Here is a 141,876-nt window from a genome sequence, read left to right as displayed (position 1 = left end):
AAGTGTGCTTGTTATGTTTCCACACGTAAAAACTGATCATTATGCGCCATAAATCAGAAATAAACATTGACGAGTATCGAAGGTGCACTTCTTTTGTGAATAACTCTTTGATTCAGCTGTTAGCTGTACCTCCACTTATTCTTTTTTACGGACGTGAACTATTGATCGTAGGCTACATTCGTTTTATCGACAAGACATAGCAAGAAACAAGCATTACTTTTCTAATGTAGTTGCAAGTCCAAATTTTGGGAAACCGTTGGAGAAATTTGGGGGACCGTTTCGGTTCCTCAAAACACCTTAAAAAAAACACTGCCAATGCGTATAGAAACGTCTGTAGCAAGATAATGCGACTTACTCGATCTGTTTGGCTTTGACGTTTATTATCAGGCTGATTATATTTGTGTTTGTGTTAATGTCCTTCCTCGATAAGCCCATGAGAGCTGACCTGTCTCGATAAATAAGACAAAAAAGCGAAAAACACTTCATTTTATTTTGTTTTTCAAGAAGAAACGGTTTTCAGGCGACGGATCAGGAAAATATGGCAATTGCATAAAAAACGAATAGCTGACGGTCGCAATTGCACGGGGGCTGGTGCACACTGATAGACCGCCCACATCTGAGGGGGTACGACAAACAAACAGTGACGTCATAATGTGGCTCGGACAAAACGTGGGGGAACTGACAAGCAAAGTAATGATTTTACCAAAAAGTAGTAAAAAAATGTTTGAGACTGCGAAGCGACGAAAAAACTGGACTCTTCTACTTGTCAGTAGGGATGTTCGATAATATCGGATCGGAGCCGATACCCGATCCAAGTGCTAGTATCGGTACTCGTCCGATAATATCGGATCGGAGCCGATACCCGATCCAAGTGCTAGTATCGGTACTCGTCCGATACCAAAATAAAAAATATGAATTTCAGCAAGGGTTGACGATTTATAGCAGCGATTCAAGCTTGAAAGATAAATTTAAAATTATAGTAGTGTAACTAGTAGCTAAACTCCTTAACCCCAGAGCACATTTTTTTCATTTTTTTTGTCGTTTTGAATGTTTCAATTTCAACTATTTTGCCTGTTGGAGCATATCAATGACGTCATTTGGTATCGGATCGGTTCGTCAAAAAGTATCGGGTATCGGTGACGAAATGAAATACCGAGTACCGGACATTCCTACTTCTCAGTCAAACTTGTACGAAAAAGGCGTTAAAGGAATGTTGCAACGTTAAATAACAAATGTTTCTCAACCTCAGCAAATAACCTTACTGGGTCTCGATAAAAATCAAATGATAAGGTCTCTACGGAACCGTGAACTTTTGTCAACACTCGGGGTATTTTTTGGCGAAAAAAAAAACAGTGGAGGTTGTATTCATTGTAGAAGTCACGCAAAGTGATTTAAACAAACCAAGGGGTACAACCAAAATTATTATAAAATGTACTTTTTACCACACAGTAGCAGATTGAGCTTATATGTTCAATAACTAGTGGCCTTATGCTATCTTTTTGGAATGTCAAACTACTTTCAGGATGTCTTTAATAAATGAAATACGTCTACGTTAGGTAAATGTATTCAAAACTGACATTTTTCTTTTTGACTTTTATGTCAGTACATATTCAGGGTGTTCAAACGATTGTTTTTATGAAAAACTGCGTAAAATTTCACAAGCCAAACACTTAAAAGGCTAACAGAAGAAAGATCGGCTATTTTTTACAATTACGTCACGATGACGTAAACACAAAGACACGTGACCCTATTTGATCCTATATTTTAGCTGGAGCTCAATCTAAACTGTTTTATAATATTGGTTTTGCAGGGCCCACCGAAATCCGAGATTTAAGATATACTTGGCAATTGATTGTAAAACCCGAATTTCATTAATGTTGTCAAATTCGAGACAAAAGTGATCCCAAACCCACCTTATGCCTCACAAAGTACGTGCGCAGACGCTTGGTTGGCAGCAGCAACCAAATAGCGGTAGAACTTTTGCGAGTTCATGTTCCAAAATGCTTGTTTTTAAACTAAACACTAAGCGGAAGTATAAGCGTTCTCTTCAATGAGGTTTTAAGCAGACAAAGAATAACAAATTAGCGTTAACAAGCTTGAATTGAATTGATAAACCCACGTCTTGGTTATGCTTATTTTTTCTCAAGCAATGGGGAAATTTAGCTGAAAATCGATCTCTGTACATCTAACCATGTGAACTACTGCAAGCCAACCAAACCAAAAGGCCACCCATGGGTTAAGAAACAAAACAGGCATTTGCATAAAGTAGTTAAAACTTAATTGATATTTAAGCCATGTCTTCATACTGCTTTCGCATTTCTTTTCAAATTTCAGAGAAAGCTTGCTGGAAACAGGGTGAACTACTGCAGTCGGCGACCCAACCAAATCAAACAGCCACCCATAGGTTAAGAAAGACGGCTACGAGCAGAAAACGACAAGCAATCAATCCACTTCGTCCAAATAAGTCGAGTAGTAGGAGTATTGCTCCGAGGAGCACTCCGAGCTCTCGGGGTGGGAGGAGTGAGAGGAAATGCTCGGCTCCTCTTCGACCAAGAACTTTGCCACGTGGATTTTAAGCGAGGCCTCTTTCGAGGTAGGACTTGTCTTTTTCGTTTTGCTGTTGCTCGGAGTTTTTTCCACGTTAAAACTGAACCTGGGGAAAATAAGGTTGAATATGGTTGGCGCTACAGATGTACATTACTTTAAATGCGGAGCGCTTAATTTTTAACCTAAAAAATATTTTGGCCCCAATTTTCTTATTTTTCGAGTCTATGCAAAATAATGTAAATGCATAGTTAATTTTGGCGTATCAAAAAGACAAAAGAGATATCAAAATGTCAAGGAAAAAAAACAGACGCTGGGTTTTTAAGAAAATTGTTGTTGAAAACCGTTGAAATACAAAGTAAAAAAAATGGAAGGAATCCGGCAATAAAAAATATTGTAAAATTTAGTTAGGAAATTTACAAAAATCTAATAATTTCGTGAATGAGTGACCACCTGAAAAAAACTCTGGACTAAACACTAATCAAAAACTAAGGCTTTACTTTGAAGTGTTTGTCGTCAATTCAGATTCCTGTTCTTTTTCAAGAGCCTTTTGTTGCGTTTCGAGATCTTCCTCGGTGTTAAAGTCGAATAACGGAATCTGATTGGTCGAGGCCTCCTCGCTCACTATCTTCACACCGATCAGGTCGCAGTGCTTTAATAGAAACGTTTGGTCCTTTGCGTTTTTGCCGCCGGCCGCTTTTCGCTTGCTGCTCGACTTGGAGCCCTTTCTCTTGCCGCCGCTGTTCGGTTTTTGAGGCTTGGGGAAAAAATAACAAGTTTAGAATAAAAAAATACAAAGGATCTGTAATGTAGCTTGATAATCAACTGAGGATGGCATCCAATAAACACCCTTAGTCGACCTTTTTGGCGTTGACATTCATTTTCAGGCTACATTAGAGATCCGTGCATATTGTACTAAAAATGCCAAATTCAGAATTTAAACTAAGTTTTAAATTAGGAATTCAAAAATAACAAGTTCATAATGTAAGATATAATCGTAGCTTTTGTAATATTAGACTCGTTTTAGTATTACAATACCTATTACAAATTCCAGTACTCGGATTGGACTCGTCTCACCTCTAATATACTCGTACCGAATCCGCGTACTCAAGTTGGACTTGTCAAATACCTATTTAAAGTTCTACTCACCATGAGCTCTTTAACGTGGAGAACCTTCCACTCGTTGTTGGCTTTCCTTGCCACGAGTAGATCTTCGAGTTGAGCTCCCAACGTCGATGCGAGTTCGTTCAGCGCCAGGAAAGCGTTCGAGTTGCAAACGAACTCGAACTTACTCGTGTACTCGCGAGTAGCGGGAATGTGGAAAACGACGTCGACAACAACTTCGTCCTTGCTGTGAAACGAGTAAAAGTTGCTTTAATACGAGTAAAAGTTTGTTAAAAGTTGGTTTAAAATTCGAGTAACGAGTTAGCTGAGAAGAGTAACAAGAGTTAATCGTTAAAGTTTGAAATATGAGAAACCAACAAAAAAAAAGTGCGCGGTGGTACGCAATTTACAACTTTTTGTTAAACTAAAATGCATTTACTACGAGAAAACATCTACGAATAACTTTGCGCGCCCAAATTGTAAATGTTTTCTCAAAATCTTCTAAAAGTAGTTAAAAATTGTCAAAACGGGCCAGGGTTTGTCAACTTGCAACTACCTGTGTTTTTAACGGGGAAATAATAGTTAAAAAATAACCTTGATTTAAAAAAATACCTCTGATTAAAACTGAAAACAGAAACACGGTTTATATTGAACTACATTGAACAAAAGTAAAAAGTGCAATCTATGCAAAGCACCCAGAATAATAATATAAATAAGTCTAAATAAAAAAACACCAAGTAAAAATACACTACATAAAAACACAGAAACACGAAATCAAAATACCTTAAATAAAAGAAACCTAATAAAAACACTTCAATATATTTATATACACAAACAAGCGAACCTGGGTAACTTACCCGAGGGGTTTTTCGACCCACTGAACCCCGAGCTGGCTTGATCCTTGCAGCTTGAACCTTTTGATGGAAGTGTTGTCGGGAGCGCTCAGGATCCAGGAGAGGAGTCCGTTCTCTACCACACGGATGCGGAGGCACTTCTTAGATGTGTCTTCATCTTCTTGTTTTTCTTTTTTGGGCGCGGCGTCGACACTGAACGATCGAACTTGTTTGTTAGGCAAGCAGACCAGTGTTTCTCAACCTTTTTCACAGCGCCCCAAATACTAAGCGGAAGCATAACAACAAAGCTTTGGAGACTCAATTCTCTTCATTGAGCGTTTAGCTATGTTAACAAAAAATGGGACATTAGCATCAATCAGTTTCAATTTATTTAGTATGAGCCACGTTTTCGTGTTTTTTCGACAGTTTTCTCACTTTGGAGTAACAACGCTAAAACATAGTAAACAACAGCAGTCGGCAACCTCGTCAAATCAAATGAGTAACTTAATTTTGGGTCGCCACCCATGGGTTGGGAAACACAGGTTTAAACCAGGGCTGCGGAGTCGGACTCGGGACTCGAGTGAGAAAAACTACCCGAGTCCCGAGTCCGACGTGCGCATGCGCAGTACTAAATTTTAAAACTAATATGGCCGCCAACTGGAAATTGTAAAGGTGGAATAGCATATAGTAGAATATTTTCTACCATGTATTGTGTGTGAATGAATTATACGACACCCCTGTAAGTGGATTGCTGTATATTAAGCCTATTTTAATTACGAAATGGGTGAAATACAAGCTGTAGAGTCAAGGCCGGACTCGGGACTCGACGAAATCGCACATTTGACCGAGTTGGACTCGGGTTTATTTTTTTGGCCAGAGTCGAATTCGGGAGTCGGACTCGGGTTATTTTTAACCGATTCCGCAGCCCTGGTTTAAGGGATAAGATTTGGGTAAAACTTTAGGATATTTATAACCAAATGTATTTTTTTGCATATTTAGTTTTAAGATTGGTTGCACTGTCCAATAAAAATGCCATACTGGCGAACTATTCGGAAAAAAGGGCAAGCCATTACCTGGATTCAAGGACTTCATCTAGTTCGTCTTCATCTTCAGATACTTTCGATTCTTTTTCGTGAGTTTCGAGCGCGTCTTTGATTTCGTGCTGGAGATAGTAAAACGTCGCGTCTTTTTTCAGCACGATGTTTCCAACTTCGCAAGGTCCTGAAAATTAGAGTTTAAACCGACATTAGTGTTAGCTTAAGAGGAATTTGCTGCATATCTTGCCACGCCGCGAATCTTAAATGAACGAGACCTGTGTCTCAAAATTTGGTTAACCCCTGTGTGAGTTACTAGTTATTTGCGAAAAAAATATGAAATAAATGTTCTCTTTTTGAATTTGTAAATCCGGTAAGCGTGATGTTTCCATAGGAAAAAGGCAGTATACAGCAATCAACTGTTTGCGTGAAAAATTTCGAGAAATACCCAGTTTTACTATAATCCTGAGTAATAATTACACTTCAATCAAGACCAAGGCATTTGCCTCAAAACTTGGAAATCGGGTTAATTTTATAAAAACCGAAATAGAGGGCTCAAATCGTTTTAAAACCGACTCCGCGGCCTCTTGTTACACACAGCCATTTCATTAGGTATATGTTATAATTAGCAATGACAACTGATTGGGTCCGATTAGGCCACAAACTGTAAATTATAAAGGTGCAATAGCATATGCTGAGATATTACACAAACGTATTATGAGAGGTTTGTTGCATATCTACCCTATGAGTAAAATATGAGTGGGACGCAGGCTGTACAGTCGGAGCCGTACTAAAAGGAGTTGGTTAATTTAGTTGAAGTCGAACTTAGATTTGGGCTAGACGTTTTTTTAACGACCGGAGTCGAATCGGATAGCGAATGACATCATCGCTGCTACAAACAAACAAGCAATATAGACTTGATCTAAACTTCTGAAGGCATTTTGTTTTAGGTTTTCAGGCCACAACTTGCTATAGTTACTTACATACAATTTCGAGTTTTTCAAATTACTTTATTTACTTGGTGCCGGACCAGCACCGATACCAGCCCAGTATCGACGAGTACCGATACTAACACTTGGCATCGGGTATCGACTCCGATCCGATATTATCGGACATTCTTAATTAGAACTCGACTTTATTTTGTAGACCGGAGTCGAACTCGATTTGTTTTGAAACGACTCCGCAGCCCCGGTATAACACACAGCGATTAGCCTACATCCAAATGCTTAAAAAACGACAATCCTCAAACTTACCCTCCGCTGCTAGGTTATCAACCGACTGCCATTTCCTGATGTCGCCGCCATTGCAGTTGTTGTATGATGACGTCGCGTTCAAGAGGGACTTCCCCTCGATGAGCAGGGCGGGCAGTTGTCCGTGGTGTTGTTCAACAGCTTGTTGTAATGTTGTGGAGGGAGGGTGCAGCCATAACTTGATGGTAAGCAGGTCGTCGTTCACGATCATGCCAGGGCACACCTGGGAAAATTTTCGCGAAAAAATTACTTTTTAATGAAACTGAAAAGTGACTAAAGTTTTGTTTGCGCACAGCTTTACGTTGCTTTCGTTATTTGTCCATTTTGCTTTACATTACGTTAATTTGCGTAACGTTGGATAACTATTAGTTACGTTACGCTGCGTAACTTTGCGTTACATTGCGTTATTTTGCGTTGCGTTGCGTTGCGTTGCGTTGCGTTGCGTTGCCCCACTTTAAGTACATTTCCGTTACGTTGCGTTAACCAAAACTGGAGTACAAAAACATATTTAGACAACGAATTTTGATTTCATCAAAGCGTTATTAGAAAACTTACTTTCCATTATTTATTCCCTATTTCCATATCTATTAGAATTTAATTAAAAAAAAATAAAAGCAAGAACATTCGATAAAATTACCGCATTTATCTTTACTTAATTTTACACAGATGATCAAAAAAGAATAAATGTCACAACCGTGTAAAAAATATATGTTAATTTAATCCAGTGGTCACACCTGTCGGAATATTTCGTAAAAAAATAGTTTTATTTTAGAGAAAAAGTGTAAGTTATTGAGAAGTCGGGATACAACGACTTAAATTTAAAAGAAAACGTTAAGTTTTGACTTTTTGAATTTTACTTTTACTTTAAATTTTTTATTTTTTTACATCGGTTAATTTGATATTTTGCACACATCATACAATGAATGTCACAAACTTGTAGTAAAAATAAAAATACGTTACTTTAATCCAATGTTCGATGTTGTAATTCAAATTTAAATCGGCTATAAACATAGAATACTGTGCATTGTGTTCATCACATTAATTTTAAAATCTACTCACGCATAAATATTGTCCGTGTGAGATTCTCGCTTTCCCTATGACGTCATCACTATGTTCGAGAATGGAGAGCTTGTCGCCATGGCAATTGGATCTGGCAAGGTGCCAATCATTTCCTGGAAACGGAAAAACGTAAATACAAATGCAGAATCAAGATTGTACCAATTAAGACAATTTTCCTAAACTATAATTGGACGCGTTTCTGGACAAAATCCATTTTTCTATGTTAAAATGACTTCGGCTTGGGTAAAGAAATATTTCGGTTCTGTTTTTTACTGAACTTTTCAAAGTTTAAAACCTAGATTTATAAACAAGAGGTTTACAAATTGTCACTTTATTACGTAAAATGTAAAAAAAAAGACTATAACTTTCGTTCATAGGTTATATCGAATTTCTAAGAAAACGCTTAAAACTTCAGTCAGTCGTCGCAAAAAGGACCCGATTTGCAATAGCTTAAATCTTTTATTGAACCTGTCAAAAGTTTTTCCACACATTGTGCACTTTTACGAAATCCGAATTTTAAACAAATAAAGTGGATAAAAACACCTCTCTACACAAAAAGTGCTGGCGCTTTACCGACCTTTACAAAAAAAATTTCGCACATAAAATTACGCTTCTAAAATCTATCGGTGAAATTCTCTCAAACGTCGAACCTTTAATTTTCAGCAGTTTTTCGACGTGTTTGACAAGTTGATTGACAGTTGCGCTGGATGAGAGAAAGGTTTCAATGAAGCAGGATTCGTCCAAAGGTTTTACGAAAACAACGAGTTCTTCTGGCGTTGGTTCTCGCTCTTTCTGTTCAAAAGTTTAAAAACACCATTAAAACCCACAAAACGTCCATCATTATATTATTTTAATTAGGGATGGGTGTGATAAAGGTCCCAGGACTTGACTTTATTTCGTAGCCGTAACTGAGGTGTTTTAAATCGTCTCTCTAATCAGAATATGATCTTTAACAACCATTGACTGGTGATTCAATTCGGCCGTAGCTTCTGACTGATTTCTACTAAATTTTTGCCTAATGTGTTAGTTTTTGCAAATTCGGTAAATCCAATTTCTAATTTTAGAAATCCAAACAGCGTTCTTTAAGAACTTAGTTCTTATAGTTTATCCTGCGCTAAACTTTATATTCCGAATTCGGTTTGTTTTTAGTTTAATCATTAGTAGGTACAGCTGATTTTACCTCCAGTAGAATGACGTCATCTGGCTCGAGGTCGAGCGAGAAGAGCTCTCTATCGACCTTCAGCGGTAGTTTTTCCTGGTTTCTGAGCAGTGTGAGCCGAAGTTTGTCGGCGTTAATCTTCACCATCAGCATTTCGACGATGAACGATTTAAGGCTTCGCACAGTTTTAAGCTGGAAGTTAAAACGAAAGGTGGTGACCATTTAGTGCTTTATTTTATAAAACATTGCGCCCAGCCTCGCGCTTTGCCTCGAGAAGAAACGTGTCTCCTTCGTGTCCTTCATTTCAGACGTGCTTTTCTTAGTGTTGACAACTACTTTTGTTGCTGTAGTTGTAGATTTATGTTTTGTTGATTTAATTATTTAGTAGTGTTGTAAACCTTTATTTATTTGTATTCTTTTTTAATTAAGGAATAAGTTGTTATAACCATCTGTGTGTTTATTAACCACTAACGGATAACGACTTCACAGTCGACATCAACTTTCACTGGGCGCCAAGTTTGGGGTGCTTGGTGTGCTCCGAGCACCCCTAACAAAAGCTAAGGGTTCTCAGTCAACCTAAATAATGATAAATCTACCCGTAAATTCTGCATATTTCGTTTGATACATACTGTTTGGGACTCTGACAGTTATTCAAACAACCTTTGGCGTCATTTCCCAAGACGCAATTGAGCAAAATACCTACCTATAGCTATAGACTATTGCCATAAGTTAAATATATCTTCACATAAAAACATATAAACTCCACATATAAACTATTCTTTTGAACGGGCATTTGGTGACGTCATATTTAACAGAAAAATTTAGCACCCTTGTGAAAACAAAAGTCGGCGTCAATGGAGCTAATTAAGTACGAGCAAGTACAGTTTAAACGCTGAAACAATTTTTAATGTAAGGCAAATCCAGAAGACGACAAAACATAAAGAAAAATTCTTGCTTTCCAGTCAGACGATGTTTAAACTGTTTATAGAAACAAGTTAATCATAAAATAATTTCCTAAAACTTAACTGAAATATATATTTTGCGGTTTGAATAGGCGTCATCTGTTTCTGTGCATATTCGTTTTTTTGTACAGAAGCTGATAATCCCTAAAAAGGAGTAGAAACATTAGAAGACTCACCGAATGCAAAGGAACCTGGAAATTGTAGCGAACTTCGCGCAAGTCATTTTCCTCTTTTTCGTCGAAAATGTGATTTTGAACCTGGGATAACAAAACAAGGAGAATAAAGCATTTACAGTGCCATATAAAAGAAGACATTATGATATCCTTTCAAACATCTCCCGTTAAGCATGTTTTTGCGTTAGTCAACGAGTTTTATTTTTTGGCGTTAGCTAACGAGTATTATTTAGCGCGTATAGTGTATTTAAAACAACAACCACGAAACATACTTGTTAGATTTAACCGTAAAACTTCACTACGAATTTTGTTCATTAGGGTGAAAATATATTATAGAGTTACCCAGTGGTTACCCAACTACGTCCCGTGGGTTAAATCCGTTTTCTTCGTTTAATAATAATCCAATCAAATAAGTAAATACAAAATTTTAAAACCGGCCTGCAATCTTTAATCGTTACAATTCAGCGATAGTTAAGGTTTACCGTTACTCGGCCATACATGAAACAAGTTTCGTAGCCACTACATTACCCAATTAAATCGAACTTCTTGTTATTGAAAACAAATAAAAGCTAAATTTACCTGCATTTTTAAAAAGCTTAACTCCACCCGCGATCGTTAACACTTATAGAAAAAATGGAGAAAAAAAATATGGAAAAATAAAAAAAAAATTGCTACAACTGATATAATTAAATAAACCGAATTTCTTATTCAAAAGTTATTCAAAACAAAAGTAAGTGGAATTTACCTGCATTTTCATGAAGCTTAAATCGTGATCTCCGTTCGATAAACACGAAGGAAGTTCGTCGAACAAAGATTCGAAGGTTTTCCTCCGAGCAACAAAATGTTCCTCCCAGCTCAACCCATCTTTAAAGTCCTCTGTAACCTCTGCGAAGATGCTTTCTTCGTCTTCTTCTTCTACTCCACAAAAAAGTCATTTAGTTTGTTGTATTAAAATGGGCTGTTTGAGAAAATACAATGTAGGACTTTCGCTATGGCTAAAGTAGCAGGAAACTAAACTGAAAAAAGGCCTTGAAGATTTATAAATTAAAAATAGCCATAATTTAAAAAAAAAATAATTATAATTTAAAAACCTTTTGACTCCTAAAGTGGTCATTTTGCTGGCAATAATTCTTCGAAAAGCCAAACCTTACCACCGAAAACTTCAGCAATGCAATGTTTTGAGCGACGAGACAGACTAGCGTAAAACGGAATTCTTCTTCTAATTCGCAAAAAAAACTTCTGTCACTTTTTTTTATTCGCTTAGTTTGTTGTATTTTTAGTGGGCAAAGAGAAAGACACTTTGCCTTTCGTTTTGAAAAAAGTACTAGGCATCTAAACTTATCAATTTTAATGATTGCCCTGATGAGGATTTCCTGAATAGGTTATTAAAACGTCCGTATATTTAACCAAAAATATTTGCCGGAAGAACAATTTTATAATTAATCCAATACTTGGCAACAGCAGTGCATTCATCTAAACTAATCTGAGTAAAAGCACGACATTTAATTTACTGTGTAAGTCATTGCACTGGCGTCAAACTAGCAAGCTGACAAGTGTACTGCAAATTGTCACATATTATTGTTTTAATATTCGTCATTTAATACAACCGCAATTACAATAAACAACAAGGTATGTCGGATGGTAAAATAATTTTAACAGTAGACTAAAAGTTGACCCAATAATGTACTGGGTGACACTATTTTTCATTTCTGAAACATGGTGCAACATTTTTTGCCTTAAAGATAATCGTTTTTTGAAATTTTGAGCAAAAAGCATAACTTACTATCTAAGAGCATGACTAGCATACACATTCAACTCTATTAATTTACGAACGATTATCACATAACATGACCTTAACTACTTTCCTCATGTTAACAACAACGGCTTACCTTCGAGTATCTTACGTTTCAGCACAATTTGTTCAAGTTCAGCGCACAAAACCTGGCAAGCGTAGCTGTACACGTTCTTGTAGCAGCCCAAGGACGGGCTGGCAAATGCTACCTCGCAAGTACAGAACTTGTGAAGCTCGCAGATCAATTTCACAGAAATCGGCTCCGAGCCTGGTCCGGGCGCCAGGAAGGAAAGACTGTCGAAGCACTGAAATAAAGAAAAGTAGTGGGAATGTGTTGAAAACGGGTTGGAATGAATTAAAATGCGTTGGAATGTGTTGAAATTTGATGGAATATGTTAAACTGTGTTGAAAAGTGGTGAAATGAATTGTAATGAATTGGAACATTTTGGAATGTGTTTTATTTCACATTATTCAGGGTGTGGCAATAACAAATTAAAAATCGTCGAACAATTCGATCAATAGAAACGGCTCTATATTCTAGTATCGCGTATGAAAACTGTCTAAATTCTTTCCAGTAAAACAACTCTAAAAAGTATTGTTTAAAAACATCGTTAACAAAGCACTCGCCCTATATAGCGCTAATTACTATTTTCAGTTTCAACTCGCCTGTTTGTAAAAGGTTATCGAAAATAACAAATTTGAAAATCAACAAACAAATTGATATTAATAAAAAAGGCTGTATATTCTAGATTCTATAGAATTATATATTTTAACCGTGCTCTTAAGTTCTTTCGAACAATACAAAACAAATAACGCCTGTTAAATGTGTCTGGGAAAAAGCCTTTGAGGAGCTGGCGTGTTGGAGGTGTGGCGCGGTGAACCAGGTTAATAGATGTACACACTTGTTTTGAATCAAAATCGTTAACAAAGTACTCGGTATGTGGCAATCTACTGCCCGGCAAAAGTCGGTCAACCAAACTCACTACTCGGTGACTCCATTCTTAACTCACCTGTTCGTAGCTCCACACGAAAATGTGGGTTCCCGACTTAACCCGGGCGTCTTTAAGCTTTGTGCTTCTGTCCTTGGAAAGTGACTCGTACAAATGCAATCCTCCGTGGGGAAGAATCTAAACAACGATTCGCAATCAACATAAAACGTATGATGTATTTTTCTCAGGCACAAATTTTAGACAAAAAACTGCTTTGGTCAAAAAACGCCGTATTATTTACAAAAATTTCAATTTTCTTAAGATTTAACGAATACGGTATTAAAAACAACTCTATACAGTTTCTCTGTCGATAAATAACAGCACCTATAACGCCAGGTTATTATGACCAGTTAAAAAACAAGGGTAGAATCAAAGCCAAAAAAACTTATTTTTTTGCAAATTGCTAGACAAAGAAAGTAACATGTGCAATTTTCTAAATGGGTATCGGTCTAATTATTTTTTCCCAAAACAACTTTGCGATACCAATGGATGTCGGACACTTCCCTTAAACAACTATATAAAATTTTTCCTTAAGGCCAGGTAATTAAAATCTATTAAAAACAAAACCACTCAACATTTGACAGCATTAATAAAATACAATTGTTAAAAGCAAACAATAAAATTAAAGTTGGCACAAGAGCATTCGGAAATCAAGAGTTTAAATATGACGTTTTGATTAAAATACCTTTGTAACGCTGAGATGTATTACATTAGATGCAGCGGGAATATTGGGCCTATGTTCCAAGTAGGACTTTTGGCGAATTTCAAGCTTTTGCTTTTTTTTCTTGCGAGCTCGCTTTCCCAAAAACTCCTCAAACTCGGTTATTAAGTTGTCGATCGTTTGTCTGTAAAAACAAAACAGCATTTCGAGGCTCGTGTTAGGCTTGAGCCATTTTTTATGAAAATAAATCGAAGGCACTCAAACACTTTCAAAATAAAACGTAAAATGAATATCAAAGCCCATACAGAAGTAAGTATCATTTTGAATGTTTCGAATTCGTCTTTATTTATATTCTATCTGATTTTAAGGTTTATTCAAAACGTTCACAAAATGCCACCTATTTCTGTATAGGGTTTGATATTATTTTCCAACAAAATTATAGGTTTTTAGGATGAATAAGTGGATCATTCAACATGATTTAAGTAATATTCGAAACCAAACAGAATTCATGAAATGGTTAACCTTATGGCGTATGTTTAAAATTTGTTATATTACAACTTTTTCCAAACACATGACTTGCAGATAATAACATCAATTAAAATACTTTTGAAAAAAAATAGTTTTTTTAAAGATTTTTCGATAACTCTGTAGTTTTTTTAAATGTCAACAACCAAAAAATTGTTTGAAAATATTTTTTATATTTTTTAACAATTCTTTCAGTTGGAAGCGCATACATAAAAACATTCCAGTAATAAAGGGAAAATTTTTCACAAATATAAATTTTTTTTTGTAATTTTTTTTAAATTTTTTGTCATTTTTTGCCAACCATCAATACTAAAATCCGTTTAGTTTACCAACCAAAATATTAAAAAATCACCTTTGATCGATATGGAGTAGAAAGCCACTTTCATCGGTGGGAAGGATCAGTTTGTCTTTGAACGTACAGGTTGTGACGTGGTGGAGGTGTAAGTCTAGTCTAAAAATCAAAAGAAAAAAAAGTTATTCAGGAAAAGGACAACAGACTTCAGGCTTGGATAAAAGTAAAACCACACATATAACGAATATCAAAGCCCATACAGAAGTAGGTAACATTTCGCAAACGTTTCGAACAAATCTTAAGATAATAGTTAGATATTGTAGTCAGACGTAAAATAAATTTCAAAGTCCACACAGAAATAGGAAGCAGTTTTTTTTTTTTTTTTTTTTTTTTTTTATGATTCGAATAAATCTTAACATAATGGCTGGAGGTTGTAGTTAGACGTATAATGAATACCAAAGCCAACTTAAGTGATCTACTTCGTTATAGGCATTAGGTTTCACACTGAGTTCACCTGTTTAACGCTTTTTCATGTTCCTCCCTCCAGTGGCAAAGTTGTTCGTTTTCTTTCGTCATCGCGTCTTCGATGTGGGGGGGAATCCCGTAATTCACATTCTCCCAACTTTCCTTGGGTCGGTGAAGGTCTTTCCTCCTGCAAGAATTTAATCGGTTTCAAAAAACAATTATTTAACATTATGATCAGAAATTTTTTGAAGCATAAAACTTTTAAAACCTTCTGTTAAAACTATTTGATTTGAGCCTTGAAATGTTAATATCAGATCAGAGCTAATACCCAATGCCAAGAGACAGTGAATTTCTGAGAAATTATTGCATTTATTTTAATGATAGACAAGCCTCCAATTAAGCGAAGGCAAATATAAATTTAATACCTGAAAAAATAAGTCCTGCAAGAACTTTATCGATTTTTGATACCCAATGGCAAAGATTTTATTAGAAAATATTCTATTTAAATCAATGATTAGATAAGCTTTCCAAATACGAATTTAACGTTCGGAAATTAATTAATCTTTCCGTTATTAATCTAATAAATTTTGCTTATTTCACTCCAATTTTTTTTAAATTACCTGCGGCATTTAGTTCTACAACCTAAGGTGTATAATGGAGTTAAAAGCCAGCGCAGAATGCAATAAATGCCCATATATTAAAAGCATGAGTTATCTGAACATTGTTTTGCGTGGCTGACTTGTCAATTCCCTACAACCGAATGTGTGTAAAGCAAATAGAGAGCCATAAAAAGATTAAATACCTGTAAAATAGCATGTAAGCACTTTGTTGTCCGGCAAATTGACTTGGGATTTCGTGAACTGAAATTGCTTTTATCGACTCATCGTTCACATTAAACCAACTACCTCCGAGTTGACGGTTGCTACCTACATAACAATAAAATTTAAAATATGTTGTCTAAATCTTTCATAAATATTTTAACATATAATTAAGAAGCCCATAGCCTTTTTGAACAATAGATTTGAAGTCTTAATAAGCTTCTAAATCAGTGGTCCTCAACCAGTGGGCCATGGGAACATTTTGAGTGGACCACATATCATAAACTTGACCAACTGATTTGTTCATTTAGGTTTTATTAACGACGTGATTAGATTTCTTTTTGATTAAACGAAGTACTATCGACAACCAAAATCACGGAATGGCTTTTTCAACCCGCCTATAGAATGTAACACTTTCATGCATATACTAAATTCAGTGCTGTTAACGAGTCACTTTAAAATGACTGAGTCCAAGTGAAATCTGTTGGGTACTTGGACGTTGTAGCTAGACGTAGTAAGTTCTCAACCAGTGGGCCATGGGAACATTTTGAGTGGACCACAGACCAATTTTATAAAGCTAGATTTAATGAAGAATTAAGTTTTATTTGTGTCACTACACTTCATTTTACAGAAATAATGGCTTGGGAAGGAATTTAGAAGGAATGTAAATTTATTCTTCAGCAGCTAGTATCTCACTAATTCACGGGGAAAAAAATAATCTGTTTTGAAACATGTTCTGCTGTTTTTTGTTCTAAACCTTTTTTGTAAGTGTTTTTTTCATAAACATTTATTGGGCCACAGAATTTTTGTGCAACGAAAATGGGCCACGGAAGAAAAAAGGTTGATAACCACTGCTCTAAATGCCTACTCCCGAGTTATTGGGGACAACCTGCAAAACTTAAAATATTAGAGATAGCATAAAAAGTAATTTTTATCTTGATACTGATAACTAATTGTTTATGTTTTTGATAAGCAATACCCGATAATAATAACAACAGCTTTACACACCTCCGGTTTAAAAATATTTTAAATTAATTTTAATTGCAAATAATGTTTAGTTTTTTTATACCTATTTAAACATACAAATTCCAATTTGCATATTATTTTGCATAATGCAAGTAAATTTTAGACTAAAATCCTAGAAAATCACCTTTGAACAGTTCAATATCATCAAATTTGCTTGAATGGCATATTAACGCTGTTACTTCGTATGGGATGGCATTACTTTATCAATCAAAACCACAAACTAAAGATGATGGCCATTTACTTCATCATTTGGCTTTGTTATTTATATTTAAGATACTTAACACTTCCCTAAGCAAAGTTCGGTGTTAAGGCTGGTTCACACTAGACGCGTTAACGTCTAGCGTTAGCGTCTTTCGTCTAATGAAGGGGATCTTAAACTGGGATCCATGGACCCCTTAGGGGTCCGTGAGCTAGTTTTAGGGGGTCCATGAGGTCTTCATTAAAATATTGGTGTATTTCTCAAATGTAATAAATTTTTCAAAAAAGACAGTTTAGTTAAAACAAAAAACGGTTTTGCACTAACTGTATTTAGACTCCATTTCACTTTCACAGTTTTTAGACTGAAATCAGCTGATTTATAACGTCTATTTGCATTATGACGTTAATTTATGACGTCATTGTTAAAAATCTTTCACCTACCGTGGTCCACGGGAGGCAAAAAATATTTTTAGGGATCCGCGGTTAAAAAAGTTTAAGAACCCCTGGTCTAACGGCTAACGTCGTCCAGTTCACACATAACGCGTCGCCAGCGTTAACGGCAAATTTCCTCGCTTCTAACCAAAGGCGTCAAAGTTTAAATATTTCAACTTTCCGCAACCGAAAGCGTTTTTTAAAACGTTTTACGTTAACGCTAGACGCGTCTAGTGTGAATCTGCCTCAAGTCTAAAGCTTCACTTACTAGTAATGACGTCGTTTAATATTGGATAGCAATACTTTTTGTCTAAAATCACGGTTATCGGTATCAGAATTAAATGTCAAGTATTGAACATCCCTAAATAAAAGTTAACGAAACTGACAGCGAATCTCATCTTAATCTTGGCACGTACCTTCTATTGCATCTCCCTTGCCCACATCGTTATTTGATGAAAACGTTTCTTCTGTCCCATTTGAATCACCACAGTGTTGGCCATTTACAATGTTTTGTTCTTTTTCCTGCGGACTCAAATGTTCTTTGGCGTTTTCAAGGTTGTTTTCTTTCACTTTTATTTCTTCGGCCCATGTTTGGGAGTCGCAGAGCGTAACGGTTTGCAGTTTGTCGTCGACAAGGAATGTTTCGTCGCATGATTTTAGGTACTTTAGCATTGTACCGTGCTTTTTGCGATACTTTTTACTCCACGTAAAGCCAGTCTCCTCTTGGAGTAACTATACATAAAAAAAATAATATTAAACAAAATAAGAACAAATTTGCTAAACCCAACTGCCAACTCTTAATACTTGCATTAGCATAAGACTCTTTCAATGTAAAACTATAAAAAATATGCCACCATCATAATTTATTTTTAACTTTATGGAAATAGATAAAACAAATTTTATAAACATGGCAACACATTCCATACTAGTTTTGAAAATAAATATATGTAACATTATAAAAAATAAGATCAGATTTTGAAACTTTGTTCAACTGTATAAAACAATTTTATAAAGATTGCAACCAAATCTATTATAAAATTGGTATAGTTTAGCATATAAGTATAAGATATTTCTTTAAAAAAAATACTATAGTTATACCAGCAATGTATTTCAGATTAAAAAATTCATAGAACTATTTAAAAAAAAACATTATTAATACAAGTTCGTATCGAAACGTCTTAATCAAGATGCTGTCGATATACTCGACCTTTTTGGCTTTGAAATTCATTATCAAGTTACATTACAAATCCGTGCATAGTCTACCCAAGTATTTTTTTAATGTATTTATATTTCAACTTTAATTTTTTTTTACAGATTTATAAACCAAGGTCTTTAATTAAACCATTATTATCAATAAAACTTATAAGATTTAAAAAAAGATTCTGGTTGTTGGCTTACTTTTCCGAGTTCCGACATTTTCACCGACCCGTGTTTAACGATGATACAAGCCAACGTTTCTTCAGCCCCCATATCGCCAACGTTATCCTGCTTAGAAGTGGGGTTAGTGGGGGGTTTTACATCAGATGAAGCAGAAAGGTTGAATTCAGGTTCGTAGTCCGCATCAGAAACCTGACACAAAAAAACTTGCAAAACAGAGTGTTTTGGACCATAATGGCTGGGAGAGGTTTTTGTGAACATTTTGAATAAATCTTAAAATAATGGCTGGAGGTTGTAGTAAGACGTATAATGAATATTAAAGCCCATACACAAGTAGCTTTTTTGTGTATATTGAAAGATGTCTATTTTTTCAGAACTGTGTCAATCTTATTCTGTTCAGGCTTTAAAATTGTTAAATCAAAAATTATTCGATGAAACAAACAAAATGTTAATTTGTTCTTAACCCCCAAAATCCTCTGACAAATAAAAAAGTTTTTAGTTTTATTGCCACCATATTCGCAGGTTTTTTTTCCTTAGAAACACCTTTATAGTTCACCGCACTTACTGGAATTTCAGAATGACCCAGGCCGTCGACATCCCTGATGTACGCGTGGTAATGGCCCCGATGTGCACTCCCCTTGTGGATGATCACAGAATAGAGAGTGTATTCGGTGCATGTGGCGTCTCCTGCAAATATTAAAAGTTAAGGTTACCATGTAATAACAATTTGAAACTAAGTATCTAAAAGGTAAAATTTGACATTTTATTTGGGATTTTTCGACATAAAAAATAAAAATATTAAATCAGTAAAAAACAAATAGATAGTATATCAATCAACAACTGTTTTTTTTTTTTTTTTTTATTTTTTAATGTTAAGTCAAATGCAAATTAGTAGTTTATTCTAGTGTTCTAACTAGGACCGCGTTTCTCAACCGTGGCCCTCGGCCCCCCTGGGAGGCCACGGGCATAACTCTCAACCTAGGTCATGGTATTACAAAAGTTCTTCTGTTTATGTCGGGTAATTGAAAACGATATAATTTATTCGTTTTATCGCGAAAAATTTGGATTGACACAGGCTATCGCTGAGGAGAAGCTTCAAATACAGCCATATATGCGGCGTAGCGTTTTTTTTTTCGGCGACTAATTACTGGCCAAACACCTTCGCTTATCATTAGGTGTCCGTCAAATGCAGTTGGGCGACCAATTAACGTGTAACGGCAGGTACAGATATTTAAGGGCGTCAAGTTGCAAAACGAGCATTTCATTGTAAAACTAGAAGTAAAACAAGTGAAAACACGTTAAATATAATGCTAGGCATTTTTATGAACAGGGGGGCCACGAAAGTTAAGAGCATACCAAAGGGGGCCACCACGAAGCATAAAAGGTTGAGAACCACTGAACTAGGATGATAATTTCTGACTTTGAAAAAAAAATGTCAAAAGTATGGGTTATTAACAAAATCTAAACGAAGCTGAAATTTGAAAATGTTTTGTAAAACATTCAGCTTCTGGTATATTCTTTGGGCATTTTATGGTGTTTTTTTATGATTTACACACTAATGCAGTACTTGAATAACAAAGTGTTATTTAAAACAATGTATTTCCAATAAGTCAAAATTTTATCAAAAAAATTAGGTCAAATTTTAATTCAGTCCAAAGCAACCGCCCTAATGTTTTCTGAGTGCAGTGTCATAAAAAATAAAGAACCTCTGGTTTATAAAACGTTTTCAAAAACATTTTTAACATAGCGATAATTGTAAAACACTTTAATATTTTAAGTTCTGGATGACAAAATGTATTTTACTTCATCAAGTTTATTTACCATTTTTCTTGCAGTAATTGGCGATATCCAATTTAATTGGAAAACCAAAATGTCCAGTTTCCTTGTAACGACTCAGCGTTTTCATGTCAAAGTTAAATCGAAGAAGGGAGATTGTCAAAATGGGGGGGACACTCCCAAGTTTGGCTCCCTAAAAATAAAGATAAATTAATTGATTATAAAATTGTTCGTTTGGCAATTTTTTTTATTATTTTGCCAATGTTTCTATAACCTATTCAGGCAATTTTTATCATGTTTGACGAGATCGCAAAAAACATATATACAGTTTAATGATATTAAACACTATGAGTTACAACAACAAAATGACTGCAGCATACCCTTTATTATGTTGACTTGTTATCAGGCTTTGTCTTATTTTTTTCCTAGTTTAATAATTTTTTACACAAAAAAATATTAAAAAAGAACAAACTAAGCAGACAGTGCCATTGAAAGGCTACAGACTAACCAAATTTGTCAAACAATGGTGTGGACCAGGCAGGCCAAAAAACAACTAACCTGTGGTGAGGTTGGAACTCACGACCTCCGGCCATACCGGGAACGTCGCTTTATCAACTAAGCTACACAGGCTTTGTTTAACAGCATATTACAGCTTATAAAAATAGTCTAATTTTTTTCGAATGTTGGCTGGAAATCAAACATACTTTTTCAGCGTCGACCAGTTTATTGCATTTATCACAGAAGTATTTGTTTTTTCCAGACATTAGCTCATGTGTTTGGTACATGTCGGACAAGGCACTTTCCAGATTGTTTTTGGCCACGATGGAAACAGTAAGGTCAAGAAACTCTTCGTTTCGTTCGCTGACTTTTCCGCAGTTTTTACAACGAATCTGGTTCACAATCGTACCTCTGTAATGAAACAAATAAAAGTAGAAAAAGCTCCTCGAGTAATTATATTTGTTTTTCAAAAAATAAATTTTCCGCCAGACTGATAATTTAACAAACTCAGTCAGTGGCTAAAAAAACAATGAACTTCATGTTTGCTCGGTGTTAGTTGACTTTAGTTTAGATATGAATGGTGGCAAAAAGCAAAAACGGTTATAACTGAATGTTGGCAAACAGGGTTTAAAATAATGTGTCAAACTGGTATCAACAGTACAACATGTAAAACACTACCGTTGAAAACACTACCGTTGAAATGAATGACTTTATCGTTACCAAATGACTTGACATATGTTAAGGTGCATTTTACGGTGCTTTAATTGAATACTTTTTAGTAAAACTGGATTGTTTGGGCCATGCCAATTTTGATGCCAATCCTATGACTTAAAATTGATGCCAATCCTATGACTTAAAATTGATGCCAATCCTATGACTTAAAATTGACTTGCATAGTGACCTGGACTTATTTTTTAGAATGACTTGACTTGGACTTAAATTATTTTGCAAATGAAATGACTTTACAACAATTTAAAACATTTCACAAATTAATAACTTGTTAACAAAATTGTAAAACACCATACTTGAACAGATCTTGTATAAGGGTGGCTCCACTTGTAGCAACCAGGGAGTTTTCAATCGCGTCAAACAAGATTCGACTCAATTCTTGGACGTCGTGTTGCTGAAGTTGTTCGCTGTCTTCCCAACCAAAACTAATGAAAAAGAATAAAACAAAAAAACTATAAACAAAAAAAAAAAGCATTTTTTAATGCAAAACCAGCGTTTTAATGAAAAAGACAAACTTTATACGACCCCTGTGAAATTACATGAAAAAAAATCCAATTCCTGATAATGATTTTTTACATTTTTACATAAATATACAAATAAGTGAAAACAACTCAATAGTCGGTTAGTTGAAATTAATGCAATAATATTAATTACTAAATACAGTCACTGTAGTTTCGAGCATAATGGCTGGAGGTTTTAGTTAGACATAGAATGATTATGAAAGCCCATACAGAAGTAAAACAATATGTAGCACTTTTTGAACATTTTAACTCAATTTAAAAATTAGATTTCTCAGTAATTTTAATAAAATACTGAAGCCGTAATATTTCCAAAAGATGAACTTTGTGCAAACATTTTCAAAATATCCGCTGCCATCATCAGTGTAAAAATTTAAACAAAGATTTGATTACTTATTATGAGGTATTTATATTGAAATAACTATAAAAACCTGTGTATTATATTTGTAACAAACTTTCATTAATTATATTGAAAAGCTGAAATGTCCACTCTGTATTTGCTTTAAAATGCCTTATCAATCACTAAAAAAATTTCGAAACAAATATTTTTACTAATACATTTATTATATTTAATTACCTATTAGTTAATTCTTGGGTAGAGCAGGCATTCTGGTCGATCAACAAAAGTCGAGCAAATAGCAGCTGGAGTTGAATTGGAATAACTCGAACCTTTAAAGCATAAAAAATAAATATTGAGTTGTTTAAGTTTACTCAAAAGTCAAGAACTATTGTCAACTTACATTAAACGGGAACTAGGCTACTCTATACAATTGCGAAAAATGTTTTAACCCTTATCACACATTTGATTTTCATTAAAAAAATTAATGTAGAGAAAACCGCCTTTTTCGTGGCAAAATTTTCTCATTAATCCCAAGGCCAGGCTAGAAAAATGACTAGACTGCAGTGAGGTTCTAACTCACAACCTTAGTCACTATACCAACTGAGCTACACAGGCTCTGTTGTGTTCTCAGATTAACGTGCCATTTATTTCGAGTACCAATGTAAGAAGAAACAAGTCAAAGCGAACACGTTTTAGATAGCACCACGATTGCAAAACAAGAATCAATGACGCGATAACACGTAATCAATGAAGCGTGAAGTGCGTGGCAAACAACAATAAATAATAATACATAAAAGGCTCAGAAAGTAGGCAAATTTATCAATTGATTAAACTTACTTGTATAACACAGCAGTGGAAAAGATCTTGTGTTAAATCATTTACTTATCTTAACATAGAATATCCAACACACAATAACAACGAATTTGGCGATTTATAGAAAGGCACAGCCTAGATGAGAAACTTTGAAATTTACTAAGCATGGAAGTTTTTTAATAGCTTTAAAGGAGGTGGCCAAATTTTTTTTTTTGTAATTACCACTTAAATCTAAAAGCATGACATATTTTTGCATTTGCTTCTTAAGTTTGAGTGGCTTAGCAAATTTCAAGGTGAAACGGCCATACCTTAGGGAGCAGACCAAACTTTACAAATGCTTATTCGATTACTGACTTAACTGTATTACACATAATCAAAAATAATAATATGGATAATTTTCATCCACACATTAGGCCAAAAATTGCTTTTATGTGAATAAGGTTATTCACCTCGATTTTTGACATAATATCTTTCATAAATTTATAGATGAACCAAATTACTGACATTATCTTGTTTCTTTTCTTTCCCATCGATGCTTCCCAATTCACGAGGTCCGAGTTGAAACAAAGCTTCTCGAAACTCAGGAGTCAAAAACAAAGTTTGGATAAGTGAGTTGAGATAACAAGTCGCCCCCTGATTTCGAATTCCAATTAAATGACGACAATCCCTTGAAAATTAAAGAAAACAGAAAAAGATTAGAATTATATATTTAAATAAATTTATAAAACTATATAATATTAAATTCATGAAAAAAATTTGCGTTATTTTATACAACATCCTTATATTTTGTTTTTTACATCTTAAAACTATTGTTAACAAAAGGTGAAAAACAGCGATGCTTTAGTTCAATTTATATAAATATACCTTGATAATAAATTACAAAGCTAAAAAGGTTGAGTATATTAATATTATCTTCATTGACATTAACTGAAGATGACACACGCTCATATCGAAACATCTCAAAGAAGATAATGTCAATCTACTAGATCAGGGGTGGGCAAATGTATTCAATGGAAGAGCCATTTGCGAAAAATACAAGCACCAAAGAGCCTTAAAATTATTTCAATACAAAAACACTAAATTGTGCAAACTCAGCAATAATAACAGAATTGTAATATAACAAAACAGTAATATTTAACACAATAATTATTAACGGAAATAACAAAATAACACGCACAATATTTATCAATATCAGTGTTTTGTTAACTAACTCTTTGGATGTCTAGTGTTAAATCATAAACGAAATGCTGGCCTAAATAAAGAAAAAAAGAGAGAAATGTTTAACAATACTCTTTGGTAGGTTTTACAATTTTGGAGTAATTTTACGATTCGACTTAAGGAGCCACAAAAACCATGCTGGCGAGCCGCAGCCCACCCCTGTACTAAATCTTTTTGGCTTTGCAATTTTTTATCAAACTAACGACTAAAATATATTTTTAATAAAAAATGTGTTTCATTTTAGGTTTTTTAAGCATTGGTATAATTTTAAATATGTAAAAATTATTTTCTAATAAATACCGCTTGGACGGAGGGTCGTCAATGATTTGTCCACAAATTGTTTGTGGCTTAGTTATAGCAGTAGTAGTCGGCGTCTGTGTCATTTCTTCGTCAAACAATCCTCCAAACATGACACGTTTACAAACTTAACATGGCCTAAATGATGTGCTGAAATAGTAAATGTACGTGACTTGTAAATTTTGGGGCACTTTTTAAAAATGTAAAAAAATACTAATAACGATGACGTCTTATAGAACGGTAAGTAACGATGACGTCTTATAGAACTTACATCGATAAAACAACAAAATTCTGAAGTATTAACAAATTATATATCGGCTCACTGTGCCTCACAAGTGCTATCTTTTCTCTATGTTTTATCATTATGATTGGAGCAAATTATGACAATATCAACAAATACATTGTGTTTCAATGGTACAAAAAAATGTTATGTGGTAAAAACAATTATTGTAGATAAATTTAAAACATATGTAACAGTTATATTTGCTAGAACAAGGAATTAAATAACAAAATAATTATTTTTACAAAATATTAATACCATTCTTTAACACAGGATTAAATATGTTGTTTGGCCAGGATAATTCAAACCAAACCTAATTTTTTTTACATATAAATTCAGGAGAAAATGTGAATTTAAAGGGTAAAAAAAAATGGGCAAGCAAGAAATAAAAAATAGGAGTAAATAGGATGAAAGCACAACATGAAAATCGACGGAAAATTCCCGGGATTTCCCGCAAAATAACAATCCCAAATCCTGGGATTTTTTTTATAATCCCGGGTATTCGGCAACAAAGCAAAACTTTAAAAAAAAATTCGTTTTTGATAAATAAAAAAAATAGGGTGCTCCTTCACTTTTGCACGTAGAAAGTTATGCAAAAACACGGTCTACAAATACCGCATACCATAATGCACATTATTTGGATTGGGGTGCGCGTTAGCGTTTGAATGAGGGTGGTTCTGGTGGTATTATTAATAATAAATACAATAACACTTGACTCACCCTCACTTGAACGCTAACACGCACCCTAACCCAAATAATGTGCATTATGGTATGCAGTATTTTTGTTTGTTTTGCATAAATTTCTACGTGAAGAAGTGAAGGAGCGCGAAAAATAGTACTAACCATGGTAACATCATTGCCTGTTGCATTATTTGCGTTTACCAGCGAAAAAAAAATTATTCTATCAATAAAATGCGCCCTGCGCATGCGCTTTTTTTAAATTAAAAAAAATAAGGGTCCTGATTTTAATACGAGAAGGTCTTGCAAGATTGCAGAAGCAATACTACAGAACATAAATGGGCGCTCTTTCACTATTGTACGTGAAAAGTTATGCAAAAAAAAATAATAATAATACCGCATACCACAACGCATATTGTTTGGGTTAGGGTGCGGGTTAGCGTTTGGGTAAGGGTGGGTCAAGTAATATTTTGTTTATTAATAATAATAACTTGACCCACCCTCAACCAAACGCTAACCCGTACCCTAACCCAAACAATATGTGTTGTGGTATGCGGCATTTAAAGAATGTTTTTTTTTTATTCATTTTTACGTACAATAGTGAAAGAGCGCCCATAAATGATCTTAATTAAATGTTTGGAGCTAATATAAAATAATTTAAAACTTCATAATGACGTAATTTTGGGCATCCTTTTTTCGTCGGGAATCCCGGGATTCCCGGGAAGTTTCATTTTTCATTCCCGTTTTCTGGGAGTGAAGAAATCCGGAAAAAGAGGAACCCTAATATGAACTTGACTTTAACAGAAAGAACAGGTTTAAAAAGTAAAGAAGAGCGTGATACTTTTAGTACATTTTTGTATCGCTGGTAGCAAACTTTATTTCTTTTCAAAAACAGCTCTTTTGGCAAAGACGTTATTTTCCAATTTGAGAGGAACTTAAAACAAAAGAAGAAACTTCATAAACATTAAGCTATCGGATCTTTAGCTATACAAACCTATTTAACTGTTGATTCCTTACTTTCTTAAGGGTACTTCCGTCAAATAAGAAAGCAAGATTATGTCAAAACTTGGTTTACTTTCTTTTGAAGCAACAAATAAAGTTGAAAGCATTTTTTACCGAAATTTATTTTTCGGGAATGCCCCTAATTTAATACACACCAGACAGAATATTCGGTTGAGTGACTGAAACTTCTTCTGCCAAAAAAGCTTTTGATAATAGTAGATGCTCCTCCGTTATCAGCTTTATTGCTTCGCTATTTTTTTTATTAAATTACATAAAACAATAACAGCATTAAATCAGAATGCACAACCAGTTTAAAAAGTGCCTTAAAATTCAACACTAGGGATGCTTGATACAAGCTTTTCTAAGCACCATGTTTACTAAGATATTCAGCCCCCCCTGGAGGGCCACGGAGCGGCTATTGGGCACAGGCATAACTCTCTTGCCAGTTAACTGTCGTCTTTTTTTTTATTATTTGCCTACTGTAGAACTTTCTTCTAACGTTTTGCAACACAATTTCCGGACATGCGCTTTGACTCGTTAATAGGTCCCGTTTAGCCACGACCGGGCTCAGAGTGTCGCCGGTTCGATTCCCAGCCAGCCGTCGGGTGTCACATCGAACCAGTCGACTCGGCGAATATCGAACAACCATCACAAAGTCAAAACAGAACATTAAAGCATAGCCGAGCCTGGAAACGCGGTGTTTACATTTCTCTGTCGAACCAGAAGGTGAAATTACCTGTAAGTTGTTCTGCTGCAGGGGCGCCCACAGAAAATTTTCCAGGGGGGGCGCAATCAGGTGAAAATCAAAAAGGGGGGTCCTGAATTTTCAACTTAGGGAATTCCCCTATTTTTCGTCTGACTTAATGAATAACGACGTCATAAAACAGTGACAGTATGACGTCATAGAATGGTGATTGCAAGACGTGATAAAAAAACTAATCAAAAACAGCCAAATACGTCCAGCAAAAGCGACCACGTGCGTCGTCAACAGTCCTGTCAAAAGAACAACTTTCAGCGTTTACGGTCGACCAAACAAAAGACGAAAAACGGCGTTTTGCGCTCGATTTTGGTTTCGCATTAGATTAAGACGCGTGACCCAATTACTTTAAAAGCACGCCGCTTCGAACAGTTTTTTAAACCAGCATGACAAAAACGAACAAAAAACGATAATGTCACTTACAAAAAGGAGTAAGAACTCCCGCCCCCTGGATACGCCCCTGGGGGCAATGGATAAAGTATAATATTTTTAACCTTCATATACATATTACACTTATAAATAATACTAATAATCGCATTTTGAAATTCCAGGGGGGGGAGCAAGTGCCCCCCTTGCCCCCCCGTGCGGGCGCCCATGTTCTGCTGGGCACAATTTTCAAGTATTTTAACTTTTAGCTGTTAGATTAACATCCCCAACACTTAACCAATGCCAATATATAAAGGAATGTAGATATATTTTATCTGCTCATATGCGCCCCCTCTACATCTAAATTAAATTAAGAGCTTATCAAAAGGGGCCACGAAGCATAAAAGATTGAAAAACACGGGTTTAGGAAGTTTTATAGTTAATGTAATTACGACTGAAAGCGAGAAAAAAAAATTCAAAGAATTCATTAAAAAAAGTGCAATTTTCATTTTTACTCAAAGTTAAAAGTAGAATAATTTTTTTACCCAAACGGATCAAATTTATTTAGATGACGTCACAAAATTACGTCATAATGGGACAGGTAAAACAAGTAATTCCTTAGAAAACCTATAGACGACCGTTCGATGTTGTGCACTAACATGGAACTGAAATCTTAGTTTAACTACATTCAAGGATATGGCGAGATTGCCTGATAAAAAGCACATTGCCTGGAAAAAAATAACATTTCTTTTACCGATAAGGGATACATGCAAAACTTTAACGCCGTTCGGGCAGGAATTATTTTCACGCCATTCCACATCGTTCTTGCTTACTTTCACTACCTTTTCTGGACCCCCTGATGCCTTGGGAGAGGTTATTGGTTATTAAAATAAAAAATTGGGTCTAGGTTCGGCAATTAAAATGCTATACAAGACGTTAAAGCGTAATTAACGCAAGGTTCGTTGTGATAACCTCGGTAAATTTTACAAGTGAACATGTTTAAAATTATTGGAGCGGAGGCATAACAGTATTCCATGACCAGAACTTGCTTAAAACAGGGAGAAGGGTCTGCAACTTACGGTCCGCGGGCTGTTAATAGTAGTCTATATCAGCCCACCACCTCTCGGGCAAAAAACGCTCTCTACATTTTTGTCTCTTCTATTTTTAGTTTGTTCAGAATGTAAAAAAAATTCGCGCTTTTCTCGAATCTTATTTATACACATCTAGTATGTTAATTTGAGTTTAAAGGGAAATCGTTTCAGCATAAAGGCGCCGTATCCTTGACCCAGTGGTTACCGGCCTGTGTTTCGCGGTCCCGAGTCGGTTCGCCTAGAATTTTTGTGGGGTCCCCATAACTCATCATATTGCTAAATTGCTAGGAACTGTTTTAGTACGATTTATGTATTTTGTTTTTTTTACGATGGGGTCACACTAAAAAATGTGACTGCGTGCATAGGTGAGACAATTAAGCTCTCGTTTCTTTCTACATAAAATTGCTGAACAGGGGATACTAGGCAATCATTAGTGCACATGTGCACCACTTCGTATCTTACGCAAAATAGGGTCGCAATGTAAATTCTAATTCAATATTATTTTCAAGTTGGCGTCGCTTGTTTAAAAGCTTGAATCCCACTGCCTTAAACTATATCAACAAAGCAATTTTCACCAACTTTGTTTATCTAAATCAGGGGTTCTTAAACTGGGGTCCATGGACCCCTTAGGGGTCCTTGAACTAGTTTTAGGGGGGTCAATGAAGGCTAAATTGAAATATTGGTATATATTTAGGAACATATGTAGGATATGGTACTGTCAATCCCCTTCAATTGAAGTTGCTTGTACTAACACATTGAGCAAGCATTGGCGTATGGTTGTTTCTCGACTCGTTCCCTTCTGAGTCTGCATAGCTCAGTTGGTAGAGCGACAGTCCCGGTTTGACCGGAGGTCATGAGTTCGAACCTCACTGCAGGCTAGTTGTTTTTCTAGTCTGCCCTGCTTGCATCATAGATCGACAGATTCGGTGTAGAGTCTGCAATGGCTTTCAGTATACTAATGATATGTAAGCCGTAATCGTTGGCCAAAAAGCAGCTTCAGAAGGGCTAGATTTCAGTTGTAAACACACATGTGTGTTCATTTTTCATTGATATAGATATGGAAAGAGTTTAATTTAAAAGAAAACTGTTTTGCACTGAATGTCTCTATTTCTATTCTCCTTTTCACATTTTGACCGAAAACTGCAGATTTCTACAGTCTATTTGTATTACGACGTCAATTTATGACGTCATTTTTTTTCAATTTCTTGCCTACAGTGGTCCACGCGAAGCAAAAAAACAATTTAAGGGTCCGCGGTGAAAAAAGTTTAAGACCCCCTAAACTAAATGCTTTGTATTGTGCTGCGCATTAGTTCTTGCGTCTTTTAAATATGAACATAAAATTGAGAGCCCAACGGCCCTATTTAAATTACACCATAAACTAGATCAAGGAATAAATTTAACGCGTTTTTTTCAAAGTATTTCTATTAAACCTTTTAATTGTATGACGGAGAAGGCGGTTTTACTTGTATATTAAACCTTTTAAAGGATGACGCTGTGCTAACTTAAATTTTAAATCAAACAAACGCAAACGTATGTTTTTTTGGCGCTCTTTCACTATTGTACGTAAAAATTAATAAAATTTTTTTTTTCTTTAAATGCCGCTTACCACAACTGATATTGTTTGAGTTAGGGTGCGGGTTAGCATTTGGTTAAGGGTGGGTCAAGTTATTATTAGTAATAAACATAATATTACTTGACTCACCCTCAACCAAACGCTAACCCGCACCCTAATCCAAACAATATGCGTTGTGGTAAGCGGTATTATTATTTTTTTTTTTGCATAACTTTTCACGTACAATAGTGAAAGAGCGCCGTTTTTTCTTTAGGCTAAATATAGGCTGATCAGACCATTCTTTATTGCCAAAAATTCTACGTCCGTCCTTGATTAGCAGTTGTTACAATAAACTGATTTTAAACTACATGTTTTAACATAGATATTAATTAGTATTTAGTGCGGCCCGCCAAAACCTTTTTCAGTTTGGGTCAGGCCCGCGACTAGAAAAAGGTTGCCGCTAGAGTGACATACCAAAACCAAGTAATTTTTGAATATTTATATATTTTAAATAAACCACACTTTTTGGTGTGTTTTACACAGGGAAAATTTTTAAATTTTCGCGAGAAAGAAACAGGCCCTTTTATTTTGGAACACGATTTTTGTCCCAGATACGGTAAAAATTTATTTTGGAACAGAGGTTATATTGGTCACGGATGAACAGCGCACAGAGATAATTTATTCACGACTTAAGATCGGTTAATTCGTTACAAATTACTTTGATTAGGGATATTTTAAGCTCAAATAGATCTTTTGGGACGAAATCAGGATGCTAATTTTGAGACATTTGATTTTCATTAGGCGTGAAAGCTAGTTTTTTACCTCTTTCTACTAATTTTAGCGACAAATAGTGCTAAATATTTATCTTTGTTGAGAAAATAACAGTTGTTGTTACTAAGCCATACAAAATGCCAATTCAAATCCAAGAAATAATTGAAAACGATGCCTGTGAATGTCCTTTGTGTATGGAACCCCTGGAAGCTGACGACATTAACTTTTTCCCCTGCGTTTGTGGCTATCAAGTTTGCCGATTTTGCTGGCATCGCATCAGAACAGACGAAAATGGTTTATGTCCAGCGTGCAGAACTGTATGTTTTAAATCACTACTACTTCAGTTAAATCTACAGTTTACTTTTTTGTGTCATGATAGCTCAGCCGATGATGAATTTTTATTTAAAAAAAAATTGGCGATTTAAAGGATGTAGAATAAGCGTTGTGTTTGTTAATTAAAGAATTATATCAATAATAGGGATGTCCGTTAATAATATCGGATTGGAGCCGATACTCTATGCCAAGTTTTAATATCAGTATTTGTCCGATACTAGGGTATCAGTGTCACGATTGGATATTCCTGAATAATAAGCTTCGAGGTTTAATACTTTTAAACATAAAATCTTCGGCGGTATTACAGAGATGCTTCCAAACGATTGGCCCTGGTCTAAAGTCCTACCACTTTATTTTTACAGTAACAAAACAAATTACTTGGCCCAACCAAACTCATACACTAACTTGCACCCTCACCTAAATAATGTAAGCAATATAAATCCACAGAAGAAAATGTGGTAGAATTAAGGACCAGAGGTAACCAATCAATCAAAATATTAATTCAGGTTTTTTAATCCTGTTGCAGTTTGATCTGTGACTAGAAAAAATGTCACTCAAAATTCTCAAAACAGTATTTAACCAAAAACAGCGTCACAAAAATATAATACAGAGCTCTATTTTAGTCCTACCCGGAAAACCCAGCTGAATTCAAGCCGTTAACCGGGTCCGACCTGCAAAAGATCAAACACAAAAAGCGCCAGAAAGAGGTCCAACGCCGTCAAAAGCTGACTGACAACCGTCGACACCTGGCAGCGATTCGAGTCTTGCAAAAGAACCTTGTTTTTGTTGTCGGTTTATCGCAACGCCTATCCGACCCCGAGGTATTGTAGCCAACGCTACTGTACAAAGGTAGACAGATCACCCTTAAATTGAATTTTGAGTAACTTGCCTTTCTGTTTATCATTGTATCAAATTACAATTGCGTCCATTTGTATAAGATTTACAAAATTTGCTGCGATTTGTTGTTAAACCTGTTATTTTATAGGTCTTGAAGCGACAAGAATACTTCGGTAAATTTGGAAAAATTGTAAAAGTGGTAATAAACAACAACACAGCCTATGCCGGTGCTCAGGTTTGTATTATTGTTATTCTGTCTATTTCTTATTCCTTTAATTACAAAACCATCCAAAAAAATGAAATGCATTGCCTTTTATATAAACAATCAATTAGATATAACTATTTTATGCAGCGGAACAGGTGACAACATGTTAACACCCCTTTATTTTAAACATTTATATAAATCCACAATTAGATTTTAAAAAACACAAAATGGTGACCTGTTTCTCCTGTTTCTTAACCTATTTAACTGTAAAATTTTCAATTTTCACACATTTTTTGTAGTCATTTTACATTTAATTATATACATGTGTTCCTTTCACAGTCAGTACTGTGGGAGTGTGGGTTGTAGTAAAATGTCATAAATACTTCCTCAAAATCAACATCATGCTAGGTTAGATATGTATACAACTAATTGGTTTAAATAATTAATTCCTACAAAAAACGGAGCAAACATCAAACAATTGCTTGAAAAATTAGAAAAAAAATTGGGCAGTGACAAAAACGAAAAATTAAACAGTGACATATTGGCAATGAGAACAAGGCAGAAACAAAAAAACCTTAATTATACAACTGTTGTTTTTCACACTATGGTAAACATAATAAACTAAAACCTATGTTAAACCAGTGAGCCATTAAACCACCAATCACGGAAAGCCAAAAAATTTGACCAATTTGTAAGTTCAAAATTTAGGAATTTTTTTAAGGCTACTTTCATGGTAAAATGTTGGTAAAGATATTGTCCCTAATTTACCGATAATCTGTATACCGGCCTATATTGCAAAATAATAAACTTTTTTTTTTAATTTTTGTATGTTTAATGTTAGGGTCCCAGCAGCAGCGCATATGTTACATATTCAAGAATGGAAGAGGCCCTGGAAGCCATTCAGTCTGTCAACAACGTCCACGTAGACGGTCGCACATTAAAAGGTAGTAAACGATTGTGAGGTGTGACGCCAAGGTTGATATTGGGCTTATTACTATTCTACCGACAATGTTGGGTCAAAATATAGGAGCCTTTTTTCTATTTTTCAATTGGATTCCTAAACTCTATTGTCATGGTTTTAAAATTTATAAAAGTAAAAAAAATAATGAAATATTTTGGATAGATTGCACCTATTGCCATGCTTAGAGACAATTTTGAGTAAAAATATAGGAACCTTTTGGTCTCTGTTTTTCAAATAAGTTCTTTAAACTTAGTTATCATTGTTTTCAAAGTCATACAGTGGTAAAAAAAATATTGTTGTGTTTTAGATAGATTGGCCTTATTACCATGCATAGTTGAGAGACAATTTTGAGCATAAATATTGCAACCTTTCAAATGGTTCTTTATCAATTGAACTCTATCAAGTTTTTATTGTTTTTAGTATTAATTTTACTTGTTGCTAGGTTTGTTAATAACCCGGTGGTTACTTTGAAGGAGAACCTTTCATGATAACATTTACAAGCTTTCGCTATTGAGCTTTAAAATGCCAAACAATCTTTTATATTTTGAGTTTTAAGCAAGCAAGCTTACACCAAGACAGACATGCAATGGCTTGTTTTAAAACCATTAAACATTTTTTTTATAAATTTTTGATCAAAGAATCAGGGTTTGGGTGATAATAAAAAAAGTCTACAACTTCATGACTATTTTTTTATCAAGGGTCTAGATAAAAAAAAAAAATTTTAAGTTCCAGATAAAAAAAAGTTAAACAAAAGGCATGTTAAATGTGTCATGTGTAATACCTTAAAATCTTGTGTTAGTTGAACTTATCATCTGTGAAAGAACAAACTTTTATGGTATATTTAAAACCTTTACAACCTTACATCATTATGTTTTGGTCTACGCGAAATCTTGTCAGTTTTTTGAATGTATTTTAACTTTTATTGCATCAACCTGATTAAAATGCTTTATTTAGAAAAATATTAATAGCTGTATATCAATATTGATTTTGCACTTAAACTATGTACTAACTGTTATGGTCAATTAGTTAATGCATTAAATCATGTTGAAAATATCAATAACAAAAGGTCAGCTATATTGCCATCCAGTCAGATGGGAGAAAGTCACTTTCGTCCCACACTGGTTGTTCATTAAGCCCAACAGCTGGTTAAAATAGTCGCCCACTTTTTTACTTTGCTTGCTATTTGTGTACTTCACACTATTTATGTTTATTGGATATAAGCTAAGCACTGTTTTGTTTAAAACCTTGCAAAAATGTAATATTATAGATATTTAAAAACAATTGTATATACATTTATCTTTGTATATGATGTTGTAAATTGTTTTACAGTTCTTTAAATTTGTATGTTGTTTATATATAGGTCAACAATTTGAAGTAACTTTTGTAGCTTTTTATTGTTGTTAAGTCAATTGCAAACAGTATTGAATAGATACAATACGGTAATCTTAAAATAGAGTAATGATCGAATAAATTTTGTTTTACTTTTCAGTCTTTTAACATGCAACTTTTCAGGTCTAAACTTTACTAGATCACTTCTAACACCTCATTTGGTGTTACCACAAAGTCTTTTGATGTCTTTGAATTTATTTGATGTGTAGCTTTAATTAAAAGTGTCATACTTAAACCATTTTTTGAGATATTTGTTATAGTATTGACCATTGTAGTTATACCGTCTTCATATTATATTCAAAACATTTTCAATTTTGGGCCTTAACCTTTCTCGAACATTTTGAAGGCTAATTTTATATACTATTTTTCAATTTTTTTTTCTTTTTTAATTTTCAGCATCTTTGGGAACTACAAAGTACTGCAGCACCTACCTAAAGAACCAGCAGTGCCATAAAAGTGACTGCATGTATCTCCACGAACTTGCTGAAGAAGAGGCAAGTTTCACCAAAGAAGAAATGCAGGTTTCTATTAGGCTCATGTTTTATTGCTATATGGCCTCGACCAAACACCTACCTAGCAAACCTAGGCACACTATGCACAAATCTGTATTGTAGCATGGTTATGAATTGCAAAGCAAAAACGTCATTTTATTTACATTAAGATGATACAAGTTTTTTAAAACGTCTATCAAAATGATGTCGACCTACATGATTGTTTCTGTATTTTTTTAAACATTTGTTAATCCTTTAAAATATTTAAATTGCTAAAAAATTGCTAGAGGCTAAGTAGGTTCCTGCTCGCTATTGAGAAGTTTTAAGGTTTGATTTTTGTGTGAATTTCAGCAATATAAGTTTATAATGCCCAAAAATCTTATTGAGCCTTTATAGATCTCACAACCCCCCTAGTGGACCCCAATTTAAGTACCCCTGTCCTAGTAAATGTGCCTTGGCATATACTTTATTTATCAATTATAAGCACAAAAAATGTTATGTTTCTTGAAACAATAACCAAGTCCCTGTAATGTAGGTTCCTAATTTACTACAAAGGGAAGCTTTGGGTTTTGTTGTAACTGTCAGCAATGTAAGTTGATATTCTGTAATATATATTGCCTTTTTTGCCAACTGCATGCTGACAGGTATTCCTATTGCTGTTCTGTAATTTTATAATTTTATGTATAGTAAGTAAATGCATGGAATTGGCCAAGTTGACGAAACATTTAAACCTGTCAATTTTCCTTTTTGTTAGGAGATTTATCAAGGCAATAGAAGCATTTACATATGACTGTGTTTGTTTTACACCCTCCTGATTGTGCCTCAAATTACGACGTTTGCCCTTAAGGCACTTTCATTACAAGTCACCAATTATGTTTGTGTGGAGTTAATTTCAACTTGCTCTTTTAATGATTTAGGGAGATTTACTATTGTTTTAACCTACTGTATGAAATATACTGCCTTTGATATAGACAGACTACCAAATAGTTCAAGATTAGGATACAAGTGTGTATTGAAACGTCTTTATCGAAATGATGTTGCCTTACTAGACCTTTTTGGATTTAAGATTCATTATCATTAGGGCGATTATATTTTGACCTAAAAAATGAGAAATTTTGATCTGAAAATGTATATTTTTGACAAAATTTTGACCTAGTAAAAATATATTAATTTAAACAACATATTGTCGTTTAAAGTACTGCATTAGTGTCTTGGCGTCGTCAACCGCACGCTTTTAATGTTTTGCTGGCTACCAGTCAAACACAAATCAGTTATATTTCGGGTTATGCAAAACTTATGAAAACGTATAGTTAATATTTTTGTCATTAAAAAAACAACTACTAAATGGCAAAGAAAAACAACACGCTTATTATTAAAAAAAATGTGTAAATATTTAAAATGCTAAGCGATTTATGTGTATTTTGATTCGATTTTCATTGGAAATAATTTTGACAAATTTTGACCAAACGTGCAAATTTTAACAAAATTTTGACTTTTCTTTTTTTTTTTTTAAGTCAAAAAATAATCGCCCTAATTATCACACAATAATTTTTTTTCTATAAATACTTTTTGCTCTAATTTCTTCAGTTTCTTGGCTAATTTTCTAGCTCCCTAGCATTCTACCATACTGCTAAAAGTTTAGTGCAAACCTTGAGTTTACTATCTTGACCTTTTTGCCCAAAATCTGTGCTATTTGTTTCTAAACCTAAATTTTCTAAATTTATTTGCAGGCTGGAAAACACCAAGAGGTTGAACAAAAGTTAATCGAACAACTTATGAACAAGGAAATTGGACTTTCCGCCGAAATATCGTCAATGTAAGTTTAGGGCTATTTCAGGGTTGCAACAAAGTCTTTGAATTTATTTGTGTATTTGGAAGTTGGTAAAAAACCTTAAATTTTTCTGAAACTCTTTGAAAATTTTTTAAATTTGTTTTATGTCAAGCTTAAGTTGTTTGTCAAAAAATTGCAGTGTAGAACAAGTTTTCAACTATTTGTTATTTTTTGGGCCATAACGTTTATATTGTATTTTGGAAAAATATTTTAAAAAAGTGAAATAATCCATTGTTTGGGCATGTTTTTTATTGTTTGATTTTGAAATATATGTCCAAAAAGTCCAGCGGCCCATTGTTTGGCCTTTGAAAACCTATAAATTCGCTTTAAAAAGTCTTTGAATTGAATTTTAAAAAAACTGTATAATCATTGATGGTAAAAATAGGCACTTTGTGTGACAAATCTCAATGTTTTCTAATTAACTTTTATTTTAAATCTTGATTATTTGTTTAATTGTTAAACCAATCTAAAAAAAATGTCTGCCTATTTTTTTCTGAATAAGATACTGTTGGTATATCAATCATTAACAACGAAGTAAAATTTGCCAACAAACATTAACTTTGATAAAGTTTGTTGTTTAATATGCAATCAACGACCTAAATCATTATTCCCACTAGGTGCATTTTGTTTGCGCAATATTTGGCACTTTTTAACAGAAATTTGCAGGCAAAAAAGTGAATGTTTTTTTTTAACTTCCGCAAACAATTGTTTCATGTAGCCCAAACATTATGGTCACTTCACTAAAGTTTAAAACATGTGTACGAATGATACCTCTGGTCTTGTCACTTTTACCTTTCTCAAATCAGGCATTTTGTGCACTGTTTTTGAGCTGCACAAATGTTATATTTTTTGGCAGTTTGCACACTGTAATTTGGCTCAAATGTAAGATTTTGGGTATTTGGGTATGTGGTAAAAAAATGAAAGCACTATCCAAACAAATTACCTATTAAAATCAAGTGCATTGATTTTCAACATCATAAATAACGAGTTACTAGAAACATCCAAAATGATAGCTACTTATGTATAGACTTTGATATCCTTACTGCGTCCTACTACAACCTCCAGCCATTATGTTCCAAAGTTTCTGTGATGCCTTGGGCTTTTTTAGTTATTTGAAAGTAAAACTAAATGGATAACTCCTAGAATAATATTTCACCCAGCCCGAATTTAGTGAGTGTGCTACTGTCTAAAAAGTGGTAGTCTACTAGCACACTTACTTATGTCCAGTGATTTAACTATGTACGTAGTGTAGTAACAGTAATCTCTATTGATGAGTCATTATACGATGTTGTACAATATTGCAAGTTCCATAACATTGTGGGTTACAATTTGGCACATCTATTTATTTTCTGTTTAAAGGCAAACCCATTTTTTTGGCATATAAACCTGTCTAAATGTTTTGCAGATTATTGATAAACTTATATTATCCTGTGATATGTTATGTTAAATCAGTGATTGTTTTTTAATTAGCAGTGCAAAAATGTGAAAAAAGTTACTATTTAAACTGTCATTCTGCCATCTTTAGTCCAATGCCACCCTAACTACACAGTAAGGCAATTTGTAAATCATCAAATTGTTAGTGTGCATTCAAGTCGTCCATTCTTTGCCTGCATGCCTAATGTTATACAAGTATGCAATTTTCCAAATTCAGAAATTTTTGCAGCCCATCTAATAGTTTTTGAGGCACACAGTTAATTAACCATTTAAACTGCTGGTTAAGAAACCTCTTAAACTTTAATTTTTTGGGGCACATAGGTGAAGAACCACTAAAACTCTGTAATAAACTTACAGACAGTTGAAAGATGAAATAGCACAAGTTGTGCCGCCTTTTGATTATTGTGCCAATATTGCTAAAATTTGCCAACAGATGAGAAATAAAAATGTTGTAAAACGGCATAATAAATATAATATTTTTTTATAAAATGTGTTTTTAGCAAACAGTTAAAAAGCAATATGCGCTTTCAGAAGTGGCAGCTAAATTAATGCTTTTTGAAGTTAAGTTTTTAACAGCGTGTACAAATTTTGTGACAACATAATTTAATTGTCATCCTGCCTAAAAGTTCTACAATGCTAATTTTTAGTGCAGATTTAAGGTAATTTTTATATTAAATCTAAAAAAGCTTACACTTTTAGAATTGGTTGCTAAATTAAAGCATTTAAAGGTAAAATTTAAACAAGCCTTCACAAATTTTATGACTTAGAAAAACCAAATGTTTATTTTCAAGTGTATATATTTTTATCTTCGTTTTTATAAAAATTACAGCGCAATGTATAAAAAATATTAAATTTATAAGACGGCCTAAAAGTTTTGCTGTTTTTACTTTGAAGTGAACATTTTCTTAAACATGTTTTTTGTTGTAATTAAGACACAATGTTCACTTTCAGAAATGGTAGCGAAGTTTTGGACGATGGAGACAAAGCAGCTGATTCGCCGACCGTCGAACTCTCACAGGAAAATCCCGCTGATTGGCTGCCACCTAGTGGAAATGATGAGACAACCGCTGACATCACATCGTCACTCGGCGAACGCAGAAAACCTCCGGATCAAGTTATTTTCACCGACGTTGGTGAAAATTCGTCGGGTCACTCTTCACATGTCGCAACTCCAACTCCACCGTTACAATTATCACAACCGGAAACAGAAAATAACAGGTTTGTCCACATGTGTTGTTGCTTCTAGATTTTATCTTTTTTATAGTTATGTCTTTGACATTTAGATTTTATCTTATTTTTTAGTTACATCATGTTGACTTTTAGATTTTTTTTTTTTTTTTGATAGTTACACCATGTTGACATTTAGATTGGTTAAATGTACTTTATGTTGGCATCTAGATTTTTTTTGTTATTTTTTGTGTACCCTCGACCCTCGTGTTTGGTTAATGGATAAATTAGTAGTAAATTCTCATAAAAAACAAAAAAAAATGTATCAATACCCAAGAAACTGAAATATCGACAGTAAGTTGCTGAAATGTAAGTTTTTTTAGATTTTTTGAAACTTTTGAACGGTAGCACTTTGCAAGAGAGTCTCTTAATTTATGTCTTTGATTGTCTTTGAGTTAATTTGCATGTTTAAAATTGTTTAAAAACCCTATGTTTGTCTTAAGTATTTCAATTTGGTTTGTGTGCAGTTTAAGTGGTTATTAAATGCAGTGGAAAATTTTTTTTTACATTATTTGTTACCGTGTTGACCAATGACCATGATAATTTATTGTTTCCAAAAAATGTCAAGCGATCCAATTTTAGGTCTATAAAACCCATCAATTTCTGTTTGAAAAGTGTGAAATGTTTTTTTATTTCTTAGAAATATGGATCAATAATTTTTACTTATCATATTTATTTTTTAACTTGAAGGGGTTAATAGTTTTTTTTTTTAATAAAAATTAGTTTTTTTTTTAATTTTTTTAAAAATAGTATAGTTTGATTTAATAGTACACCGAAAAGCCATCGCAGACTCGCCGAATCTGTCGATCTATGATGCAAGCAGAGCAAGCCAGAAAAACAACTGGCCTGCAGTGAGGTTTGAACTCACGACCTCCGGTCAAGCCGGGACCGTCGCTCTACCATCTGAGCTATGCAGGCTCAGAGAGGAGCGAGTCGAGAAACAACCATGCGCCAATACTTGCACATTTTGTTAGTACAAGAAACTTCTGGGGGATCACACTGGGGGATCATCAGTCCGTATCAATCAATGAAAGACACACACAAACATATGTGTTTAATAACATCTGTGATCTAGCCCCTGGGAAGTTGCTTTATGACCAACGATTACGGCTTCCGTATCAATAGTACACCGAAAAGCCATCGCAGACTCGCCGAATCTGTGCTATGCAGGCTCAGAGAGTTGTGGCGCATGGTTGTTTCTCGACTCGCTCCTCTCTGAGCCTGCATAGATCAGTTGGTAGAGCGACGGTCCCAGCTTGACCGGAGGTCGTGAGTTCGAACCTCACTGCAGGCCAGTTGTTTTTCTGGCTTGCTCTGCTAGCATCATAGATCGACAGATTCGGCGAGTCTGCGATGGCTTTTCGGTGTACTATTGATACGGAAGCCGTAATCGTTGGTCATAAAGCAACTTCCCAGGGGCTAGATCACAGATGTTATTAAACACATATGTTTGTGTGTGTCTTTCATTAGTTTGATTTAAGTTATATTTTCCAATCAAGTCTTTGAATTTATTTTATGCCCAACATATGTATTTAGAAAGTTCAAGTCAAAAAATGTTTTTTATTGTTTTGTAGATCATGACATTTATACGATTTTATTTGCGAAATAAATTCAAAATATCAAGCGATCCAAGTCTTTAAAAAGGATTGGAGGAGTTTAAACTCCTGCCAATTTGCTTTAAAAAAATTTTTTTTTTTTTGATATTTTTTTCTTCACATTTTGTGGCAACCTGTTTACAGAGTTTCGTGTAAACTAATTAATCAGCTCTTGATGGAAGTTAAATTGCTGTAGAGAGTGTTCCTGCAAATTTGGTTATCTCTGGTTTCAGCAAGTTATCATTTTGACAAACCAAGAAGGAAGCTGAATGTTTATGTCATTCAATCCAGCTTGCCATTGAACTTTATATTGTGTTACTGCAGCACTTTTTGTGTGAAATCACATATGATGCTTTGATTACAAAATAATGAAGATTATAAGCCGCAAAGCTGTAATTAAACAATATTTGTAATATATTTTGTAAAAAAATGCATTTTTAAGTATTTCTTTTAAAATAAAAGTTTTGTTTTTAAAATATTTTCTTTTGATTACAAAATATGGGGCTAATGGTTACTTATTCGAACATATCAAACAATATTTGCATTAAAATAGATTTTTCAAGTGTCATTTTTTTATGTATCTTTGTTTTAAATTTCTTTTAAAATAAAAGTTTTGCGTTTAGATTCCCGACAAATGAAGTGGCAAATGTTCAACAGACACAAGCACTCAGAATTCCTTCCACAGACCTTGATTTAAACGGTAAGATACAATATTTTGTTGCCTAACCTCTGGTAGTTTTATTAGCGTTATATGTTGCCTAACCTCTGGTAGTTTTATTAGCGTTAGGAATCATTTTATTTTATTCTTAAAATCATTTTTAAACTTCTCGCGCCCCCACATAAGCATAAAATGAAGTGTTTCTAGTAAACATACACTGATGGTTCCAGGAGTCATTGTCAAAACATTATGAAAATGTATTTCATTGGTTGATTTGCCAAAATGTTTGGAAAAAGGCAAAAAAAAAACTCATTTCAAGTTTAAATTTGACTAGAAACCAACTTAAACCTAATTTTGCTGTGCTAATTTGATGACACAGAATAACCTATTGACACAGAGTAACCTATTGACATCCAGTTACCTTTGTTGTGTGAACGTTTGCAGGTAGTAAATTATTGTCACATGTCGATAGAATTTTCGGTTGAACAGCAATTAGGTGAAATATGAGCTGTTCTAATATGCAACATGATAACAAATGTCACAGCCAATAAGGTAGGGTTTTTTAAGAGAGTAAATGAAACCAATTGGTTTCCTTTTTAATACTCTTCATTAGAAAAGTACCTGTGAAAAACATGGATTCATTTAGGGTTTAATAAATGAAACAGTTTTAGTTTTTTTTCTTGTCTATTTATTTCACCGTTTACATAGTGTCTACAAAACGTGTTTGAACTTTTAAATTTGAGCACCAATGCCTTGAACCTAGTTTTGCTGTGCTAATTTGATGACCTAAAGTAACCTATTAACACAGAGTAACCTATTGACATCCAGTTAACTTTGTCGTGTGAATGTTTCCAGGTAGTAAATTAATGTTGTCACATATCGATAGACCTTCGGTTGAACAGCATTTGTGTTTGCACAGATCTGTAATGTAGCCTGATAATAAATGCCAAAGCCAAGAAGGTTGAATAAATCACAATCATCTTGATAAAGATGTTTCGATACACACTCGTATCACCATTAGTTAATGTGAATGAAATAAATTCTAAACCCCACTTATAAGGTGTAATGCAATTCTTATTATTCTAAGTTTATAATCATGCATTAAGCATTTGTTCCTGTAACTGTAACTTTTAGAAGTTTTCTGCAACGTTTAGATAAGAGGACGCCTTTGTTGAACGAGTTGTAGCAGAGTTTGACCGATATAATTTTTTGACTAATTCCAATACCGATTTTTTACACTTTTGTCATCAGATAGCGGTACTATGGTCAAAATTTAAATTAATTGAAGGTGAAGTCCAAATTACACTTTATCTACCTATATTTATATAACTTTTATTTTGTGGCATGATGCTCAGCAATTTTTTTTTTAGAAAAAAGTAGGTTTCACAGGAAAACTATAGCATATTTTCATACTAAAATATATTCGCTCAAATCTACTTTTACAAATATATTGGTATAGGTGGAAGATTAGCCGATATTATCGATAAACTGACATATCAGCCTTTCTCTAGTTTTTTTCAACACATTTTTATTTATTTTGTTAAGGTGCTTTTTGTGCACCACTTGCATTAAATTAATCTTTACACTTGCATAGAATAGTAGAGCTAATGTAGATGGCGAAAACCTATTGTCAGCCATGCCAAGTTGATTAACAACTTCCAGTTTATGTCAGCATTTCACACAAAACGTCATCCTCTAGTTTCAGGCTGTTGAAACCGCATGAGTAAACATATTTATCATTGATTTAATGATTCTTCTTTTAACAGGCAATTATAGGGTTGCGCAAAGTGTTTGAAACTTGGAATTGGTTTATGTTAAGCTTAATTTATGTAGTAAAACGATTTTTTCAACTAATTGTTACAGTGGTAACCAAAAAACAAATAATGGCATTTATACTTTTTTTTTTTTCTGTTTTCCATTGACAATAAAAAAAACTCACAGCCATGAAACTTTAAAAAAATGTCGAGCAATTTTAAGTCTTAAAAAACCTAAATTTTTTATAAAATATGGCAACCCTGAATTAAAATTTTTTTGATATACTTTATCTTTTTTTCAGCTTTCATTAAACAATTGTTCTATGTGTCTTTAAGTTAAAAACAATTGTTTACTGATAATGTGGACATTTATTAATTGGCCTTCTGTAAGGCATTACGCAATCATAACTAAGAAAACATTAGCCTATACTTCAGGGCCTACCTACACTTCACTTTGTCCATAACGCTTGTTTTTAGTGTTTGCACAGCACTTTGTTTAAGCATAACGCAGTCGGATACCAGTATTCAAAGTAACCACTTAAACTAAATATGCACAAGCTCAGCAAACAATAGTCAACCATGGGGTCCAACTAACATGTGTTGGAAGCACATTGTTATGCTTTCCTTCTTGATTTCCAAATTTAAGAAAGTACATCGTTCTGATTGTGTAAAACAGTGTTTCTTAAAACTAGTGGATAGTTGTTTACTTACGGACAAGGGTTTAAACTTTTTTTGTTGAACCCCCCAAAAAATTTTTTTACCTGCATTGGCAAGGGTCGGTATAGTTTTTTTTTCGAAATTGCCGTCATATAACTAGTAGACTTGCTGATTCCACTAAAACTCATGCACAAATAGAAACTGAAACTGCGTCTACATGCATTGAGGAGAGGCCTAAGCATATTTTAATTAACCTGTTTTTTTGTTGATACTTTTAAATTGTACACTTGAGATTTCACTTGCCTTCGACACCCAAAATGTAATCCACATACCCCCTAAAAGACCCCAGTTTAAGACAGAATAGGGTAAAATTAGGGCAGAATAATATATTTTTAATACTTTTTTTATTACACACTTTGCTAAACTGACATAAATCTAAATAGAGTATCCGAAAAACTTCTTTTAGTATGAATTTATTAAGTTCAAGAAACACTAGTTTAACGGTAAATTTGTTTAAAAAAAAAACGGTTCAAAACAACTTGTAAATGTTTCAAAGCAGTGATTTTCAACTTACTAATTGGCAAATCCTGACGGGTTGTTTAAAACTGACTAATTTCCGCTTCAGTCTATGACATATTTGAAGTAACTTGATACTATTAGGGCCAAAGTGCAAAGCCCTGACTGCTTCATTGTTCGTATCTGTGTTTTCCAGATTGCTTACGAACTGATTCTCCTTCTTCTAATCCCAGCATTGACAACAATTCCTTGTCACAAGGTGAAATACCATTCTGTTTTTAAAATAGTATGCAATATTTGCGATTGCCTGATTTTACAGCGCTGCCATAAACATATTCACAAAGATGTAAATGTCTTGGATTTCATTTGCATATTGAAAAAAACCCTTGTTACTTTTTAAACTTTTTAAAAAGGCTTTGAAGTACATTTTTGTCCATCTCAAGTAATGTGTTAAAAAAGTTTTTCTATTTGTTATTATGTTGAACATGGCATTTATACTGTTTTGTTTTCAAATTTAGATCCAATTTTAAAAGTGTTTTATATCTTTCAATATTCGACATAAAAGTGTTCTACAATCCTGTTTTTCTAGAACTGAGCAGCACATTTAATAGGTTTTATGTAAAGACAGCCATATGTTATATAATACTATTAAAACTAACCCTTATTTTTAGCAATGCAAAATCTACAAGTCCAAAACAATTTGATGCCCCAACACCTAAACCCGACCTTACATCAGACACAGCAGCAACAACATATCTTTACAAGGTAAAACTGTTTAAAGGCTTTGGGTATAAGCTAAAACAATAGATGTTTTAAAGGTGAAACATTTTTCCAAGTATTCAATAGCCACTTTTTTAGTGGTACACCTTAGCAAAGCTGTTTTGTTTCTCTCACATAGTTTTACAATGTTGAAAAACTTTTAGTGGCAGTGTTGTAAATAATCTTTTTGGCCCAACCCGGGCCAAGTCATTTGCAAAATAACTAAGTCAAGTCATTTCCAATAAATGACAGGTCAAGTTCCAGTCATTACTTATCACAGTCAAATCCCAGTCCAAGGTATTAAGAATAAAAGTTTGTTAAAACTAGTGAACCTATTTTATTTAGCACTTTTTTCATATCCATTTTTTTTCATTACAAGCAATATTTAAAACACCAAGAATGAAAGAAATAAAAACCATATTTCGTCTCTTAACTCATTTTTTGCTAAAAAATGTGTACATTAAAAAACATTTGATTAATGTTAGTCAGTTGCCTAATGAATGTCAAGTCATTTGAAAGAGACTTAAACTGCACTGAGGTAAAAAAGTAGTATCCTAAAGTGTTTATCTATGGGATTTTAAAGCATTCCCGCATAATTCCACAAAATTCCAGGCAACTCTGACTAATTTTTCCACAAATATAAGTTAATAATTCTTGAATTGACTCTATCATGTTGTTCATTACTGTGTCCTGTTTTTAAAACCAGTTTTTCTGATAGATTTGATCAAAACAGTTCCACTCTACAAAGTGATTATCCCAACCACATCCTGCCACAATCATCCTGGCCTACACAACAAACACACCAGTTGTTAACGGGTAAGGGTACACTAAATGTTTATAAAAATATTTTATTTATTTTTTCAAGAAAAAGACCACAATGTCATCACATAGAAAGGAACTGTTCTTAAGTCCTTCTCTCTGAAAGAAATGTAGTCATTTTATGAGATGTAAAGAGAAATACATTTTGCCAAAAGGCATCACCAGTCTCTAATTTCAAATGAATGTCTTTTAAACTTCTAAACAAAGATACCTAACTATCTTTTTCTCCATACATTATAAAATGATGGACTTGGATTTCGATACAATAGTCTAAAGAACATTAACAGGTAATAATTTATAAATTAAGTGTAAATAGTAAGTATTTTTTTACAATAAAGACCCATAATTTATCAGATTGTACAAGAAAATTACTGAGAATAGTTGGTAGTTTGTGGTGTTTTTTCAGTTAGTTATTTTATTATGAACAAAGCCTAAATAAGCAGCTGTTATAATTTCTGATTCACAGCATGATAAACGTGTTTTGACACACAATAACCTTTTTAAAGGCTAAAATACTTGGGTTTGTTGTATATTGCAGTTTTAACTGATTTTCAAACTTAAAATAGATTGACATTTGGTAATCTATTTCTACCGAAAAATTCCAATTTTTTTATTTAGCAGCACTTGCTTTCATAAAATGTTAAGTTAAAACTTTTCTAATTAAAAAAATGTAAAACCTTTTATTTAAATTAAAATTTTAAAGCACGTTTTGCTTTTGCTATAATGTACCAATGAATTAAGATACTGATAAAAATGCTTTTAGTAGCGAAATATATTTATCATGCAAATCCGAACAAACTGATTTTCAGTTTACTAAGCTCTGTACTTAGTTAATCTTTAGTATTGTAAAAATTGGTCATTGTTTTTCGATAAAAATAAGCAAGCTGCAAAGCAACAATAAAAATTAGCTTATTTTGAAAAGCAGGATGCTTTTGAAAAGTTGTAACTAGGACTTTTTATTTTGAACGGCGCAAGAATTCAGGGTTTTGCTTTTCAAATTAGTAAACTAATTCTATGCAATACGCATTGAGTGACTTTTAATGTAAAACTGACAAATGCTGTTAACAGTTTGCGGTTCTTGCTAAGTAAAATCTGCTAAAACTTTAGATATGAACATTACATGTGCTAAACGAATGTAATCCTCTTGTAATTACAAGTGTATTTTGAGTCCGGCTAAACACCCAATTCAACCACAAACTTTATGTGGAAGCAGAACTTTATCACGAAAGTGTGTAAAATAAAACCTGGAATATATATTTTGCATAGGTTTTAAAGTAAAAGAAAACTGAAGATAACGATGAAAAACAAACCTCCAGTAATCGTCAAAAAACTTATTCAAAACATTCACAAAATGCTGCCTACTTCTGTATGGGCCTCAATATTCATTGTACCTCTAACTACAACATCCAGCCATTATCTTAAGATTTATTCGAAACGTTCACAAAATACTTTTTACTTCCGTGTTGCTTTGAAATGCGTACTACTTTAAAGCACAACCTCCAACCATCATGCTCCAAAACCTTACTTTAAAAATGCAAATATTGAAATGCCGAAGACAAAAGAACCGCCGCCAACCAGTTTTACATTCCTAGGGAGGTTTTAAAAACCTCCAAATTTCCATTTTTCACATGATCAAACCTCGTCAATTGCTCATCATAGCCTTCCTTTTTAATCAACTTTTATCTCCACATTTCCAGATCCAACTCCTGTGAAACCAGCCAACGACTGGGAAGCAGCTTTCGGCTTTAGCAAAAACTTCACACCGGCCCAATCAGGGGCTTCCCCTTCCCCCCCTGTGGCCCCCCAACGACCACCGACAAACTCTCCCCCGCCAAATGACGCAGGGGACGATGACCTTGGGTTTGACCCCTGGCTTGAGTGCAACAAGGGATTGGCAGATCTGCTCGAGAAAGAATGCGCACAAGTGATTTTAACCATTTTTTTTGTATATTTTTCGATTTTTTACTAATTAACTTTTGCGAATTTTTTTTATGTTGTTTTATTTTCGGATCTTAGTTTAGAAAGCATTTGTCTTCATTTGAGGAGTTTTTTTTATTCTACAATAGATTTTTCAGTTACAGATTTTTTTAACTTACGATTTTTATTGATTTCTAAAGGAGTTACTTCATGATTGGAGAAGTTTTTTTGTTTGTTTTTATTTTACAAAAACGTTGACCATTTTTTTACCAAGTTAATTTGTTTTTCTTTTTAATTAGAGAGTTTTTTATTTGGCATTTTTTTTCTTGATTTACAAAGATTCTTTCTTTGTTTTTTTTCAGGGTTTAATTTTAATTTTATCACGTTTTTATATTTTTTTTTTGCTAGTTCTGTTGTCTTATGTTTGTTTGATATACGAAAGTTTAGTGAAGTTAGTTGGATCCCCGAAGCTTCGCTGCTACTTATTGGCGCAAAAAGAGAAACACTACAAGTGAAAACCATAAAATCGCCAATGTTTGTTAACGCACAATTTTTATTTCGTCTATTGCGTCTAATTGCACGTTTTAAGCTTTCATTTATTTTAATAGAGTGAAACGCCCGCCATTAATTCCTTCCCCGGTGCTCAACCGAACCACCCGTTGTACTCTCAACACGGAAATCTGCAGAACTCGCAGGTAATTAGGTTTACACACATATGTGTGATCAACTGTGATCTAGTTATTCTAAAGCTGCATTTTAACCAACGATTACGGCTTACTTGTCATTAATACCGAAAACCGTTGGTTGAGCAACAGTCCTTGTATGACTGTGGTCGTGAGTGCGAACCTCACCACAGACTAGTTTAAAAAAAAAATTGGCATAATAACATGAAAATAACTATCTTTAAACGTTTTCATTCAACTTGTTTTACCAAAGCAATGACGCCATTTCGTATCCGGCCAGATCGATTGCGATATTGTTTACTTTAAATATCTCTTGTACGCCTGAAAGTTTTGCCTGAAACACCTTAAGTATCGGACATTCCTAGTTTAGGATGTATATTTCTAAAACTGTTATTTTCCTTCCATAGTTCAACCGAATGCAGCCGCACCAGCACTCCCCCAACAGCGGCGCCGCCAACGGTCTCCCCTCGCCCGGCCTGGGGGGTCACCTGTTCGGCACCGGCCACGCGATGTCGCACATGGCCATGCACCCCAACCTGGGGGGTTTTCCCAAGCACAGGGCCGATTCCCAACACACCAACGGCGCCAACGGCCTGAGTGAGTGGAAAAACGGCTTGCGAGCTTTACTTCCAAGCGTCAATATCAACTTCGCCATGGATCGGGGTGCTTCCCCTAACGAGCAACCCGCGCAGCACCTTCCCGGCTACGGCCGGATACCGTCTACTTCTCCGTCGGCGGGAAGCCTCAACCGACCAATGGGAGGTATGCTGGGCTTCGGCGGCGGCCAATGGGACGGCGCCACGTCACACTTGCCTTCGTTCGGTGCGCAACGGACTCAGTCTGCGTTTTTCCAGAACGGTTCCAGTATAGCGGGCGGCGCGGACCGGTACAGCCCCACCGTGGCCCCGCCCCCCGGTCTAGGGGGCCCGCACCCGCCCAGGGACCCCGCTATCCTGTCCACGGGTTCCAAACCCCCGATTATCCCGCCGCAACACCGCTCAATGCCGTTCGAAGACGCGCCGCATTGGTTAAAATCAATACAGAGCCTGACTGATTTTGACACTCCGCCGAATAACCAGGCGCTAAGTCAGTCGCAAGGCGAGATTTCGGCTGGAAATAACAACAGCAGTAGCGGTGGCTGGCCAGTGTACAACAACAATTCCATAATGCCTTCGTTTTCTGGGCCCAGCGGCCAACAAGCGCCGCCCCCCGGGTTCCAAGCGCGCCATCCCTACACACACGCAAGCGATTTTCAAATGCGCCATAGTTTGCTGGAAAACCAGTCCTAAGTTTTTTTCGGTGCCTTTTTCCGCCCGGGCTTTTATCTAATTTTACGAGCCTTAACCGATTAACGAGAAATAAATAATATTAATATATGTTGTAATATTAATTTAAGTATACAGTGTTTATTTCGAAGAATTCTATATTTGTCCGTGTGTTTCACGTATTCCTCGCATAACATTTCGTTACTTTTTCGAGACAAGAAAAAAAAACGTCCGGAAGGTTTAAAATTTGCATTTTCGTGACGAGATTTCAAGCGGCTTGCAAAACTCGGCTTGTCCGGAAAAACTTGTAAAATTCTATTTTCTGTACGATAAAGAAAGAAGGCTTGACACTTTGTCCGTTAGAATTGCTTGGGAGTGATGTGCGGTATCAGCAATAAATTAAATTAAACGATCGTCGTGTTAGTTTCCAAGGAAAGTTAAAACCGTGGCTAAAAACGGTTTGAAGGAACTCTTCGGATGATTGCTAGAGGTCGTGGTTGGAGGTTAAATAAATATTAAAGCCCATACAGAAGTAGGGAGCATTTGGAACGTTGAAAATAAAGCTTGAAATAATGGCTGGAGGTTGTAGTTTGACGTTGAGTGATTATCAAAGCCCGTTTAGAAGTAGGGCTACCATTTTTTCCGCACCCAAAAAGAGGACATTTTTTTTGCCGGCAAGTTAAGGCCCGTTTGCACTACAGCTGCACTGAGCTGAGCAAAGCGTAATTTGCATTTAAATTCTATTGTGGCGAGCGTTTCACGCTTTGCTAAACTCAAGCCCCGTGCAGCAGCTGCAGCTAGCTTAAAAATACGCTTTGCTAAACCGACGCTCCGTGCAGCTGAAAAAAAAATACACTTTGGAGCGATTTCCACGCTTTGCCAAACTCAAGCCCAGTGCAGCAATAGAAAAACGTTACGTTTTGGAGCGATTTTTACGCCCAGCGCAGCTCACTGCAGCTGTAGTGAAAATAATTTCACGCCCAGTGCAGCTGTAGTGTAAACGGGCCTTAAAATTAAAGTAGAATTGTTACGTTTGGGGTTTAATATTACTGATTTTCGGGATGTTTGGTTGTTTTGGGATTCTCGGATTTATTTTCGATAGGAAATTCGGCGTTGCTGGCCGATTTGAGCGATGGATTTGCTGTTGGCGGCTACAAAGAGAGTTGTAAGTGACAATTTAAAATCCTACGTTTTAAAGTGAATATTAATTAATTACACACCTTTGCTTTATTAATGGGCCTCATGTGAGGTTCGGTTGCAATTTTTCTGAAATATATATAACGTCTCGTCTTGTATGAAGGCATGAGCAACTAACTCGAAATTCGAAAAAAGAGGACATTTGGGCATTTTTAAGCGTCCTCGAAGGACCATTTACTTTTCTTGAGAAAAAATTTTTTATTAATAGATTCTTAGAACTGGTAGCTGATTAAACTTAATGTCACAACTTATTTTAGCAGTAAATTGTAAGGAAGTGTAACCGAGGTTATTTGAGTAGGCATATACGCTAAACATTATAAGTATGGTCAAAACTTTGATGGAACAAACTGCAAAAACTGTGTTTCGCGTGTGTAGAACACTAGTTAAATTACACATTTATTCGGGGGGGCGGAATGATTTTATTCCGCTACGCATAAACTTTTTTGAGATAACATCGCATAGTTACGTCACAAGTAGACTTAAGAAACCAGAGTTATCGTTCGATCTCGGTGAAATGTTAGTCTGAATGTATTTAAGTCAGGGAGTCGAACCGGAACCGAACTGGAACTTTATGAACCGGTTTTGGGTCAATTTTATCCGAACCGTAACCGAACCTGAACCGGTTTTTATAAGATTTTAAGGAGCCGAACCGGAACTGAATAATTTGAAAGCACCTGAACCTTAACCGAACCCGAACCTGTAAATAAAAGCGGTTCGCTCCTGCATGACGTCACAACTTCTATTTTACAGAGTCAAGCTACGCCATGTTGGAAATTTTATGAAAAAAATATTCGTTGATTTTTTATTTTTTAGATATTTCTATAATGAGTTGCTGTTTTTTTAATACGTCACGTAACTTAGATTAAATGACTTACAATTCAAAGATTATTCTCTACATTTATCGACCCACATTTTGAGATTTAACCCAAATAATATTGTATCTGAACCGGAACTTTATGAACCGGTTTTAAAATAGCGATGGTCGAACCGGAGCTGAATCGGAACTTTTAAATTCCTCCGAACCGAAACCTGAACTTAACCGGATTCCGAAAAAGTTCTTGAACCCGAACCGAACCTGAACCGGAAAAGTCAAACGGTTCGACTCCCTGATTTAAGTAGATCGAAGGAGTATTTGTGCGACGAAGAATGTACCTATAAAGTTTAAATTATCAATTAAACAACAACAAAAAATTCAAAGACAGGAACGGGTTAAGAGAGCATCAGGCCATTCCCCCACCCCCCAAAAAACACACAAAAAAATAAAAACTTTATTTTAGCTAGGTTTTACGCAGCAATAAATTAAGCCGTAAACGGTAAAAATAATTTCTTACTAAAGAATTATTGCTGGTAAAAAAAAATATATGTTTTGGGCACAAAAGATGTCCCAAAACTATGTTGGCTTCTTTTAGTTGTATATTTGGAAACAAAATCGAACGCCTATAAGGACCATTGCATGCTTACAGTGCTTTTTTAGTTTTGTTCATTCACCCTTGTCTCATGATATAATAAAACTATCTCGTCTATATATAACAGCACAAAATGACTTAGCCCAACAACATAAGTTTTACCATTGCCAATCTACAATTTCTCGAATATAAAGCTACAAATGCACAAAACACAGTCACTAAGTTTTTGTACTGTTCAGTAGTCGATTTACTGTAGAGCTATCATCCATTTCTGACGGTTCACCCTTGTTCACCCCTTTTGGTTGGTTCCCCCTGCAAAAATTTTATTCACCTTGGGGTTAACCATTCACCAGTTTAAGAAACACTGCTTTATTAGGTTCATATATGAGTATGACGTAACTTTGTGACGTCCTCCCTGAAAACTTCATGCGTTCTGGGAAGAAAATTATTCTAGTTTTACCCCTGGTCTTACCCTTATGTTTTGTTTACTTACAAATAGTAACGTGTGAAATTGGGTCGCCAAAGCTTGTAATATACAGTAGCCTACTTACGCTTAGAATTTGGGTTGCCAGGGGCTGAACCAATTCCTGTATTATCGCGCATTGTAAAATTATCAGTACAATAAGGTGGCTGTTTAAAGTGATTTAACTGATTCCTCCGTGGTAAATAAATAAGTCAAATTTAATTTAGCCTAACAATATTTGTCATAACAATTTTTGGCGCTTGTCTAGAATCCTACCACTTTTAAATAACGAAAAAAAGGAAGAAATTAACACGGGGGGATAAATATAATATTAACAATAACACTTGACCCACCCGAACCCAACGCTAACTCGCACCCTAACCCAAACAATATGGGCAATATAAAATCATGGAAGAAAAGGTGGCAGGATTCTACGCCAGCGCTTAATTTTTAGTACCACTTGACCAATGATTTTTTATATTTTGTACTATAGTTTCATTGCTTTGATTGTTCAATGTCCAGCGTCCAACACTTTGCTAAACGGCAGCGTTACTTAGCGCACAGCCCAAGTCAACAACAGCAGCAGTTGTTATGCTGTGCGCAGCTGCAGAGCGCCAAGTTGGCGTGGTTTCGGCTGCAGTCGGTCTTTCGCGGAAGGCGTGCGGCTTTTCAGGCGTCAATCTTCGGTCAATTCGCGCGACGTGCTGTTTCGACGCGGAGGAACATCTTTTGCGGCGATTCGAGCGCGCTGATTGGGCGAACGGCGCAGCGAACAACCCCCCCCTGGTAAAAGCCGTGCTGTTTGTCGCTGATGGTTTTTAACACAATTTAGCTGAATTCAACGCAGTAAAATTATGGTACAGCTTACAATAAGCAAGTTTCTCTGAAAAATATTGTGTTTTTGTGTGTTGGAAGCCGGATAGAGCAGTTTTAAGCGCGCCTTTTTTCGGCGGCACATCGGGCCCGACTGCGAGATTCAACCCACAGCGCATTACGTAATCGCGGCAGAAGCGCTCGGCTGCGGCCGATACAGTCGCTTGCTGAAAGCGTCGCTAGTTTAAGTCTTGCAGCTGCAGTTTGTTTGCATTTTAAACAGTGTATTGGCTTTAATTGTGCAGTGCAATTTTAACAGTGGCCAACTTTTGTTTTTAGATTGAGTTGTGGCCACCCGGGCGAACAGCATTTGCGTTCTGGTGAAGCTTTTTCCGTAGTCTCATGAGAATCAGCGCAGTGTCGGCCATCTTGGAACGTTTCAAACTGCAGCGGCTAGATTGCAAGTTCGACCCGCGCTTATAAAAAGGCAAGTAAAATGTATTTTATAATGCCAAAGCAGCGTATAACCAATGTACACCTGTAGTGCGTTAAGCGTTTGTCGCAGACTGACAGAAAATAACCGAAGGCCGTCTAACATTTGTAGGTAAACAACAAAAATCGCGTTTGGCATCGCGGCGTCTCCGCGGATGAATATTTACCGGTATTCGAGCAAATGTGCCTTCTGGTTGTTTCCTTGTTAGCTTTTAATATTTTAGTTTAATAAATTTGGAGGTATTTTCCTCTTTTTCGTATGGCTTCCAATTTAAGTTGCTTGTTATATTTGTAGAAATTGGACGTGTGTTACCAATGTTTTGTGACGTCACATTGGCGCGTTCTTCAAATTCTACTTAGTTATAACTTGCCTTATACTTGGCCTTCGTTGTCATAAGTTTCTTAAAATATTTCCAAAGCCTATAAATACTCAACGCAAAAACAAGTTTTCATGTTTTTCCTTCTAAAAGTTTATTGATTGTATTCACAAACCTTTGAACATAACTCTTTAGGAGATAAACCATTGTTTTTATGGCAACATTGCTGCAAATATTTATTTCCATTATATATAAAAGTTTATTCTGTTCACAATAGGTATTTATTAAATGATGTTACCCTTTAGGTCTTGTTTTTTTTTTATAAAGTCGAGTCTCTTAGGCCTTGCATTTTGCAAGACTGTATTCTGCTTCACATATTCAATATGTATACACAAAGTTTAGAGGCAACTTTGTTGACGATATACTAACCCTGACAGATTCACAGAATGCCTAAAATGTATTAAACCCGGCCTACCTATGTTTTTCCTAAAGGTTTTCTGATATTTTATCGATAACACCGCATAATTAATAAAGCAAATATATATTTATTATATAATGCTCTTTGCTGTTCACCCAACCAATAATCAACACAAAGTTATTTGGACTTCATGACCTGAGTAATACATTTTAACAGTTAATTTATGTTTCTTTTATAATTGTTATCTTTTTGTCTTTTAGATATCATGAGTTCCAAAAAGACGGTGATCAAAACCGGTAAAATGTTTGTTCTTACTTGCCAGTGTATCTTGCCTAAACTATTAAAGTGAACCTAAATACTGTTTTGACATAAAAGTGTTTAATTTTTGTTTCCTCATTTGAGTTTGAGTTTGAATATATATTCAATGTATGTTACTCAGGGCCCGAAAAAAAAACATGTTACACAGGCTTTTTTATTGTAAATTTACCCCCAAATGTCATCCTTGAGATAGTGTTGGGCAACATTCCATGCCAAATATCTTTGGTGAAAAGGCACTGGAATGCAATCACGAATCATTATAAAATAATTTGATAGCTAGTCTATAATCCTACCACACAGTCGAATAATTAATAAATCAACGCACATTACTTAGGAAGGGTGTGGGTATAGCGTTTGGGTTGGGTAGGGTCAAGTATTATGAATTATGATATTTATTCTCGCATTTTGGTTTGACAATTGTTTTTGTTGTAGTACCTGAAAAAAGTGGCAGGATTCTAGACCTCCACCTAATTTTCTCTAATCAATTCTTTGCCTTATTTTTTGTCTGTGTTTCTTAGAAGCGCCGTCAGAATGGACAAAAGAACAGACAAACATGCTCCTAAACCGCATGCTATCTGTAAGTTATAAAAAAGCCTAAATAAACTAGTAAAAGTATTATCAGGTTTAGTTTATGGCAGTGGTTCTCAACCGCCGGTCCGCCAAATATATTACAATTTTATTTCTCAATTGCAAAAGTCAAACGTTAAAGGCCTATCCATCAAATTTAGAACTTCGGCAGCTCTGTTATTTGCAGCATTGTCACGTAACATAGAGTTAATGGTCTACTATTGACTTAATTGTATGTCACAATGCTGCAAGTGTTTCGGCCAACTGTTTAAAAGTTGAAGTCCTAAACTTTACGACCAGTTGTACGTAAAAGCTAAGAAGTGTTTTAGTTGCATACTGTTGCGTTATTAAATTTTGGGTTTATTTTGATTTTTGAGGTCCACCGGTCCACAAAACTTGTTTTAACATTTTACTGGTCCGCATGCTAAAATGGTTGAGAACCACTGGTTTATGGTGTCTTTAGCACCTGTTTGTTTTTATATGTTTATTTTTCCTAGTGATTATTACATGCTTCTGTTTTGCCAGTCTGCATACAGTTGGATGCCAATGTCTCGGGTGTGCAGAACCAAATTTGAGTTGTTAGGTTGGAAATCATATCACAATTAAACTTTTTTCAAACTTCTACTAACAAATGTTCAAATTTAGGTGTGCACCATTTCTTTAAAAAAAATGTTTGGTTTGCACCTGACACAAAATGCAGACTGACAAATATACTAGGATATTGATGTAGTTCAAAACATTTTGCAGGATAAATTCGTGAATCAAATTTTATCGATTTTCATGCAAGATCTTTGTTTCAGAACCTAACGAAGAATGACACCCAAAAGTACACCACGATGCTGGAAAAGTTGAATTGGGATAAGGTCGTGTTTGGTGGCTTGACTGTCCAGGAATGCAAGGAAAAATGGAACCTCGTATCAAGAGAGGTGTTAAAATAGAAATTTTTTCAATTTTATGTTTATTAAAATAACTAGGAAAGTCCAATCTGATACTAATTGACATCATTACTATGTTTAAAAAAGCACAATAGATGAAATTAAAATGTTTAAAGATAATTTTGTTTAGGTATTACGTTGTTATTAGCTTTAGTGTTAAGCAATTAAATTACCTCAAGTTGTTTCTGCTATTTTTTTAATAAATTTATGTTTTAAAATAAAAACTTCTTTATTGAATTGCAAACCAGGGCTAAGTTCTTATAAAAATATGTTTTAAGATTGTCACAGATACAAGCCTAGTATCGGAAAAATACAGATACTACCTCTTGGCATTGGGTACCGCCTTAGATCCGATATTATCTTTCGATATTGTTGTTATAACGATATTATCGGACATCCCGAAAAGTGATTATTGATGTTTATTTAAAAATATATCAGCCATTTTTATGGTGATTAACCCCAAAATAGTGAGGTTCAATTATATAGTATTCAGTGTTTATTTATTTTTATATTGATGTTTTCTATGTAGGACAAACAACAATTTGCTGCCATATTATTGGGTTATGCTCAAATACCTTTCCCCTCGTTTACTAAAATAATTGTGTTTTTATTTATTAGGTTAGAAAGTACCGAACTCTCACCGAATTAGTGACGGATGCTAAAGAATATTTACGAGACCCTTATAAGGGTCAGGTCAAGAAGCACCCAGACTACCCCAAACGACCCCTCACTCCATACTTTAAATTTTTTATGGAGAAACGGGACGGGTATGCGGCGAAACACAAGGACATGACGAATCTAGAAGTGACGGCTGAACTTAGCAAGAAATACAGGGCACTTACGGCAAAGAAAAAGGTAAATGTAAAAAAAACACATGAAGACCTAATAAGCAACAATATTTAAGTCAAAATAATGTACAGTAGTATGAAGACCAACGACATATTAAAGCCAATATGCAGGAAAAACCACCAAAGAATAAGATGTAAAATCTTATGAATAGGACATAAACCTGTTGGAATAAGGCCTAAATAGAGACAATAATGCGTAAAATTGTAGGGAGAGGGTATGGGACAATTAGGGGACACCTGTCTGGCATCGGCCGTATTGGTGGTCGTTTCGGCGCCCTAGTTTGAATGGTGCCGTTGGGGCGCCGGATTGTTTACCTCTGTAGGGTCGGGCTAAGAGGAGTTAGCAGTTAAGTTGGTAGTTGGGGTGGGTTTTTGGTAAAGACTGTATAGGCCTTATTCTTCGTCTTATTCTGAACTGTGTTTTGTTCTGACATTGATGTTGTTCTAATTTCGCTCTTATGGCGGGAGCACCCTAAGATATTTAAATAGTTTTGGTTATTTTGTGAAAATACAGGAGAAAGCAGCATGTCTGTCTTTTGCATTTAAAAGTAAAGCAAATCAGTTTTTTTTCTAAGGAATAAAATATACCACTATTCACATAGTTTTTTTTTTATGTTTAGGAGAAGTATGTCGTTGATTGGAAAGCCGAAACGATCCAGTTTAAGCTCGCTATGAAAAGATTTAAAGAAGATCATCCCGAGTATTTCGAGGCGCGACCGAGCAAACCGGCCGATCCTCGAACACCTGGAACCATTTACAAAGATGAAACTTATGAGGAATATGCTCGCAAACATCCAAAGGTGTGATTCAGTCTTCTTGTTTTCCATTTTATTCATTATCAGTGTTCCTTTTTGTCTTTGAAGGCATGCACAGGCGCTGATTTAGTGTATGAGATACTGAAGGTATTATTTTTAAATATCCTTTTAAATAAGCACTTGTTGTTTTGGCTCCTGGAGAGGTTTTGACCTTTTTGTCGTGCTTATTTTCATTTAAAACAAGTACACAGGCACCTGGAAATTTGTGCATTTAAAAAGACAATTCTCTTAGTTGGAACACTGTTCTACTTGCATACAATCATAGTTAGGGGGTATTTGGTAATATTGCATCAGAGCTGTTAACCGCTGCCCAAAATGAAAATATCAGTATTAGTCTGATACAAAATTAATGTCGATATTTTATCCAATATATGTGGTTCAAGCATTTTCTACTCTGAAGCTTAATATCTCAGAAATTAATAAATCGTCAATAAAAGGTTACTGTGCTTGTAGTGCGAAAGCTAATTGTGTCCGAGTAACCTGAAAAACATAACCTTTGCATGTTTTAGTGTCAGCAATTTTACTGAAAAATATATAAAAACAAGTCATTTGCTATCAGATTAAGTTGTGGAATTTTTTGCTTAAAATGTTGAGTTTTGCTTTCAAAATAATGTTGTTATCTGATTAAGCATTTTGAAATTCTATCCATGATAATATATCTGTAATGGGTGTAAAGGTCACTTTTTTATGTACCCTAATTTTTGTAGAGCCTTTTGCTTAGAACTGCACTAACTTCTGACAAAACCAGGTGAAAAACTGCTGTATATCATGACAACAGATGTAAAACAAACCAGCTATGGTTATAAGAGGAAACCTCTCTAAATATTTATATGCAAATTTGTGCAGCCCTGTGCCGGGATATCTGTGGTTTTGACCACCCTACACCCAAAACCCAACGGACCATAGTACTAAAATTACTCAACAGCCTAATTAGGCATTTTTAGGACTCACTGTATGCCATTGGTGGAGTTTTTGACTATTAGGTCAGTTGTATTGATGTGTGAATAATGTTATTTAACCTTTATTGAACCTCAGGACATTTTATGCTTTCAAATAATTTTGTGGAACACCAAAACTTTTTTATAATGCAGTTTTTGCATTTGCAAAAAAAAGCATATGCATAGGTTAAATGTGCCCCAAAAAAACAGTTTTTTAAACCGGTTTACAGTCACTGTCTCAATCTTTGATCTGCCCCTGTATTCGATAATTACTTTTATAAATTAAAATCTGCATAGGTTCATTGTCTTAGCCAGTGATTTTCAACTGGTGTTCCACTAAACATTGGTAAAAATTGTGGATTTCATGCCGCACACCTGGTAAGCTTTCATGTAACACCGGTTAAAAATCACTGTGCTACAGGCTTGAGTAGTACAGCTGTTGTAACTCCATGATACTAAATAAAATCTTATTTTGAAGCTGTTTAAAAGTTCAATATATGTTTACTATTATTTCAGCTGTCCAAAAAAGAATGTTTGGAACAGATCAGGAAACGTTACAAATCCTTGTCTGACGAAAAACGACAAAAGTATATCGAAAAAGCCCTAAAAGAGCAAAAGGTAATCGACAATTTTACTAATAATAAATCTTCGTAGCTTGTGTTCAAGTATGTATATTGTAAGTATAGTGAATATGAGTTCTAAGCAGAATGTTATTATGTAAGTAGAGTAATTATTGTATTGTCAAATTTAAATTTTGGATGTTTTTAACATTAAACAGAACTGCTATTATTTCAAGAAAGCCTAAGGGGCGGCAAGGTGAAAAAGTTTTAGAACCAATGTTCCAACATGTTTTCAGTGAGCTAGGGGGAATGAAAAATGCTGTTGGATGCAAATCGAACAAAATCTTTGTTGAAATTTTCTTTTAATTTTTTTTAACTAAAAACAAAGCTTGCTATTTTTTATTGATATTTTTCTACTTTTAGGTATGTAATAATAATCAAGTCTAAAAATCAAGGCATAATCAATGAATATATAAAGGCCAGAAAAGTATCTTGGTTAAAATTGAATGTTGGTGTTTTATATATATGATGTAAGTTAATAAAATCCGAAACAAATTAAAAAAAAAGAAGATATTTAAACCACATGTTCTTCTATTTGTCCAATTAAGCTGAAGGAGAGGTTTAAAATCAAGAATGATGCAATCTTATCTGAAAGTAATGAAGTGAGTTTAAAGTCAGTGAAGGAGCAAGAAAGACTAAAACAAAGCAAGGAATTGTTTAAGCTTGCCATCCAGCTAAAGAAAAATGCAGTAAGAGTAAAGCAACTTTCTAAATTAAAATCAAGAGAGGCGCAAAGAGGCAGTTTATGTTTGAGCAATTTTTTTGACAATGACTAATTAGCTTTTCCGTGCAGAAATCATGTTTGAAACTCGCCACTATTTTTGTATATATATTCAGGGTTGCCATAAAGTTTTTAAATCTTATAAAGTCTTTGAAAGCCTTTGAATTGATTTAAGTTTTAAAAAATCTTTTAAAAAGCTAATGTTTTATGAAGTCTTTGAATATATTTTAGGTTCAGTTTAAGTAATGTGTCACGAAAGTGCGTCGAAAAAGAAACAATTTTAGAAAGTGCATCGACAAAGAAACAAAACTTGTTTATTGTGTCTGTAGCATTTATACCAGTGGTTCCCAAACTTTTTTGGCTTGCGGCACACTAAAAATATCAGAAATATTTCACGGCACACTTTTAACGGAACAACAATAGACAGTTATTTTACAATCGTCCTTAACACACGAAAAACTATATGTAAATGTCTCCATATTATTAATTTGTAAAAGATAGTGCGTATTTATGTCTAAAAAACGCTTTAAATTTTCTTAATAAATTATTTTTAATGTTTATCAACATTCTTTAACTAACTTTGTGTCAACCCTGTATATTAGAGAGTGACTGATAACGACAAACAGCAATTTTTCTTGTTATTTCTATCCAACCTTAACCAGTTATTTATATACCTGAGCTAGCTAATAATTTGGTTTATTACAAATTTCAGGAAAATAACATGAAGTATAACTACATACAACTCTTTTTTTAAATATTTTTTTTTTCACTTGGCATGGTGCTGATTGCTGACCCATTCAAATTTAAGGAAAGGGAAAGACTGAATAATATTTTATCGTAAAACATTAACAAAAATAAAAACCCTAGTTACTGGTAACAGTACATAACTAAGAGGTAATATAAGCCGGTTTTTCACCGGTCTATCTCTGATATATACTTAGGAACTTTTCAGCTTTATGAAACATTTCCTAGTAAGGTGGCAGAAGGCAGCATAACAATGTAAACCCTTTTTTGGTCTAGAATTCACTTATCAGTTGTAGTCCATGTGACAGTCGTCAAGGCTTAAAGTGTTCACATGTACAAGGTAGCCACAAAGTCTTTGAATCTTCAAAAGTCGTTGAACTGATTTATATATTAAAAAGTCTTAAAACACCCTATGTTTTTCAAAATGTTATTGAACAGTCTTTAAATTCAAGTCCAAACTTAAGTTAATTTTTTTAACAGTACCATTAAAAACAATTGCAAAAACGTTAAATTGTGTTGACCATGGCCATGCTGTTTTGTTTTTTCAATTTTATTATAAAAAGAACAATAATCGATCAAATTTTTCTTTAAAACTTACCAATCCACTTTAAATGTGTTTAATATTTTTTAAATTGTGTCAACCCTGCATATAACTGAGTGTATTTGCATGCCTAATTTTTTGCATTTAACATTGTTCTTTGTATTTCTATTTCAAGGATGCAATTGAAAAGTTTGTGGTGAGCAACCCAGACATTATAAAAAAGGAACGCATGATTTTGAACAAGTACGAACAGAAACTAAACGATAAAAAGATGGGAAAACCTGAAAAACCTCCTTCGTAAGTTATTTCTCTTATTACCACTTACTGTTCTGGACAAGATTGTAATGTTAGCAGGGTAAAAACAATTTAGTTCATTTATGATTTATCAGTTGTAGAATCTTGATTATTTTTTGGTATATCTATTGCAACTGGTTTACTGTCTTTAGGGGTTAACTACTTTAAAATATTTGAATTACAAAATAACAGAAGTTGTTTCAACCTTTTTTGTACAAAAATAATGCTTTAGCTTTCGAGTCGTTAACTGTTAATAATAAGTATGGCGAATATTTTTTTACCCAAAAAATAGAAAATTGTGACCTGAAAAATTAAAATTTTGACAAATTTTAACCTAAATATAATTTATTTTGACAAAATTTTGACCTGTTAGAAATAAATTGATTTTAAATGAGCTAGGCGACATTAATCACGCTTTTTTATACCGTTTATTGCTCTAATAAAGATATAATACGGTTAAAATGATATGAACACAAATCAATAAAAATTTTGACCTAACATGAAAATTTTGACAAAATTTTGACTTTTTTTGAAAAGTCAAAAAATATTCGCCCTTACAATGAGTTATACTGGTCAACATTAAAATTTGAGCAGAATATTATCAATAGTGTATTGTTCTTCATTTTTATGTAGAATTTAGAGTGTTTTTGTATTTTAAAACTGGCTTCTTTTGGGAGGTTTCATTACACAAAGCTAGTTTTGTTGATAGAGAATATAGTCTTTGTTTTGTTTTTCGCGAAGTTTGTTTTTTTAGAAATGGTTACAAGTCCTTATATGTGCCTTATTTTTAGTGAAAAAAATTTACCTAATTTGTATAAAAGTTTCCAGGAAAACTATTCGTTTTTTAAGAAAATTTGAATAACTTCTTCTGGAATATTTCATTTCTTAAAACGAGTTTTGTAAATCAGTTTTGTTTAAATTTTTAGGAATGGCTACAACCTTTTCTGCACCGAAATGATGCCGCAGCTTAAAAACATGCTGAGCCAGAAACGGATCGTGGAATGCGGACGGCTGTGGAATCTGAAGTCTGCCTCGGACAAACAGGTTTACCACGATCGATATTTGAAGTTGAAAGAACAGTTCGAAGAAGATATGGAAACATACACCTCGGTAAAAATTTAGAAAAATATTTTTGTAACTATATTATTTTATTTTGTAAAATTGATAAGAAGATTCTTTAGCAAAATTGGTATGTGTATGTTTACAATCAGTAAGTTGCTGTATTGTTTTAAGCATTTTTTGTCTGTAGTTTTACTTTATCATGGAAGCAGACAACTTGGTAAAAACTCAAAAAACTATATTTTTTACCTGTCTTTTGTTCAAGGAAAAATCATTTATTTTTCAAACTGTCGTTGTTTCTAAAGTGTATAAGAAAATAAATGAAACTTTATATAAAAAAAAAATATATGTATACAATAAGTAAGTGTTTACCTATGGAATGTTTTTTTAACATTTCTTTGTGTCAATAATTTTAATTATGTTTTATCTTCAGAAACTGACTCCAGAGGAAAGATTAAAAGAACAAACTGCTGGAAAACAAAAGAAAAAGTTTGTGCTTTTTAGTGTTTATTGAAATTAAACTCCAGGTCCTAAAATTATACTAAAAATTTAAGTTTTTGTGCGAAGCCTGAACTTAAATCATATCAACTGGTTTAAAAATTCTATGAAATATTTTAAAGAAGCTCTTAATTTAACAATTAAGAATAATTGATAATATACTGCAATATATATATATATTTTTTTTTAATAACAATGGAAATAAAGTAGATTTTCTGATACTATTTCTCATTCCAGATAGCAATCATAAATATACAATTAGGGAAAATGTTAAAATTTCTAGACAAATTGTTTCAAATTTCGCAAGAATGGTCGGATTTATGTCAAAAGCATATAAAAGTTAATGAAACTTATGGTTTAAGGTCTATTTGCGTCATACGACTTTTTTATCCTAACACACAAAAAAAATATTGTGCAGCTATGACATAACAAATAAAAAAATTTAGCAGAATGGACCGCATTGCCACTTTAAAAACTTCAATGGGCCGCAAAACCTATTAAATTAAAGGGGTGACGTCATAAGTTACGTCATATTATATTGACGTCATAAAACAACTTAACTTATAAACACCCGCTCTTTCTTTGAGAATGCACTCGTATGTAAATATGCAAGTAAATATCGCCATGCCGTATCATGTCATTTTAAGACACCTTTGGGCTGATATATTTCCTTAAAAAGGTCGGCAAAAACACACATTTAGAAAAACACCAATCTTGCGTAGCAATAATGCTGCACAAAAGTGTTCGACGGATGTTGAAATGCGACATTAGACTCGATTATATTCTTAACAAAAATAAGAGTAGGCTTATATCGAACACTGCGAGTTCTACACGTTTTGATGATAGTCGAAACAATTTTTTAATGAAGGCTACTGAAAGTGAGAATAAGTGGTGGGCCACACGTACGTATCAGGCGGGCCGCAATACGGTTGGACATCCCTGCACTATTGCAACTTAATTATACATCGTTAAAATTTTTGAACTTTTTAGGACGATAAAAATTAAGCAGGAAGTGCCAGAAGAAACGAGTGACGAAGATGAAGATGACACTGATGAAAACCTACCACCAGGAGGCGACACATCTGAGGATGAGGAAAGCGAAGAAGAAGAAGGTTGGTGGCATTTATTTAATCTTTTTTCTGAATATTGTTAAATTTAAATACCGGAGTATTGTGAGATTATAACAGTTACAATGGCCAAAAAATTTAAAAAGCATATAAATTATGTTAAAAAATTCTGGCAAGTTTGCGAGATTAAAGGATATTTTTTGTTTATTTATTTTTTTTCTGTTTTTTTAGTTAAAATAAAATATTAGAGTTTTGTGAGATTTTAGGACAAGGTTACGGAACTAGCGAAGTTCTAAATTTAGTGGACAAGCCTTCATCTTGCATTTAGTGTAGAATATTCATAAAAAAGTTTTTGTGAAAGTAAATGACGATTTCTGATTTTTAATAGTTTGCAACACCTGTGAAAAACTCATTTTTTTCCTCCTAAATTTCACTTTGTTTTAGACGAGGATGATAAAGACACGGATGTTGAGAACAATAATATCGACGAGCAAGAAACAGAAGAAGAAGTTGACGAAAATTTGGTAAGGCCCTAGTTTTGTGCCTTCAAAATTGATCTTATGTAAACCTCAATGTTCAACAATCCTCGCTGAATTAAACCATCCGTCTTCAAACGAAAGCTGTTAACTGATAACTGTCTATGTGTCGCTACAAATGCGAACACGGCAGCAAAGGATCAACGAACCACAAAATGGTTATCGAGTCAGTTGATTTTGAAGCATGCGGTGTTAATTCTACCGCAGCATATTGCTCCGGTAGGACCGCCTTATACTTGACATTTTTTCCCGATGCCCGATATTTTGACAAAAATTAAATTATTGCGATAATAGCCGATATCAAATGACGACATCACTTATTTTGTTATTCTTTATCTTAAGAAGCAACGATGATACTTAACATTTTACATTCAAAAGCATTCGCTCAGATTATTAGAAGCAAATTTGTTTTAACGTTGAAGCAGTTCGATTGCCTCCAGGTGTCAACCTACTATTTTTGATAAATTTAACTTTTAAAATTGAATCACTTCGTTGGTTGAATCGTATGTATTTTTTGCCTAAACTATCGCCGTTTTAATATTATTATCGTCGTAAATAGCAGACACAATAGTTTTCTAGGCCTACTTTTTCGAGAACATTAGGTACGTTTATTTTGAATCCGGTATAATTGCTGGAATCCTTAAGTTAACTTCAATTTGTTGTTATTTTTCAGCCCACCTTACCAGCCCCAGCAAGACCAACCACTCCGATCTCCGCTTTATTCTTGTACCAGAAGGCAAACCGGAAAAAGGTTTGTTTGAGACCAGAATGTTGAAATAATAATATTTAAGCTGCCGCATTAATTTGTAATCCCTCATGCGTTGAGTTCGTATAGCGGTGATTTATCGAATTTACTTAGTATTTAATGTGAAAACGAATTTCAAAGCCAAATAAGTTGAGTAGATCGGCATCATCTTAATAAAATGTTTCGATAGGCATCAGTTAATGAAACTGAAATCTAACCCAATCCCACTTATTTAAGGTGGGACGTAATTGAATGGTAATATAATAAGCTCGTATTAAAATGTCTTTATCAAGATGATGTCGATCTACTCGGCCAATTTGGTTCTGCAATCCTTTTTTTAACCTGCATTATCCGTACCTGAGAATTTTTTTCATCTAATTACTCTTTTTTTGGGCTATTAGTCCATTGTGAATTAAAATTTTACCTTTAATTAGCTTATTCGACTTTTTATAGGAAATGTTTAAAAGAAAGACCGCAGTTCCGAAATTTTCATTAAAATGGGAAAATAGGTATTTATATGTTACTCCATAGGTATTTATATGTTACTCAACAATTTCTGCTGATGTAAGTTTTATAAAATATATATTGTTTAGATTGAAGGTCAATACCCGACAATGTCTTCTGACGAGATCACCCGACTTCTTGCAAGAAGATACCACGAACTTCCCGAGCATAAAAAGCACAAGTATTTGCAGAAGGAGAAAGAACAGAGGGCCATTTACAACGAGAAAATGCAGGAGTTCTTGTGAGTATTCGCTTTAAAATAAAATCTTAAAAAAATTGTTTGACTAACGTCTATTTAGAATGCAATGTTAAAAAATTCAATGTATTTTTTTAGTAACAATTTTACTAGCCTGTGGTGAGGTTCGAACTCACGACCATACCGGGACCGACGCTCTATCAACTGAGCTACACAGGCTCAGAAGGGAGCGAGCCGAGAAACAACCATAGCACTGTTGTTTGCTAAATTGTTGTTAATACAAGCCTGTGGTGAGGTTCGAACTCACGACCTCCGGTCAAGCCGGGACCGTCGCTCTACCAACTGAGCTACACAGGCTCAGAGGGGAGCGAGTCTAGAAACAACCATATGCCAATGATGTTCCAACCTGTTCGTTAAAATCGTACATACAACTACATATAGAAGAAAATCTCCTTCAACTGCAATATAGCCTTTCAGAAGTCCTAACCAACGATAGTGGCTCATCAATACATAAGATAACGTTGCAATCTTCGAACTAATTTTAACTCTTATTTATCGTAGAAAGGAAAGTACGAAGAAAAACGGAGTTGAGACTCCGAAACCCACTCAACTTCAAGCGGTCACGGGTGAACAACTTTACCACGAAAAGCACACGCCACTCTACAACAAGAAATATAACGTAAGGGCGTAAGACTTGCACTGTAGGGTTTACATTACAAATTTCACTTTCAAAATTAACAAGAAATGTGGGTAAGCTGCATAAAAACTTTGTGCAGGATAAATATCTTATAAGAATGGTAAACCGTAGTAACTAGGTATTTATTCTGTAAACCGCTAACATTAGGCTTTAATAGATTACGAAAGTCGTGATAGTTGCAGTTTCTTACAATATGTCACAAAGCTTTTGAATCTTTCAATGTCTTTGAATATTCCTCGAATTTATTTGATGCCCATCTAAATTTATATGTTAGGAAGTGCTCTTGTAAATTATTTTACTTATTGGCGATTCTGTTGACCATGGCATTTATACTGATTTGTTTTCGAATTATACTAGAGTTGAACTTGAGTTATTTTGCAAAGGACTTAACTTATTTCACAAATGCTTAGTCTTGGACTTAAGTAAATATTATATAGCCCTGCAGTAATAGACTTAAAAAAATAAAAAAATAAAATAAAAAATAAGAAAATATAAAATGAAAATAAACAAAATCATGATTCTTCATTTACAGAACAACAAGGAAAAGGTTGAAGCGGCATTGAGAGTTGCTTGGTCCAAGCTTAGCAAGGTAAGGAAGGAGCCTTTCATTAAATCAGCTCACCAACATAACGAGAAGAACATTGCGGCATTTAACCAAGCTATGCAGAAGCACAAAGCAGAAAAGAACACTTCTTCAACAAGCAGCAAAAACGTGGGTTTGACTTTGTTGCGAGTTTTTTTAGTTACACAGTGGTTTAGCAGGAATACGATGTTACAGTGTTATATACACTATTTTATTTTACGAATTATATTAAAAAACGTCGAGCGATCCAATTTTAGACCTTTAAAAACAAATTTTGTTCGAATTAATTTGTGTATTCAAAAGTTTTTGAAAAACCCTATTCTTTTCCCGAAGTCATTGAACAGGCTTTGAATAGAATCTTCTTCAGCTTTAAATCATGTGGTAAATAATTGCCATTTTTAAAACATTTTTTAACGTTTTTTATTGTGTCGAGCATAATATATTCAAAACTTAAAACGTTTGTTCGAAAAGCCTTTGAAAGTCTTCGCAAAAAAAATTGTTTTTTTTATATATGAAACTGTGTGGCAACCCTGTTTTACGCTAGAAATTTTTTTTGTCTGGAAATCGTCCGTTTGGCAAACTTATTGTTAAGATACAATTTTTTTTTATAAAATTGTTTGGAAACCCTGTTATTTAGCGAAAAATAAATAGCCCTCCCCTCCAAAAAAATTGATTTTCGTTAATTAAGGGTTGTTTTTTCTTGTTCTTGTTTTTCATACATGTGAAAACTGTTGTTTATCCAGAAATCATCTGCTGGTAACCAAAGTGCGCCGGGGAGTACGATCAAGATAAAGTTGGCTGGTGAACCGAAGCGTCCACCTTCCAGCGGTTACCAGCTTTTCAGCTCAACACATATGAGCAAGTTGGCACATTTGTCGCAGAACGAGAAATTCAGGGTGAGTTCGGAAAAAAATATTAAGTACAACGACGACATAAGAAATGATATCGTACCCCTGGCCCTACAATGGTTACCCTGGCCCCACAATGGTTACCCTGGCCCCACAATGGTTACCCTGGCCCCACAATGGTTACCCTGGCCCCACAATGGTTACCCTGGCCCCACAATGGTTACCCTGGCCCCACAATGGTTACCCTGGCCCCACAATGGTTACCCTGGCCCCACAATGGTTACCCTGGCCCCACAATGGTTACCCTGGCCCCACAATGGTTACCCTGGCCCCACAATGGTTACCCTGGCCCCACAATGGTTACCCTGGCCCCACAATGGTTATCCTGGCCCCACAATGGTTACCCTGGCCCCACAAGCGTTACCCTGGCCCCACAATGGTTACCCTGGCCCCACAATGGTTACCCTGGCCCCACAATGGTTACCCTGGCCCCACAATGGTTATCCTGGCCCAACAATGGTTACCCTGGCCCCACAAGCGTCTAAAGTAAAATAAGCTTATAACGTTAAATACTGTATATCAAAGTCCATACAGAAGTAAGCAGTACAGGGTTGTTCCTAAGCAAAATTTTACACTCGCCAGCTGGGCGAGCGGCTATCAATCAGCACTCGCCCGGTCGAAATAACACTCGCCAAAATTGTTGGCACGCCGTCTGCAAATTTACGTCCTAGCGCGGTCATTTTGTGGGTTATTGTTTACCTGTCTTGTAGTTTCGATACGTAAACGTTAGTATATATTTACATGATATGTCAGTAGCCTGATGAAGACGCTGTGTACAGCACGTCCAATGACGTCTTTGATTTGTTTGCAGTTTTTTAAACGGGACAAAGAGTCATTATTACGAGCTTTGAACGTGACTTCGATTAACCTTATTATTTGTGTAGTGTTGAATGTATTTGCGTCTTAGTGTTTAGGGAAATAACTGGCACTAAGTAATATTTCGCTTAGTAGTGGTGCTTAGCACAAGTTGCCCTACAGTTACACCAACTAATTAAATTTCTCGCCGAAGCCACTCGCCAGTCGGGCGAGTGCTTAAGCCCAACCCTGCAGTATTGCAAACGTTTGGAATAATTCTTTTTTCGCATAGCTTTAACCTCCAGTCATTACCGTAAGGTTTATTTAAACTGTTTACAAAAAGATACACTATTTTTTAACTTTTCAAATAAATCTTAAGATAATAGCTGGAGGTTGTAGTTAGACGTAATAAGAATATCGAAGCCCATAGAGAAGTAGGTGGCATTTTGAACGTTTCAAATAAATCTTGTTTTATTTTTCAATCAAATGTTCAACCTACTTCTATATGGAAAGACACACACAAACATATGTGTTTAATAACATCTGTGATCTAGCCCCTCGGAAGTTGCTTTATGACCAACGATTACGGCTTCCGTATCAATAGTACACCGAAAAGCCATCGCAGACTCGCCGAATCTGTCGATCTATGATGCAAGCAGAGCAAGCCAGAAAAACAACTGGCCTGCAGTGAGGTTCGAACTCACGACCTCCGGTCAAGCCGGGACCGTCGCTCTACCAACTGAGCTATGCAGGCTCAGAGAGGAGCGAGTCGAGAAACAACCATGCGCCAATACTTGCAATTTTGTTAGTACAAGCAACTTCACACTGGGGGATCATCAGTCCGTATCAATCAATGAAAGACACACACAAACATATGTGTTTAATAACATCTGTGATCTAGCCCCTCGGAAGTTGCTTTATGACCAACGATTACGGCCGTAAGTATTGGCGCATGGTTGTTTCTCGACTCGCTCCTCTCTGAGCCTGCATAGCTCAGTTGGTAGAGCGACGGTCCCGGCTTGACCGGAGGTCGTGAGTTCGAACCTCACTGCAGGCCAGTTGTTTTTCTGGCTTGCTCTGCTTGCATCATAGATCGACAGATTCGGCGAGTCTGCGATGGCTTTTCGGTGTACTTCTATATGGGTTTTGATATTCATTCTACGTTTTCAGCAGTTATGCTCCAAAATGCTAATCTTTAAAGAAATGTTGCATATAGCATATTTATTCTTTCTTTGCCCTTTTTCAGCTTTGCTTAGTAAATGGGTAGTTTGAAAATGTTCACAAACTTTATGCAACTGTTATGCTTTGAGATTGATTTTACGTCTCGCTACAATTTTCATCAGTTATAAACGTATTTTTTTCAGTTTTTGTCAAGTTGTTTTCTATTATGTTTAGGAAATGGGAAGATTGTGGCAAAACCTCGACGACAGTCGGAAAAAAAGTTTTGCCGATGAGGCCAAAAAACAAACTGAAAGGTTCAAGAAAGAACTGGAAATGTGGCTCAAAGTGAGTGAAAATGAGGTTGACTTATCAAATATTCTTGCGTGTTAATCAATTTAAACTGCTTCTAAATTTCACGGACAGATTTTCTTAAAGCTGGACTTAGGTTACCGCTGAAAAATTAAAACCATCGGAGTTTTTATACTTGTGAAACCAGGCTTTGGTGACCGTTATGAACATATTAGGACCGTTAAACATTTTGGGATCTAAACTGTTTTTACCTGTAATTTAGGAAGACGTTTAAGAAATTGTCGTTTTCGCTTAAAAAACATTAAAAAACTGACAATTTTTTATACTCAGTCGTACACAACTGGTTGTAAGGGACATTTAAAAAAAAATCGTACCATGTTTTGTTACCTGCTTTTTACCTTTAAGTATTTTTCTAATAGTTTCGAATCCTTTTGTTTTCTTGAAACTTGCAGAGCCTTCCCAAATCGGTCGCTGAGCAATATCGGGAAGCGAAGAAACCCAAGAAAAGGTTAAAAAAGGCGACCGACGCCCCTGCATCTAAAAAAGCCAAAGTAGACGATTCTGGCCCTGATCAAAATAACGTGAGTGCGAATGCTCTTGAGTGGATGAACAGCAAGTAAATGGTGGTTTACAGTCCAGTTGGAGTGTCCGATACTATGGTATCGGAATCGCTACCCGATATCAAGTGCAAGTATCGGTAGCCGTGCGATACTAGGGGTGGCATTGGTGCTGATTCGATAAAATTTATTTCAGTCATGACATGATTACACGCAGCGACTTGAAATGCTGTATAAATTTTCTGGTCAATTTCGAAGACCTATTTTTTCAAAAAAGTTGTGTAATAAATTGTTTAACTTGCTTCAGAGCGGAGTAACTAGTAGCAAAAAAAAATCTCTTGTTGCCATAGATACCAGCTAAAGATTCGGATTCGAGTGATGATGATTCAGAAGATAGCGACTCTTCCACATCAGACGAGGTTTGGTTTATTTATTAGATTTTTTTTAAAAGTAGAAAAAAATATATATATGAATATATGAGATTGAATATATGCTGAGACAACGCAAAAGCTTTTTTGTAAAATGAATTTATCAAAAAAAACTTCAAATGAAAATTTTTATTCATTTTTTTGCACCAATTTCTTGCTATTTCTTTGGCCAAAATAGTCACCAAGTCGTCAGCGTTTTGCCAAACTGGATATCTGTGTTCTAGTTGCTTCGTCGGCAAATATACTGGATGACTTTTAAAGTCAATTATAAAATAGCTTGATATATTCCTGAAAAGTTTGTGATAGTTAAGTATTTTATAATCAAATAAATACTTATAGAAAATTTTTGCGGTTTATTTATGTAGAATAGGGTTTCTCAACCTATGGGCCGCGACTCAAAAAATTGTGTAGCCTTATGATTTTTAGTACTTTTACATAGTTACATTTATTGAGATTGGTTCTAATCCAGTTTTTTTCCTGCTTGAAAAAACTACGTTATAAATACAAAAACATTGCTCATATTAATTAAATACGAACTTATTTATGCTTATTTCTTGTCCTTCGTTCGCTTATGCAAGTTAGCTAAAGAAATTGGATCGCCAAGACTTTATTTAACCTAAAAAAAACTGCTGTAAAAGTTTTCTTCAGTCGAAAAAATCTCGCCTAATAATTGTCGTTAAATCAATTCAGCCTAACAATGTATTAAATCCTCGCTTTTATGTTGAAAGCTATGTTTTTTTCGCTTATTACAAGTTTTACAATCACAATTCAAAGTTTTAAATACGCTTGCATGCAGCGTTAAGCACATCTTCCTAGATTCATATCCTGACCGCAAACTACTCGCTGAAAAGTGTCGAATGCCTCTAACTTGTCACCAAACTTTGAATCCAAGGCAATACCTTTCGAGTTGAGCTTTAATTTTTGTTTGTGACGTCACTTTATTGTTTATTATGGCGTCACAGAGCGACGACGGCGAAAGCGGCGATTCTGATTCGTCGGAATCGGAGTCTGATGACGACAGCAGCGGCAACTCGAGCTCGGATGATGATGACGACAGCTCGTCGTCAAACTCTGAGTGACGTAACGGTGTAGGGCGACGATGACGTCATCGCACTTTTAACCTTTTACGCGATTTTATTCTACTTTTTTCGCCTTTTTTTATTCGAATCTCTGTATTTTTTGCATCGTGTCAGCAAATTGCGCAACTGCCATTTTTTATGTAAACAACACGACCATGTCGCCACAAAATCGAGTCTGGTTTATCACCAAAGTTTATTTCTGCCTGTCACTTTTTGCGCCCCTTGGTCATTACGGAAAAAATGCATTTTGGAATGACATAAGTCTAGGTCATTTGTATAATAAGTCAATCTAAGTCAAATGATTTGGGGAAATTCTCTCTTAAATCAAATCATTTGCAAAATAACTTATTCACTAGAAAAAATGCGCAAAGTCAAGTCGTTTGCAAAATAACTTATTTTATAACTGAATTGGAAGTACCGTCGTTTCAAAAAGTATAGAAAGTGACGTCCATGACCCAGTATTTGACATAGTCCGGTCATCCGCCAACGCTGGTTTTATTTTAAACTGTTGGAATAACTTGACTTATTTCGGTTAGTGCAAAATTGACCGCTTTTAAACTATCAATATTCATTAAAACAAAAAACAACTTTCACTACATGTACTTCTTTATTTGCAATATAATTAGTAAACATTGCGACTTTACGATTTACACGAAATGCAAAACACCTGAGGCGGCCAATCACAATTCACTGCGCTATTGCATTTCAATGCTGGACTAAAAGGCGAAGTGCAAATGGGTTAGGGGAACACTTCGACAAATATGACACATGTTTGGTCAATTTACAAGGCCGCTTGAAAAAAACACCTATTTTTTTTCGAAGTTGTATTTTATTTGTTTTTAACCTGTTTAAATTGAAGGCTGAAAAATGAAGGAGAAATTGTTTTCTAAAGTTGGCCTCTGAAATAAAGAAACGAATATGTGAATAATTCACATGTAAAAGATTTTAAGTAGACCACCAAATTTGGCTCAAAGGGCGAACTGCGTAAAAAATAAATAGGATTTTAAGCACAGTAAAAAATAATTTGGCGGCTTACTTTGCAAGAAGCGCATTCATGCCAATTGGACGTTTTACAAAATGTCGAAAATCGTGAAATACGGAGGGAAAAAGATTTGAAACAACTAACAGTTTAACTGGTTGAAAACACTCTGACAACAAACGAACCCGTGTCGTCTTTAGGAGTTAGTAACATAAAGGCATTCTAATACTAACACTACAACAGCAAAAATACTTTTCAGTTTGGATAAACACGGTCTGGTTTAACGATATTCTATGAATTCGATCTCCACACTACTTGTATATGTAAAACGGGTACATACTTAGCATTTTTTAATACAGCTCATGGCGGAACTTTAAAATTATCATGGAGATCGTGCTTGGTATATATTGCTTTTTATTATTTATTGTGCCAGTATTAAAAATTGACTTTTTTGCCGAAAATGTCAAAACCAGAAAAAATTGTGTCAAGTTAAATTTTCAATCAGATGATGCAAGTTTTCGATTGAGCAACATCTAAATTCTGCGATTTAAAATTTACAATGTAATTTCAATTGGATTTTTTTTAGGCGGTTAGTGGTTTTATAGCGTTGGAAATTTCAATTGAAACACTTTGAATTAAACTAACAAAACAAATATCAAACTATAAACAAAAACATTTCGACACATTAGACCAGGGGTTCTTAAATTGGGGTCCATGGACCCCCCTGGGGGAACGTTCAATGGTTATATGGGGTCTATAAAGGCCTAATTGATACCTTAGTGTAGAACGTAAAACAAGGAATCATTTTTTTTAAACAAGATAGTTTAATTAAAACACACACTTTTTCGCCTTTTCCTTAAATGTATTTAAACCTTATTCAGTTTCATATTTGTTTGTCCGAAAACAGCAGTTTTCTGAAGTCTTTTTGTTTTACGGCAATAATTTATGGCGTCATCTCCAAAAAAATGTCCGCCGACCCTTGGTCTCTCCGAAATAAAACAATTTCTAGGGGGTCCGCGTAAAAAAAAGTTCCCCTGGCCTAAACGATGTACATTTAAACTTCTATTGTGCCATGCAATATTGCCAACAAATAAAATATATATTTAAAATAATCTTTCAAAAATAAAAGAAGAAAAGAAACAATAAAATCTGCAGTTCTGCCGGGACGGTAAAAAGTAAGAATTGATGCATAGGCTTGTACAGTAACAATGGTTTTCAATTCAGAAAAAAAATTGAGGCGCTTAAAGTTGTGTTAAAACCCGCATTAATTGCCGAAAGGCACAAAATAAAAAAAAATCCGTTAAAAAAAAAACTGTTTGGCCGCCTGTGAATATGGCAAGGCCACTGTTTCTCAACCTTTTTGCGCGGCGAACTAAACATTAGCAAATACGTTCAACGGTAAAATTTTGGCGGTCCAATTCATTCAATTAATATGTGCAAGCTTTAAATGTAAGCGAACAAAACATACGATAAATCACATCAATAAATCCTAATTTAAAATAACATGAGCCATGTCTTTATATTTCCCACAAATTATTTTAGGATAATCTTGTTCAGGACTAATATAATTGAACCAAACCTATAAACACTTAGTCGATGACCCAAACAAATTAAACAGCCACATAAACTAGGGTCGTGCCCATGGTTTGAGAAACACTGCGATGTGCATATAAATACTGTTCTTTTTCGTGGTTAGTTTGGCCACAAAAAGCGATTACTGCCATCAATTAATAAAGAAAGGCGTAAAGATTGAAAGTTTAACGTGTACCGTGTCAGTAAAAGGTTTACAAAGGTATATTAATCAAAAACAAAAGAATTAACGCACGTAGATTCTCAAAATGATACCTACTTCTGTATGGGCTTTGATATTCTTATTACGTTTATATTTACAACAGGGGTTCCCAACCTGGGGGCCGGCCATGAACCTTTTTCAAGAGAGCCATGACAAAATTTGAAAAATAATATTTTTTTTTATTTTATCATCTCTAAGTCTACTCCGGTTACTGTAAAATTTTTTAATTAAAATGACGTTTCCTAATTTTTTTTCAAAACGTTTAAAGAAATAGGGGGCATTGATTTCTCAAAATTTTCAAAGGGGGCCACCATAAAAAAAGGTTGGAAACCCCTGATTTATAACATGCAATCAGTTCAAGTAAAATTTTTCTCCCACTCTTTTCTTCTAAACTTCCTCCGAAGCTGCTCTTGCTCTTTCCTCCTCTTCATTTTCGGCCAAGTCTTGTTCACGAGCAAAGCGCAAGAAAACCTACGGAGAAAAAAAGTGGTAACAACGCGAAATGGCATGCGAGGTTGTTGTAAACATTGTGTCATATTTGTTTCTCGACTTGTTTCTCAATGAGCCTGTGTGGCTCAGTAGGTAGAGCGCCGTAACCGAATGTCTGAGACCGTGAGTTCGAACCTCACTGCAAGTTTGTATTAACACGATGTAATAGTTCAAACCTCTCCACAGGCTTAAATTAACAGGATGTAGCAAGCAATGGTATCAGGTTGTTTCCCTCTGAGCTCGCTAAGTCGGTAGAAGCGACGATTTCGCCGAGGTCATGAGTTCGGACCTCACTCCAGGCTTGCATGTGTAAACGGAAAGGCATGGTTGCTTCTAAACTTGTTCCCTCCGAGCCTGTGAATTTCAGTTGTAGAGTGACGGTTCAGGTATATCCGGATGTCGTGAGTTCGAGCCTCATTGCAGAACTAAATTGCATTAACAGAATGTTGCAAGCAATGGTGTCATGCTTGTTTCTCGCCTTGTTCCCTCTGTAAGGCTGTGTATGTATCTCTTGGTTAGTAAAGCGACGGTTTCGGTATGACCGAGGTCGCGAGTTCGAACCTCACTACAGGATGTAAAAAGCAATGTTGTTTCTCTGAGAAGCCTGTATAGCTCAGTTGGTAAGAGCGTTTGTCTCTGCATGAGTGAGATCGTGAGTTCCAACCTCACTGCAGACTTGTATTACCAATATGTAATAATCATGGTTGTTTCCCTCTGAGCCTGTGTGAGTATATAGCTAAGTTGGTAGAGCGACGACCTCACTGAAGATGAAGCAATGATGTCTCATGGATGTTTCTCGAATTGTGTGTATCCCCTGTGTTTATCAGGTAGGTCGTGACTTATACTAACAGGATATATCAAACGATAGTGTCATGGTTGTATCTCTCTGAGTCTCCGTGGCTCACTCCGTTGGTAGGGAGATGTCTCCGGTGGAGTGTTGACACCTACCTCTCCACAGGCTTAAACAGGATGAGGCAAGCAATGTGGTATCATGGTTGTAGCTAGCAAAGTTTGTAGAAGCGACGGTTCCGGTGTGGTAAGTAATTACCATGATGATGTGTAGCAAGCTCTGCTCAGTTGATAGAGAAGTGACCGTCCCTGGTCGTGCGTTGGAACCTCACTGCAGGCGTGTATTAACAGGATGTAATAGGAGGCAGTTTCTCGACTTGCTCTGCTCTCTGAGCCTGCGTAGAGTCACGACTGTTCCAGTATAGTCGTGAGTTAAAACCTCACTGCAGGATTGTGTGCTAACAGTCATGGTTGTTTCCCTCTGAGCCTAACTGCAAGCTTGTATTAACAGGATAGCAATGGTGTCATATGGGGTTGTTGCCTTCGCGACTTGTTGTGTGTAAAGAAGCGACGTTCCCGGTATGACGCTTGTAAACACGTTGTATCTGTCTGAGCCTCTGTAGCTAGCTCGGTTGGTAGAGAGATTTCTGAGGTCGAGAGTTGGAGCCTGGGTTTCGTAAGTTCGAACCCCGCGACAGAGACTACTAGTCTTACGAACAGAATGCAGGGGGGGCGTGGATGATCAGTTTGGTATGGCCGAGGATCTTAACCACTTGCAGGCATATATATTAATAGGATGGAATAGAGCCATGTTTGTTACTCGACTTGTTCACAGCCTATGTATGGATGGCCAAGGTCGTCGTTCTCACCGCAGGCTTGCATAACCAGGATGTAGCAAGCAACGGGGTGCTATAGCTGTTACTCGACTTGTTCCCTCTGAGCCAGCTCAGTTGGTAGTAGAACGACGGTTCCGGTATAACCGAGGTCGTGAGTTCGAACCTCATTACTACAGGCTTGTATTAACAGGATGTTGGTTTGATGTCAGTTGGTACTTGCGATCGACCAGGTATAACATCATGGTTGTTTCTCGACACTCTCGCTCTTCTCTAAGCCCGTGTAGCTCAGTTGGTAAAGCGACGGTCCCGGTATGGGTATGACCGAGAACGTCAAACCTCGCCACAGGCTAGTTCAACGGTGTCATGGTTGTTTCTCGACTCTCTGACTTAAGTCTTTTTAAAATAACTTGTTTACAACACTGAACATCCGCACACACACTTACTTGTTCGAGTGTGGCCTGGCTGAAGCTGTATTCTTCAATCCCCAGTTGTTCTTTGGCCGACTCGAACTGGCCGAAGACGGACGACAGCGACCGAACGTTGTCTTGTGTTACTTTGTACACGAAACGGTTGCTGAACTTTTCGGGCTCGCTTACTTCGCCGAACAGCTAAAAAAGGGATACGGGGATTTTAACTTGGCAAATAATTTCCGGAAAAAAAATATTAAAAAAAATAAAAATAAATGAAAAATTACATAAAAAATTAAAAAAATTTATAAAAAAAATAAATAATTAAAAAATTATGTGTAAATGCTTTTTTAGACTGCCACGTTTTTTGGTCTTCTCCAAGAAAACTTTAAGCTGGTTTGTTGTTTGCTGGCATCAGCTAACTTTTTTAAATTGTAAGAATGGCCTATAATTAACGGCATTTTTTTAGTTTGGGGGTTGAGTATCCCACAACTGTCTACACTGGACCAATTTCCATAAAGGCCAAATAGAAATTTTAGACTATTATTCAAAGATGGAATGATTTTTTAAAGGAGACGAGTTTAATTAGAAATAATAAAATTTTGCTAGAACACATCTAGTTTCTTATGTCTACTTGTTAAGGGTACATTATCTCACATTTGGTTACACAAGACAACTTTTAAAAAGGAAATAATCTCCAAGTCGATTCAAGTCATTGGCATAAAAAACGTTAGAGGTTAGAAGTTAAAAAAAAACATGAACGCAACTTATAGTAAGGAAATTGTTTTACGTGCAAAAATTAACATAAATGCCCCAATTTTATAAAAATGTTTAAACAGTATTTAAGTGTCTACGGAAACACAAAATGTAGGTTGGTTTTAAAAACCTCGGTGACGAATTCCCTGAGAGCTTGGTCAGCCGCTTCTTCGTCACTTTGATGTTTGAGCTTAACTTCGAGCACATATCCCTGACCAAACTTGCTCTTCAGATGCTGAGTGGAGCCGATGCATCTGTGGGCGAATATATAAATGGTCCCTTGTATTGAGACGTACATATACACAATATGTTTATTATTCTGTGATCGCCCATCTAAGGTCAACAGCAACAATATTACATCATGATGCCTTTAGAAACCATTACCCTAATTGTTAGTCATCACAACGCTTAAACCTTCATATACACAATTGATCAAGCCCTTCTAAAGTCGTACTGGCCAGTGACGCGCATAGTATAGTACCTTTTCAGGGGCTAATCGAAATCAGTTGATCGAATAAACAAATCAAAAAACCTAGCCTGGCCTTGCTTGCAGGAAATCTTGACCACAACCTTGGTTTTTTTTTAGTTTTTCTTGTTAGCGGGTTTACAGAAAATAATAGTGAACTAAACGTAAACCTATTTTTTCAAAGGTTTTAAATAGTTCTAGATCATAAAAAAAAAACAGTTTTTTTTTCGTAAAAAAAACAAATTTCGAACTACATATTTTTAAACTAAAACATTTTCCCAAATAATTTGAAATTGCGTCTTTGAATACAACATAAGTCGGTGAAAAGAAGCGCATTACAAGGTTTAAAAAAAGAAAGAAACCTACTTTAGATTGCCTAGCACCATGATGGCAACTCTTGAGCAGAGGGCGTCGGCTTCTTCCATGTAATGCGTTGTGAGGATTGCTCCACGACTTGTGCCTTCGAAAGCACTGCTTATTGTATCCCTGGATCATAAGAAAAAAAGGTTAAGCACTAAGTTTTTAATCAAGTAAGTTACTTGGCAAACGACTGACTGAGAATAAGGGTATTTTGCGAGAACAATTACTCATCTCGCAAACGGCTTAACTTATAATAAATCATTTAACGTTACCGGTTTGTAAGTTACCCAATCTATGCAAATGACCGTAATTGTCTTAATCTTGACAAGCTTTCGCAGGACATTGATTCATTTATAATGTGAATGTTCTAATGCAGCGCTTCTTGACCGTCGCGCTATAGAACGTTGCCAAGTGCGCCGCAGGAAAATGTAAAAAAATCTTTAATATTATAACATAAGTAAAAGTAAATAAAGAAAAAGATAAACTTTTCTAACTTTATTTTTGTTTTGTTTAGCTTAGTTTATTCGCAAAATAACAATTAATCCAGACCAGAACCATTATTAACATGAAATCGCAAATAATCGCAATATACAAATATTCGCTTGAAAGGTTAAAACATCGTTTTGACTTATAAAGATAAGGTAACTATGAGTTACTAACCGTACGCCTATAAATACAAACATGCCAGCATTTTTAAGGAAACGTCGGTCTAACTAAAATATTCATTCTATATAAAGCTCTGATTTTAGATAAAAGAAAAAATTACAAAACGAACACACCAAGTAACTTTCCTGTAAAAATCACCCCAAAAAAATTAACACAATTTGAAAACGGGAAAATAGCTGGAACTAAAAGACAAAAAACAAACGACAGACAGCCATAAAAAGCATGAGATCGCAACAATCACTACGGTTCAAAGGAGTTAAAACCTGGAATGAATTACCTGATGAAATTAAAACTTGTAATACGTGGAGCTTCAAACGTAAATTGAAAAAATATTACCTTGAAAAATATGCCATGAGTCCATAAATGGAAGTTTAAGAGGTGGTCAATATTCGCACGTGTTATATTTGTTTGTAAACACCAGCTGATTTAATTACTCTCTCCGTTTACTGCCGGTCTACTTTTCTTGTTGCGTCCACTTTTTTTATATGATAAGACTAATCATTATTGTTGCCTGTAAGACAACTGATAAGCCGCCACTGATTTCTTGTCTTTTTTCCTGCTTATGATAGCCATTGATTGCTTCGATTTATTGTTATGCTTCTGGACCTTGTCTCTCAAACCTCGTGTTGCTGAGTTGTTATGTTCACAACGTTTGTTGTTATTTTCATACGTATAAAACGCATGTACTGTTTTCACATTTTTATGTGCTCTATTTATATATTTGTTAAAAAGTTTTGTCTTATTTTAAGTTAATTTAATTTTACCTTTACCTTTACCGTGCAGCTGACTGGGAGGTCCATTGGACCCTTCGCTGCTCCGGCCGTATCGCGCGTGAATTTGTTTTTTGTTATAGCTTACTTGAGTATTTTAATTTAAGCGCTAACGGAAAAATAAACATTACTTACTTACTTACTTACATACCTTCACCCGTAAAAATCACCCTCTAGCTCAATTGATTTAAATTGTAAAAAAAAACAGGTGACAAAAATTGAAAGCCGTAAAATATCTGGAAGCGAAAAATTCAGCCTTACATACAATTATATACAAGTCGTCTAACCAAAGAGTTTTAATTGAATTATTTGTTTTATTTGAGAGACTAAAAATGTCGTTGGACAAAGTAGCATTTTTGGTAAAATCCGAATTAGATTTTAACTAGAATTAGATCACACAAGCAATTCACAAATTAGATTAGAAGTAGAATTAGCCGAATTTTGCTCTAATTCAATGAATTACAAAACTAGAATTATCTTGTTGTCTGCTCACCACATAAATCGCTTGGTCTTTCGGTCTTAAATATTTATTCTATATACAGCTTTGATTTTGGATAAAAGAAAAATTCCGAAACAATGAAAACTAGCGAAAAATAGAAGGTAACCACAGCAGTAACTTGCCCGTAAAAAACTAAAAAACAAAATTAAAAACCGAAAGATAGCTGGAAGCGAATAATCAAGTAAAAAAAAACATGAAAAAAAACATCGTAAAATAAACGACACAAAGAACGAATTGCTCACCACATAAATCGCTTCGTCTTCGGATCCATTCCAGTTGAAGGTTCGTCGAGAAGTACCACCTGGGGATTCCCCATCATGGCGATAGCAAAGCAGAGTTTCCGCTTGGTGCCGCCGGAGAGCGACTTGGCTCGTTTGTTTTTGTGTTCAGTGACACCTAGAGCCTCCATGAAGCTGGAACGAGATGTTGGTGTTAAGGGAGTGTTGTAATGATTACGTCAATGCCGCGGCACACTGGGCGCCATTTCTAATGCTTAAGGGTGCCGAGAGATATTTAAGGATCTTTTAAGAATCTAATTGTTGCTTTAACTCTTCCAACTTTTTGTGTGAGATTAGAGCGGCATGAATTCAATTATATCTTGCTACGTTGTGTCGAGTTGACGTATGTAGTTCCAATTTCGTTTATTGTGACATTCTACTGATTTACCTGCGAAACAAATATTGTAGGGATGCCGTAAGCCATAAAAGGTTGAGAACCACTGGATTAGGTCAATGCTTTAGTTTACTTTTTTTGAATGACTTTACTTAACTTTGCACTTAAGTACACAAAAGTCAGTGTTTTTAAAGAACTTGACTTGACTTAAGTTTTTCGGGCAAATGACTTGGCTTAATTTGAGGTATTTTCATTAGATTATTTTTTATAAAATTGGGTAATTTATTATCTTAGTTAGATTGCATGTCAGGTTTGTGTTATTTTTAGTCAAGTAATCGGACGAGCTTACCAATTTTAATATTTTAATGTTTTTAATGACTTGAAGAGAATTACTTTCACAAAGACTCTACTGGAACGAATTCAAATAAGTCATGCTTTGAATAAAACACAGTTTAGTTAGAATAATGCTAACAATAAAGCATGTCGCTTTTATGTCTATTTGGCCATTATTTTTACCATTAAACTTATGAACAGATCCGTATATAGTGCTCCAAATGCTAACAAGTTCTTGTAAATCACCTTTTCGACGTAGACTTGAGCCGGTTACCCGGAATCCCATGAGCGGTAGCGTAAATCTCGAGATGCTCTTGCAAAGTTATGTTCTCCCATAGCGGGTTGTCCTGGCAACAACAACAACAACACGTCAATCAACTTTTACAATGTATCAACGTCGAATTTTCACATAGTAATCTTGTAAATGGCCGTATTAGTCCAATTCTAAATAGAGGAATCAGCATATGCTACTTTGACCTGATGAAGCACGGTTGTGCGAAAGCTTGTCGAGAATTCAATACAATTTGTCTTTACCACCTGATTACTCTATTTACACAGTGTTTCTCAACTTTTTTCGCGGCCACCCAAATGCCAATCGTATAAGTATCATTTTAAGGCTTGGGCGCATTATTGAACTTTTTGTAAGCAAATAAAATATAAGACAAATAGCATATCCAACACTGTGAACTATTGCAGTCGGCAGGTCTACACCAGTGGTCTCAAACCTTTTTTAGCTTACCGACCGGTGAAATTTCAAAACAAATTTTGCGGACCGGTGGACCTTCAAAAATCAAAATCAACCCAAAATGTAATCACGACAAAAGTATGCAACTTAAAAGCAAAGACTGGAAACTTCAATTAAATTAGCAATTTTCTGCAAGTTTTTCACATACAACTATCTTAAAGTAGAAGACTTCAACGACGTGTAGCCTACTTATAAACAGTTGTGCACAACACTGCGCATTGTAACGTACGGTAAGTCCAAAGTAGACAATTAACTTTATGTTACGTCACAATGCTGCAAATTACGGAACTGGCGAAGTTCTTAATTTGCTGAACAAGCTTTTAATATCTTGCATTTTGCAAGATCGGTGTTTGACAACCACTGGTCTAGACAGCATCGAATATTATAAACAAAACTCATATAAATTTTAGGGAGTCAATCAAATTACTCTTTACAGTCCACCAAGCGTAAAATATCTAAAATTGGACTAAATTGTTTTGTTAGTTGGCCTTGACAAGTAATTGAAGTGAAACGAGTACTATAGTAATTAATTTATGAGGACATATATTATTTAGGTTGAGCCTTTAGATGTGAAACAATACACTTAATTACCTGTGAGCAATATCCCATATCCTGGTAAGCTGCAGAAAGGTTCGAAGTGATTTCGTGTCCAGAAACGTGAACCTTTACACAAGAAAAAATTATTTAAAGTTGGAACAAAAACTTTAAAGTTTGAAAGTAAAAAATGACTTGACTTAAATCTTTTGGGCAAATTATTTGGGTTGAAATGAAGCGTTTTTCATTAAGCTTTTTTACTATAAAATTTTGTTAATAATATTTATCCAAATTTTTGCACATAAAAATAATTTGCTGGCTGTATGTTTTATTTGTTTAACTTATTTTTCTTACGTCAATGACTTGCTCTAATAAGGACTTGACTTGGGGAAATTATGACTTGGCTTGGACTTGAGTCATTTTGCAAATGACTTGACTTGGACTTAAGTCATTTTGCAAATGACTTGCTTCACAACGCTACAAACTACTTACCTTTCCACCGGAGGGCGCTGTGTCGGCGGTGATCATGCTGATGACGGTTGTTTTACCGGCGCCGTTTGGGCCGAGTAGGCCAAGGACCTGGCCTGGAACCACCGACAGCGATACGTCATCTACGGCCACCTGTGGGTTGAAGCAAGTTTTATGATTTACCAAAACAGGTTTGCCAAACAATTGTGTGAAAAAATTCAAGAAAATTTGTAGGTTTTTAAAGACTCAAAATTGGATTTTAGAGTATAATAGCTGGAGGTTGTAGTTAGCTGTACAATGAATACCGAAGCCCATACAGAAGTAAGTAGCATTTTGTGAACGTTTCGAATAAGCCTTTATTCTTTTTTAACAAGATGCATGGGCTTTGAGATTCTTCCAAAGTTTATTCAAGAACGTATCTTTTTCACGGACTTGCCATTACTCTACAATCTAACACTTAAGTTTGGACGATTCAAGCTGTGCAAGCGTCAGCTTGTAAACTGCGATGTTCTCGAATCATGAAAATCATAGCTACTCTGTATGGGCTTTGGTGCTCTTACCAAATTTAAAAATTTGATTTCTCTACAACAAAAAAAGACCAAAAACAAAACAGTATAAATGCCATAATTAACATAATAACAAACAGTTAAAAATTTGTTCACTACGACACTTTTATATAAAGGCGTTTCTCACTTTGGTGATATCTTGTTTCTTTTGCTTGGTGCAAGGTTTGCGCTTCGCTCGTTTTACGAATTTCTTGTGAAGCTTGTGGACCAACACTACTGGCTGCTCCTGGAACACATAAGGTGAGCTTTCAGGAGTTTGTGAACTAAAGTGGTCAAGTACATACAGTAGGCGCGACACCCCGAGTCAATTGTTTGGCAAAAACACATGCTCCCAATCTATTAGTCCTGGCAAAGTAAGTAAAATGATTGTATGACGTTAACTTTAAAAACTACATACATCTGTTCTTCGTACATAAGACGGGCAAAATTAGAATGAAAATTATAAACTTACTACAAAAAAAAGACTTGAGTCAGGTCAGGTCAAGTCATTTTACTGAACTGACTTTAAGTCAAGTCAAGCTAAGTCATTTTTTTGAAACAGTGACTTATATCAAATTATTAAAAATAGCGACTCACATGCACTTAAGTGTTCCTTAATATTTTTGTTTAACATCATGCTGAGTTCATATGGCAAATGACAGTTTAACAATCAAGGTTAGATAAGTTGATATTAAGTCAATGAAAAATGGTATCGGTTGACAAAAACGTAAAAAAGCGTATACCACTAGCTGTTCCTGAAACAAAAGGTAGACTCTTAAGTAAATAAATAGGACTTTTAAGTGTTATAAAAAAACAGTGTTTCTTAAACTTGTTTGGCGACCCGTTTCACATTGCTGGACTCTAGTGAACAAAACAGACAAATAATAGCACAAATAAACCTGAATTCAATTAATGTGGACCGTACCTACGTTTTTCTCGTATGAGAAAGATTGCTCATAGCCAATCTCAATATTTGAGTGCTATAAAGACTTGTGAGCGATATAAAGAGAGATGTGCCTCAAAACCATAAGTGAACTTAAGTCAAGTCAGAAAATATAAATGAGAAAAAAAAATCTCTTTAAGCTAAAATAATGAGAAAAAAAGAGATAATGCGTTGAAATAGAGATTCACTTGAGAAACAAAAGCATATAATTTTAATCGTTACCGACCTCGTCCAGACTCTGGTGCGTCACGATCCGCGCCACCTTGTTCTCCTCGTCTCTTACGTCATCATCTATGATGTCAGAAGCATTGGCGGATCCGTTGGAATGCGGTCGGTCGTTGTGGGGAGTGGAGGACCCGCTGTCCCCCACGGCGCGGTATCGAGATCTAGAAGTGAAAGTTGAAAAACGTTTTTTTACATTAATTTTTATTTTTTGGTACAAAAACTTTTTTACACTTTTTTAAAGATTGAATTTACATTTTTTTTTTGTTTTTTTTTTTCTACAAAAAAACTTTTTACACTTGTAACAATGTTCTAATTCGCGTGTTGCAAAAAAGTGACTTTCCGCTTAAATTTTATTGTTCAAAGATCAATGGTTGGGTAAGAAGGCAACAGATCTTTCAAGGAACAAATTTGATAACACAATACAAATCGAAAGGTTAATGAAGGCTAAAAATTTCCACTTATACTGGACCGACTATAGATATGCAATAGTTTGACGAACTAGAACGATATGCTTTTATTTCCAATATTTTGTGTCGTAATTTAAGTTCAATGTATTCTAATTCAAGAGCATATTGGTTGGAGGTTGTAGTTGGACGTAGAAAATAAAATATTAAAGACCATACAAAAATAGGTTGCACTTTAAACGCTTCGAAAGTTAAAAATGAATAAAGATATATTTGAAACGTTCAAAATGTTACCTGCTTCTGTATGGCCTTTGATATTCTTGCTAATTTAGTTCCATTTTAACCCTAATCTAATTTCATTTTTTTTATAATCTCGGGAGTGTACCACAACAAGTGTTTCCCAATCGGAAACCATAACAGCGCCTACCTTGTTTTGAAAACGTCTGACGCCTTGCCGCCATCCTTGACCACAGTAAGCACGAGCAGGAGTAGGCTGAGTAGAGCAATGTGAACGTAAGTCATGAGGATTGAGAAGGGAACCATTGGCTTGCTCCAATCGAAATAAACATGGACGGGTACCACACTTAGACCGAGGAACGCGTATTCAGTGTAGATCTAAGGATAGGTAAAAACGATTAAATTATAAATTAATTAGCGTTAATTTTACTATAGAGGTGTTTTAACAAAATTTACGCCTAATTTTTAAATGTATTTTCGAACTATGTACCTCATATGTTTTCTAGCTTATAAACTGAAATATTTTTTCTAGCTTATAAACTGAAATATTTTTTCTAGTTTTTTAAACTGAAATGTTTTTTTAAACTGCTAAATTAAAATTATTAAACTTTAATTTAAAGATATACGTGTTTAAATATTTCTTAGGCTTAATTTTTAAATTATAGTTAAGAATTTTAAACTGAAATATTTTTTGAACCACGTTCGAAAAAACGTATAAAAAATTGAGCGCTAACTTAAAATGTAAGTGTTTAAATATTTTTTTTCGAGTTTTGAACTGAATTTTTTTTTAACTTATGCATTGAAATATAGAGCACCTAATTTTTCCGTTATGATATTTTTGTAGAAAAGAAAATATCGGCCAAAATTTACCGATACCAATATATCGGCCGATATTATTGGTTAACCGGTAGAGCGGTATTTCTCTAATGTAGTGTAAGCGTTTAACTACAGGAAATTGACGTTCCAGTTTAATAAATAGCTTAATTGACCTTATTAATGTAGTAAATGCCACTGAATCCTGAATACATTGGACTGATGAGCACGAACACAACATTGATGTAAGTTGCCGCATCAGAAGATCCAAGCTGATCAACCAATGACACGATCAAATATGGGAAGAGAGTTATCTGTCACAAGAAAAACAATCAACCGTTGCTGTCAGGCATTGTTTTAACTGGACAATTTTTCTTTTTTATAAGTATAAATTACAAAAAAGGGGCGTGCAAAATGATGTTATTTAAGCGGCATTTTAATTTCTAAAAAGGCATTCTTGCATCAACCAAGGTGAGTGTCTCAATACAAGTCATTCTCAAAAGGTATTATAAAAAGGTGTATCTTTATGGAATCCAAAACCATTGGCAGCAGGTTATTGCTTGTCGATCACTGTTTTCGACGTATAGAAACAATAAAACAAGTAAAAACATCAAACCAGGATCAGACATTTTTCAAAGAAATATGTATATAAAAACTCTGTTTAGACGCTCTGCTCTAATATATAAATTCAAATACAATTGTTCTTCCAGGAAAATTTAATTAAAGTACCAACGTTTCGACTCCCAATCGGGCGACCTTCTTCTGGGCCATACTATTTTACAGTTTTTGCGGACCCCCAGGGTTCCGTGGACCCACTGTTGAGAACTACTGAAATAGTTTAAAACCCCTGGTTCGTTGTTACCTTTATTGTTTGTCTGGTACATATCTATATATATATATATATATATATAAAAAAAATAATAATATAATAATATAAATATCGCCTTTAGTGGCAATTATATTAAAGATTGCCTGAAAGTTGGTCCAAACGTTGGTGCTTTGATAAAATTTGCCGGAAGAACAATTTTACAATTGTTAGAGTGCATAAAGTCAAATTGCCTATTTTTTTTCGAAGCCTGCGTTTAAGTGAAAATAAATTACGTGTAATTATGAAATTTACTATAAAGATTAAATAATATTTATAAATTCCAAGCTCGGATGTCCTATTTCTTTATTCCGATACCGATATCCGATATTTCAGATAAAAAGTATCGCGATCCGGCACCAAATGACGTCACTACATTCACAAAAAAATATATATATATAACAAAAAATAAAATTGATACTTTCAAATTGTTGTTTGTCAAAAAGAAAGTTCGTATACCGTTGTTAACCTTCTAAATAACGCGTATTAAATTAACGGCTAAAATTCCTACATTGATATGGTACAGGATCGGCAAGGATACTGCCCTAGTAAAAAACAAATAACGCAACCTGGGGTACGCGAGTAGCGTTTTTTTCACAAAAACCTGGATTCACAACTTTGTATTTTGTTTATCTGGTTTTGTTTGCAAAAACAATCTTCCGAAGCCTATTCATTGTTACGTAACTATCCCTGTTGTTTCGTATCATTACGATCTTCAAAACACAGGTCAAGTCAATTGTCAACAAGAAGCACAGTTGCTTTGAAAAGCGTTAGGCTACAAACGCTGTGGGACAGTGGGCGTTAATTATGTCAAATGATTGTTCTTGATAGATATCAACTACTGTTTTATAGCTTAATCTACAAAATACTAGTTGTAAGATAAAGATATGCTTGAATTAAATTAGTTGTTCTGCAAGAAGTGGTACGCGTGGCAATACAGAGCGTCCAAGTGGTACGAGATCGTAAAAAGGTTGGGAACCCTATCCTATAGGATCGGCATGGATACTGCCCTAGTAAGAACAAATAACGGAAGTCAATATCAAGTTTAAACTGAAACAGTAGAATAAACAATCACGGTCATGTTCGTAAAAAATCATTAGGAATAAAAAAATAGAATACCAGAAAAACAAAAAAAAGAAGAAAGCCTTTAGCAAATTTGACCTGAGAAAGTAAACTAAATAATCACGGTCATGTTTGCAAAAATAAATCATTTAAAACTAAAAAAACAAAAAAGCCAGTAGCAAGTTTGAACAGGGATAGTAAAATAAACAATCATGAAAAACAGTGATAAGTTTGTAAACCAATCAAACAATCGCTCACCACTTGCGCGAGATTGGGCCAAGCGCTCTGAGCAGTCTCGTATTTGTCGAAGATGAAGCTACCGCAATATGACGTCAGCACACCAGCGCCGCCCCAACCAATCAGGAGCAAGACCTGCGAAAAGTGTGTGACGTAACAGTTCAATGTTTCCTAACCTTTTTCGCGGCGTCCCAAACACTTAGTGTAAGTGTAACAGTGAAGAATTGACGACCTGATTTTATATACTGAACTTTTTGTAAGCCTGAAGTGGACCAAAGATTATAAAACACTACCAGTAATAAACTTCGATTCATTTTTTTGCGTCATGTGCATTGCCAGTGTTGCTCAACATGTTTTGGTGCCTGTTCAAATACTTAGTCTAAACCAGGGATGTCCAACCTTTTAAGCAGAATGGGTCGCATTGCAACTTTAAAAAATTCGATAGACGGCAAACCTCTCAAATTAAAGGGGTGACGTCATAAGTTACGTCATATCTTGACGTCATAAAAACAACTTGACTTATACACACCCGCTCTTTGAAAGTGAACTCGTGCGTAAATATGCAAGTAAATATCGACACGCCGTATCATGTCATGGTACGACACCTTTGGGCTGATATATTTCCTTAAAAAGGTCCGCAAAAACACACATTCAGAAAAACACCAACCTTGCTTAGCAATAATGGTGCACAAAAGTGTTCGACGGATGTTGAAATGCGACATTAGACTCGTTTATAGTCTTAAAATATATAAGATTAGTCCTATACATCAAACACTGCGAGTTCTACACGTTTTAATGACAGTGAAAACAAGTGTTTTTAATAAAGGCTACTGAAAGTGAGGATAAGTGGTGGGCCGCACGTAAACATCAGGCGGGCCGCAATGCGGTTGGGTATACAACATCGAAGCTTTAGCGACCTTATTCCACTCATGCAAGTTTTTTAAAGCGACCATAACAAGACGAATTAACAAAAATAAATTAGGGTTTAATTTACATAGACCATGTGTTCGTGTGGTTTCCGCAATTTTTTTCGTAAATTTTGGATAAATCTTCCAATCTCAATAAATCTCACCATATATAGTTTTTTCTGTAGCATTGAGTGGACAATTGAAGTTAAGTACAGTATACATCACCAAAATCTGCTTTAATTTTAAGTTAACATTGTGAAATACTCGTGTGTAACGCACGATTATGTTCAATTACAATGAACACGTCTTTCGTTGCTTTAAGGCAGTGTTTTTCTCAACCTATGTGTCGCGACCTAAAATTACGTCGCTGTTTAATATATAGTTGAGCCGCCGACTGCAGACATTCGGCGACCCAACCAAATCAAACAGGGACCCATAGTTTAAGAAATGAAACAGGCAATTGAATAAATTAGACTGGACTTCATTAATACTAACCACGTCTTCGTATACTGCTTTTGCAATTTTCTCAAATTTAAAAAAAATCTTGCTTCGACCCAATATTGATAAATGCAACCATCTAAAACTACTATAGTGGCCGCCCAAGCAAATCAGATTGCGACACAATTTTGGGTCCTGGCCCATGGGTTAAGAAGCACTGCAATAGTCGTAATCGCGCTATAGGCCAATTGTTGGGCTTGTAAATATGTTGGTAGATTGTGAATGTAATTAGTTAATGGACACAATCTGCCGGCAAAAAACAACTAAAGAGTATCACCTACGAAGGTAAAAACATACATCATCAAAATATTGGGGGAAAATTGTATGTTAAAGAGATATGAAAAAATAAGTATGCTGTTGCTACCATGCATAGTATATTAAAACAAGCTTCGATGTTTGTAAACATGCTCAAAAATAAATTGAATCTGAGTCTAAATTTGCCTGGTTCTGACGTAATTTTTTGACGTCATCTTTAAATATTTGAAAAGTTGAAAAGAAATGTTTTTTCTTTGTTTCCGGTAAGGAAATTATCCTATTTTCTCCCCACCCTTGTTCTGACGTAATTTTATGACGCCATCCCTAAATATTTCCATGCGTTTTAAAAACCATAAAAAAAATATCGTTTCTGTACGAAAATTATGCAAACTTTCACCCCATGTCTAGAACGTAATACTTACCAAGGCGCCAAGTGCGCCGCTGCCAAAAGCGCTGACTTGGAATGCCAGGATTGAAATGATGAAAACAATTGCAACCACGAGGTACCAGGAGTAGTCGATTGAAAATGAGGAAAGCCAGTAGAGTCTGGTTGTAACACCAGATACACGAAGCTGGGTGTTGATCTTCAACTGTTAAGGGGAAATTTTTTTTTTTCGTACAAGTGTTGTTATGACTTGACTTAAGTGCACTTAAGTCACATTTTAAAAATGAATTGACTGAAGTCATTGTGGCAAAATAAGTTGACTGTACTGAATGAGTTTTTGCAAAATGACATGGCCTGACTTAAGTCTTTTGACAAATGACTTGGCTTGGTTTAAGTGCACTTAAGTCACTGTTTGTAAATAGCTTGACTTGAGTCTTTTGGATAAATGGCTTGACACAAGTCTTTTAAACAAATGACTTGACATACACCTAAGTCATTTTGTCAAATATTTGGAAATTACATCAAGTGATTTTTATTAAAATTTGCACGGGTTTACCAGATTTAATAGTTAAACGTTTTACTATTATGTCAACGACATGACTTGCTCATAATTATCAGACCTGACTTGGCTTAAGTTATTTTTCAAATGAGTTGACTGGGACTTTACTTGCAACACTGGATGTGTGTGGTAGAATTTTGCACATACAACAGAAATTTTCCGGCAAAACAACCTGTTTAGCTAATCTTTATCAACCTACCTCTCTTTCCTGTACTGGGTTAATAGCTCCGAGGGTGAGGGTCAGTAGCAACGCCATCCCAGCCATCATTGAGCCCCCGAACAAACCTCCACTGAAAGGTATACTCCGCTCTGAACAAGTTTAATATGTCTCGTTTATTTAAGTGCAACTTTTTACCTTTATTCTGTCGGAGTAGGGATGTCTGATAAATGACATTTTATCTATACTCTGGACAGGTTTAATATTGCAAGATTTCGAGACTATTTTACTATACAACTACAGGGTTGCCGCACAGTTTTATTAAAAAATTGAAGAAATTTTTTAGACTTTTCAAAGGAATTTACAGCCTTTCAAAGTACTAAATTTGAGTCGCTTGACGTATTTTTAATATATTTCGAAAAAAAAACAGTCTAAATGTCGTGGTCAACAGTCGAGGCAATAAAAGATAGTTAAAAAAAGAGGCGGTTTATTTAAAGTGCATAACGTACCCTGAGCAGGCCACCTCTTGTTGTAGGTTGTGATGGTAGGTATGGACTGGTTGTATGTGGAGAGGGATGCCGATCCTATGGTGTTTAGCAAAGCTGGGAGGGAATGGACGCCATTGGTGTTGTACAGCGCAACGTAGTTCAACTGAAAAAAAAAATAATTATAAAGGTTATTTAGACCAGTGCTCCTTAAACTTTTTTAGTTTTGTTCACCCCTAGCATCTATCTCCAGATTTCATTCACCCTTGTCTCATGAAATGATAAAACTCGTCTATATAACAGCACAAAATGACTTAGGTTGTTTCGATTTTTGTTAAGATCAACTCAAGCTAAGTTTTACCATTGTAAATCTACAATTTCTCTAGTCCAGAAATGTAAAGCTACATAAGCACAAAACACAGTCACCAATTTCTTGTACTGTACTTATACACTCAGTGCAAACCAACTTCACTATCACAATAAGCAAAAAAACACCAGTTCAGTAGTCGATTTACTGCGGAGCTATCATACATTTCTGACGGTTCACCCTTGTTCAACCCCTTTTGATTGGTTCACCCCTGCAAAAATGTTGTTCACCCTGGGGTGAACCATTCACCAGTTTGACAAACACTGATTTAAACTGTTATACAGGCCCGACCTGGGTCGAAAAAAGCTTTGCTATTAAATACGCCAGTCGGTTTAATTTCCGGGGGGCTTTTATCAATGACCTTGTAACGCGGTTATTTATACTTTATGGCCCGAGATTTTTGTTGGGCGCTTAACTAAGCAAAACTTTCATGAACATTTTCAACTAAACGTCAAGTTCTAAAAAAATTCAGTATAAATGACTCGGGACTCGAAAAAGACCACGTAAACTAGCCAAATCCCGAGTCCGAAGTGCGCATGCGGACTACCAACTTTTAAAACTGATATACTGTAAATTGTAAAAGTGGAATAGCATATGGTGGATTGGTGTTGCACGACGCAACGTAGTTCAACTGAAAACGTAAGAATTGACGAGGTTGTTTGATCTGTTACCGAACCTCGGCCGAAACAAGTGGTTAGTAAGTATGCGACCAGCCGGTTTAGTTTAACCAGACCGGGGAACTTTTTTGTTTTTTACTAGGGCCTTATCCATGCGGCATGCCGATTCTATACCACATCAATGTAGAAATTTTAGCCACAAATTTGCGACCCTACGCGTTATTTAGAAGGTTAACAACGGTATACAAACTTTCTTTTTGACAAACAACCTGGAAAAAAATACATTTGAACGTGTCCGTTTTATGTTTTGCTTGTTTGTGGATGTAATGACGTCATTTATCATCGGATCTGTTAATGATCACTTTGGTTAATAACTAAGTAAACAAGGTTATTGTCAAGTAGACCAGCCGGTTTAATTCTGGAAGTTTCACCGCTCTAAAAAAGACTCAGGACTCGACGGAGTCGGTTTGTTTTGCTGGAGTCCGACTCAACACTCGGGACTCAAGTGAGACCTCGTATTGAGTAAAACTGCCGGAGCCCAGAGTCCGACGTGCGCATGCGCAGTATCAACTTTTAAAACTGATATGGCGGCCAAGTGGAATTGTAAAGGTGGAATAACATAACAGTGGATATTTTCCAACCATGTATTGTGGATGTATGGATTATATGACACTCTTAAGAGTGAATTTGTGAATATTTAGTTTATTGAATTACTTAAACTGGCGGAACCAGGCTGTAGAGTCAGAGCCGGACTCGGGACTCAACGAAATCACACATTCGAGCGCAGTTCGTGTTATTTCTAACCAACTCCACAGCCCTGCTTTCACCAAATGATCTCAAAAAACGGTTTTTAATACTTTAGTCACAAAGTTACTTGACTTACCTTGGTAGCTGTGTACTCCAACATATCTGATGCCAATTCGTTTTTGGCGTCGATTAGGTTCGTTAGATCGCTCATTTCCACAGTTTTGTTGGTGATTTGGCTCAAGAAAAAATCCAGCGAGAAACCTATAGAAAAGTTTTGCGATATTTTTTTAGCATGCAAATTGCCATTGAATGCGTTCATTTTACGTTTGGCGAGATAACTTAATTTGGTGGAAAAATTAGTTAAAGCAAGTATAAAGTGTTTTTTAACGCATTGTTCGCGACTAGAGTCGCCCGGTACTTGATATTTAGTTCGATACTAGTGACCGATATTTTTGACAAAAAGTATCGCGATTCGATATCATGACGTCATTGCTATGCTCATACAAGCATAGAAATGTAATTCAAACGTCCGAGCAAAACTGTTTATTTTCGGTTATTAGGCAAACATTATTTTTTGTGGTAATAGTTTATCCAAGTTAGTAAGCTAATACTTTTTGAAAAACTTACTTTTTTAAGGTATAGAGCAGGGGTTCGGAAACTGGGGTCCATGGACCCCTTGGGGGTCCGTGAACTAGTTTTAGGGGGTCCATGAAGGCCTAATTAAAGAACTAGTGTATACTTAATAAGTAATTAATTTTTCAAAGAAAACACTTTAATTCAAAATTAAACGGTTTTACACTGAATGTATAGTTAGACTCCATTTAACTTTCACATTTTTTGGACCGAAATAAACAGAGTTATGAAGTCTATTTGTATTGTGACGTCAATTTATGACGTCATTTTGGAGCATTTCTTGCCTACCGGGGTCCATGCAAAGCAAAAAAAAAAAATTAGGGTTCCGCGGTAAAAAAAGTTTCAGAACCCCTGGTATAGAGACAAGGCGTTGGTCGTAAAACATAGTACCACCCTAGTATCGGACAAGTACTGACACTTGGCATCATCCCCGATCCGAAATTATCGGACATACCTAGTTCACGACATAATATTCGGCTATACAAGACATGGTTTATATTAATTCAATTTACGCGTGCTATTGCCTAACTTGCGATATTTTCAATTCTAATTTAATTAGAAATGCTAAAAATATTTCTATTGCCCAAATCTGACCGCGGAAGAGTTTCTACCCTCTGAATTACAAACACAACATTGTTAAACCAACTCACTGGTCGAGTTCTTAGCGTGTATTTATTCAGATTGATCAATATTTCTTCAAAATTTAAAATATTGCGAAAGCATTAGGAAGACAGCTCATGTTATTTAATACGATTTTGTCAATGCTAATGTCTGGGCAAATTCTAGTTATTCTAGTATTGCAATAGACTTTGACAAAAATTGACAAACTCTGTATGAAATATGACTAAACATTAAGGAGATGTGATATTTCCCTGTTTCTAATCCTAGAATTAAACATTTGGTATCTAAAAAACAGTTCGATCCTTCGCATTGATGCAACTTACCCCGAAATAAATTGCTGTGCTTAATGCTTTTTGATTTTGATACGAGTTTGGGCGCGAGTTTTGTTAGAATTGTAAAAGGCGGGCGTATCTCAAAATTTCAAGAACCACTACTTTAGAAGACTTTGTACCCTAAGTTTTCAAGCAATCAAGTCTTACTTCACTCACCGGTCGAGTTCTTCATGAGTAGAGTCGAGTTGTAAGCTGAGGGGTTGATGTCCACTAGGGAGGGATCGACCGCACTATCGGAGGGGACCGTGATGTTCAGCACTGCGCATGCGCCAACTGAAGACGGAAAATTTGTCGTTATTTCGAAATGCATATATTGGTTGAGTTTTTTTTTTAATAGTAAATGTCAAAATTCGAAAAAAATCGACATCATCTTGATGAAGACATTTCGATACGCACTTCCAGTTCCAACTGAAGAAAAAAAACTTACCATTATTTGAAAATACCTCGGTAGTTTAAATATTTTCTGCGACGATTTGAAAAAAAAAATGTTGGAGTTTTTTACGAATTTTGCAGTTATTTACCACAATTTAATTTACGCGAAAAACATCCACTAGCCATCAATGGTTCTGAAATGTTTATATTACAATTTGTCAGACAATACGAACAAGATGAAATCTCGATGTAAATGTTTCAGACTTTAAAGAAAAAAAACAAAATTAACGGCAATCGAATTGGAGTGGTCTTGTTCCAAAAACACTCCCACTCGGGTTTGTATCACTAATATACTTGTAGTCAGTGATGGGATTCAGTCGGTTCGCACCAGTTCTATAGAACCGTCTCACGAAATTTTATAAGATCAGCGAACCGGTTGGCATTAATGGTTACTGTCAATGGCATTTTGCACCTTACATTGATTTTTGAGATCCAAGTAGCTCACGTGTTTGTTTTTTTAATGTGTAATGGTCGCATGTAATAGTCATACATTGTGTTATTTTTTATAGTTGTAGCAATTTTTCTTTTGTGATACTTGTCTGAAAATATTTTTGTTGCGTTATAAGTACAAGTCATGAAACAATAAATATGCTGTTGCTACCAGGCATAGTATATTTAAAACAGGTTCCTCTGGCAATATATATTATTTTCTACCAACGTTTTGGCTTACTACCGGCTTACTAAGTCATGAGACGTTCTGCTTTTTAGTGTGGCTGTTAGGATACAGTCGGTTCACAGTGCGCAACATTCCTGTTCTTGCAACTACTTTAGTTATTTCCCGGAAAGTACGACCTTTTGTCACAAAACCGGCTGAAAAACATGACTTTTGTGGTAGAACCGGCTGAAAAACATGACTTTTGTGGTAGAACCGGCTGAAAAACATGACTTTTGTAACAGAACCGGCTGAAAAACATGACTTTTGTGATAGAACCGGCTGAAAAACATGACTTTTGTGATAGAACCGGCTGAAAAACATGACTTTTGTGATAGAACCGGCTGAAAAACATGACTTTTGTGATAGAACCGGCTGAAAAACATGACTTTTGTGATAGAACCGGCTGAAAAACATGACTTTTGTGATAGAACCGGCTGAAAAACATGACTTTTGTGATAGAACCGGCTGAAAAACATGACTTTTGTGATAGAACCGGCTGAAAAACATGACTTTTGTGATAGAACCGGCTGAAAAACATGACTTTTGTAACAGAACCGGCTGAAAAACATGACTTTTGTGACAGAACCGGCTGAAAAACATGACTTTTGTGATAGAACCGGCTGAAAAACATGACTTTTGTAATAGAACCGGCTGAAAAACATGACTTTTGTGATAGAACCGGCTGAAAAACATGACTTTTGTGGTAGAACCGGCTGACAAAATATTTAAATCCCACCACTGCTTGTAGGTGGTCCAAATACTCAATTTTGAACCCGTTAGGAATCCAATATACCCGTAATAAGTCCCAGTAATAATCAAGTTTGACTCGTTCTCTTATATACTGGTAGCAACTTACTGACGAGTCCGATAGGCAGTAGGAACCCAAAGAACACAGCAGCGGGATTTCGGATATAGACGAGGAACATTCTCCACAACATCGCTTTGTAGATCGAAAACCAATTCCTTTCACCGCCCTGAGAAGAAAAAGGTGTTTTTAACAGCTTTTATGATTTTTTTATCATATTTTTGTTTTTTTGTTTAGGGATTTTAATCCGATACCAAGACCTGATTTTTGGCCAAAACTACCTGATACCAAAGTACCACTGTACCACTGTACGTTAAATCAAGGCGAAATTTATAAAATTAAAACGTTCAATATTTTTTTCCAGGTTATCAAAATTTGTTTTTGCGTTAGGAAGTTAAGTTACCGGCGGTCGTTCTATAATTTTTTAAGTGACCTAACAAGGTTCAAATTCACGTGTTAGATTGCAAAACATTTCTAAAATTCCAAAATTAATTCGGTATCGCATCGACCAATATCTCTTTAAATGCCGTAAGCCAAATGCGGCCCGCGGAACCACAATATGTGGCCCGCGGTGTGCTTTGGTTTTTTGCCCGCACCACTAAACATTCAGGTAACCGTTAAAATATTGAAACTTCCTAACTGTTGCTTAGTCTAGGTCGCCTTATAGAGCATGTAAATTTTTAGTTTATTATTATTAGAACAGAATGTGACCTGCTAACATATTAGAACAGAATGTGACCTGCTAACAAAATAAAACTACAAAATGTGTTTTGGATGTTGTTGCGGAAAGTGCACAACTTTGTGTGAAAGTGAACTGAGCGCTGCAAATTTTTTGTTCTTGAAATGCTTTAGAATAGCTACTTGTGGCCATGTAAACAAAGCATATTAAAAATGTCCGTTTGATCTTTTTCGCTCATTTGAAATGTAATTGTTTTATTTTCAATTTCAATGTTCATGTGAGTTGTAAAAAAAAGAAAATAATTTCTCTCAGCGCAGCTTAAAAGTAGTTTTTTTCCACGAACGCCTCGATCTAAATAAATTTCCACAGCTGAGAAAATTTGTCGCTTTTAAGGTGACATTGTTCGGTTCAACGTACGTGTGTAAGCAATTTTTTTGTGGTACCGTAGTCACTAACACAGTCGTAGGCTAACTGTGGACCGTGAGTTATTTTTGAATAGCTTGGTGTTATCATGTACCGTAGTTGTTGGCCGCATGACAGTCGTACATTCATTGCACTTTATTTTAACAATTGGTGTGGCATATAATGTTTTAAATTGTCTCAGATTGGAAAGACCCAGCACGTACCAAATGTGGTTTGGCAAGCCTGTAAAACTATACTTTTTGCCAACTTTAACTCTAAGTAAACGTAAATTTTTCGCGCTTTGCGCGTATATTCCTTTTTATGTAATGTTTTATATAGCATGGTAGTGTTTTGGTCATTCAGCACTGTACAATATTTCACCTTAAAACCAAATATCCCCCTGAATCCGCCACTGTTTTCGTAGTGGTTTTACATAGTGGGCCCTCAATAGCTCTGAAAAGAGTACTTTGGGCCGCGACAAAAAAAGTTTGCCGTCCACTGGTCTAGCAGGTAGGCGACGAGATATGCAAGTGGCCCGTGGTCTAATCGGAATACACATATTTGGCCCGGCAGTGTGAAAGGTTGCACACCCCTGCCGTAAGCGATAAAAAATAGTCTTTAAAAAAAAATAAAAAAAATATATATATAAAACTTTTTAAAATAAATTTACTCGAAACCATTACACAATATAATAGATACTCTTATGTAGCCCTCGATTTTTAAAATCCTGTTAAAAAGTTGTCCTAATTTAAACCTAAATTTAGATAGTATAGTAGCAAAGGTAGTAGCAATGTTTTATTAATCTTAATAGAAAATATAAAAAAATGGAAATCTTTAAAAAAAAACACAAAATCAAAGAAAATTAAAAAAAATCATAAAATAAAGGTTTACGTTTTAAAAAAAATTCGGATTTTTTTCGTAAAAAACACCCTAAAAATATTTTTTTTCAGCAAAAATAATTTTTCCATACATATGGCACTAACCTCGGAATCTCTTGGATTAAATGCGGAGTTTGAAGGAACTCGTACAGCGACCGACTCCGTCCCATTCTCATTTGTTCCGTACCCGGAGTTTGTAAAACCAACAGCCGCTGAACTTAGTGGCTTCTGTAATGATGAGTCGGTCGGTAGGAGGGGCCCTGGGTGGGGTGAAGAAAAAGTGTTGGAAATATTTTAGTTAAAATGAAATTAACAAAAATTAAGTCATAGACAAGTCATGTGCAAAACAAGTTAATTAACGTAAGAACCTGTTTTTACAAAATCACTTGGCTCCAGTCGGGATAAGGGGTCCTGGTGGTTAAGGAAAAAGTGTTTTAAACATTTCGCTTTGAAATGATTTTATATTCAAGTTATTTGCAACAAAACATCTTAAGTCATATTTAATTTGTTGTAAAATGACTTAAGTCCCAGTCAAGTCATTTGAAAAAAAATACTTAAGTCAGAGTAAAGTTAGTTGCAAAATTACTTTATAATGTTTGCAACTCATCTGCCAATAACAGAAATGCTCGCTTGAAAAACTTTTTTCCTTTTTCCAAACCAAGCCAACCAAATTTGATCACTTCTGTTCAAACTGGGTCGAACAGGTTTATATTCGACTTTATGCGACAATAGTCTGTTGTACGCCACACGAATCGCAAAACTTTGTGCCAATATAAATAGTAAATAATTAAACCGATAAAAGAAGGTGGAGTTAAAACGGCCGTTATTATTATAGCAGTAAAACTGGCGGGATAGCTCTTAAACCAGTGCTTCTCAACCTTTTTTCGCGGCGACACAAATATTAAATGTAAGTATGACGACTAAGCTTTGGCGACCCAATAGTTTTTCTTGTGAGAGAACTAAAAGCTAACTTCTTGTGAGCGAACTAAAACTAGGCATTAGCATAAAGAATTTCGAATTTTAATAATTATTACAAGACATTACTTGTATTGCTTCCTCAATTTGCTTAATTAAGAATGTTTGCTCAGAAACAATCTAAACATGTGACTACTGCGGTCGGCGACCCAATTTTCATAGGTTGAGAAGCACTGGGTTAAACTAAGGGATTTGTAAACAACGACTTTCGAGTTAAAATCACTTCGGACTGCGACCTTCTTACAGAGTATTATGGCAGTTTTTGCACACGTGCTATAAGCAATTCTATGCACACTTCACAGAGCTTTATACACTTAAGGGAGTTTAACAGCTTCTTTTTCCTTGGAAGGAGCATTCGTTTGATATCGTATTTATTAATTTGATGACATTATGTTAAGGTGCAGTTTTTAAACTTTAACTATATTTAAAAAATCACAGTTAGTGCGTTTAAAACAACCCTACGCAAATACTTGCTACATTATGTTAATACCAGCAACTTCACATTAAAGGTGTTCAGCACTACCGTATCATTCAATGAAAGAGCGTCAGTCCCGGTAAAACCGGAGGTAGTGAGGTAATTTCCAAAAAAAAGGATCAACCCCTCTAGTGATGTTTGATTCTTTTCAGCTATGGTGTCACAAAAAAGTCGAACTTCTATTTTTTAAGCGGTAAATCTAAGATGAAAACTTAACCCAATATTTTTTACACACACAGCATTCATTTTGTAATACAGTCAATTTATAGCAACACAATAACATCTTAAGAAACATCTTTATAAACTTTGCTGTGAAACTTTGTTTTATTGAAATTCAAGTCAAACTTCTATATTTTCCAAACGAAGCAACAATACCTGGCAGTGTCTGGTTGTCGAGCCCCGCGGATTCCAAGCCCACTGTTACGTCACACACCCACCACTGTTATGTTGGATTTATCAAAACGCAACGAAATAACGACCAAGTTGCAACATTTTAAAGATTTTAACCAAAATGTGGTCTCGTATTACTAGACTGTTAAATATAACAGAACATCCGCTAAAATATTTTGTTGAGTAGAAAATTAGTCGATATATGACAGAGTCCAATATTTTAAAACTACCAAAATTTTTTTTAGTGACGTCTCATTCTGTTTATTCGAAATTCATGGTTGTGTTAATTTCACCAAAACGCAAAATTCATGCCAATCTTACATTTCCCAACCCAAGCAAAACCTGGCAGTGTCTTGTTGTCGAACCCCGCGCATTCCAGACCCACTGTTACGTCACACACCCACCATTGTCAGCGTCGCTCGCGTCCTCATCAGCTTCGTCTTCTTCCCCGATCTTAAGGAAAACCTCCTCCAGAGTTGTCATGGAAACGCCGAAGCTCTGTACGTTCAGTTTCTCACCGTTCTCCTCCAAATCACGGAACAAGTCTTAAGAGAGCAGAAAAGGGTTTCAGTGGAAATTTTTAAAACTTTAATGTTTTAGATGTTTTTTCTATATTTTTTTTATTGATTTATTTATTTTTGTCTGTTATGTTTAATAAATTTAAATTTGTCGCCGTTTTCCTCAATTTTCGGAACAAGACTTAGAAAGAGAAAAAAGGTCGCAGTGGAGATTTTTAAATATCTTTACATTTTTTCTACTTTAGTTTTTTTTTAATTTTTTTTTCAAATTTATTTCTTCAGTTTTTATTTTATTTTTTTTGTGTGTTTTTGTTTAAGTTTAATGATTTTTAAATTTGTCGCCGTTTTCCTCCAAATCTTGGGAAAAGTCTGCGGGAAAAAAAAAACATTTTTTTTAACTTACTTTTAATTTTTTTTTAACTTTCTGGTTTACTTTGATCTACGTAAACTGACACCTAACATGGTTATCATATGGGCAATCGTTTGTTCGGTGTACGTTTTTATTTCCGCATATACTCTTTTACTTGATCTATATTGTTTCATTTTTGCCTTTTTTATAAAATTAAATTAATCACTAATTAATGTTTTTATTCTTGTCTAATTCACACTTTTTTTTAATTGTTATCTTGAATTTAATATTAATACACTTTGTCGACTCGACATTCGTGTTGTCTTACAAAAATCTCAAATCCGACATCAGCCTAATTAACTTAATCCGTCGAGTCCCGAGTCCGACTCCTAATTAGAGCCTTCCCTATATAAATATTTAAACTGCAAAAAAAACAAAATTGTGAAAAAAAATTGTTATGAAAATGCTATTTGAACCACAAAATTAACAACTATACTCTTTAAGAAAAGTATTTAATTATTTGATAACATGAACCGTAACTTACCGGCGAAGTTGGCTACTTGTGCAAGTGGTAGAGTGTATCCCAGCTCGAACCCGATTGACCTCTGTAGTTCCGCACCAGACACGTGCGAATGAACACAAGCAGTGATTGGTTCATGGTTGCTGCTCGATTTGGCAACAACTCTGCAATAAATAACAAATAATAACATTTCAGGGTTGTTACACAATTGAATATTTGTAGGTTTTATTGTGAGAAGACTTAAAGTTATGTCGTTCGACGATTTTACAAGCAAACCATCAATTTTGAAGGTTATTTCTTTTTCGATTCGATATTGTCAGACCCCCAAAGCATTGCCTTTTGCACTAAAGCTATGCAGCAACTTACCCGAGATGATAACCGACTCCGTACTTGTTTTTGAGGAAAAGTGAAGAACCAACGCAACGAAGCCTTCCTCGACTAATCACAGCTTTGCGGTCTGAAGAGAAACAAAACATATTTCTTGTATACAGAATCCTTGAGGATCATTTTGGTGCAATTTTTAGTTTATTGGGTTGCGAGTGAAATCTTTGGCGTGAAAATAAGTTTATAAACAGACTGAAAATGTGCGAACTACACTTTTAATAAAATATTTAAATAATCTGTATTAATTTTGATAAAAAAGCGAATTTAGAAATTCACACTAAACCATGTACAACGTTTCAATTAAGTTAGCTCAACAAATGGCGTACTACTAACTAGTAAATTGAGTTTTTGGTATTTAAAATACCAACTCCAAGGAACTCGTAAAAAAAATACCAAGGAACTCGTAAAAGAAATATTTACTATTTAATACACCAAGGATTTATTTCTAAAAAATATTAAATAATATTTAGTAACCCACGAAATTTCAATATGGTCAGCTCAACAAATGGTGCACTACTAAATGCTAAAATAATACCCTAGTATTACACAAATTAAACACCAACCAGTAAAAGATGTGTTTACCATTTAATATACCAAGTATTCCCCAACAAAACTTGTATTTATTTAAACAAACTACGTTATAAAAGAAGCTTTACCAGCCAAGATATCAGCTTCGTCCATAAAGTGCGTGGTTAGCAGAGTAATCCTCCCTTCTTTACGGGATCGAAGTACGTCCCATAGTTTGTTACGGGAGAAAGGATCCATACCAGCTGTTGGTTCATCAAGGATCAGAATCTAAAGCAAAAAAAAACCTCAAAATTAAGGTGGTTTTTGACGTTTTTTATCAGTGGTGGCCGTATTTTATGGGTTCTTAGCACTTTTTGGCCTGCCTAGCGAACATTTTGGTAAACATTAAGTCACGAAACGTCATAAGAAAGGTCCGTGAGGTCATAATGAAAACCATGTGCAGCAAAATATGATGATCTGAGTTATTATTAATTTATACTTTATTGAATATCACTTTTAGTAATTAAAATTTGAATAGCAGGAAGGGCGGAACTGTAAGTTTGGAAATGTCCGATGTTATCGGATCGTGGTCGATACTCAATACCGATAACAAACTCTTAGATCCAGCAATTAACAAAAAATTGTTTGGGATGTAGGGTGAATTATGATCTATTACGGAAAACATTTATCGATGGCGTCAGGTAAAATACAAGGTTTACCAACCGAAATTTCAAATCCAAGTATTTTAGCTATTAAAAGACAAGAATAATATGAGCAAAAAAATCTTTAAAAGTTTATAGAAAAGGGGGTAATAATTGATTTGTTTAGTCGAACAGTTAATTGACAACTTTACTAAAAAAAAAAACGGCGCCACATATTTTATGAACAAAAAAACCCCGCTGACAGACCAAAACACCGGCTGTAAAGTGTATTTTTACGCAAGTACCAGACACAAAAAGCCGGTTTCGGCTGCTTTCATATTAGTGGCGCGTCTGGCCCGCGGCGTCCTAATTGCTACGTCACAGCACGACCGCGTCGCCCGTGGCCCAATTAATTATGACGTAACAGTACGACGGCTGGATGACACAGCATTAACACCAATATCGAGGGGGGAGATGTCACGTTTTGGTTATCGAACTGTCTGGTTAGTCACAACACCAAACAAACGTGCTGGAAATGCCGCGGGGGTTTTTCGGCGATTTTGTGAATTTATTTTACCGAGATTGAAATGTTTTTTTTTTATGAAGATTTAAGTCAAGTCAAGTAATTTGAAAACAGTGACTTAAGTCAAGTCAAGTAATTTGAAAACAGTGACTTAAGTCAAGTCAAGTAATTTGAAAACAGTGACTTAAGTCAAGTCAAGTAATTTGAAAACAGTGACTTAAGTCAAGTCAAGTAATTTGAAAACAGTGACTTAAGTCAAGTCAAGTAATTTGAAAACAGTGACTTAAGTCAAGTCAAGTAATTTGAAAACAGTGACTTAAGTCAAGTCAAGTAAGTTGAAAACAGTGACTTAAGTCAAGTCAAGTAAGTTGAAAACAGTGACTTAAGTCAAGTCAAGTAATTTGAAAACAGTGACTTAAGTCAAGTCAAGTAATTTGAAAACAGTGACTTAAGTCAAGTCAAGTAATTTGAAAACAGTGACTTAAGTCAAGTCAAGTAATTTGAAAACAGTGACTTAAGTCAAGTCAAGTAATTTGAAAACAGTGACTTAAGTCAAGTCAAGTAATTTGAAAACAGTGACTTAAGTCAAGTCAAGTAATTTGAAAACAGTGACTTAAGTCAAGTCAAGTAATTTGAAAACAGTGACTTAAGTCAAGTCAAGTAAGTTGAAAACAGTGACTTAAGTCAAGTCAAGTAATTTGAAAACAGTGACTAAGTGCTCCTAAGTCAAGTCATTGACTTAAGTCATTACAACTGAGAGCACTCAGTACCTTTGGATCTCCCATCACAGCGATTCCCACCGACAGTTTTCGCTTCTGACCTCCCGACAGTTTGTTGGCAAAAGTGTGACGTTGATCTTCCAATCCAACCAACTTAATGGTTCGTTCGATCTAAACGAAAAAATGCGGTTTATATTAGAAACGTTGCAAGGAAATTTATTTTTTTAGCAGCACTTTATAAACACATAACTTAGGCTGAACATTAGGGTTGTACAAAAAAACACTTTTTTGTCAACTTTCTGTGGGGACCCCCTGGAATTGTTAAGTTGCGTCTAAAAACCCCACAAACCAAATCTGAGCACGTTTGGTTCAGTATTGACCGCGCTAGGTCAATTTGAAAATTCACATTTTGGCTAAAATTTTTGAATTTTATTTTTTTTTATTTTATTTATTTTTTTTACATTGCTTTTTAATTGAATAGCTATAAATAAATCTGTTTTGCAGTAAAAAAGTGAATAGTCGTGGTACAAACGTCACATTTCAACAACATTTGTTTAGGCTGTTTCGTACGAATATTTTTCAAAAATTTTATCCTAAATCTGAATTTCCAAACTGACGTAGCGCGGTCAATACTGAACCAAACGTGCTCAGATTTGGTTTGTGGCGTTTTTAGACGCAACTTAACAATTCCAGGGGGTCGCCACTGAAATTTGAGTGTTTTTTTGAACAACCCTACTGGACATAGAACAAATCTAAAAAACGCCAAAGACTTTTGTGACGACCTAAATATTATGACAGCGAAGCTTGGGCCCCCGATTCTATTCAGTGAACCTTTAAATCAACTTTGGTGATTTGGGCAAATAGGTTTAGGGGTTCATTAAAAAAACGTAATTGTGCTAAAATGAGCTAAAATATACTGCAAAGCCAAATCAGGTAAACGCGAAATAAAACATAACAGATATGTCCAATTTTTGCATTCACGTTGTCAAAAATGGGGGAAAAATAGCTTTAAATCAGTGTTTATCAACCTTATTTTCACGGCCACCCAAATACTAAGGGTAAGTATAACAACGAAACTTTGACGACCAAACCTATATTTGCTGAACTATTATTATTAAATCAGCAAAACATAAGATGAAAGCGCAAACAAACGGTGCAAGCTAATAAGACCAAGTTTAAACGGCAGGGGTAATTAATAAGGTCACGTGATTGCGGTTCACACGTGATGTATCACGTGAACTCACGGCAAACAAATGAATCAATGATCGGCCAGAACACAATAAAAGTACTTTTGGACCAAAACCGCTATCGATTTTTGAGGTCAAAATAGGGCTGGAGAGCCACAGTAAAACAATGTCGATAAAACAAACGAATAAATGGTCGGTAGTTTATTAGCAGCCACGTTTTTGATTTTTGTCTTCCAAAATGTCAAAATGTATGTTTTAATGAGCGCAATTTGTTCTCTGTTTGTCGATAATTCTGTAATGTATTCTTTGTCTCATGCTCGTAGATTTTGATGTAAATTCTTTCTAGTGTCCAATATTGAGTCATTGCGTGTTGTTCCTTAAAACCGTTTTGTTACTTGTTGTAATTGATGTCACGAAAAAAGGTTTTCGTTAGTCGTAAGACTGCCATCTGATTGTCGTTAAATCAATAAAAAAAAAATTAAAAATTAAAATGTCGGAGAAAAAGCTCAGAACCAATCTTAATAAACCTAACCATGTAAAGTACAGCAGTCGGCGACTTAACTAAATCAAACAGCACCCAATAATGGGTCGACACTAATAGTTTAAGAAACACTGGTTCAGGAGGTATGGCCTTTCCTTTTGATAGGCCTTTGATACCGTTAAGTATTTCTGAACTGACAAGAATTGAATCGCGCGTATTAACAATTGATCTCAAACAAACAAAATCGTCGAACAAACAGTCCCAGTTATACTACGACCAAGTTTAAATAACAGGAGTAAATAATAAGGTCACGTGATTGCGGTTTCACGTGAGCTCACGGCAAACAAATCAATCAATGATCGATCAGGACACAATAAAAACAAAATCGGACTAAAACCGCTATCGTTTTTTTAAGCCAGGGCAACGGAGCTACGTTAAAACATCATTGGCTCAAGCTCCGTAGCTGTAATTTTTTTAAGATGCTTCAGCACAGGCTGATATAAGTTACCCTGCCCGACTAAAAAGTACAAAATTAAAAAACTGGTCTGTCCGCTAAAATTTACACCACATTTCTTGCTTCAAATTAAAAAAAAAATATTTCTATAAACCTCTGTAATACAAATTATTTTTTGCCCGGATTTGGATTTTGAAAACATTTTATTAACTAGTTAACAGATAGAAATCTCAAAATGAGCAAAACACATATATAAAGGTAAAATCAAGCTTCCCCGCTAAATTTAATACAACCTTTCTACACAACAACAAAACAAATATTTACCTTTACAAAAATCTTTAAAAAAAACTTATTATCCTTACTTTAAAAAAGAAACTGAAAAACAAGTATATATATGTATATATTAGTTTTATTGGAATTTTTTTTTTTATTTTTAGTATTTTTTTACCTCTGCCTTTCCCTCTTTCCCACTGAGTCCCTTAATCCCTGCGAAGATGTTGAGATGTTCCTCCACTGATATTTGGTCGATGAGGATGTTGTGTTGAGGACATACACCGGTCATCCGACGTATCTCGGTCATGTGACCTGCATTGCTGACGTCATACCCGTACACTGTAGCACTACCGCTGGTTGCGTCGGTGAAACCTGTAAAAGGGTGATAATTAGGGGACCATACTCTTAATGTTTACATCTACACCACTGGTTGGCAACATTTTTTCTAGTTGCGGGTCAAAAACAAACTAAGAAAGGTCTCTGCGAGCCGTTAAATTTTAACTGTGTAGACTTCACAGATCTCGTTATAACAACCACAACGACTGTTAATTCACTTTTTTTTGTGGGGGGGGGGGGGGGCTACATCGGTAAAACCTAAAAAAAGTGATTTTGTGGGTAATTTACTCATTTATCTACACTGTAGCACTACCACTGTTACATCGCTTGAGCAATATAACCCGGCACGCGGCTTTTTTTTTTAAACTTTTAGGCAAAAAAAATACCCTATTTCTACGTTATTAACCTGATCTTATAAATTGTTATTCATCTGATTTTCCTAATTACTTCAACATCTTTTAACAAAATACAAGTCACAAAAAAACTACTTAGATTTCTGGATATGTCATAACTTCTTTTTGAGCCCTGAAATGACATTTAAAACACTTTTTACCCAAATATGACTTTTCGCTTATAGCAGGGGTTCTTAAACTTTTTTTTAGCGCGGAACCCTAAAATTTTCTTTCATCTCGCGTAGACCACTGTAGGCAAAAAATAAAAAATAACGTCATATTTGTTGACGTCACAATACAAATAGACTTCATAAATTAGCTGATTTTGATCCAAAAATGCGAAAGTGAAATGGAGTCTAAATACATTTAGTGAAAAACAGTTTTATTTTTGATTAAATAGTTTTCTTTAATAATTTGATTACTTCTTAAATATACACTAATATTTCAATTATAACTTCATGGACCCCCTTAAACTAGTCCACGGACCCCTAAGGGGTCCATGGACCCCAGTTTAAGAACCCTTGGCTTACAGGAATAGCACACGAGTTATTAAACTCCAATTCTGTAAGTATTTTGAAGAGTTTGTTTTCCCAGCGGTGAAAGGATTTTATTTTTAACGGTACAAGGCCAAAAATGACCGACTGTAGCGTATAGCAATCACACACAAACTCCAAACCTGTCAGTATGTTGAACAGCGTTGTTTTCCCGGCCCCGTTATGTCCGAGTAATGCGGTAATCTGACCCTCGTATATGTCCATAGAGAAGTTTTTCACCGCCACAGTAGGCTCACTTTGCTTGGTAAGAATGCCATCAGAACTGTACACCTTGGTTATGTTTCGGATCCTGCGTAGAAAAAAAAATATTTTTTTTTGTGTGTAGGGGGGGGGGGGGGGGGTTAATATCTGGTTTGCTTAAATCAGGGTTCTTAAAACCTTTTTAACGCGGACCACTGAAAATATTTACTGTAAACCTTGGCAATGTTTAACATTCTGCTTCCAAAAAGGGACAAATAGACAAAAAGCGAGTTTTATATTTATTTTTTCACTAAAATAGTTTCGTATTTATTTTATTCAGAGGTTCTTCACTTAATATTTTTTTTGGTTCACAGGGACCATGATCAGAATAAGCATACAATTTTAGGGAACTAGGTTACTGAGAAATTTTTATTTTGAAAGTGAAAAACGTTGGATTAAAAAGATAAAATATTAACAAGATTTGTCTGTCAGCATTAATCAATAACTGTTGCCAACAACTTTATACATAAGGCACAAAATATTGTAAAACAAGGATAAAATGCACAAATAATGTGAGTTTAAATTGGCACTGATAGTATAGGACAGGGGTTCTTCACCTTTTGTATGTTTTACCCTTTTAACAAAGATCAATATCAGATTTACCCCCAATATATAAAATGGTTCCATTTTTTTAAAACGACAGTAGCAAATTATATCAGTTATGATGTAAACAATGAAGTTATTAAGAGATAAGGATGTTGCCAATTAACTAAAATAGCCATCATCGCGAAAAATAATGTTACCGACACTAGATGATAAAGAATTTATAGGCTAACTTCGAATTAGCAGTTAATCTGAACTAGGAAAGTAGGCCACCAATACCTACGGCTTGCACAATTTTTCTGTCCTGTCAGCTGATGTGGATATTTTGATAAATAGCTCATTTACCCCCTAATACGAAAAAAATTACTCCCTGGGGTAAATTTATCCCAGGTTAAGAAAGGCTAGTATAGGACGATCACCGATACTTCCACTTGCCCTTGCCATCGAGTATTAGCTCCGATCCAATATTATCGGACACTGCTTTACACTTACTGTACTGCTTCTTTGCCGACCAGTTCTTGTTCGATTGGCTCGATGTGATCGGAAAGGTCAGGTCCAGTACTATATTGTCGCTGTAGCGTTGTTTTCTTATTGGTCGGGCACCAGAATGAAGGTTTTAGGAAGAAGATTGGAGACTTGTGCTGGCCGTATTCGCCTGTTGGGAATTAAGACTTTTTATAATCTTTTTTGATCTTTCTTAAACGGGGGAATTATAATGCGAATAAAAAATAATAAAAAAAAAAAAATTTCTTCGGTTTTACGAAGTAAATTGCAATAACAGGGATGCCACACTATACTAGGTTTTTTTTAGAAAATTATGTTTATGAAAGTATGCTATTAATAGGTTATGAAACTACAGTTGTCTTTAGGTTTTTCTAGCGTTTTAGAACACGTTAATCTTTTTACTTAATTTAAAAAAATTTAGATTATATATTTTTTTACTAATAATCTCTATTTTTAACCCCGAATCGGTACAGTCACACCATAAGAGCAAATAAATAAACCGAAATATAAAAACCAACAATTTTTCAACAACCGCTTACCAGGCACCACGTTGTCGAAGTAGAGTGTAAGCACAAAGTAGATGACGATATCAACTGGCAACATTACAAGGGCTACTCCGATGGGATACTGGGTGCTCCATAAGTTGGCAAAAGTAACACCAGTCGATAAATCAAGAACAGCAACCTGTGATTATAAAAAATTAAAAAAATTGAAGATAGATTTTTTTTCACCTGAGATTAAAATAAAAATAAACCACAAGTTAATTGAAAAAAAGTTTCAAGTTGTTATTGCTTTGAATTTTGTTGTGATAACCTAGGGCTATATCTTTTTTTTCACAACTATTAATTAAAAGAACAAAAAGAAAAAAATGACGAAAATTGAAAAAAAAATGAAATAAAAAATTTGAAATATATTTTTTGTATTTGTTATTGGTTTAAAACAGTGTTGTGATGACCAAAGTATATCACTTCATTAAATAAAAAGAAAAATAGAAATTAAAATATAAATAAATTAAAAAGGAACTGGGTATGAATATTAAAGCCCATACAGAAGTAGCTTTTTAAATAATCGTTAAAACGAATGAAAGAGTTACTAGAAACGTTTAAAATGTTTACCTACTTGAAGTTTCTGTAAAATCTGTTTTAACAGTAGTTTTGAATTGACTCGACATTATCACTGGATTTAACAGCACTAGACTGGTATGACATAAACCAGCGTGAAATTAGAGCAGACTTATTTACTTTTCATAACGTCAAAAACACATAAATATTTAAAATTAAAATACAAAAATGGATTATTTGTATAACTTTCAATGGGATGAACATGTGAAGAATTATTACATATTATACTGAAATGCATTATTGCACTCAACGCTTGCGAAATGAATTATTGAACAGTTACATATATTTGCTAATAAATAAACAAACATGCTGCAGATGTTTTATGTTTACAACTGTATTCCAATAGTTTAAAACGTTGCGTCGCAACAGCTCATTAAAATTTTATCACCTAAAAGCAGTGGTTTTCAACCTTTTTCATGACGCGACCCATTTTAACAACCCAATATAACTAACGACCCCCTTTCAGGCATATGCATTTGTGTATGCGCAATAGCACAAAAATGGCACAAACATTTATTTAAGTGACACAGTATTAAGATACCACGTTATATTTGTGACAACATAACCAAATATTTCTCGTCATGATAATCGTTATTGTGATGTAATAATAATCAGTATTTGTGATAACTAATCTCGTCACAACGTTAATACGTTTTTGCAGTACAGTAAACACTTGTTAGGTTGTGAATTCTGTCTTTAAAAGTGTGTACTGTTCAAAAAAGTTTATCTCGCAACTTTTCTTCTGGCTGCTCAGTGTTTGAATATTCAACTTTTATTCAACTGTTTAAACAATCACTAATATCATTAAAGTTATATTTTATGCTAATTAATTGGCATTCTAGCAATAGTGATTTGTATTTTTGATTGTCGTCTTCGCGACCCCCAGAGAAAAGGCAAACGACCCACCTGGGGGTCTCGACCCCCAGGTTGAAAACCACTGCCTTAAAGAGACAAATGCAGTCAAGGCCACTAAAAAAATTGTCATAGACCATTATGGTGACAATGACAAATCACACGTACTTCGTTTTTTTGTGAATGGTAAAAGCCCAAAAAATATGGTGACTTTTATATATTTTTTTATTAATTATTTTAATTTTATTTTTTTCTTATACGTAGTGCTACGCGAAGCTTTAATTTTCTTGCCAAAACAGGGTTGAACTTTAAAATGTCTACTTGCCCTAGATAAGGGATGTCCAACATTTTATTATAGTGGGCCGCATTGACACTTGAAATAATTAAATGGGCCGCAAAACCTATTAAGTTTCAAGATTAAGTATTGCTCTAAAGAGTTATTACTACTATGGAGTGAAAATGACTAGCGGGCCGCACAAAAATTTTAGGCGGGCCGCAGGTTGGACATCCCTGCCCTAGATCATCGGTTCTCAACCAGTGGGTCATGGCTCACTGGTGGGCCATGAGAACATTTAAGGTGGGCCACATATCAATTTAAAAAAGCTAGATTTGGTTTCATTTGTGTCACTGTATTTAATTTTACGGGAATAATGGTTTGGGGAGGAATTAAAAGGAATGTAAATTTATTGTTCAGCCGCAAGTATCTCACCAATGCACGGTTAAAGAAATAATTTGTTTTGAAATATGTTCTGCTGTGTTTAAAAAAAATTCTTGTGGGCCACAGAGTTTTTTTGCAACCTAAATGGGCCACGAAAGAAATGAGGTTGAGAAGCACTGCCCAAGACATTTACGGTCAAAATACGACCGTGGTAAATAATTGATTTCGTGGCTAAACCACACACTAAAAAAAGCCTACGTACGTTTGATTTTGATTCTTTTTTTAGCAGTTAGTAATTTTCAGCCTAATGCCTGATGGATTAGCTTGTGCAAATCGGCTATACAATACAATGCTCGGCGAGCGAAGACATTGTTTTTAACCTTCCCAAAATACTAAGCGTATAACAAAAGCAGCAAATGTTAGTGGCCAAATTATCTTGACTGAACTTTTTGTTTAGATGACACAATTCTTCTTTTACTGAACATTTTGATCGAAACTTAATATATTTACATAGAATTTCGAACATATTTAACACGAACCATCTTCGTACGGCTTCTGTAATTTTTATACGTATTGGTTAAATTGTTATGAGAAGGAATCTTAATAAATCGAACCATGCCAACTATACTGCAGTCGGCGACCCAACTGAAATGCTCTAATTTTAATTCTACGCTAATTTAAAAAAAATGAAATGCTTTAATTTTAATTTTACTCTAATTTGAAAAAAAAAATGAAATGCTCCAATTTTATTCATAAAAATCCGTATGTCCAAGTCTGTTGCAAAAAAGTTATGGTGACATTTAGAGAAGACTTGGGTAACTAGATAATCTTAGTTTTTAATTCTTTGAATTAGAGCAAAATGCGGCTAATTCTAATTCTAATCTAATTTCTAAATTGCTTGTGTGCTCTAATTCTAGTCAAAATCTAATTCGGATTTTACCAAAAATCCTACTTTGTCCAACGACATTTTAGTTTCTCAGTCGCAAAAAGGGTTTTTCAATAGGACCCAACGAAAGGGAAAAAATCTAGATAATGGTATTTCACTTCTACTTAGTTTCACCTGTCCAATTGCGATTGCAAAGCAAGCTGGCGAAAGTAGACTGAGCGCCCAGTAAGCCGACACAGAGATAGTTGTTAGACTCGGCAGCAGGGCTAGAAGGGACATGAAGATTGAAAGAAGAAATCCGACAGCTCCAGCAGACTTTGGGTTGCTGAAGAACGTGCTTAGCATGAAGCCCATCGCTTCCTGTTATAATTAAGTTGATATTGTGGTGTTTGCACATTGCGCACTATACACTTTTGGCTGACACACAATCCAAACGCTGATAATAACTCAAATCAATAAATAATCATGTATGGGGCAAATAGTCAGTTCTAAAAGAGATTTACTAGCGAAGCCACTAAACAAACACGAGAACCGCCCACTAAAAATACGAGCAGCGCCGTAATTTCCGCGTAGGAAAATTCAAACCAGACTCATTCGAAGCCTAAATTCACGAATGGAAGATACGATCAATTGTTTATTGAAAGATAAAACAAAGACTTACCTTATTAATTCAAGTTGCGAATGATTTATGTAAAAACAAATTTCGATACCAGATTAGTTTTCGCCACGATTCAAGGCCCAAGGCAGCAATTTCTACTTTGAATTTTTTCAAAAAAAGTAGATAAAAACTGGGGATTACTAAAACTTCCAGCTAAATGGAAGTTTAACCTAATAAAAAGCAAATTGCCATTAAATGTTGAATTTCGTTTATTTAGTTGTTTGAGCATAGTTATAACGTAATTTGGTATTAGCCTAATTATAAAAATCTAAATTGGGATAGTGGGACAATAAATATAATAATAATAATAATAATAATAGTTAAACCACCCGAACCCCAACGCTAATTCGCACCCTAACCAAAATAATAATGTGCGTTGATTTAATAATATTTGAACAATGTGGTAGGATTCGAAACCAGTGCCCAAAGAATTGTTTTTTGCCTTAAATTTGCAACAAATAACTGTTAGTATTAAAAAAAACGGCGCTTTTTGTTAAAAATATAGGCTATCGGTTTTAAAACAAAATATGAAATATTCAACATTTTTGCACATGTGTGTTTACTTACAAGACTCAGGCCATAGAAGAAAAACAGCAAGAAGAGAATTAGAAAGTCGCAGTTTGGAAAGAGCTGTCCGAATTTTGACAGGAGACTCATAACCATCGTCATCACAAATATGATTATGATGTAAACAATGGACCATGACAACCTAAAAATAAAAGAAAAACTTGAATAAAAACAACAAAATGACACCTGCTTTGATATTCGAATAGTCCTTTTATTTCACAGTTTCTACCATCTATAGCAGGGGTTCATAAACTTTTTACCGCCGACCCCTAAGGGGTACATGGACCCCAGTTTAAGAACCCCTGCCTTAATCTATAGGCTGACTAACGTTTGAAATATATATTTCCTTGACAAAAGTTGTGTTTCACTGTTTTTTTTAACTTTATGTTTCACTTCGTTTTGGTTATTAACCCTGACGAGATCATCTGCTATCTGTTGCCAAAACGTCGATTTATTACTTATTTTAAACTGAAGAGCGATTTTATCTAGTGCTATCTAAATAAATAAATTATAAAATTGTTCGTTCGACAAATATTTTTTGTTGAATACGCCAATTCTTCGGTCAATAAGTCTTTCAAAATCGGGCACATACTAAAAAACATTGAAAGTTACTTAAAATAGTTTAACCATACCAAAGAGCAAGACTTGAAAGACCCATCATTTTCATTCCTTCTTTAATCTTCTTTTCTTTTTCAAATACGACCAAAATCAACAACATCCTGGAATAACACAAACACTGGTTATTGATGCACTTACTTGTTGTTGTGCATAGGTTATTAGTTTCAAGTCGTTTACCTATAGATTGGTTTTTTTTTTTCGATATTTTTGCAAATAGTTTTTAAACAGAGTTTAAAATTTAAACAGAGTTTAACACATTTTTGTTTTAATAAAGTTATCACAGATCTTTTTAAAAAAAAAAAGTTTTTTGTACAATCTTTGGACAAAAAACACTGAATTTAAAAACACTGCAATTTGCAACATACTTACATCATGAAAGGTGCAAAGGCAATGACGAGGTAGAGTGAACTGACCAATTGAAAAGTAACACTGTTCTGATAGGCCTCTGCTTTTGGATATCGCTGTGTAGCTATCGTTGGACTCTCGTACGATGAATTATAAAAAACCTATGAAACAAGAAATAATTTATAATTTTTCACAGCTTTTGAAGAATTATGCAATGTTTTTTAGTCATATACAATGTTTTTTTGTTAGTTTAACAAAACTTAAAAAAGTTATTAAAAATTCAATACTTTCTTAAAGAACTGTAACCAACACTTATGAAGCAGTTTGTTTGTATTTAAAAAGAAAATATATTTTAGTCATTAATCATTATACTAAATTGAGATTCGCTAACACAGTGGTTGAATCAACTCATTTATTACAAAAAGGGACTTCCAGATAATAAATAAGAGTAACAACAAATAAAATTATCTAAATTCTAAACGTTGGCTTAAATGTATACCAACCTGAATAAGAGCAGAGTCTATAATGTTTTGTAAAGCCACAAAACCACTCTTTAAATAATCATCAGCACTGCAGAAATCTGATCCGTTCCGACAGGAAGCTTAAAAAGAAGGGAAAAATGCATAAGAAATTCACTTTATACGTGCCATGTTAATGGTTAGCTTTTAAAAACAGGATGCGGTAAGGATGTCCCTGTGAACTAAATTAGAGATATACCAGTATATCCGTTGTTACAGAAACCTTAAAAAAAAATATGCATAACATATACTCTTTATTAATAATAAAAAAAAGCTCCTTTGGTAATTGTAATTGTTAACCAACGTTTCGGCAACCTATTTAAATCGCCTTCTTTAGGGTGAATGACACCGAATGGTTGTAGTACAATATATGGAAAATACACAAAGAAAAATACAAGAGAACCTTCTCTTTAAATGTGCCTAATAAAATGGGTGGTTAGCTTAAAAAATATGTTAACAAGATGTGATAGAGATATACCAATACCAATATACAGGTTACTCAAAAATATCGGCTGATATTCTGCTCCTACCATTATATCGGTATCTGTAATTTTTGGTTGATTTTGCAAAAACATATGTAGCTTCAATTCAAAAACAAACAAACTTTCTATTTTCACACCTTTGAAATTCGTCACAATAGAATTTGGTTTGCAGCTGTTAGCATGATGCAAAGTTAATATGCAAACTAGGACTTGTTGAATGAATTGGTAGATAAACTAACTGTTGAATTGATTTGATTTTCAATACATTTAAATCGTCATCACATCCCAAAATTGGAAATAATTAGTATTGGTTAAGGTTGGCAAAAGTTTAAAAAATTGTGTATCGATATTGGCCAAAAAATGTTTACCGGTCAATCTCTAGTCTAATTTTTTTTTCTGTGTCAAAACAAACGAAAGAGACAAACAAATAAGAACTAATCTGGTAAACCAGGCATTTATCTTTATACCCCAAAAAAACTTATATTTTCTACCTGTAAAAAATAAGTTACAAAAAAAGCTAATAGCATTTATTGCTAAACAATCAAATCTGGTAATGCTTCAAAAGAATTGCACAAATTACCAGGAGAGTAGTCGTACAATTCCTCGCCAGGGACACTTTGAAAGGGAAATCGCAGCGCATATTTTGTGGCAACGCCACTTTCCGGGAAGTAAATGCCGATGGGTGGAGAGGAAGAATTAGCTACAAGTAGAAAAGCTGCGTCCATATCAGCCTAAAACAATAGTAAATAAAGAGTAACTAGAGATACTTTTATGCGAGGTGAAAGTTAAGTAAAGCGGGGAGCTTTAAATATTAAGGGCCTTTTGCACCAAACGTCGACCAAGGGGTTAATTTTACCGGCCTACAACGTATTTCCTTAAAAATATATTTTATAAAATTGGCATTTTTTACCAAATTTGGTTATTTATTTCAATTTTTCTACATAAAACAGCTTTCTTTTTACATGTTGCTATTTTTTTTTTAGTTGAGTCAATGCTCATAATCGTACAAGTTTACATATAATAGTTCAACATTTTATTTACATGTAAATCAATGGCTTTAAGCTTGACTTGCTCTAATTATGACTTGACCTGGGAAACTGACGACCTTGGAGTGGGACTTGTCTTGTTATTTTAAAAAGACTCAACTTGCACTTAAGTTATTTTTCAATGACTTGTCTGGGACTTGAGTCACTTCAAAATGACTTGTTTACAACACTGGTAATTTTTATATGTGATTTACCGACCTGGTTGGAGAACATAGTGTAGTTTGATCCTGTTAGAACATTTCCTTTGATGTAACTCATTAACCTAACAAGAAAACAGTATATGGCAATAAAAATTAAATGCTTGGTTATTTATGAAACAGATAACGAGTAGGATTTACAAGTCAAGGATCAGTTATAAATAAGTAAAAATATGTGGGTGGAATTTACCTTGAATCAACTTTTATCTGCAAAGAAGCTTTTTAAGACTACTAAAAATAAAATTTCCAATAGATAGAAAATGATATGGGGAAATTTCCAGATTAAAATAAGTAAAAATGTAGAAACTAAAAATCTGTTTCTACAGATGAAAAACTTTAAAATTTCACTCTGTTTAATTTATCTTAATTTGAAATAAAATCGTTTGCATCTAAATCAAAGTTCCTCAACCCTTTTTGTTGCGACTCAATTACTCAGCGTACAAAGAACTGAAAAGTTTGCAACCACTATCTCTTCATTTAAGTTTTACAAACAAAACTTAAGATTTAAGACACCATTCTTATATCTGCAAATTTAATTTATATGAGCCATGTCTTCGTAGTTCACCAAGTTTTATCAAATTTTGAAGAAATATTTATAGAAACCAATCTCAAGAAATTTAACCAATAAAATAATTGTAGCGAACCAACAAAATCGCTTTTAGAGTGATTTAATTAACTCCATGAAAAACAATACAACATTTTACTTACCGTTATGTATCATTTACATAGCTTTTCTGTTTACTAAAATACTTTTAGGTTGTGGCCCACAGGTTGAGAAACACTGTTTAAAATGAGCTAATTTTTGGGTTGTTAAGTTTTGTATTTGGTATAATTTAAATTGCTTGATGCATACACATAAATCGCTTTTAAATCCATTTTTTACACTTCCATGAAAAACAACATTATACCCATATAAGGTTTACAGTTTACATACCTTTCTGCGTCAGGAAAATTTGGCGCCACATAAAAAGTTGAGGCATTGGAGATTGGGTTTCGGAGAAGCGGGGTGCTGTAGTTGTTTGGGGTCATAGGATAAAAAGTCGGCTTATACGCTGCGACCTTTAGGATCACAAGTAGGACAACGAAATATATCGGCATGATGACCTCCTGCAAAATAATTTGCAACAAAAGTAGAGTAACAGCAAGTTGTCCTGAATATTCAGATTTGATATTTAATTCGCCAGTCAGCCAGTGTCCAATAATAAGCACTGACAAAATGTTCACTTGCTGTCTGTAAGTTTTGTCCTACCAAATTGTTTTTCAAATAGTTTAAACTTCTTTTCAATTTTAGTGTGTGTATGTATTTATATATATTTATAGATTTTGTGCACCAACTGTGAATTTATTCTTTAAAAGTAATTTTCCAATAATTTAATCTGCATTCTGTTTTGTGTGCACATAGTTGTTGCATGGCAAAGCAGGTATTGTTAACGGTTTACACTAAAATTGGCCTTTTAGGCAAGGTGTGTGGGGGGGGGGGGCCTTATAAGACAAAAAGACAGTCTTATAAGACAAAAGAATACTTTTTGTCGTGACACCATTTACAGCGAGTCCCACACCAGATTAAGGAACAAATATATATATAACAAAAGAGAACAGAAGCTTTCTTTTGTTTGAAATAACCGTAGCAGCTAACCTGATGTATTTGGATGCTGCATTTTTTATTAAGCACAATCACTTAGATGCCCCATTATTTTCCATCTTACCCCTCTTTTAAGTGGTAGTTTATAAAATGTACATGTTAAAGTCTTACATGTACAACAAATACATAAAAAACTCACATCTTATTTAATGGCATAACCTAAAGTGTGTGGCTAATAGAGTAAAAAAAAATACAAAATTAGAATTTTATAGGCACAATCTTTAGTTGTCATGCAGACAAAATACCTGAAAGGTGATGCCTTTTATCCGTTTCTTTAGCAGATAGGTTCTGTACATTAGGGTGGTTGTCTGCTGCCATAACCCCATTTTGACAGGGCAGCAGGTTGAAGCAGTAATTCAACACAATCTAGGTTGCAGCCTTTCAACACAAAACAGCAGCTCAGTGAAAATAAATTAATAAGTTATTAACTCTTCAAAACCAATATGGCTAGACTAGGGGCTGGTGTAGAACCCTAAAACTTTTTTTAGAGTAACGTTTTAAAATTAAAATTGCAAGGAAGAAATAAATATGACAGAATAAATATAATAATAATACTTGACCCACCCGAGCACAAACTTAAACTCACACCCTTAAAACTTAAATATTGTTAGCAATATTATCCCCAGACTAAAATGTGGTAGGGTTCTAGACTGTTTCCAAGGATACTATTTTGGGAAACAAGTAAACATTTAGTTGTTGTTTATAAAAATACCAAAACACAGACTAAGGTTTTGTGTTTAAGGTATTAATATCGAAATATTATCAAATTAATTTTGTCTTTCGGTGTATTCTCCAATCACCTTTACCTTTCTCAATAATACTTATGGAGGATTCTTTAAAATCGAGAAAAAAATGTACAAAACTGTAGCTGTGTCCCAAATTGAATAATACTTCATTATACAACAACAAAAAAACATTTTCCATAAGGGGTACCGGTATGACATTTTGCATTTTAAGTTACTATTTTTCTTAATCCTACAACAATTGAACCCTTTTATTTGAAATTTAGGCTTGCATTTTGATAAATGAGGTTTGCACAGAAATTGCTTTTAAAACTGGTGGGCTTAAGCAAAGAGATTATAATCTCTTTGGGGTTAAGTATGACTAACGGCATCGAATTGCAGAATTCGTGAAATGATTAAAAGTTATATAAACATTTAGGCTAATGATAGGAAAACAAAATCGTCTAAAACGCTCTTTTTAGGCTACTAAAACATAGTTGATTAACACATAAGTGAGTATATCTCTTTTTAGGGTGTTTCAGCAATTGAAAACTGTAATGACCTACTTAATTAGGTTTGTCCTAAGAAGTCTGACTCAATAAAACGTGACACGCGAAAAAGCTTAATTTGTCTAAAATGTTTACAAGGCATTTAAAAACAAGCGTAAAAAAATGCGCTAAAATGCAGAAAAATCAGAAAATCTTGATTAAAATAAAAGCCAAAAAAGGCCAGTTACTGTAGTAAGTAACGTAACCCAAAATTTCACAGACCGGTTCGCTATAAATAAGGCAGGAAGCAGTTTTAATCGTTGTTTACTAGCGTACTGCGTGACGTCATAGCACGTGATGACGTTTGCGTATCACCTGACTAGCCCGGCCTACATTTTTACGACCTCTGTTTGAAACAGACAGTTTCTTTTTCCACAAAGATTTCGCGTATTTTTCCACATCGACTTAAAAGGCGACCTTGTGATATTAAGGCCTAACTATTCAAACCGGCAGATTTGTAAAACAAATGGCCCAAAAGGGAGAATTGGCGTTTGAATTAGCCGTAAAATGTAGTCTGATGGATAAGTGACTGATTGTATACATAGACCGTTCTTTTGTATTTGTGCCGTCATGTGATGTTGGACGGAAAAGTTTTGCGTTTTGCACCATGGAACATTTCAGGAATTTGTAAAGTTAGTTGCTTGGCAACCGTTGGCTGTTTTATCGGCACAATAGTCACCTATAGCCAATTTTGTAGCCAATTTTTTTAATGGGAGTATGCGTACCGGGTAAATAGTCAATATGGCCTGGTTGATAGCTAAATAATGGGTAAAACGCCAATAGGCAGTTCATAACAAAGCTATTTAAAGGGGTTAGGGAATAAATCATGGAAATAACGATCTCGAAAAATGAAATTTAATATGACCACAAACCAAACCCTAAATGCTGAACCTAAGCGTAACACAAGTGATTATATAACCGCTAATAGTGTATGTGTCCGCTAGCCAAATAGCCACTGCTTTCAATTAATATTGAAAGCAGTGGTTCTCAAGCTTTGTAAGCTTAGGAGCCTAATTTAAACGGTCGAATTTAAAAAAGAGCCGCAAAATGATCTTGAGCAAGTGAATTTTAATTAATAACAAAACAAAGCAAAGAAGGCAAAATGTTTCTCCTCCTATTTACTCTGAAACGTCCTATTAAGGCTACTTAATGCTAAACAAGGCAAGCATTTTCGAAAGTTGTTTTGCCATCGCGGTATGTATTGTGCAGGGGTCAGGTTTCACGTCACAAAGTTACGTAATCAGACAATTGATCTTAAAAGCGAACGTGTGCTAATATGCTTCTAAAAAATCATTTTTTCAACCCTAATGCGGGAGCCGCTAAAAATACGGTTAGGAGCCGCATGCGGCACTCTAAGCCGCGGTTGAGAACCACTGGTTTAAAGCATGGGTCGGGGACCTATGGCTCGCGAGCCATATATGGCTCTTTTTGTTACGCCATATGGCTCTTTTGATGAAAGAATTTGGCTTGCAGATAAATCTAAGCTATCATTTGTCAGCATGATCTGGAATAAAACTGCAAGCGGCCACGACCGCTTTCCTAACTTTATTTTTGCTTTTTTAACACACATAATAGAAAATGGTAGGCGCTTTGCGCGAATCCTATATGTTTTTTGAGACTGTTTGGAGGAATCTCTTAATATTCAAAATTCCCTATTCTTTCAACGAAACTGCGTGATCAAAGTATTCCAAACTTAGCTAATTGATTTTTAGGCGCTCTTTCACTTATGTACGTGAAAATTAATAAAAAAAAAACTTTCTTCATATGCCGCATACCACAATGCATATTGTTTGAGTTAGGGTGAGGGTTAGCGTTTGGTTGAGGGTGGGTCAAGTTATTATTAATAGTTACTTGACCCACCCTCACCCAAACGCTAACCCGCACCCTAACCCAAACAATATGTGTTGTGGTATGCGGTATTATTTTGTTTTGTTTTTTGCATAACTTTTCACGTACATAAGTGAAAGAGCGCCAATTTTTGGTGCATAGCATGTTCTGTCGTTTAATTGGGAACAAAATAAACGGCCCTGCTCAATTTACTATTTTTTGCCAACCTATAACTAGATTTAAAAAGTATTATATGGCTCTCATGGAAATACAACCAAGAATATTTGGCTTATATGGTTCCCTTAGCTAAAAAGGTTCCCTGGTTTAAAGGAAATCGCTTAATGTTGTCTTTCCAATTTTCCTGCCTGGTGTTGTTTACGTCATAGTAGTGATTAGTCGAGCGTAGCGACAGGCGCTAAAATAGGGGTTTTCCCAACAGGAAAACTATCTCACTAAGTTTGTCAAAATAAAATTCTATAGAAAATCACAAGGGTCAAAATAAGCTATAAGTAAGTTGTCAAAACTTGTCAAGTATTTTCCATCATTTTTTTTAGTAACAACAAAGCGAAGACCGAAGATTAAGCTAAATCTAAACGGTTACTTTTCATTCTTAGAATGTTAATTCAGCCTTACTACAGAAATGTTATTCATTTTTGACTTAATTGTTGCTTGAACCATATTCAATTTCAAGTAACGAATACACAAGGTTTAAATTTAATTGCAGTGTATTCCGCTATTTTAAAGTCGAATCCACAAGAAAAAAGGGTATTTTTTGCCAATGACGAGTCATTTTTAAACGGAATATTTATAGACCAGTGTTCCGTAGAGAGTAATTCGAATAACCATTGTTTGTAAATGACTTGTTTACAACATCGATAATAACTATGCAGCCTTGTAAATAAGTCATTTTGTAATGATTCAAGCCTACAACGCTTCTCAAGCGTAAGCTACAAGCCCCAGGCAAACAGTTTCCAAAACAAGGCAGTTTCCACAAATGTTAAACCAGTTCATGTTAAAGTCATTTTTTACCCAAGTCAGATAACGCCCATTGAATGAAAGTTATGCTAAAGTATTAAAGTAGGTTAAGTCTTTCATTATTAGCAATACTTCAATTTGCATACACTAAACAGAAAGCCAATGAAAATGTTCACGTAAATATTTCAATTTTATTTGAAATTTGTATATAAAAAACACTTTAGTTTAAATCACACCATATTACCAAAAAAAATAACCAAAGTCAGATATATTAAATCTCCGATTTAATCAAAGTTAACTGAATTAAGTCATTGACAAAAAATCATTATAACAGTAAGAACACCCACAATGCTCTCTGATTTCCAATAGCCGGCCACACCATGATTTGTCCGAGGTGGCAGTACAGCATACTAGTGTCAACATGTTAAAATGGGCTTTGCCCACTATTCAGCCGGATACAGTAGACCTCATATAGAAGATGGAAGCACATCCTACCAACAATATTGAATTCTAGATGTCTGTATAAGATGAAACAGTGACTGCCATTAAGCTGGAATACCAAACTAAGATGATTGTATTCCTATTTATATTGTAGGGGTATGGATCCGATTAATGAGTCTTCATTTATATAATTGCCACGATGAATCGACCACACTCCTACAAGATTTGAGATGGCCTGTCTTCGTGAGGCCAGACAGGTCCAATTCTTTCCTTTAGTTCAGATACATGAACAGTCAATTTTGCTGTCTTAGTAAAAGCTGTAAAAGCCTCTCTTTGCACAAGGCAGTACTGGGTGATACTGGTTGATACTGGTTGATACTGGTTGATACTGCTTTTTATTCGATTGTGCGACTATACTTATTGGCGAAAATATTTCTAAAATGCACAGGAAATATTGACGTAGATATTCTTACGATTTTCAATAATAAATCACGTGACAACAAGGCGTGGTCTAAACCTTTTTCTCTCGACTCTTATAGACGGAAATAATATTTTTGTCCCAATATGGCTTGAACAAAAGCGCTTCGATCTACATTGCGACGTAACTGGCGTTCGATTCTAAAAAATACCGAATTGTTGACAATAAGGCGAATTTCAAAACAAAGCGCTCACATTAAACGGATATACGTCACATCACATACAGCTCTGACGCATAAAAATTGGTGTAACAAGGCATTCGTTGCAAACTCTAGCAAGAGATATCGGCAATCGAATTTAAACAAAAACTTTCATGACGCAACATTAAGGCGATAAAACAAAGAATTAATTTGATGTGCTGACGTGTTGCGACAATATAAGGTTGTCGACGACCAAATGTTGGTTCACAACCCATGGGTCACTTTTGGGTCTTTTACAGGTTTGAATTTATCAAGAATGTTTCTGGACACAATTTCAAAGATTTTTTCCGCAACACGAAATAATGACAAATATCAATAACATTTTAACTTATATTTGCCAATGTCTTATGAATGTTTAATAAAGAGATTGGGTCAACAAAACTTTGCTGGTATGCTAACGCTTAGTATTTGAGTCACTGCGATAAAAGGTTTAGTGTAGCAATGACTAGGTGTTTTGTTTGATTGGACGATATAATCAGCGCTTAAACATTGCTACACAGGCACAGCTGACAACCAATTAAACTGCGCGCTTTAAATTGTGGGCCGCGACACGCATGAGTAACTGGAGAGTTTCTCAGTTCAGTAAAAAAGTTATACCGCATTTGCAGAACTAGAACTATAGGCAGGGTTGCCATCGACATAGACCCAAAAATAAGGACAACCGAATATTATATTAGCATTTAAAAAAACGTTTTTTGAAATGGATTATATTTATACGGGGAGTGTCATATCACATTCCATGCTTTTTGCCAGAAACAATTTGCTCCAGCAATTTATTAAGGTTTATGGTTTGGTTGTTGGTCTACTCCTGTTAATGTTGCTTAAAGAAAGCTATTTTAAAAATCCGACACATAACGTGATCGACCAGGTGAAATGTGTCGATCAAACGGCGCGATTGAAGTGTTGGCAACCCCTGATTTATAGCTTTACTAATTTAATCGAAGTGTCTACTGCACCCTATTTCCTGTAGCCCAAACAGTAGTAACCTTGTACTGCTGTTTACTGCTAAAATTTCCTCAGCTGCCGTATGCTGGTACAGCAAGGTAAGGCTGCTGTACCACTGCCCTAGCTATCTCACCACTTTAGATTAAGTAAAATACTGAGACTTGGGCGCCAAAAAAAATCTCTTGAGCAAAAGCATAATTTTAGAATATTGTTCAATATCGGTTACCAGAGGAAAACGATCGAAGTTCTGTAGTTGCTGAAAAAAAGGACATTTAAGTTTTCTTAAATGTAAGTTTTTAAGACCTAGTCCGTCAAAATATGGACAAATCTTAGAAATAAGGACAATATCGCAAACCTGACTATAGGCTATATTGTTCTGGCTAAACACCTCAAATCGGTCGTAAAAAGTAGCAACTGTAGCCCCAAAACCACGAAACTATTAAAAAGCAATAGCAAAATCTGCAAATTGTCCAATCATAAACCATTTCTTCAGTCACTTAACTACAAATGTATAATTTCAATATAAAGCATATAAGACAATATAAAAACAGAATGAACACCAAACGAAGCATTAAGATCACTACAAAAAAATGTAGAAGTAGGGATTTTTACATAGAAAAATCGTTTTACCGGAGCGTCGTTAGCAATCGTTCCGGCTTACTTTTAACAGTGCCTGAGAATAATTCTAGTTAAAGTTTTGCACGTCGTGTGTGTACTACTTTCGAATGTGCCTAAGTTAGTAATATTTGGCGTCTATATTTAGGAAGTTTTCAAAAATGTTTTAATTTGAAAATGTGTTAACAACAGTCAATGACCTTTTATTAATAAACCCCAAAACGACACTGGAGGCCACCCAAGAGCCAATTCACCTAAATTTTAATGAAAAGCAATTCCTGCATTGTGGCATGTGGACCTAATACGTAAAGCCTATGTTTCCATAAATGTGGTATTTAAATAATTTGACGTTCTCACCAAATTACTTTCTTATGTTTTCTATAAAGGCAGTCTTCAAAAAAGATATAAAAACGGGCAGGAAATTAATGTTTTTTAAAAAGGTATTTGTTATTTCCGCGGTTTAATCCGCACCATTTTATATCGATTCATTTGTGACGTCAGGCCTTTTTCCATTTTGGTTTTGTAAAATGCAGTGCTGAAAAACAGCTGCATATAAATTTTGCTTCTTATCAAAGACTGACTGTTTAAATACGGCGATATATAATATATATATATATATTGTGATTTTTAAGAAATTATTGTGCTTTTATACCTGTTTTTACCGAACAGTCTAAACCAGACTTGGACAACTAGATTTATTTTAGCTTTTTAAAATTAGATTAGAATCAGAATTAGAGCATTTTAGTTTTTTCAAATTAGAGTAGAATTAGAATTACCGAATTCCTAATAAAATCAAATATGGACCTTCAACTAGAATTTGAACTAGAATTACATTTAGTTTTTAAAACCAATTTAATTTAATCGCAATTTATTCTCAACGCGAAATGATAAAATGTGTGTGCTAATTTTTATGCCTTTTTATGCTTTTTAGCCTGTAAAACTTATATACAAGTCGTTCCAACCATAACATTTTAATTGAAATTCTGTGTTTGAACTGAGAGTCTAAAAATGACGTTGGACAAAGTAGCCTTTTTGGTAAAATGCAAATTAGATTAGAATTAGAATTAGAACACACAAGCAACTCACAAATTAGAAAACTAGAATTATCTAGTTGTCCTAGTCTGGTCTAAGCATCATTTCGAAAACAAGAATCTTACTTTTATATTTTAACTATCCAATTAAATGATAAACCTTGCAATACGATATATAGCCAATGTTGGGCTTGCAATCAGTTCAAAACACGACCCAAAAATAATCTCTGATTTTTATTGATAGTGAAGTGAAAACAACTTTATCGTTGGGTGAAATGTTGTCATCTATGGATTGATGTTGAGGACGGTTTGGTCATCTGTTAATTTCAAACGAGAAAAAGTTAGAACACAATAACTTTCAAGGATTTTTTGACAACATTATGGCTTTCTGTCCAATTATAAAAATTCTAGTTAATTATTAACAGCAAACTAAGCAAATTTGGGCCGGCATTTTTTTGAAAACAAAAGTGGGACCTAAAAAAAAACTTGAGAATTACTTTTCTGGCGAACCCCCAATTAATAAGTTTATCCGAAAATCTGGAAAATAAATTCAAACAACAAGTTGTCACCCACCCCAAATAAGTGTCGGAATTATGATAACTTCATGTAATTAGTTTTAGCTCACCTAAACATCAGTGATGTCCAGGAGTTCATCTTCTGATTTTTCGTCGAATTCATCGACTTCTGCCCCGGCATCGCGAAGCTTCTGGCGGAATTCTTCATTATCGTGCAAAGCAGCGATTTCTGAAAGCGTAAAAACAAAAAATTAAGGTTAGATTACAGTTTATGGTAGGACTACTCAACTGGCGGACCGTGGTCCGAATGCGGACCTTTCTAGGGCTGAATCCGGACCTTATCTGTCTTAGTATTTACTTAGCAATGCGATTTGATGAGTTTTTTGACAAACAATTGCTGCTGTTCATTGAAACCCCTTTCTAGTAACGGGCATTCCACAATTCTCAGTTCAAGCTAAGGACATATGTAAATCGTATACTGTATTGCATTTTGTATGACTGTAAATTATTTTATAGGAGTTATAACGGTCCTAAGCAAATTTTAAACTTTTGTAACTGGACTTTTGCTAAAAATAAAATAGTATAGCCCTTGCATATGGTAACACATTAGCGTGACAGTTTTGTTGGCAAAATGATTTGCAGTGTTGTAATGACTTATATCCTTGACTTGATTTTGATTAAAGATATTTTTCATTACGTCCTATAAAATGACTGTATTTGACCACGACAGAAAAGTGTAAATAATATTTTCTTCAATTTAAAGTCATTGTCATCATTTGCTTAAAAGGGCGAGGAGATATCTTGTTTTATAAACCTTTAGTTTTTCACTATTAAGAAAACCCTTCAGTTTACAACGTTTTCATTTTTTAGCTTAATTTTTACTCTCTCACCTTCAACTGTCATGTCTTTCAAAGATTCGTCTCTGAAAAAAAAAACAATATAAAAACAAAGTTTAGTTTCGATTTAGCAAAATTTCCACACTCGGAAAATACAAGTAACAGTTTGTGTGGAGTCGTTACATGTGAGGAACCAAAGTAAAAATGCTTTACCCAAAATAAAATACTGGTCCCAAGGTAAAAAAAAATGCATTTTTGCCTAAACTACGCATAACTCGAAATGGCTTACCGACCATCCGTCGGATTAAACAACTAGCCTGCGGCGAGGTTCGAACTCACGACCTCGGCCAAATCTTTTTAGCAACTAACGTTGTTTTTATATTACACACTGTGGATATTTTTACATGCAGATAAAAAGGTTGTCGTTTCTTGAAATTTCTTAGCGGTTAAGAAGTTAAAAGTTTAAAAGAAGCTTCCCACAAACGTCAAAGTTACCGCCTTGTTCTCACTGTAACAATTTTTTTTACTCTCACCCGAATTTGCTGGTCCACTTTTTCACGTGGCCGGCCCACTTCTTGACGTGCCCTGCCCATTTGTTGACATGCCTGATCCAGCTCTTTCGGCGCCTGGTGCGTCGGCGTCGGCGTCGTCGGCGGCGGCGGCGTCGTCCCCAAGCGTCAGTGTCGACCAAGAGAAGAACGGCGAAGAGCAGGGCGAAGATGACCAACTTGTTCATGTTTTTCTTTTCTACTTAGATGTTTACTAAAAACTAGAAAGAAAATCAATGTTTGGCGTGTTCGGCAAAAATGACTTTTTCGCAGTTAAAAAATGCAACAAGTGGCGTCAAAACACCCTGGGTTTCTACCAAGTTATCAATAAATGTGCAAAATAATTTTGTCACAGTCTTAAGGTTTTCTGAATTACCATATGGGAACAAGATCGTTAAATCCCCAAACAATGTTTTTAATGTTTTCAATGGAATATATTTTTTAATTATTGTTGCCTTCTGCCCATTTCTACTTTCTTTATAGACACATAACATAAAAGGGGCGTATAATAAGTCTAGAAACCACTGATTCACCTGTATTTTTCGCCCCGTGCCTTCATACTGGTGACCAGCTGTGCGCGGTATATCAGTCCCCATACAGAAGTAGGTCGCATTTTGAACGTTTCGAATAACTCTATAGTTACTCATTTTCAACACTGTCTAGTGCAGTGATTCCCAAACTGTGACACTAGTGTGCCTCAAAAGATTGTCAAGTGTGCCGTGAAACTTTTTGTAATTTCGGAAAAGAGAGTATTCGTATTACAGGCATACACGCAAGCATTTTATAATTAAATACGCACTGTTCATTAGAAAATTAATTATTTTAACACATTTATATATATTTTATCGTGTGATAAGGGCGATTGTAAAATTACTCTTGATATTGTTGTTCTGTGCCGCGATATAGTTACTATTTTTTAAGTGTGAAAAAAAAAAGTTTGGGAACCACTGGTCTGGTGTCTATACCTGTTTTCCTAAACAAAAAAGTCTAAATAACACTGCTGTACCTGTATTTTTCGCCGCGTGCCTTAATATTGGTGACTAGCTGCGCTCGGTAGATAAGTCCCCAGATCAGCAGCTGATGACAGCAGTAGAACAACCACACGATGGCGCGCGTAAGAGGTGTGACGTCATCCACAGGCAGCTTCTAGTAATACCAGCGGTACGTGCAGTCGATGCCGTAACGTCCTGAGAAAAACGCAATTTAAGTTAAAGATGCTCGTTAGATTGTGCTTGATTTTGGTGCAATGTGCACCATAGTACGCCACTACTATGGCCTTACAAGAAAAGTATATGGGAGTTGATAGATAGCTAATTGTGCAAGTGTACGATGAACATATTTTACAGCGCAAAGGATTGAGTTGTCTGTTTTGTGAGGAAAATTGCCACACAAATTTAAGCAAACTTTTACAAATCATAACAACAAACCGAAAATCCGCTACAGTAGAACTGATGACTCAGCGTTTATTGCCAGTATTTACAAAATGGAGCGACCCTGACTCGGCAATTTAGCCTATAGTGGAGAGGTGGCCAACCAATCGAATATCAAAAGCCGCATCTGTTACTTGGTTAACCGCAAAGAGCCACACTTTACACACATGGAACGAAATGAATGGGCCCTTTTTTACTCATTTTACAAAGAGATCGCACGAAAAAAGTTACTTTATTTCGTTAACTAGAAAAAATTTAATTCATAGCAGTTGAAATTAGGACAATTTATTGTTTTTGGTTGAAATTTTAGGCCTTCTGGCAACCCTGGTTCGAGCGTCCATTCATTTTTATTAGACATTGTTTGACTGAAGCTACGCTTGATTTATTAATTAAAAGGTGTAATCGTGACGTCATGAACGCGACTGGTTCACTGCCGCAAAAGCCACACAAAGACAAATGTAAGACTGGCGGTTACTTTGCTCCTTCTATATTGCTAAACTTTTAGTTCATTCTGCCTAATTCTTATAATTATTTTCTTTTTGAAATTCTACACGGCGACCCCCCAAGACAATCCCTTGCGACCCCCAGGCTGCGAACCACTGCAATAAGATATACTAAGTATAATTTCAAATATCGTTCAGTTGCTGAGACGTGCAATTTAAAGTAACAGTTAAATCAGCACATATTTTGAGTCCAGATAAAAAAGTTAAAGTTATACGATCGCTTAAAATTGAATTAAAATTAAATTTACATTAGATAATTAGGCTACCCGGAAATTAATAAGTCTCAATTGTACAATAACCACACCTAGCCTGACCTTCAAAATGACCTTGATTAAATGGCGATGGGAGAAAACTTATTGTTTTGTTAAATGCAAATAATGAAAGCGCTGAGAAAGGCGTGCTGGTATGGTGGAAATTTGTCTAATGAGAAAAGTTGTTCTCTCAGTTGAAGCAGTGGTCGGCAAACTTTTATTGTCGCGGCCCACCGTAGCCTTTTTCACAGCTATACACTGCTGGAATGAAATTCTGCGAAACCTTTGTGCAGTTTGCTATTATTTCCTAGCGAAAACATAAGTGCTACTGATATAAAAATATGTTTTACTCCAGTGAGTGCTTATACAAACAAAATTAGGTAAAAATATTGGTTTCTTAGGGTGGTAGGGGAAACGCGATGTTTCTAGGAATGTTTATCGTTATGCAAACATTTTATCGTTATGTAGTGAAAGTATTACCGTGTTTTTTTTCCTCATAAATTGATCGTGCGCCTTATAAGCCGGTGCGCCTAATGTATGGATCAAGTACGGTGTAGTGCTTTATTGCCTACACTCAAAACCAGTACCGACACTATTATCATATAAATAAACCACCGTCTAACACAATAAACTACGGTAAAAGCAACTTGCGACTACTTGCGACCCCACGTTGCGTCTGATCGACAGGCGACGGCTGGCGACCGCATGGCCGCCGAACCAACGTTGGGTTGCAATGGGAGACGAAAAAAGGAGCGCGGAGAAAAAGTGGGAGGAGTAGAAGAAAGAGCGGAGCGGCCACGCGGCTGAAGTCTCGCAACTAAACATTCCGAAACCTTATAAGAGAAAGCCGAGTGGTAGCAGGCGTTCAAATATAGATGGAAGAACCATACAAGGAGAGTTGGCCAAATATGGCTGCGCATACCAACGGTTTTTGAATGCTATATAAGAACGGCTGTTGACAGAACCTACACACAACTTTCGAGGTATCTCATCTGAAGGAAGAGCTGCTATAATAAAAGAATGCTTCAACTTGGCGTTTCAATTCTAGTTTTGCTGCAAGCTTGCAATGCGCTTGCCTACGGACAAGTCCAGTCCAACGACTTTATGGTGTGCAAACCAATTGGCAGCTTGTTCGAGATGCAACAATCCAACACCGGGGGGAACTCAACAACCATGAGGGGAGCTCAAGGACCTCCAGGCCGGAGAGGCCCGAGGGGCTTAGCTGGCCCGATTGGCGCCACAGGACCACAACCAACTGTTGATTGGAACAGAATTGAACAAAAAATCGACCAGAAAATTAAAGGTAAGATTTTTCAGTCAAATTAATTTGATAAACGTAAATATATATTTTTTGGCTTTAGTAAGTATTCTTTTTATGTTTCAGAATTGTCCCAATGCCCTGGCGTTGTATTCAACGGATCTTGCTTCTGGCTTCCACATACTGTTGCATCTGGAAAGGATGGAAAAGGCAAAGTTGCAGCGGAACGTCTTTGCCAGTTTCACAACGGAACTCTGGTTGATATCGAAAGTGAGCAAATGTACGAGACGCTGTATTTGTACATCCAGCGAGCCTGGAATATGTACGTGGACCGCCCAACTGACAATGTCGTACGAGTTTGGTTGGCGTCAACTTACGAGGTGGGTGATTATAACTTGAAACTTACTAAATGTTGCGGTTCATGCTAATACATAAATGCGTTTTATAGTTAAAACAATACGACTTCAAACGGTAATGCATCTGCATTTGTGTAAAATCAAAATCCACTAAAAACTTTAAAATCCACTGAATTTTGAAAGACAATCAGGAACACTTCGATTTAAACCACGCACTGTTGAATAAAGAACGTTTTGGCGTCGTTAGTTACTCGTTTTTTTCAGTTCTTATTTCGGGTTTATGCAAAACTTTTGAAAATGCTTAGCTGTTATTTTTGGCATACCAAAAAGACAAAAACTTAAAAAATGCGAAAAAATACGCGGGTTATTTTTAAAATATGTTTAGTAAAGTTTAGTTTAGACCTGGATAAACTACGACCCGCCAAGCAATTTAATCAGGCCCGCGGCTCATTTTTTGTAAAATACATTAGAAAAAACACAAAATTAACTTTGAATTGTGACACCCCCCTATATCTGTGCTTGATGCGTCACGCTATCCCTTTTCTACACTATTTTATGCTTTCCATGTGGCCTGCGGTAAAAACAAATTACCTATCCCTGGTTTAGTTGTTTAAATAAGTTCATAAAAATAACAAAGAGCTATTATACTATAAAAAAGGCATCGCGGTATTTTCACCACCAAAAAAACACGCATCTACTACTAATACATTTGTCTAATTCGGAGGTTTACTACTATCTAAAAGCAAAATCGAAGTTCAACCTTACACGTTTAACGTGTATCGCATAGTGCTCTAATGCAAACTTAACACAGTACAGTTAAATTGATGTTGGATGTAATTTAAAACTAAGTTTCGATGAGGTTAATTTAAAACTAAACAACAATTTAACAAAGATTATTGCAGTATTTCTTATTTAGTAAATTTTTTTTGGCATTTTCGCATTTTGCAAACGATTTTGACCTAACGTGTAAATTTTACCGAAAATTTTGACTTCGTTTGGCAAGTTAAATCATCGCCCTAATCATTACATTGTGGTTGGCAAAATAAATTCCGGCTTTTTTGAACAGAATGGAGAGATGCGAAGTTCATCTGGTGGAAGTGTTTACGTGCGTTGGTTCCCGGGAGAACCATCAGGTTCGGGTCAAGCAGTGGTTTGGCTTATTGCTACAAACCCAACAAGGGGGTCGTCTTATATTGGCATGTTTAATCCTACAAGTCTCAACTTCCAATTGCCTGTTGCGTTTTGTCGTATTAAAACATCAAACTAATATCATTGATCAACTATAATAAATACAAGAAGATTTTCTCCACAATATGCTTGCCTGCAAAGCAATTTCTACTTCGATTTTGAACTCTAATAAACCCCAACGTATACCGTCTTTTGGTATATATAAATTTTATTTTTTACACTTCAGTAACACATCGAGTCAGTTGATTTTTGCGTTGTTGCTTAAATTTAGAGCAACAAATCAGATTCTATAATCGTTTTTTTTCTTTTGTGCACTATTGAACCTTACAGATGATTGACAGGAGGCATGCTTTCGCGCGACAATAATATGGCGTTTATTAATTCACTTGCTTACCGCATTTTGAGCAGTAAAGTGCTTTGATCGTTTCAAGTGCTTGCTTTGTTTTGTGCATTATTGAACCTTACAGATGATTGACAGGAGGCGTGCTGTCGCGCGACAATAATATGGCGTTTATTAACCACTTGCTTACCGCATGTTGAGCAGTAAAGTGCTTTGATCGTTTCAAGTGCTTGCTTTGTTTTGTGCATTATTGAACCTTACAGATGATTGACAGGAGGCGTGCTGTCGCGCGACAATAATATGGCGTTTATTAATTCACTTGCTTACCGCATTTTGAGCAGTAAAGTGCTTTGATCGTTTCAAGTGCTTGCTTTGTTTTGTGCATTATTGAACCTTACAGATGATTGACAGGAGGCATGCTGTCGCGCGACAATAATATGGCGTTTATTAATTCACTTGCTTACCGCATTTTGAGCAGTAAAGTGCTTTGATCGTTTCAAGTGCTTGCTTTGTTTTGTGCATTTTTGAACCTTACAGATGATTCACAGGGGGCGGGCTGTCGCGCGACAATAATATGGCGTTTATTAACCACTTGCTTACCGCATTTTGAGCAGTAAAGTGCTTTGATCGTTTCAAGTGCTTGCTTTGTTTTGTGAATTATTGAACCTTACAGATGATTGACAGGAGGCGTGCTGTCGCGCGACAATAATATGGCGTTTATTAACCACTTGCTTACCGCATTTTGAGCAGTAAAGTGCTTTGATCGTTTCAAGTGCTTGCTTTGTTATGTGAATTATACAATGTAAATAAACACTAATGACTTCTGACTGAGGTAATAGTTATATTAAAGTTCCATCCGCCTAAACATGCTCAGAGCAGTTTAGAAATGTCTAAACAACATCAAAAAACTTTGCAATAAATAAGCAAATAACGTACTCAATAACGTAAACACCCGATTGTTTAAAAACTTGCAAATTAGGCAAAACAATATTTAGTAATCAGGGGTTCTTAAACGCGTAGACCACTGTAGGCAAAAAAAATTAAAAAATGACGTCATAAATTGACGTCACAATACAAGTAGACTTCATAAATTTGCTGATTTTGGTCCACAAATGTGAAAGTGAAATGGAGTCTAAATACATTCAGTGCAAAACCGTTTTATTTTTGATTAAATTGTTTTCCTTAACAATTTGATTTCTTCTTTAATATATACTAATATTTCAATTTGGCCTTCATGGACCCCTAAAACTAGCTTACGGACCCCCAATGGGTACACGGACCCCAGTTTAGGAACCCCTGACTTAGTTGTAGACTTTGTTGAGTTTTCTTCAACAATGTAGAAGTCTAAAAACATACTTTGCGATATTAGCTTTGCATTGAGACTAATTTAACCCTTATTTATGTTAACCCTAACGGTTAACCGAAAAAGACTGGTTTGGAAAACAGTTCGGAAATGATGTCTAAGAAGTTGTAGCGTCATAAGTAATAATTAGTGGATAATTTGGAATTTATCGTACTGCATATTTTTACCTCGTTTGTTTTGACATAAAACCTGTCTTTTATCGCTATGACGTAATGGAAATTTACCGTTATTTTGTCGCTCGTAAGAAACGTAACCAAAACATTCCCAGCAAAACGCGCCGTTATGTGATGACACACATTTCCGCTGCCCTAAAAAAGGGTTTTCGTGCTATGACACGTGACCTGTTTCCGTCATGCGAAGTGTAAATATATTTATGTGTTGGCGTTTTGATATAACCTGTTGGTCGCCAGTTAAATAAAAAAGGTTTAGTTGCTTGTCGGCCTGGCCGGCTTGCCCATACCAGCCAACAAAAACTGTGTGGATTTGTAATCAGACTACAGCAAATACCTTGAAGTAATAGTGAGGTTGATTGGTCGAGGCAAATTAGTTTAATGAGACTTGTAATTAACTACGCTGCCTCAAAGTATTGAATGTGTTAAATTGGAGCTTATTGCAGGCAAAACTTCTTTCAGTTATATATTGAGTAGGCAAAACATCTTACAGTTGTAGGTTTTGTTAATATGTTTTTTTCACTATTTATAGCAGCGGTTCCAAAAACTTTTCTAAAATTTTTCCTGGTGGACCCGTTGCAAGTGTTTTAAAAAATCGCGGCCCTATAAAAAATCAAGGGTCAGTTGACCCATGTTTCTTGTAGTAGTACACTAATGCAGTCTCGAATCTTTCTAATGTAACAACTCTCTAACAAATACGATTCGCTGATAGCAGTTAATACGACATAGTAGATACTTTATGATGTCATAAGAAACACCACGCTATATGATGGAATAATAAGGACAATAATGATGACAGATAATAATGTTTAAAGCATAGACTAGTGTTTAAATACATTTGCTAACGCCTAATGTTGAAAGACAAGAGTAATTCTCCTTGCGGACCCTCTGAAACTGCTCTACTGACGGACCCCAGTTTGGGAACAGCTGATTTATAGCCTACGTCAGCGCTTCTCGACCGGCACCATGGAAGGCTGCCAGGTGCGCCGCGAGCAAAATAAAAACTAATTGAATATATAAAACATGTATTTTTTAGCTTGATAATAAATTGCAAAGCCAAAAAGGTCGAGTAGATCGACATCATCTTGATTAAGACGTTTCGATACGAACTTGTATCATCTTTAGTTATTGTGACTGAGAAGCAATTCAAGCATCACTTATAAGAGATGCGACCCAAAGAGTTAGTGATAGTTATAGGTGGGTTTGGGGTTAGATAAAAGGTTGTACCGGCCTTATTTTGGCCATTTAGGTCTGATTCCGATTTCGTCATTATTGCTACTATTAGGTATTAGCCCTATTTTCGCCTTATTCCTAACTGTCTTTTGTTCCGAAGTTGATATTGTTTTTATTTTGGTTTAAAGGCTGAAGTCCCTTTGAAGAAATTCAACTATAACGCCTATATAACAAAAAATTCCAAGCTATTTTAGTAAAATACAGGTAAACCTAAAAAATTTCGCGTTCGCTTAGCTCGCAAATGCGGCGTCACTTTTTAAAATGTCTCTAGGTGCGCCGCCAAGTAAAAAAGGTTGAGAAACACCGGCCTACGTGAAACACATAGGCTACGTTATTTGTTTTGTGATAATAAAACGTATTTCCTTTTTTACTGTTCATCGTTTACGATAAATGAGAAAGCGAGCTTGTTTTAAATATATTAAGTATTAAAATCGCAAAATCTTTAATTAAGCGACTTTTGTAGCTTTGTAATGTCACAAAACTGTAAAAAATATTTATTAGTCTTGTAATTACCAATAATAAAAATGTTGGAATTTTGACTATTAAGTAATCCGAAAGTCACTTATCTCTGTCTACAAATGATGCACAAAAGACAACTTTAAAAAAGATTCCCACGTATAGCAAAATCAATCAGCGTTTAAAAACTTGGCAAACCTTTCGCCACCAAGATTTTCCCCAAAATTCGAAAGTCACTTAATTATCTCTCTCTGTCTACACCAGTGGTTCTCAAACTGGGGTCCGCGAGACAATTTTCTGGGACCGCGAAGCACCTAACAAAAAAATCAACACGACTGTCGTAAAGAAGATAATGTTTTGAGCAATAAAATTTTCAGGAACTGGAAGCACAAAATTGGAAGTATATGGACACTAACAAATAAGACCCGTTGAAAGAATATAGAATAACCAAGGTATAACACCCTGGTAAAGTACAGTAGAACCGCGCTATACCCCCTGGAAAAATATACAAAAACCGCACACCCTGTCTAGTTTTTTTTTTTCAGTCAAATTTTTTGTGGCACACTTTTGACAAGGAAAAAAACATAGTTGGAACATGAAATTTTCACAACTGTTAAATACCCTCCCAAAGTTGTTTCTAATATAAAAAAAATTGCCTAGGTTCTAAGGGATGGTTTTTAGGGGGGCAAAACTGTCATTTTTTGTTAATTTTGGTTTTAGGCACTTTTCAGAGATAAAAAAATGTAAAAAAAATCTGATATATTTATGGATGATGGATACATGATATATACAATGCTAAGTAACAAAATTTTAAACCTTACCCCTGAACTGTTTATCCGGGGGGTCAAAATGCACAACACTTTAGGAAATTTCGATAATATATTTACACTAGAAGGAAATGACATAAAAATCTGAAAATTTCACAAATGTTAGAGAACCATTTAAAGCTGATGTTAAAATAAACATTTTACCTCTTGAAAAAAGGGGAGTATTTTAGGGGGGCAAAATTAAAATTCGGCTGTTTTTGTGTTTAGAGGTGTCTAAAAAACTAAAGAAAACATTGTAAAACAGTTTTCAATTATAAAGACAAATTATAGGTTGCTTCACAGCAAAATTTTGACCTTCAACTCAAAATAATTAACCCATGGGGGAAAATAATTAACCAAAAATATAGAAATTAAAGTGATTTTTTGATGAAATAAAAATTGCAAACAGAGTGGTGTACAGTTCCTGGCAGATTTTTCCTTTAAACTTGCGTCGGTAAAATATGTTGTTTTGTAAAAGCAATAAGTTAATTTACTAAGAGAAGCCTCTTTCTAAAAGGTAAGTCGCACGCGCTTAGTTTCACTGAGACGAGACACTTTGCACAATGAATGTTGCACGCGCTGTACAAAATAAGCACAGCAGGGATCCAGCCGCTTCGCGGCCAGAATAAGGCAAGCGATACGAACAAATTCTGTATTGAAGGTTTTCTGCCACTAGACTGGAGTAGATAACTGTAAAGAACTAAATCGATTACGTCACACTATTGACTTTTGCCTCCAATTAGAGGCGTATATAGGGGTGC

General features: G+C 35.1%; 6 protein-coding genes and 1 non-coding gene across 7 annotated transcripts; 3 read left to right on the top strand and 4 right to left on the bottom strand.

Moving 5' to 3' along the window:
* Window positions 1-525: 525 nt before the first annotated feature.
* Window positions 526-26,964, bottom strand: LOC146158071 (uncharacterized). Its single transcript, XM_083384259.1, has 27 exons — window positions 26,835-26,964; window positions 24,886-25,032; window positions 23,872-24,034; window positions 22,792-22,883; window positions 21,993-22,121; window positions 21,174-21,378; window positions 20,515-20,662; window positions 19,259-19,380; window positions 18,715-18,885; window positions 17,733-18,048; window positions 15,645-15,768; window positions 14,892-15,029; window positions 14,438-14,536; window positions 13,585-13,744; window positions 12,921-13,037; window positions 12,008-12,215; window positions 10,864-11,033; window positions 10,122-10,202; window positions 9,005-9,175; window positions 8,475-8,616; window positions 7,825-7,937; window positions 6,769-6,988; window positions 5,555-5,702; window positions 4,506-4,694; window positions 3,694-3,895; window positions 3,045-3,301; window positions 526-2,653 (listed from the first exon to the last, which is right to left on the bottom strand). The coding sequence occupies exons 2-27, from the start codon at window positions 24,993-24,995 to the stop codon at window positions 2,443-2,445; spliced, it is 4,206 nt and encodes a 1,401-aa protein (XP_083240385.1). The 5' UTR covers window positions 24,996-25,032; window positions 26,835-26,964; the 3' UTR covers window positions 526-2,442.
* Window positions 26,965-31,345: 4,381 nt separating this feature from the next.
* LOC146158070 (CCR4-NOT transcription complex subunit 4-like) lies at window positions 31,346-51,067 on the top strand. Its single transcript, XM_083383941.1, has 14 exons — window positions 31,346-31,696; window positions 32,336-32,533; window positions 32,698-32,784; window positions 33,596-33,698; window positions 35,501-35,625; window positions 37,326-37,411; window positions 39,812-40,078; window positions 42,306-42,382; window positions 45,464-45,526; window positions 45,939-46,032; window positions 46,745-46,842; window positions 48,543-48,769; window positions 49,371-49,457; window positions 49,853-51,067. Exons 1-14 carry the CDS (start codon window positions 31,517-31,519, stop codon window positions 50,732-50,734), a joined length of 2,574 nt encoding a protein of 857 aa, XP_083240067.1. The 5' UTR covers window positions 31,346-31,516; the 3' UTR covers window positions 50,735-51,067.
* A 3,379-nt stretch (window positions 51,068-54,446) lies between these two features.
* LOC146158068 (nucleolar transcription factor 1-like) lies at window positions 54,447-74,436 on the top strand. Its single transcript, XM_083384591.1, has 22 exons — window positions 54,447-54,562; window positions 54,929-55,076; window positions 56,077-56,112; window positions 56,653-56,711; window positions 57,502-57,627; window positions 58,255-58,491; window positions 59,105-59,284; window positions 60,754-60,855; window positions 63,039-63,160; window positions 64,084-64,267; window positions 64,650-64,705; window positions 65,705-65,826; window positions 66,241-66,305; window positions 66,991-67,068; window positions 67,656-67,807; window positions 68,324-68,441; window positions 68,992-69,171; window positions 69,831-69,938; window positions 72,141-72,251; window positions 72,668-72,800; window positions 73,136-73,191; window positions 74,163-74,436. The coding sequence occupies exons 3-22, from the start codon at window positions 56,082-56,084 to the stop codon at window positions 74,277-74,279; spliced, it is 2,337 nt and encodes a 778-aa protein (XP_083240717.1). The 5' UTR covers window positions 54,447-54,562; window positions 54,929-55,076; window positions 56,077-56,081; the 3' UTR covers window positions 74,280-74,436.
* Window positions 68,045-68,119, bottom strand: Trnaa-ggc (transfer RNA alanine (anticodon GGC)). Its single transcript has one exon. It is a non-coding gene; the product is annotated as a tRNA-Ala (tRNA).
* Window positions 74,437-75,800: 1,364 nt separating the features above from the next.
* LOC146158067 (cholesterol transporter ABCA5-like) lies at window positions 75,801-123,242 on the bottom strand. The gene is made up of 38 exons (XM_083385649.1): window positions 122,327-123,242; window positions 121,374-121,546; window positions 120,441-120,504; window positions 119,777-119,927; window positions 118,700-118,797; window positions 118,221-118,357; window positions 117,866-117,952; window positions 117,234-117,375; window positions 116,183-116,368; window positions 113,031-113,175; window positions 112,480-112,642; window positions 111,327-111,493; window positions 110,098-110,294; window positions 107,579-107,698; window positions 105,794-105,932; window positions 105,120-105,210; window positions 104,778-104,917; window positions 103,771-103,911; window positions 101,632-101,786; window positions 99,619-99,736; window positions 97,832-97,948; window positions 96,226-96,350; window positions 94,383-94,524; window positions 93,916-94,025; window positions 93,195-93,362; window positions 91,133-91,246; window positions 89,124-89,261; window positions 88,325-88,512; window positions 87,495-87,654; window positions 86,474-86,572; window positions 85,805-85,933; window positions 85,370-85,441; window positions 84,280-84,380; window positions 83,331-83,501; window positions 81,160-81,279; window positions 80,458-80,581; window positions 79,608-79,772; window positions 75,801-77,521 (listed from the first exon to the last, which is right to left on the bottom strand). The coding sequence occupies exons 1-38, from the start codon at window positions 122,405-122,407 to the stop codon at window positions 77,438-77,440; spliced, it is 5,022 nt and encodes a 1,673-aa protein (XP_083241775.1). The 5' UTR covers window positions 122,408-123,242; the 3' UTR covers window positions 75,801-77,437.
* A 6,839-nt stretch (window positions 123,243-130,081) lies between these two features.
* Window positions 130,082-133,788, bottom strand: LOC146158066 (uncharacterized). The gene is made up of 5 exons (XM_083385651.1): window positions 132,768-133,788; window positions 131,747-131,982; window positions 131,268-131,299; window positions 130,488-130,606; window positions 130,082-130,179 (listed from the first exon to the last, which is right to left on the bottom strand). Exons 2-4 carry the CDS (start codon window positions 131,947-131,949, stop codon window positions 130,488-130,490), a joined length of 354 nt encoding a protein of 117 aa, XP_083241777.1. The 5' UTR covers window positions 131,950-131,982; window positions 132,768-133,788; the 3' UTR covers window positions 130,082-130,179.
* Window positions 133,789-134,769: 981 nt separating this feature from the next.
* LOC146158065 (uncharacterized) lies at window positions 134,770-136,826 on the top strand. Its single transcript, XM_083383728.1, has 3 exons — window positions 134,770-135,248; window positions 135,330-135,583; window positions 136,626-136,826. Exons 1-3 carry the CDS (start codon window positions 134,966-134,968, stop codon window positions 136,824-136,826), a joined length of 738 nt encoding a protein of 245 aa, XP_083239854.1. The 5' UTR covers window positions 134,770-134,965.
* The last annotated feature ends 5,050 nt before the right edge of the window (window positions 136,827-141,876 follow it).

The sequence above is a fragment of the Ascidiella aspersa genome, chromosome 3 (genome assembly GCF_963924565.1).
Source record: "Ascidiella aspersa chromosome 3, kaAscAspe10.2, whole genome shotgun sequence".
Taxonomy (NCBI): domain Eukaryota; kingdom Metazoa; phylum Chordata; class Ascidiacea; order Phlebobranchia; family Ascidiidae; genus Ascidiella; species Ascidiella aspersa.
Note: the sequence above shows the minus strand (reverse complement) of the source record. Positions and strands in the feature narration are given on the sequence as shown.

Coding starts and splice junctions, on each gene's coding strand:
- LOC146158071 (XM_083384259.1), bottom strand. CDS start 24,995: ATGTTTGGAGGATTGTTTGACGAAGAAATGACACAGACGCCGACTACT. Junction 24,035..24,885: donor GACGACCCTCCGTCCAAGCG/GTATTTATTAGA, acceptor TTAATTTTCAAG/GGATTGTCGTCATTTAATTG. Junction 18,049..18,714: donor AAATGTCGGAACTCGGAAAA/GTAAGCCAACAA, acceptor TTTTATGTATAG/TTACTCCAAGAGGAGACTGG.
- LOC146158070 (XM_083383941.1), top strand. CDS start 31,517: ATGCCAATTCAAATCCAAGAAATAATTGAAAACGATGCCTGTGAATGT. Junction 37,412..39,811: donor TCCGCCGAAATATCGTCAAT/GTAAGTTTAGGG, acceptor GTTCACTTTCAG/AAATGGTAGCGAAGTTTTGG. Junction 40,079..42,305: donor CCGGAAACAGAAAATAACAG/GTTTGTCCACAT, acceptor TTTTGCGTTTAG/ATTCCCGACAAATGAAGTGG.
- LOC146158068 (XM_083384591.1), top strand. CDS start 56,082: ATGAGTTCCAAAAAGACGGTGATCAAAACCG. Junction 66,306..66,990: donor AAGAAGTTGACGAAAATTTG/GTAAGGCCCTAG, acceptor GTTATTTTTCAG/CCCACCTTACCAGCCCCAGC. Junction 72,252..72,667: donor AACTGGAAATGTGGCTCAAA/GTGAGTGAAAAT, acceptor TGAAACTTGCAG/AGCCTTCCCAAATCGGTCGC.
- LOC146158067 (XM_083385649.1), bottom strand. CDS start 122,407: ATGGGGTTATGGCAGCAGACAACCACCCTAATGTACAGAACCTATCTG. Junction 111,494..112,479: donor GTCGGCAAAGAAGCAGTACA/GTAAGTGTAAAG, acceptor TTTTCTACGCAG/GATCCGAAACATAACCAAGG. Junction 86,573..87,494: donor CGCACCAGAGTCTGGACGAG/GTCGGTAACGAT, acceptor TATGTGTTCCAG/GAGCAGCCAGTAGTGTTGGT.
- LOC146158066 (XM_083385651.1), bottom strand. CDS start 131,949: ATGAACAAGTTGGTCATCTTCGCCCTGCTCTTCGCCGTTCTTCTCTTG. Junction 131,300..131,746: donor AAGTGGACCAGCAAATTCGG/GTGAGAGTAAAA, acceptor TTTTTTTTTCAG/AGACGAATCTTTGAAAGACA. Junction 130,607..131,267: donor GAAAGACATGACAGTTGAAG/GTGAGAGAGTAA, acceptor TTACGCTTTCAG/AAATCGCTGCTTTGCACGAT.
- LOC146158065 (XM_083383728.1), top strand. CDS start 134,966: ATGCTTCAACTTGGCGTTTCAATTCTAGTTTTGCTGCAAGCTTGCAAT. Junction 135,249..135,329: donor AATCGACCAGAAAATTAAAG/GTAAGATTTTTC, acceptor TTTATGTTTCAG/AATTGTCCCAATGCCCTGGC. Junction 135,584..136,625: donor GGTTGGCGTCAACTTACGAG/GTGGGTGATTAT, acceptor TTTTTTGAACAG/AATGGAGAGATGCGAAGTTC.